Consider the following 141434-nt stretch of genomic DNA (forward strand, 5'->3'; position numbering starts at 1 on the left):
ACCATGTCCAGTATCTTGTACTATCTAAGCTTGTTACGCAGAAGCTCATCTCCTGTGTTTGCGCAAGATGACAATTAAATAATATCATTGTGTAAATTTTCTTTTCCTAAATACTTTGAATTCGAATAAATGTGATAACGATTAAATTAAGGTACTCGTATGTATTTTTTTTGTAGAAAACTCGTATGTATTTTCATTATAGCCAAATAAATGTTACTGGTAATAACTAATATGTGGTGGATTGTAAGATCTTAATTTCATACCATTCTACTTGCAATAACAACTAATAAATGCCTCTTTGTATATCTTATAAAGTTTTGATGACATTTAGGGCATGTTCTGATTGACTGAACTGAACTGAACTTATTAGAGCTTAATTGAACTGAACTATTAATTAGTGATTTTTAACTATGGATTAATGATCTTTGATTATTTATTATTATATATATGTGTATTAAAATCGAATTGAACCATGGAACAATAACACTTGGCATTCTAATTTTAGCTAAGTGTTGTTCCATATATTGACAACTAAGCGTAGACCCCACATATAATACCTATTAAGCAAGATTTGGGTATATTTATTATTAGGATATAAATGTCATTATATTAGAGTTTATATTATCTCCGTTAAATGTTATGTGCAACTTTGGGGTGTTATTTGTGAGATATAAAATATTTCAAAGTTGTACCTAACACTTAACGGAGGTAGTATATGACAATATTCTTATCTTTCAAACTCTTAAATTAATTTATATATTTCAACAAGCATCTATTAGAATGGTACTTTGACCTTTTGATATCACAAAAAATGTTTTAAAATAATTCTTTAAAACTGATTAATTTTGTAATAGTTTGTTTAAAGTCCTTAACATAATTTAATAGGATACTAATGTTAAGGTCTCAAACTCTCAACTCGAAAGGGGGAGGGAGAGGGGTTTAAAGGAAGGGATTGGGTGGTTTAACGCGCGAAAGGCAGATGCGACGGGGGGGAGGGGTGTTCTACACAGCGCCGACGCCGACGAGGAAGGATTGATCTAGGCACGCCAACGCCGGGGGGCGGTGAAAAGCGGGAGTTGGCTGTTGGAGATTGGGTGGCTTAGTGGTTGCAACTGGCCGGGCAGAGGTGGCAGAGGGGAGAAGTGGTGATGGGTTTTTGTTTTTAAAGGGTATTTTAGACATTTCACTTTTCCCTCCCCTTTAAAACATTAACCATGATTAATATTTTTTAAAAATGCTTAACTAATGTTACCATTGAATTAGTTTTACAAATTATAGATTACCAAAGATAATTTGATATTTCAGTGTTAATCATTGAGAAAAATAAAAAGTTCAAGAGTATCATTGAGAATTTTTCAACAAAATTTTAGATCGATGGTTATCAAAAGTCAAATTAGGTTATTTTTTGAGGTACCAAAAGGCAAATTTTATTAAAAAAAATCATAATATTTTATTTTCAATATTATTATTTATAATTTTTTTAAAACTATCATAAATTAATTTGTTTAAAAGCATTATTTTAAAGCTAATTTTATGTTATCAAAAGGTCATAGTACAATTTTATTAGATACTTAATCAAATATATAAATTAATTTAAGAATTTGGAGGATTAGAATTATACGCATGGTTGTCTACGCTTAGTTGACATTATGCAGAACAATACTTAGCTAAAAATTAGAATGCAATGTGTCATTGTCTAGTGGCTTGATTTCAATCTACGTATTTTTGAATATAATATTTTATTACTTAGCTTGCTATATATTGAAATAGATTTGATATCATCCTATACAGAATATGATTTTATACACTTTTATTTGCAATGTATTGAAACAAAGTTGATATCATACCATTAATCAGAACCTGATTTGATATCATTTATTTGCGACTGGTGTGGTTGGTGTTGTCGGGGTGTTTGCCTGTTTGGTGATGACGTTGGATGTACACAGGTGCCATTGGAGTGGTCGTTGATGTTGTTGGGGTGGTCGCTGGTCGGTTAAGGTAGAAGACTTTGATTAATAAATTATCCTCACTCAGTCACTCTATCTTAAATCACATATCCCTCTAGATTTCTTACAAAGTTTTGATGTCATTGTAAAACCACCAAAGTAGGTCTAATAAATAGTGCTAAAACACCCAATGAGGCGCTTTTTTGTGATTAGAGTATACTCCCTTTGTCCTTTAATTAGATTCTTATTTCTAGCATTTATTCCTCAATTAAAAAAGAGAAATATAAATCCTCTAGATACGAGTAGTAAAGTAAGCTTGCAGTAAATCCCAAATACAGTAAACTTGCACTACTTGCAGAGTTGCAGTTGCTTAAGCAAGGTTTGCTTCTTTTCTTTACTTTCTAGAAAACATTTCACGGGATATCTGTGAAACAGAGAGAAAAACAAGAAAAGTGAGAAAGGTAGAAGAAGGAGAAATCAAAGAAAAATATGATGAAGATTGAGAAGAAGAGTCTAATAATCTGCATAGTTGTGGGTTTTTTAGGGCTTCTTGCAGCTGTTCTTGGTTTCGCTGCTGAGGGTAAAAGAATCAGAGTAAGTTTGACTATAGTTTCAATCTTTCAATCCAAATTAAACATACCCAGTTATTTTTTTCTTGATTAATTTCATTTTTAGCTCATTATTTAGTGATTTTACAAGTTTTTATGAAATGGGTATGTGAGAAAACTTGTTTATAAGTGCTACTAGTTTTTCCTGTTAATTTGTCTGAATATTTGGTTTAAATTATATAATTTGGCATGAAATTTGTTAATTAATTATCTATCTTTGTGCTGGAATTTGTGCAATTTGAAGATACTTGATTTTTTTTTTTGGTTAATTTTGCTCTTTGATTTCCTGCTTTAGTTTGTAGTATTTGATATTTTGATATGTTATGAGAGATCTAGGGTTTTAAAATTGAACCTTGTTATATGTCCTAAATGCTATTGCAGAAAGTGGCAGTAAGTTGAAATGGGTGCACTGTCTCTTTTTCAGCTGTTAATTGAAACAGTGACCTTATCCCACCGCGATTTTTCAACTGATGGAATGGTTCCAAAATTAGTCAAGATTGAAATGGTGAAACATCATTTTGATCCTGTAATCCATCTGGGGTTATCTATCTTTGCATTCGAGTGTTTTAATGTGTCATTAAGATTTGGTTGTAAGAACCCGAAATTGGAGTATGTTATAGTTTGGTATAGAAAGGTTAGAGATGAGTACTCATTGCTTAGCTGTGTAAAAAAGAGTTCATAAGGTGATGAGGTCTGACTCGTATAATTGATCGATGAACTTGGACTTGCCCATCATATAAGTCTTTCGGAACCAACCTTTCTACTAGTAACTGAGTAGGTTACATACAACAAATTGTGATTGTTGTCATCGTGTACTAATCCAATTGTAGATAATTCACAGAAGCTTTGTTTCAGGGGTTTACCAATTTTTATTTATTTCAATTTTATCTTGCAGGCTTCCCAAGTTAATGAAATTCAACCTGGTATATGTGCTTACCCAAGGAGTCCAGCTTATGGGCTAGGGACAAGTGCAGCGGTTGCCCTTCTAGCTGCTCAAGTTATTGTTAATGTTGCAAGCGGTTGTATTTGTTGCCGACGAAATCCCTATACTTCAACTGCTCATTGGACTCTTGCCCTTACTTGCTTTATTATATCCTGGTATTTCTCTTTCTTTGCTTCATTAACTCGTGTTTAGGCTTTGCATCATGAAATGCTTGAAATTGGAAATGAGGCCAGATAGAATCATGGAAATGCTTTTTTCTCCCTAGGCATGGCACAAAAAAGCACATAATAGTGGCACAATTCCTTGAACCCAAAATTCCTGCATAGCTCCTACATCATAGTGCCTGTTTGAATTTTATTGTTCATAGAAAAGCTCAAGTTACTAATTTGCATGTGTATTTGTTTCAATTTGGACACGGATGTTCTGATTGCAAATTTGCAACCGCACTTGAATAGTCTTTCTAAATTTTAATTGCAAATACATTGAATTAGGAGATGGTGTGATATGGAGGTCTATCTTAGCTTATATTTTGGACATTTAAATGAGATATCTCTGTGCGGTCAGAACTTGCAAGATATACCCTAATCAACGATACATTTTTCTGGTTGCTACTCCAACTTTAGTGACTTTTGATGCCCTAGGATTGTGTCAAAAAATTTCATAATGTCAAATACTTGGTTACTTCAAGGAATACTTGCTAATTTCTATAGTTGTGCTTCGTATATAAAGCAAGTTCAAAGAATGAGCAATGACTTGAAGTTCTTTCTTATGTGTCTTGCAGGTTCACCTTTGTTGTAGCATTTCTCCTACTCCTCGGTGGAGCAGCCCTCAATGATCAACACGGTGCTGAAAATGCGTACTTTAGCTACTACTATTGCTATGTTGTCAAGCCTGGTGTCTTTGCAGTGGCTGCTGTGTTGTGCCTTGCAAGTGCTACCCTTGGCATCTTGTATTATCTAACCATTTCATCTGGAAAGGACAATCTATTCGGAAACCCTGCTGCTCCCAATCAGAGTGGCATTGCTATGGGCCAACCTGAGGTTCCCCCTACTTCTCATAATCCCGTGTTCGTGCATGAAGACACGTATGTGAGGCGACAATTCACCTGAGTAGTCAATACGAAATTAGCACCTTCTTTTTCTTCTGAGTCAGCTAGCCGTCCTTGACAAGCTGAATTTTCCACGAGAATGATCAGGTTTTAGGAATTTTCTGTTTTCCCTCTATTTTGGGAAATTTCTAGTGCCCCCCACCCCCCTCCTTCAAAGAATATATAGCTAGCTATTGTAAATACACTTGGGGGTCTATATAATGATCGTTGAGCTGCTTCATCTTATCACTCGCAGCTGCTTGAATATTTGTCAAAGTTGCAGTTAGCTATTTGTGACTCGTGATCATTGTGAATGTCTCTGGTTATAATTCTCGACACTTGGACTCTGTTCAGTGTTCATTTATTCATTGGCTCTAGCATTTTTTTTTGTTACGAGTTTAAACGTACTAGCCTTTATCAAAACTTATTAAACCTTAAGAATGGCGTATTAAGGTCAAGGTCTTAGCAAACTAAACTGAAATTGAATTAAAGAGCCTGAGATAGTGACTTTAACTTCTTAAAGTGAATAAATAACTTGTTACAATTGTAAATTTCACATCTCATTGGATGGTCCTGCAAGCAATCTTTAATTTTTGTTTCTTTTGCTAAGATTCCAATATTGACCAAATGTGTGATATTGGAAAACTACCAGTCAACTTTTTTTCTTTTTTAGGCATATTGGAAAATGATAGCAAGTTTCACAATAATGAGAAAAGTCCAATGTTTGTCCAAAAAAAAAAGACAATGAGAAGAGTCCAATGTTTTTCTTTTGCAGTGTTTAAAACCTTTTAATTAGAAATTTAAAAATCACATAATTAAAAATAAAAATGAAAATTATTAGGTAAAAATATACTCAATCAACTCTTTGCTGAGGACTTGACTCACTTGAGGCGTCTTCGCCACCGGAGATTATTCCTCATGTTCCGGTGTTGGTCACAGTGTCACACTATCAGCAAACCTTAATTAAAATTGTTGGTGAAGAAAGTCTTAATACCTCATGTGCTCAAGTATATAGTATATACTACGTAAGAAACATTGAAGAGAAAAGAAATGCATCAGAAAACAAAATTTCATTTATATGTGATATATCAACAAAACTGTTGAGCACAGCACTCAACACTTTTCTTTACAGGTACATATAAAAAGTATTCTTAGTATTTCATTTACATATTATCTCAAATTAAAATACAGCCAATGTTCCTATTTACCACAAAATGCAAACATTTCACAAGAGCAGATAAAATTCACAAAATATACAGAACGAAACTGCTGATTGTCTTCCTTTAGGGGTGGGTAGTAAGTTGATCAGGTGGGTAGTAAGTTGATCACCGGATTCGGTTTACGTGAGCGAATGGTTCAGGAGCTGCCTTTGGTGCAGGTTTAGCAACTTCAGGAGTACCAAATACATTCCAGAATCTCAAAGTTTCGTCTCCTGCAGCAGAAGCCACTGTGCAACCATCAGGGCTCTGAGCCATGAAAAGAACTCTGGATGTATGGCCAGTAAGCTCAGCCATCTTCACCATAGAAGGATATTTCCATAAGGTCAACTGGTTCTGAGTGAAACCGTGAGAGCTTAGCAGCTCGCGCTCATTCTTACTCCACATTAAAGAGCAGACCTGTGATCCTGTGTCAACCGAGTTCAAGCAAGCACCGGTGTGGGTGTTCCAGAACTTGATGCATCGGTCACCCCCACCGCCACCAGAAGCCAGCAAATTACCCTGGAAGGGGCACCAAGCTAGGGCTTTCACTGCAGCGGTGTGGTCCTCGAGCCTGTGTAGCCACTGAGTAGCAGAATTCGAAGATGCCATCGATCTATCCCAAATGTGAAGGATGTTGTCATTGCCTCCACTAGCAAGCTGTTGGCCTGAAGCTGACCACTTAAGGCCACAAACCTCTTGCTGGTGTCCTCTGTAGGTCTCCACAACATGGTCTCTAATCCTCACATCGTTGTTAACAATTTTCCCGTCCATTGATCCAGTTGTGAGGATGTGATTGTTCCATGCTAGTGAACCAACACGAGCTCGGTGGCCTCCTTTCAGAGTCCTCAACTGCAGGAACAAAACATAGACAGTCAGAATGGAACCAACAAAACTCAAACAGACAGTGAAGGCAATGACTGTAAAATTGATTGTTTAACTACCTGCCGGTTGGATGTCGAATCCCATAGCTGAACTTCGGAATCGTTCAAGCCAACAGCAATGTGACGACCATCAGGAGCCCAGTTCACACTGGTTACAGGACCCTTGTCATCATCAACTGTAACCAGTTCTGAAGTAGACCCGCTAGACGCATCCCAAAGGTACACTGTGGTTCCAAGAGCAATTGCTAGAACATTGCTGCTACCCCAATCCAACAAATTCAAGTAGTAGTCGTCCAAGAGATCGGGGGCATCCAATGTACGCTCTGAAGTCTGCAATCGAGAAATCGATATTCAGATAAGAACAAACAGAAAATTGAACACAGTATAGAAACAAATTCTCAAAAATTAATTTTATCAATCTGATGTACGTTCTGAAGTCTGCCATCGAGCAATCGATAATCAGATCAGAACAAACAGAAAATTGAACACATTATAGAAACAAATTCTCAAAAATGAATATTATCACTCTGATGCTAACAACCTAAGGATATCGTGTACTGAAACACCAAACCAACATTTTAACAGATGACAACGACAAACTCGATACAGCTTCTTTAAATTCGACATTACAGTCAAGTAGATCCTGAGTAGCTAGTTGAATCAGTGTACTATTGGACTACATTTCTTCATTGATTCGATATAGATAAGACATGAAAACTACCTGAGGGATGTGCCTGCGAGGCTTAACGGGCTTCGATTGCTGGACAGAAGCATACTCCTGGGGCATGAACTCAACTGGAGCAGGTGGCTTGTTCTTGAAAGCAAGAATCCTTGTCCTGTTCATGTTGAACACCTCCCTCAGCTGCTTTTGATACGCCTCCTTCGAAGGCGAACTCGTAGCCGGGTTCTCCTTACCTTTCTTCTCGGTCAGCATGTAGTGTGCGTAATCAAAATCCATAGCTGATCTGTTGGGAATGAACCTGTCCAACTGCCAAAGATCAAAAGAAAAAAAAAAGTCAGAAACACAGCCCATAAATTATTAAATCAAATTCATGATCATTTTGAACCATGAACGTTGTAAATTGCAATTAAAATAGAAAATTAATCAAAATAAAACTGATTGAGATATAAATAATGTCATCCAAAAAAAAAATCCCCGATTTAATTTTTCAAATTGAACTCCCCAAACAATTGATTAATCTTATAAACACCAGAATAATCGACAAATTCAGCGGAAAATTTGTAAAATTCACACAATGGTTCAAAAAATAATCTAACTTAGCAAAATTAGATGCAGAACACGAAAAAATTGAAAATCGAAACAGAAAAAATTAGGGTTTGAAGAAAAATTACATTTTCTTTGGAATTCTTCCTGGGAAGGGCGATTTCTTGGAAAGCACTTCTGGGATTCATGTAGAAAGAATTTCTGCAAAACAATTACAGCAAAACAAACCAAAACAAAAACAACAAACAAATAATAATAGCAAAAACACGATTATGAAAAAGAACTGAAGAAATGAAACGAAATTTCCTGCAAAAAATTGTTAGCTTGTAAATAGAGAGCAAATCAGCTGATTAGAGAGAGAATGATTAGATCGCAGCGGAATCAGAGAGAGATAGAGAGAGCAGATTGATTAATTGTGTTTATGATTGTTGAATTTGGGGCTTTATATAGCAATTAGGGTTTTTGTTTCACAAGGGTCCCAACGGCTATAATTTTTTGAGAGACGTTTGAAATTGTTTTTCTTTTTTTTTTTCCCTGACAAAAAAAAAGGGGGGTTTATTGGAGAGGTGAGTTGGTGAGCGGCGCCCGGTTTGTGTGTTTAAGTTGGGCCGGGTTGGGTTTTTTTTTTTTTTTTTTTTTTGAAAATCATCTATTTTTGTTTAAATGAGAATGAAATCATAAAATGGTGATTTGGAAGATCACAAGAGATATTAATGTGTCAAAATCATAAAATGGTATCACAGGAGATATTGCATATTGAGGGTGTGAAAAACTGTAAATCATATAATGGTTGATTTAGAAGATCATAAGAGATACGGAGTATTAAGGTGTGAAAAGCTGAAATTCATAAATGGTTGATTTAGAAGATCACAACAGATATTAAGATATGAAAAACTAAAAATTATAAATGGTTGATTGAGAAAATCACAACAGATATTAAGGTGTGAAAAGCTGAAAATCATAAATGATTGATACATAAGATCACAACAGATATTAAGGTGTGAAAAGCTGAAAAATTATAAAATGGTTGATTTAGAATATCACAAGAGATATTAATGTGTTATTAATATATTTTTTAAAACAAATTAATTCATTAATAAAAAGTCGTATAACATTTACAAAGGTATTCTAAATTAACAAATACATAAAATTGAGTCAAATAAGGGTTTTCTTCCTCGAAACTACAATCGTTGAATAGATTTTGCACTTTGGTATATCTCCATTTTCGAAGAGATAGAATAACGATTTTTTGTGTCGTAAGGATGATTTTCATCTTATTTACATAACGAATTTGAAAATTTAACAACTGTTGCGATACCGTACAAATTTTACCAGGTGCAAAATGATTACCTTTTTGATAAACCTAAACACACAAAAGAGCAAACATGTTTCAAGAACAATATTAAAACCTTTTATGCCCAAAAAAAAAAAAAAAAAAGATCAAACATGTTTCAAGAACAATATCAAAACCATACCAAAAAAATGCATTTAATTACATATAACAAGATGTACCAATACAAGTCATTCACATAAATCAAATTCTTTTAGCACCAAAAAAAAACATAAATCATATTCTTTTAATATGTTCATGATAACCTAGCCTTATAGTTTCATATCGTTTACCACAGTTTTTGTCCATGGCATCATAGCTTCAATTTCTATAGCATCTTCATTATTTAAATTTTAAATTCTCTTTTCAATGAATGATGTCTCTATTAATTTCGGTCTTAGATGGTCAATCACTAGAATCAGTTTTCCTTCAGCTTATCCTTGGTTACTACCACAGTACCACCCTAACTTACACTGCTTTTATCGCTTAATATGTTACCACTCCGAGTGCTCGACCATGCACGTCTCTGCCAAATGCATGTTAACATGATAGATTGTAAAATCTTGTTTTCATCAGTTGAATCATCCATTACACCCATCTTTTAAGTTTCTACACAATGGATCATCAACAACATATACATTCATAGTTGTTGAATTAGTTACAACACAATAATTTTTCCATATCTACTTATTCAAGAATCAAGCTATTCGACCTTATCCAGGAAAAGAATTGAAGCCATAAAGAATCGGACAAATCAGAAATGTATGTATCTGTATAGCAGTCCTGTCAGTAGCTTTCAATTATCTTCCACTGGACAAGCGAATGTCGTATAGTTTCCACAATAGTTGTGGGATCCTGTGTAGCATCAACTTGAAGTATTTCTTCAGAGGCATCAATCTCAAGTAACTGTAACTGAGACTGCAGCAATGAAGGTGGCATAAAATGTTCCCCGTTTGTCAGTCTTTTATTCAGCCGGTCAGCAAGGACTTCAACGGGAACATTAAGAAGAACAAACTTCACTGAGCTACCTTGTCTCCCTGGAATATGATTTGGGTCTGACGATCTAAGAATTTCTCTGTAATTCTTCCGCAGAGCTGAACAAGCAAGAACTGTAATTTCCCCATTTGTTATGCGCTCTTTCAATGCTTTGCATAACATTTGAAGCCAAGGCATCCGATCTTCCTCAGAGAGTGGAATTCCTTTTCTCATCTTTTCTATTTATGAATGGCAATGCATAAGAAAATCTAGATGACTTATCTCCACTAATCAGTAGATTAGTGTATAAACTGGAAATGTATTACTGTAAAGCTCTGGGTTTACATAGTGTAGCTACCTTTGTTAGAATCGGGGTGGAAGTCATCTGCATCAAGAAAATCACAGTTTGCAGCTTCAGCTAGATGATTACCTATAGTTCTGATAAATTAAAAATCACAAGACATCAGTAAAGGCAAACGATCATCAGCAAATTTCGAATGATGTATAAACATAAGGACATCCAATAAGATAAGATCCCATTCCCATAGCAGCCATAGGTGCATGCATGTTCCAGATTTACCGACAGTACAACATCATTGCATGACACGAGTGGTTTGATAAAGTAATATGTATAACAGTACACTCATCTTTGCAATTTTAAATATTAGCAAGGCATTAGTGGATTATGTCCAGCATAAAAATCACTACTCTCATCAAGGGATAGCAGCCGAATCCAAACTAATGAGTTGTGTCTCATGTCTATCTCTTTTAGTTCTTCAATATGCAAGGTTTTCTTATAACTCTACCATAAAATTCCATCCAGACACTACAACCATATTCATTCTTTTTTTCCTCAGAGAAAATGATTCAATGAAAATACGTGGATCCAGCCAACAGTGTCCTTTCCTTGGAAAGATGTGAAATCAATAAAGCATAAAAGCAAACATCTCGACTGTTCAGAAAATGATTGTAATCCCCAGAACAGTTCAACAGAATGAAGATATGCACATATCACAAGACATCCTACATAAACTTTTAAGACTTACGTTTTTCCAGCACCGCTAACACCCATAATCACGATGACTGCTCCTGTATTTCCAATAGAAGTGTGAGCAATACATATACCAAATGAGGAATACATATACATTGATGTAGACGATCACCTGGAACTATAGGTGCCATTTCTGAGAAGGATTTTGAAGCACACTGTGCCCCTGAAATCACAGACTAAAGTCAAGGGTAAGAAGAACAAAATAAAGCCACACTTTCAACTTGTATTCAAAATTCAAACTTTACAACATGGTTGCATCAAATGCATGTATCTGGGATCAACATAAGCAAAAAGGGGATGGAACAGACAGTTTGAATTAACAATATGTAATGCACGTGAAAATGAGCATGCTTCTGATAAAAAGGGACACGTAATTGCTAGAACATTTCTTCAATATTTGACCAGCTCAAATTAAATTAACAAGGAGAAAGACACACCTACGAGTCGTTAAAAAACAGAAGCAAGAGCAATTCCACCCCTTAAATGGGTCTCAAAATAACAGAAAAGCAAACTATTCCACTTAACTCTACAAGTAGTTAAGAAGTATATCAACATTTTCTTCTCACTTGCCTTTCACCTCAATTTTATATCCATCCCCTTTCCTAATCCAATATAATTAGAACACAGTGAAGGTTATTAAGGTGCTTAGAGTTAGGCGGTGATTTTTTTTTTTTTTTTTTTTTTTTTTTTTTTTGGGGGGGGGGGGGGGGGGGGGGCACAATAATAATTATAGAATCATCCACACTCCACACACCTAGACAAGAGATGTAGTCCACAGAAGCAGCAACTCTACAGTAACAGTCGGGGGGCCTGTTCAATTTAACTATAGAAGTTATAGTGCAGCCTGGCACACAGATGTGCACTGAGGCGTTTGCTTGTCGAAACAAATTATATTGGAATACATATTTCATTCCTGAAGAGAGCCAACATGACTTCATCCCTAGAAACTGGCTCAAATAAGATGTTGGCAAAAGGCTGTGTTTCTTAAGGAAGTTTACTTATTTTAGAGAATAATACTCCAGTGGTTGCTTTCGGGATTTCGATACTTATATCTGTGATTACAACTGGTTAATCCTATTGAAGAAGTTTTCCCTCACTCCTGTCAGGAAAGACCATGGACAACGTGAGATGATGTCCTATAATCTATATACATTACGATGACAATTGTAAGACACAATAACACGCCTTAAAAGTGGCACAAACACAAGAAAATTAGGAAAGAAAATGAGAGGAGTCTAGAACATGGGAAAGCAGTCAAAAGGTCATATATATGAAATCAGATATGAAAACGACAATGGCATCATGAATTGCTTCCTAGAATAACTATATTCTTTCCAAACTAGCTATATACATGTAACTACTTAAATAGTGAATTAAAACCTTGTTTGCTGTAGACTAGTGAACAAATCAGACAGAAATAAATAGCCAAAATGACATTACACGCAGTTTCTTCATTACCTATTATTTGTCTAAATCTCCAAACTTGCAAATCGCTGCATTACTATATGGAAATACTCTCCCTTTGTACATTTAAACTAAATTGAAGCTCGAACTTATAGCATTGCCTTCTCTCCCTTTGTACACAACCTTGTGCAGTTTGTACATAAAACTTCATGCTCTAATCACAAGTTCATCTTACTTGCAAGCTCCTTTTCACAGACCGGCCTACCATATTCTTGCTCCTATACTCCTAATAGCGCTAATGATGCATCCTATGTAGAGTTCAAGCCAAAAATATTAAGAATATCCAATTGGGTTCTCCAAACGAGACGGGTTTCTAGATCAACTGCCAACAACCACCTAAATGGTCGATTTTCAATTTCCAATCAAATTCGAGTTTCATGGTTTGATCAATATCCAATCACCTTATAAGCAGCTCAACTAAAAATATAACCTTCCCAAGGCTCAATCAAACTAAAGAAGGCAACTTTAAGCAATTGTCAACTTCCAATCAAATTTGAGCATTATATGATTCTATCATATGAACAAAACTTTTAGATCCTTAATTATTAAACATATACTTGTATAATAAATCAAAACCATACCAAGCAGACAAGCAACAATTGAACTAAATTTATTAAACCCAGATTCTCACATCAAATTATAAATATTTCAATTTACCCAATGAAGCAAAATAAATCATATTCATCATTCTCTGAATTCTGTACAGCAAAAAAAAAATCCTTAAACCCCAACTTCATAGGACGGAAAATACAGGAATATGCACCAAAATTTAAACAAAACTACAAAAGTCTCCCAACAAAGAGGGTATATCACAATTCACAAGAAATTTAGCAAGCAAAATCAAATGAAAAAACAAAAAAGGATAAGATTTCGTTACCAAAGTATGGAGGACGCGAGACTTTCTTTTGGTAGAATTTCTTGGTTTCTGCACTAAATTAAAATTGATTTCTTATAAGCGTTGAAATCTTAAAAGAAATAAGAGAGAAATTACCAAACTGCCAATCATTTAGCACGAGTTCATTTAGCAATAGTTAAGGTCAAATACGGTCCTTAAATTAAAGTATTGGTAGCATTTTGGTAATAGGCAATTTGATCCTTTAGCCAACAAGGAGTATTATTTCACCAAATAATTTAGGGACCTTATCTAGTCATTAATAATTTTCACCAAAAAAAAAAAAAAAAAATCTAGTCATTAATAATTAAAAATCTTATTTTACCCGTCCCTAAATATATTTCTTGACTATTCTCGATATCTAAAACTTGTCTTAAAACGTTATCTTTATTTTCATACGCGTAAAAATTATACAAACTTGATATTAATAAAATATACTATGCTACGAATCTAACAAGATTTTACATGAACATATAATTTCTTATAAATTGACAGAATTTTATGGCCCAAATTATCAAATGAGAACTATATTTAGGGCATATAGAGTAATAAATAAAATCAATGTTCTAAAGCTTATAAACCTACTTCATTGGTATGATAACATTTCTTAACATCTTAGCCAATTGTAATTTATGTACTTTATCTACACAAAAATAAAGGCCTTGTTTGGCAAATGGTTGTTGGCTGGTTCACTTGGCTTGTTTGACTAGTTGGAATGTTTGGTTGTTTATAATGGCTTTTGAAATTGGTTATTTAAGCTGACTGTTTATAAAAGTGTTTGGTAAATTAATTGTTGGTTGTTGGCGGTTTATTAGATAATTTGTGGGCCAACAAGCCAAAAACCAACAAAAAAGCTACTCAAAGCAGCCTTTTCATTTTGGCTTAAAAGCCAGTTTTTTCGCTGACTAAAAAGCCAATTACCAAACACATTTTTTGGCTATTTGACCACCTAAAAAAGCCAAAAGCCAAAAGCTAACCAAAAAGCCATTAAAAAGCCAATTACCAAACATGGCCAAAATGATTAAAGTGGAATAACCTCAATAATTCCAAGACAATGGAGAATTATTCTCTTTACTCCTCTTTTTTATTACGGAGTAACAATATATTTCAAAGTAACAACGTGATGCAACGTTCAGGCTACACACTAGTTAAGCTATAAAATACGAGTTCAAAATTAATACCCTACAAATTGAGGACTTGAGGTGGTTCAGTTTCTACTAGTCGGCTAGACGTTACTCTTGAAAATAACCTAATCTTGTTGAATATAACAACATTTTGAGTCTTTCTCCGCTTTTAATTCTTAACATATCTATCGTGAAAGAAATCGAGCCGCAGATTATGTTGCCTCTCTACGCTATTCTACCTCGACGCATCAAGATATTGACCTCTTCATGAATATCAAATTTTCTTATTTTTTATTTTTTAATAAATTAAGTTATAATCTTGCGAGAAGATGTTTCTAAACTTAATTTTTTTTTTTAATACTACAAAAGAAAGGGAAAATTCCATGTTTCTCATTATGAAAAACCAAATTTGTAAAATTTGTAAAGAAAGTTGAATATTGCATCTTGGAGAATTTAAAATAAATTAATAATGAAATAACACCTTCAAAAAGAAAGAAAGAGAAAAACCCAGATTGGCCAAAGAGTTCGAGAGGTTTCTAATTTCTTCTGCTCCTCGGAAATCTCTCTCCCAAGCTTTACTACGACGATCATCAGAAGTTGCACGCTTTAGTTTTAATAAAGGTTTGTTTGTTATTTATTTTTTCTTATCATTTCACTGACTTTGGAGTATAATTTGTACATTAATTTTTTCTCTTGTATTTCCAAAAATTGCTCAAGAAATTGATATAATGATTCAATATAATCAAACTTAGAAGATTGTAAAATCATGTATATTTGTGATAATTGATACTGGGTATTTAAAATTGGCTTTAAATTTTGTATTCTCAGCTCTTCAATTTAAGTTTATATTGTTTAAATTGCAGGAAATTGTTTGTCAAATTTATGTAAAATGAGTTGGAGTAAGAATTTGAAGCAAATTGTTAAGAATAATGTGTCAAGCAATTATGTGTTAAAGGGTGTTAGCACGACTGGCATTGTAAAGGGTACTAAAAGTTCAATTCTTGGGTTATTTCAATTACATGGGGGAGGGTTTGATTGTGATGGAAAACCCCAATTGCCCAAACATCCTGTAGCAATGCTGGATTCTTGTCGGTTCAAGCATAGCGCCCGGAAGGAGCCGGATTTGGACCGGGATTTTCTTGCTCGGCTTTGGGTATTAGACAAGGAATTGGGGAAGGCAATGGAGAGAAAGCAAATGGCTTATAAAAGGATAAGTAATAATAGGAAATATCATGGTTCAGGAACACATGTATTCGAGCAGCCCCCGGTTAGTCAATCTACTACCGGATATTTGGCACCTACTTCTCCTGAGGAGGTAAAATTGTTTTCTGTCCCCTTTTGATTGAGTTAGCTATTGAGTGGTGTGTTCTTTTGTGCTTATTATGAGCTATTGTATCCTGCATTTACATAAAATGGTGGATTCATTACCTTGTTTCGATTTTGTGAATTGGTGGATTCTGTTATCATTTGACAGAGCTGAACTGTATAGTATCATGAGGCTTTTTGAGTGAAAATTTGGGCTGAAGGTTTTATTGGTCAATGTCTGTTTGGTTTGGGAACAAGTTGTTGTAATGTTGTATGTCTCTAGGTTAACAAGTCAAAGCATGGTTTGCCTTGTTTTGTTGATTTGATAGGGTCATGAGGAAGGTATCTGCATCTATGAAGGGTTGGACTTTGTGGTGTATCAGTTAAGCTATTCCTGGAACAGGGCTTGGGATCATTCATACATCATTGTTTCATATTCATCCCTTAATTTGCAAACCCAGTTATGAAACATATAGCCTTTATATGGATCGTGGATTAATAACTTTGTGAAATCATTTAGGCTGTGTTTAATAGTTAAATGGTTGTCTGATTTCATTATTATATCTCATGCACATGTCTTTCTTTTGAACAGGATATCATAAGCTGTTTATTTGTACTTGGAGGGTGTTATTTGTGATAGCCTATGGTATATTAGCTTATTGTATAGTATTATACTCCTACTTTTGGATAGCATCATGATTGCAAGATTATGTGTTGTGTTTGAACTTGCTTTTCTGAATTGGAACATTTACATTTAAATACCTGGTTTTTATATGTTAAATATTTATAATGCTTGTCAATTTTGCAGGCTCAAGTTGCCCCTCTTCTTGCTAGAGCAACTTTATTAATTACCCGACATATAGAATGGGCAAACCTTGTGTTTGGCTTTGAGCAGGTAATTTGTGGTCTTGTTCAGTAATTGCTATATGTGCATAAACAAGATTATAAAAGTGTGAAGTTGGAACATTTTACTTGGAAAGAAACAAAGCCCAAAGTGACTGGGTCAAATTCTAAACTACCACAAACAATGTTATAGTTTGCTTAGCGTACACAAAGTGATGATTTGATTTGGTTAAAGTTATGGAGTTTGGTTTGATATTTGTAGCTATGATCTCTGCACTGTCAATATTTTGACCAGTGCAGTACCACCCCAAGCTAAGCACCACCAATAATTTGTTATGGAGTATGCTAATCATGAATATTTGTCAGAATTTTATATCTTTAAAAATGCGGATTTCAGGCATTAATCATTCCCAGACCCTTGATTACCTGAAAGTTGTTGCTATGTTATATTTCTTATAGTTTTATAATGAAAACTTATTGAATATCCATTGCAGGAAAATCGGTATGCAATAGTGGATGTATGCTACCCTCAGTCTGTAAGTGCATGTGGCATTTGCTTGAAGTTCTGTTGCATTTTAATGTCAATTTCCGAAGGAAAATAAAGTCATTGTAGAACTCTGACTTGGGTTATTCTGTGTGTTTATCTAGCCTGTAGGCTTCATCCGCGAACAGAGTAATGTCCTTTTGAGACAGGTAACAAATCCATCATTATCTAAATATTATGACAGTCTTTGTTCAAAAAAAAAATATTATGACAGTCATTATGTTACATTTATTTATCGTGTTTTGGTCTGTAAGAGATCCTTTTGCTTACCTTTTTCCTTGACAGGACCTTTTAAATGCCTTGAAAATAGTTAATGGCTAAATACAGTAACCTGGTTCCGTATTTCATTTACCACTGCCGTTTTTTTGTTGCTGTTGGAAAATTCAATATATATAAGAACTTTTTAATTGAGACAGTTGTTGAACAAATGATCAGATTTGACTCAGAATCATGCAACACTATAAAGCATTAATTTTTACTTGTGCAATCAATAAGCTATATTCCTACTGCCATTTGCTTACCTTTTTCCTTGCATCTCGTTTAGTTTTGCTTCTTCCCCTAATAATCCTCATAGAAGACAAATAATGCTTTTAAAAAAAAAAAAAAAAAAAAAAAAAAAAAAAAAAAATCTAAACTATGCTACTGATGTCGTGACGCCTGATGTAGAACATCTTGATTTCCATTACATTATGCTCTCCTTCAAAAGCATATGCTACATTGCAGTGTCCTTAAATTTGACCATCCTTAATAACATAGTTAAACACTGAAAATATATAGTTTAGGATATATATGATGGGGAAGATAATAATTTAAATCTCAATTAGTGTATTGTGTATTTTGGAATGGAAGGAGTATCATATGAAAATATAAGACAATTGATTTCGAAGAGTGGAATTGTTTTTCAGAGAGACCAACAGTGTTCATTCAGCAGGAGATATGCAAATTGATACAAAAGAGGCACCTGTTTTCTTACCCTTCTTAATCTATCTCTGTAAAGGAAAAGGTTATGGCTGTCTGATGTAATTTAATGGTTTGCATTGGTGCTTTTTTTTCTTTTTTTTTTCTTTTCTGAACTCAGAAGGAGTGGTTCAAATATTTGAGCATCGAATATTTGGAAGGGTGGATTTAGAAGGATGTGTATTCGATGGCCTAAAGTTTATTGAAATAGGCTCATTCTCAGTCAAGAAAGTGGAAATTGGATTTGAAATATACTTCGTACAGTGCATTCAGCATAATCCAAAACTTCAGATTGAAGTTTGAAAGTATCTTCATTAAATCTTAGATTTTTGTCCTCTAAAGGGATGTCTCGAATTCAAGTCTAAAGTTTACAAGTCCAGTCCAAATTAGCTAATTTTGATAGAATTGAACTAGTTTTTGAATTTTATTAAGATAACTACCTTCTTTGAGATGATGAGCTTGCATTTGTGACTACAATTATCCAATGACTAAGCACTGGCGACACCCTAACATCAGAAAATATTCCGAGCAATTTTAACTGTGCGCATAAGCACATGGATGTGCCCATATGCACATGGAAATTGAGCACAGTGAAAAATAGATTCTGAGTATGTTCAAAGTTTTGACAGCAGGAAATGTTTAAGGGATTGCTGGTTTGCAATTTTGCAGTTTCTTCGTCTGAGACGTCCCTTTGTTGCATACATAACTGATGCATTAGGCACTGAGCTATTCAGGGTATAACTCTTTCTCTTCGTCTAAAGTGGTTTCTATCATTTTCACATGCAAATTTGTTAACTTTGTGGACTTGTTCAATGTAAAATCTAGATTCGTCGGCCATTTTGGTGGATTACGAGCTCAATATATGCTGAGGTTAATGGAAAGGTATGCCATTTTGTTTTTCTAAAGTACCCTGATATTTAGCACTCTTAGGCAATTAGTTTATAAAATGTTAGAAGTTCGTGCCTACAAAACTATTGCTGTGGTTCTAAGTACTCTTTTCCATTTGGATGACCCTTTCTCAATACAGGTTTCACTTATTTTCCTGTCTAATGATATATAATTTGAAAACTAGTGCTGATTTCAATTTTCCATTAAGATGACAACTCTGAAATGAATGTTTGTGAACAGGAGATTGGTGTTGTACACCAAAGATGGCATCTCTGGAGGAGAATCTATGATCTATATTTGGGGTAATCTTACCTTGCCTGTACAATTTTAGTTTCATTGTTTTGATAGTTAAGTAGCCCTTAACTCGTATATCATGCCTTAAATACGTAGAAACAAGCAGTTTGCTGTGGTTGAAAACCCTGGTTTTTGGAATTGGACATTTACAATGAAGGACGCTGATGGTAATGTGCTCGCGGAGATTGATCGTGATTGGAGAGGTTTGGGTTTGGAGGTTTGTTCTGTTTCCGATGCTCACTCAATCTCAACTAAGTGGCTATATTCTAATTGGGAGTCAAATTGAGGAATTGGGTAAAAATAACACAAAGCCAGATGTATATGATTTATGCACAACTTTTTATTTGTGGGATCATGATTCAGTCCTCCTGATCAGGGGCAATGCATGTGCATTCTTTGTGCTAAATACTTCCTCATTAGTTGACAAATTATGCAAATTGATTTTAGAAAGTGGCCTATGTGAAAATTGTTATACATTTTTTGAGTGGATTACATTCTCAGTACCCGTTCCTAACTAGGAGTACTGTTTAAAAGTTTAAAACAAATGCTAAGATTGAGGTGATCTGACTTTATTAGTTCTTAGCAATATTGTATTGTTTATGTTGGTAAAAAGCTTCGATCTGCATCATTAATTTCTTAGCTCTGTTGTTGTGTTGAACATAGAAGGAATACCATTCAACATGATATATTTAATTTGTGTGTAAAAGAAGCAAGCTTCTGCATGTTTCAAATTCTGAAGAATTGGAAGAAAATTTACATCAATTTTTAAGGGTTAGAAGTTATGCATGCGTAATATGACATGCCAGGCTTCAAATTTACATTTTGACATGAAATAAAGAGATCGTGCCAATAACTAAATCTACTCTGTGCCACAGTGCCAATAACTAAATCTACTCTGTGCCACAGTGTCATATTTAGCCCTATTGTTGAATTTTTTTTTTTTTTTTTTTTTTTTTTTTTTTTTTGTGGCCTTTATCTCCCCCTCTTCCTCTGACACAGGGACAATTATAAAAAATCTAAAAATACATCTGTGAGATGCTGTGTCTTTGCTTGCTTGTGTTGATGTGTATATGTGTACTGAACCTGCCACTAGGTCTTAGGAAATCACTCCTTTTCAGTGATTGGCTGAATTTAATAATGGCATAGGACATCTTCAACTGTTGTGGTCTTCTGGACTTTTGAATAGAAATAACTTGTGATCTGTTCATCTAGAGATTTATGTTATTGTTCTAACTAGTTAGAGGGGTTACCTGTTATAGTCAATCGATGCTTTTGTTGTATTGATCTTTTCCACTCCAATGTATTAGGTATTCACAGATGCCGGACAATATGCCATTAGATTTGGGAGTTCTGATCCTGCATCGAAAACCGGCCCTGCAGAAGCGGTAATATGTTGTACCGAAAAAATAGACTTATGTACAATTGTGCAAGAGTTTAGATCCTGCTCATTAATTTTCCCTCTTTCCTATGCCTTCTCTGCAGGTTGAAGATTTAGAAATTGCCCGCCCACTGACCCTTTCAGAGAGAACAGTGGCGTTGGCTCTTGCTGTGTCACTGGATAATGACTTTTTCTCCCGACATGGTGGTAGCTGGTAAGCTGAGTTTTTATTTTGAAATTACTTTTATTTGCATGCACTTCTGGTAGCCCTTGCAATCTGTACTGTGCTATTGCCTACAAGCTACAGTTACTATCTTAAGTTGCATTTATAAATGTCACACCATATTTAAGCTTTGACTGGAGAGTTATTGATTTTCTCATGGTACTGTGGATGAAATTACTTCTGTACATGGAATTCCCCATCCTGAAACACAAGCACACCTTTTAAGAGGGTGAAGAAAAGGAGCAAAATGCGGGCTATTTTGTGGCCTATGGTGTGTGCGTGTTTTCTATGTTGGTGCATTTCTAGGAACAACCGTGTTTGTCTATGCTATTGGCCTAATCATGTGGGCTTCATATGTAGCCTTAAAAAGGAATATTATATAAAATTGAGATTCAAGATAAACCATGTAGCTTGTGGCCTTTGTAAATGATAATTAATATTTATTTTTCCTGCTTGAAAATCTATATGAGCCTCTTGTGTGCCATCCAATATTGATGTGTATATGCCTTCACATATCAAGCTTCTTGAGGGATCATAATGTTCAAAATGATTCATCAACATACCTTGACTAGCCTAGGAAGTGGAGAAGAATAGCAAAATTATTAATCTGTACTTGGGTTACTTCTGCCTTCTGCTGATCTGCTCTATAGTTTAATGGTGGTTACGTAACAAAATTTAATTATTGCATGATATGCACATTCTGGCTGCTTATTTAACTTTGTTGTTACCAGGTTCTTGGGCGTCCCATTTATTGTCACCGAGTAGAATACTGTGGCATCTCATGCTGGAAATACAAGCAGATTCAAGTATGAATTAGAGGAATTTATTTTCATGGTCTCTGGCCTGTCACCTTCTTCGGAAACTGTGTACACAATGACAATACACTCATACACCTAACTGTACTGGCAATGTAAATGAAAGCAATGGGCTTTTCATTTGTGTGGTCGAGAAATCAAAGAATCGGCTGGAAGAGCACATTATCTGCCTGTTTTGTTTAAGGTTGCTACTGATTACTGATACAACTGTGAGTTTTTACCTTTTACTAATAAACTGTGTATAAAGGCGGATTCTGGAATATTTTTTAGGGAGGGTGGAACTTCCCTTAGAATAACGAATATGCATTATGGAATGTATTGTCCAAAATAGAACTAAATTCACAATTTATGACAAAATCACAAAAGGTATTCAGTAGTTTTTGCTGGATTATCATTCTTGGTTACTAAGATACTGATATCTTGTTCCTATTACTTTGAACCTTGTGTATTCGGGCAAGCATTTTGTATGTTGTAATTCACCAGGCATATTGTTAGAAGAAAACACACCCCAAAGTTGGGATTTTTTCAGAATAATCGAAAGGTGGGATTATTCAAAGAAAATCGAGCAAAGTTGGGATTATTAAAACCTTATTTTCCTATTAATAATGGAATATTTATTGGTTATCGCGTACGGAGTAGGTATTAAGTCATTCAATGAAGCTGCAGATTGCACCTCTATAACAAAACCTTATGAAGAATAAAGATGGACCAACCTATCCTTCACACTCCCATAAAAATCTGTAAAAATTTGGGAAACCCTGTAATCTTGCACCCTCATTAATATTCAGAATTGTGTCTTGCTAAAGAGGTAGCATACTTAGCAAGAACTAATTAAAAATTCGCATCTATCAATCTAATCTAATCATGTTATACCTTGTAATTTAATTTATATAAACCTGTAGGATTAGCCGGGACAGGAGACAATGAACGACACTTATTATAAAAAGTTGGAATTTTTATTAAGGTTAAAAAGTTGAATAAATTTTGTAAGGGAAAATAGTGGGTTAGAATTTTATTTTCGATAAAATAGTGGGTTAGAATTTTATTTTCGATAAAATACTAATATTTTCCTTATGTACAAATTAATTTATAAGCTGACTTAAGAAATAATTTCCATCAATGTTAAATACAGTATATAAAGTTAAACGATGTTACGATTAATCAAGTCACTATATGTTGAAGCATAAAGGTTTTGATGATGAGGAACTTAAACTAAAAGCAAACTCATCTAATAAAGGTTCTCTAGTGTGTGATTAGTCAAGGTGCAGAATAATCTTGGTGATTGAAGATCTGTCTGAATCTAAGAAGACATGAAGAAGATCTTTATTGAAGAAGTTAAACAAATCAGAGGAAGAGTTCTCTAACAAGAACTAAGTTCCCTAACAGGAACGTTCCCTAACAGGAACTCGAAGACTAGCAGTTAAGTTCTTTGGTGGAACTTGATATGCTTGAAGCCTAAGTAATTCATCTGATCAGAATGCGGCGCAGCAATAATTGTTAAAGTTTATTCTTAGAAATTATTGTAATTATGGTAAGTAGGTTAGTGCACGAGATTTATTAGAAACGTGATAAGTTTGCTTGGTAAATAAAATAAATATGGAAGATAATAAAAGATAGATTTAGGAAAAGATTTCGTAACAAAAAGGATTATTTTTTATCTAAAGTCGGTTTATTAAGAAAGATAAGTTTTCTTTATAAAAATCTTTTATACTTATTTTCAGAAAAGATTTTATGCTACTTGATTTACAAAAACCGTGTTTAAAAGATAAGTTAAGTTAAGTTAACATGTTTATCTTTTTAGAAAACCTACTTTCTATACAAGTGTTACTTGTATAAATAGTAGAGAGCAAAATATTTTAGGTTTTTGTGAGTTTATGCGTGAAGAAATCTAAGTGCTTTAAACGAGTAAGTTTACCAAGCTTGTAACTTATTATATTAGTTTCGGATTTCGTGCATTGCTTACCTAGCATAATAGGCATCGTGTATTTGTATTGGTTGGGTTATTTGGGAGTAGTTTTGTACTTAGGTGGTACAAGTAGTTTGTACTTTGGCAGTACGTGTAGTACTTTGGTGGTACGAGTGAATCTAAGTGTGGTACTTAGATTGGGTAGGATAGAGTCCTATCAAGTAGCAAGTCCAGTGAGGAACTTGTGAAATAAAGGTCTGTGTCTAATAGGTTGTAACTTGGTGTTTGCCCTATTATAGTGAAGTGTTTTGTGTTTGAAATCCCTAAGGTAGGGTCGAGGTTTTACTTCCAGTTGGGCCCTGGAAGTGTGTTTGATTAAGTTCTTATACGCATTGTTTATTTATCCGCAAAAAGTAGTCACTAGGAACTTAATACAATTCACCCCCCTCTTGTATTAATCGTCTCAACTAACACTATACAACAATTCCCCTCGTGAGCAGACAGTGGCGTATCCAGGAATTTTGAACCGTGGGTTCGAAATCTAAAAAAAAAACCGATGATAATATATTAGTTAAATATTCAATACATAAGTTCAAATTTTGCGACTCAATATCCGCATCATCAATAGGAGACAAAATTTCTTCTTCTATCGGAGGATTCCTTGAACTAGGTGAAGAACTAGTAGTGGACTTTTGCAAATCCTCGGCACGTTTCCAAAAAGACTTTTTTTTTTTTTTTTTTTGAAAACAACCAAAAAGACTCTAAACTCATGCTAAGTTGGTAACAAAAGCTCTACAATCTATAATAATACACAAAATAAACAATATAATAATTGTTATTTTCAATTTTAAAGTCTATACTAGTTACAACATTACTACTTTTATAAATCTACTACTTTTAAAGTATAATTCTATTACAAAAAATTATACTTCACATGAAACAAAAAGTCCCCAATAAACATTTTTTTTAATGTTATTTTGTGTGAAATCTGGAAAAAAAAATTAAAAAAAAAATAAAAAAAAAACTAAAAATGGGGATAGTAAGAATCGAACCTAGGACTTATAAGCATCTCACTGCTCTAACTTTCAGCTCTAACCAATGCGCCAAACTTACTCAAGAGACTATTTACCTCACAAAAACTCTTTTAACCCTGTTTTTTTTTTTTGTTTTTTTTTTTAGAAAAAAAAATTAAAACTTATAATTTTTTTACAAAAAATCTGTGGGTTCAATGAACCCCCTTGAACCCCCCCTAAATCCGCCCATGTGAGCAGAGTCTCCTAATGTCCTTTTTTTTTCTTACCTTTATAAAAAAAAAGGTCACTATACAACAAAACAAGACTTGCTCTCCAAGTTTGTATTTTTTAACAGACGTTCGTCTCAACTAACACTATACAACAATTCCCCTCGTGAGCAGAGTCTCCTAATGTCCTCTTTTTTTTCTTACCTTTATAAAAAAAAAGTCACTATACAACAAAACAAGACTTGCTCTCCAAGTTTGTATTTTTTAACAGGCGTTTGCATGCTTTGAATTGTTAAAAGGTTCTTTCTTTTTCTCTCTTCATTCATTCATGTAACTTACAGCAATGTTTTTACATAAAATTCTCTCTTTATTTCCAACAAATTGCTCAATAAAGCTTGGAAAATCATGTCATTCATCTATACATGTGATAACTGATAATGGGTGTTTAAAATTGGCTTCAAATTTTGTATTCCAGCTCTTCAACTTAAGTTTTTGTTGTTTACAATTGCAGGAAATTATTTGCCAAATATATGCAAATGAGTTGGAGTAGGCATTTGATGAAGCAAATTTTTAAGAGTAATATCTCAAGCAATTGTTTGTTAAAGGGTATTAGCAGATTTAGCAAAACTGGCATTGTAAAGGGTACTAGAAGTTCAATTCTTGGGTTATTTCAATTATATGATTTTGATGGAAAAACCCAAATGCCCAAACATCCTGTACCAATGCTGGAACCTCGTCGGTTTAAGCATAGCCTTGTTCGAAAGGAGCCGGCTTTGGACCGGGATTTTCTTGCTCGGCTTTGGGTTTTAGACAAGGAATTTGAGAAAGCAAAGGAAAGAAAGAATATGGTTTACAAAAGGATAAAGAATTATAGGAATAGAAAATATCGTGGTTTAAGAACTCATGTATTTCAGCAGCCCTTTGTTAGTCGATCTATTAGTAGATATTTGGCACCTACTTCTCCTGAAGAGGTATAAATATTCTCTGTCTCTTTTTGATGGGGTTTTTGTATCTTGCATTTACATAATATGGCTTAAGTTTGCTTTGCTATATGTATACATTACCTCGTTTCAATTTTGTGAAATGGTAAATTCTGTGATCATTTACTAGAACTGAAGTGTTATTGTATCATGATGTAATAATCTGTGTCTAAAATTGGAAATTGGGACGGAGGGAGTATAAAATGTAATTTCCATAAATTTCACAAAACAAGAGCTGTATTATGGGGCGGAGGGAGTATTGTTACTATTGAATCACTCCCATTATTGGATAGCATCATGTATGATTGCATATTTGCATGACTATATATGAGTTGTGTTTGAATTTGCTTTGTTTTGAATTGGAGCATTTACATTTAAATACCTGGTTTTTTTTATGTGCTAACAATCTATAATGCTTATGTGAATTTTGCAGGTTCAAGTTTCCTCTCTTCTTGCTAGAGCAAATTTATTAATTACCCGAGATATAGAATGGGCAGACGTTGTGTTTGGCTTTGAGCAGGTGATTTGTTGTCTTGTTCATTTATTACACATTGTGATGATTTGATTTGATTTGATTTGGTTAAACTTACTTAAAGATTTGCTGTTGTATTTCTTTTAGTTTTATATAACAAACGGTTATTGAATATCCCTTGCAGCAAAATCGGTATGCAATAGTGGATGTAAGCTACCCTCAGACTGTAAGTGCACTTGGCATTTGCTTGGATTTCTGTTGCATTTTAATGTCAGTTTTTGGAGGAATAAGAAGTCATTGTAGAATTCTTACTTGGGTTGTTCTATGTGTTTTATCTAGCTTGTTGGTTTCATCCACGAAGAGAGTCATTTTCTTTTGAGACAGGTAACAAATCCATCATAATGTGTATATTATCAATCAATCTTGTTTAGTTTTGCAATCTTTCCCGTATTATCTTCAAAGGAGAGTAGGAGACAACTGATGTTCATCTAACTAACTGATACGAATTATCCCGTATTGTACATGGAAATTGTGCAGAGTGAAAACTTGAGTCTGAATATGTTTTGATATTTTGACAGCAGGATATGTTTTAATGGATTGCTGTTTTACAATTTTGCAGTTTCTTCGTAAGAGACGTCCCTTTGTTGCATACATAACTGATGCATCAGGCACTGAGCTATTCAGGGTATAATTCTATCTTTATGTCTACAGTGGTTACTTTTGTCATTTTTGCAATTGAATTTGTTAACCTTGTGGACTTGTTCAACGTTTAATCTAGATTTGTAGGCTCTTTTGGTGGATTACGAGCTCAATATATGCTGAGGTTAACGGAAAGGTAGGCCAGATTGTTTTTTTAAGCACCTCCATCTTTAGCTGTCTGGGGCAATTACATTGCTATGATTACACTAATGTTTGTGTACAGGAGATTGGTGTTGTACACCAACGATGGCATCCGTGGAAGAGAATCTACGATCTATATTTGGGGTAAGCTTTCCTTGCTTGTACACTTTCATTGCTTTGATAGTTTAGTAGCCCTCATATCAGGCCTGAATTATGTAGGAACAAGCAGTTTGCTGTGGTTGAAAATCCTGGTTTTTGGAATTGGACATATACAATAAAAGATCTTGATGGTAATGTGCTCGCTGACATAAATCGTAATTGGAGAGGTTTCGGTTTTGAGGTTTGTTCTATTTCTGATGCTCACTCAATCTAAATGTGAGTCATATTGAGGAATCGGGTAAAAATAACACAAAGGCAGTTGTATTTGATGTCTGCACAATTTTTATTTGAGGGATCATGATTCAGTACCCTGATTTGGGGTAATGAATGTTGTATTCTTTGTGCTAAATGCTTCCCAATAAGTAAAAAAATGGTGCAAATATTGGCTTGGGAGTTGGGATTGGGACATCTTCAACTGATTTTTTCGTTTAATGATGGATGTTATTGCTCTAACTGTTGAGAGTTATCTGTTGTGCTCTATCACTGCTTCTGTTGTACTGAACTTTTTCACTACAATGTATTAGCTGCTCACAGATGCTGGACAATATGTAATTAGATTTGAGAGTTCTGATCCTGCATTGAAAACCGGCCTTGCAGAAGAGGTAGTATGCTGTACTGAAGAAAGAGCAACTTATGTACAATTGTGCCAGAGTTTGGTCTTTCTTGCTAAAATTTTCTCTATCCTATACTGCTATACATTCTCCGCAGGTTGAGGATTTAAAAATTGCGCGCCCACTGACCCTTTCAGAGAGAGCAGTGGTGTTAGCTCTTGCTGTGTCACTGGATAATGACTTCTTCTCCCAAAATGGTGGCAGCGGGAGCTGGTAAGCTGAATTTTCATTTTAAGGGCAATTACTGTAACTATATTTGTGTGCACATCTAGAAGCCCTTGTAATCCGTATGCCATAGCCTATAAGCTACATGGTTCACTAAAAGTGATCAATTTAAATCTATATGAGCCTTCTGTGTGCGATCCAATATTGATGTGTACTTAAATGTGCCTTCACATATCAAGCTTCCTGAGGACCATAATATTCGAAATGGTTCAACGACATACCTTGAACATTATTGCTTTGGTTTTTTTTTTTAAATCATCTTTAAGCGTAGAAATGGTGGTTTCATAACAGAATTTATTTTATTGCATGATATGATGCACATTTTATCTGCTTACATCACTTTGTTGTTACAGGATCCTACATCGGCTACTTGATATCATTATAGAAGACTAGAATACTGTGGCATCTCATTCTGGATTTATGAGCAGATTTCAAGCATGAATTAGAGGAATCTATTTTCATGGTCTCAGGTCCCTCGTATACTTCGGGAACTGCCTACTCAAGATTGATACACTCATACACCTAACTGTACTGACATTGTATATGGAAGCAATGGGATGGAAGCCTGGAAGAATACATTATCTGCCTGCGTTGTTTATGTTTCCTTGTCATTTCTGTTTACTATGCACTAATAGCTTTGTAGGTAATGTAACTGAGAAAAGATACTCATTAGCTTCTGCTAGATTACCATTCTTGGTAACTAACCAAGTTAATCATACCTAGTTCCAACTACTTTAAGAATTTAGTATTCTGCTGCTTAAGGGCAAGTTTTGTACTGCTATGTTAAATTTTACTAGGCGTATTGTTGATGTACTAAACCAAGCAAGCTTGATAAAGAGAGCTCACCTCGTGACTTTTAGGTCACTGTTTCAAGTCTCGCCATCTACTTGTGCTTGGGAGTGGGATTGCGATTGCCTTACCTTCCCCCTTTCAAGGGTTATATATGTGATTGGACTGAAAGTCTTGTAACTTTTTACCTTAAAATGTTGGAATACTAGTTGTACCAAAACAATAGAGGAAAAATTTAAGCACCAAGAAAATAGAGCACATTATTATTAGTAAACTGCCAAACTTGAAAACAATGTACAAATTGTCAATCTACTTATCACAGGTTCCCCGACTCTTGTGTGTTACACCACTGAAGAAACTTCAGAACTACACAGAAGGCTCAAGAAAGGAAATTACAGCAGATTACAAAGTCAAATCAGAAAATAATCACTTAAATCATACAGTTCATAATTCTACAGTACATTAGCAATGTCAGATATTGAAATGAAAATTATTCAGTCACTTCTTTGATTGACGACTTCAAATGTTCAGCTATTGTGGTGTGTGCAAACTTGGGTGGGAGAGTCGTGAGAGGACCATTCCCAGTCAGCTTTTGTGCCGCCATGCCCAGACCATACCCTAGAGCTTTGGCAACTGAAACTGAAACAGCATTTCCAACTTGACAGTATCTACCAAAAATAAACATACGTATAATTAATTCATTCAAGGAAGCTGCAGATTGCATCTATAAAACAAAATCTGAGGAAGAATAAAGATGGACCAACCTATCTTTCACACTCCCATAAAATCTGTAAAAATCTGGGAAACCTTGTAACCTTGCACACTCGCGAATAGTGAGAACTCTGTCTTGCTCTGGATGCAAAATGACCTATAAATTGACACATTTGGACTTCATAATTGTCCAACACCGATCAAAAATTTGGGCCACGTTATAAGCTAAAGAAGAATAAAACTTCAAGGTCTACCTGACTGTGAGGATCAGGTTTCGTCAATACTGTGGGCACTGTCTCATCCCACCAAAGTCGACCAAATGGTCTTTACAGGGTTGTCATGCAAACCAGAAGGAATTTTATAAGTACATTTTGAAGGACAGTTATTAAAGTAATTATCAGATTTATAAATTATATATCCAAATACCTCAGTGATTTTCCACTACAAAAGTTTACTGCATAATCAGGAACCTGTTCAATGAGAAAAGAGTGCAAGTAAGGGATACAGGATGCCCTATGAAGTAGCCATATGTAGGACATTAAAAACTTAAGTTGGTAGCCAGATTCCACTTCCACATACTCATAGTTTACTTTTGGAAATCATTATGTAGAGAAAAGAGGAGTTGGGTAGGGCAAAGAGATGTACAGTAGATTTACCAGTTGTTTTCCAGATGGTAATCTTATATCTGATTCTGGATCTCTACGAACAACATTGTCTCTTCCAACAATTAAACCTGGTAGGTCTCGAAAGTTTGCTCCCTGCAAAATGTTTGATTCCAAGAACTTATGAAAGAAACTATGATGTTTTACAGGAAGGAATTATATGAAATTTAAAACTTGAATTTCAACCTTTTTCAAAGGGATTCTAGAAACTCGCAAGTAATCATCTTCGTTTAATTCAAGTGGTCGGTGATCATAAAGCACAGGTTTTTTCCGTGCTGTGGCACCAGGAGTACTGAGCATATCTGCAGCAGTTAAATGATACAAGACAGAGATAAGATGCACTCCTATCCAGATGACCTATCCCAGAATGGGATAGACAAATACTAAATAAGATTTTAATAAACACGATTTTCCAAAAAATTCCTTTATTCACGATTTCATCTAATCCATATGGCATTCCTATTGAGACTTTGAGGTGTCTGAGGAAGGTTAATATCGATTGGTATTATTGGTTAATGAATCCATTATTAAGAACAAGATTTGGAAAGTTTTAAAAGGAGATAAATTATAGGGAGATAAAGTACTGGAAGAGAGTGATAATGCATATATTGAGGATATATACAAGCAGTCTAGAGAAACTATTTGGTTTTATGCTGGGATGATAACGTCGATATATCATGGAAGTCACATGTCTGTTAAGGAAAAAATGGAAATATAATATGGATAGGAAGAAGGATCTGCACATGATTTTCTTTCACATGTAAAAGGCTTAAAAGTTCCAAGGTGCCAAGGGATAAGATTTGGTGGGAAATGATAGAGGAAATTCCACGTTCAAATATACTTCCCTCTGTCCCTAAATTTTTGCCCCATTTGACTTTTCATGGTCTCAAAGACACATGTTAAAAAATAATTATATCTCAATTTTCATACACGTAAAATTATAAAAAGTTTATATTAATAAAATATACAATATGACAAATCAAACAATATCCCACATGACTATATTGCTACTTGTAGAATAACGGGAATTTATGGTCAAAGTTTTTTAAGTTTGACCCAAAGATTGGCAATGGGGCAACAAAATAGGGACGGAGGGAGTACTTTGTATGAATTTACAATGTATAGAGACATGAATCCAATCCAAAGGTGGGGACTTGTGGGGGAGTAATCGAGGATTTCCCTATCATGATTGGACAGTAACAGGGGTCTGCTTTGAGTCTTTTTCAATTCACAACATCAGATGAAGTAACAGGGTCTAGCCAAGATGAGAACCCCGGTGTATGCTGTTGCAGAAGAAACTATATTGGAGGACGAGACTATAGATAAGGATAATGCTAAAATATAGTAATGATTAATGAAAGCAAAAGCTAGAATCTCAAGGGTTTATACGAAGAGCAAATTTAATCACATAGAATGCCAATTTAGTGCTAGGTAGGAGTCAAACGAGAAAGTAGTTTTTTAACAAAAAAATGGGGCTATTGACCTATATATGAATCACAAGATTAAGTCCAGGTGGCTCAAATGGAGAACAATGTGGAATACTTACCACATTCACTTGATCTAATATACTTTTGAAACTCCGTTTCTGGAGGTTTTCGATATGACATCTCTACTCGAACTTCATTGTTTGTCACCTTTTGAGGAAAATTTTAGTGAGCAAGAATTCAAAAGGACGAATGAACAAAGACAGGTAAAGGTATTACCGGCGGAAGATCAGAAATAGCATCTCCCAGTTTAAGAGCTGTCTCAAGGTTAGGAGACTGATCCTCATCATATGCAACAACATTGCGCTTCACATCAAATATCATAGTAAATAAGGATACAACACTATAGAAAAGCAGCTATAAGTAATATTATTGAAATACACAAAAAGGATATATACCTCAAATTTACATGGCGCACCATATCTCACCACCACATCATGTGTAGGAAGAGGAAATTGCGGTAATCTCTGTACAGTACATGAACAATTATGTTATAAATACATAATCTTGTTTCTGCAATTTTAGAGATATTTTCTGTGTTTTTCTTCAGCATTGATAACTAATTTTTGAACTTTACTGATGGATAGAAAACCCCACCTATGCTTCTGAAGAACCCTATATAATCCAACTGAATCATCTAACTGACAGTCCAAGTAGGCATATTTTCTTAAATATCTTGTAGATATGCTAGAAAAAAAATTTAAACCTGTGATCCCGATCCAAGCTAATTCTAGTAATTGACAAACATGCACCATCAATCATTTATCACGTTATTTACGTATACATCGCCACATGACTAATGTTTCTTTTTCTTACCTTTTCAAATAAAAAAAAAAAAAAAAAAAATATTATTATAACTATGTATTACTGGTGTACTGGTCATGTAATCATGTTTCATTGTTTTGCCTGAATTTCTTTTCCCATTCGGCAAACATTAAGTGGCTAACCTCATTAGGATGAGCTCCCCATAGGAAAACACGTAGGCGGAATTGCGGAAGGCCATAGCAACCAGCAGCCATAATTCCTAGACTTGCTTGATACTTCAACTGAACCAATCTGCTAATTGCATATTTTCCAAGCTGACCATTGGCAAGCCTCAGAATGTCGGCCACATTTTCCATCAATGTGTATGTTGGCTTGAGAAACTCTACAATATCCATAAACACCACAATTTGGCGATTTCTATCATCATCTAAAGGGTTATCAACATTTCTGTGACGGTTATACCCACTAATTCCTTGGCATGGAGGACCTCCACAAATTACATCGACATCTCCCTGCACATCCAAATGCAAGATAAAGAAGTAACCCCTTTTGAAATTAGCAAATTGATTAATTAAGATCTAAATCAAATGGTGAAAGGATGGCATAACCCTAAATACTTTACCGGCCGAGGCAAAATCCCAAGTTTATGACCTTTCTGAACAAATTCTTGTATTCGCTCCTGGCAGTTACTAAAAATTGCGCATTTGTGTGTATCAATAAGCAAATATCAATGATCAGCAAAGTAAAATAATTGACAACATGAAACTTGCATACCTTAGTCCCTCAATTGGCTCCCATGTGCTCTCACTCGGGCCATAACCAGCCCAACGCACCTAAGTACACCAAGGTAATTAGCAAAGTCAGCTATTATTAGCCACTTCCTCCCCCCTCTCTTCCCAAAAGACAACCATCAGCAGCAACAGTAAGGAGGATATCAATAAGACTAGCAAGCTCATGGATTTTGACAAATCAAACCAACCTCAAAATGAAGTCCAGGTTTGCCACTTTCGTTGGGATCACCATAGCAGATATCAGTAAGGCAAGCGACCTCATACTCATTAGATGATTTTTTATTTTTGCTCCTCAAATTATCACTTTTCGGAGACTGCAACTGGCTTTGAACTCTAGGAGAGGACATACTCTTGTTTCTAGAGTTACCAACATAAAGTTTACAGAGTTTATCCCACTCTTTCAATAAGCCAAGAAATTCCTCAGCTGGCTCATTTCTTATCTGTAATGGCATAATATAAGAACACACATCCTTCTTTCTCAAAGAGGTAAACAGCCAATGAAATTAAAGCATAGCTTGACAGTGTAAAAGCTGGGCTTACTGACTTGTACTTGGGGATGATTTAACCTCAAGCTTTCACAGGCTGATTTATTGATGTCAAGAGACCATCTCTAGAATAAGGCAATGAATTAAGTTTAGTAATACGAAAGAAATCATAGCAGTTAGAAACCAAAAAAAGATCACAAGGTCCACAATTTACTGTTTTAAGATTAATTCCAGCAAGTTTAGCCCCTAGGCATAGTCCCATTGACATTCCTCCACAACCAGAGTACAAATCTAACAATGCCATGTCAGACTTATTTGGCTTATGGGCAGAAAAGTTCCAGAAATTAGGCTTGAGTCCATTTGCTTGGATCTTCTTCATGTTATCACCTGATGAAAGGCCAGGTTCCTCTGTAACCAACCAAAGAGGACTTCAATGTCAAGACAACCAGATACAACCAATTCAATTAAATTCATTGGCTTTAGCATCACTCCCCTCACAGTATTCAAGTAAAGAAGGCAAAAATTCAGTTTTTATCGCTTGTGTAATTTATCTGGTGATGTTCATGCTTATCACTGTGATGAGAGTCTAACACACTAACAGCAGTAGATGCAACTCAAAGAAGGAGATCTTAACATATCCTGGCCTTCAGTCAAGATCATCAACTTACCATCAACAACTGTAGAAAAAGTGGTATAGTCCACACAGTATTTCATGTCATAATAGAAGTCAAAGGCAGAAAGGGATTTTGTTTTCAAGTCCACCTGTCAGGTAAAAGAGAACAAAAAACTTCAAAATTAAAAGTAACATAATCAAAATATAGCCAACACAAAAGCATGGGTATCATGATGTCAGCAAGAACCTACTGTTGTAACTGCAATCAACTAAAAGTTGAAATTCAGAATGAAGACACAACCTTCAGGATAGCATGCATCATTTACGATAAAAGACATGACTAGAGAACATACACTTGGTGGTACTTGTATGATCTTGACTTTTGAAACAATGCAATCTAATGGGTTGTCATTCATAAGATCCGAAAGGAACAACCGCTTTTCATCATGAGGCTTTGCCTCATCATCTATAACCTGAAAAGGAGCCAAAGCAATCACACAAAGGTTGCAATTCTTAAATCTTTAAAGTTCCCAATCACGACGACAAAAGAAAATAGCCAACTTATTTCCAAGTTGCTCAAAAATAAGAACTTTTCAAAAGGTTAAGGCCATTGTATTGACTATTTGACTGAGATTTCTGCAAGCAAATGAGTGCTACAGAATCAACACTCAGTAAATTTTTCTTATGTGTCTTTTTTTTTACCTATCTGCAAGGCAGGGAAAAGAATGAAGCATAAACAGAGTTAATATGCAACAGAAAAACTAAATCCCTAAGAGGTTTATAACTTTACCGTATCTTCAGCCCTATAAAACCATTGAACTCGAAAATAATCTTCATCATCCACGGTTTTGAAGAATTCTACAATCCTGCCAATAAAATTTTTCTTCCGTTTTTCACCCTACAAAACATAGATAGTTTGTGAGGAAAGAATAAAGAGGAAATGGATAAAAAAAAAATTAAAAGGACTAAAAATGGTGTTTAGCACTGAATATAAGATATGCATGGTCTTGAAAGTATTTCAAGGAGTTGAGAGTCATGAGACCATAAGACGCCATATAATGTCCATCCTTTGGTCCATAATTCCATTTAGGCCTCTAATAATCAACTCAAAACCACACCGAGAATTTATACATTCTAGCTATGTCCCACCCTCCTAGATCTTTGAAACTGGATTAGGAAGCTCTGGAGTGCACACAAAGATCAACATTCTTAGCTTCTTCAGAGCACTGAAATACCCACGTGGGTCCAAGCACCAAATTTTCGATAAATGAAACAAGCCTCTCTCAAAAGATTCCCATTTCACATAACAGAGGAATGAATCACATTGTGATCCACAAGTACGAAGCCCACCAACCTGCCAAAATAATATCAGGATTTACAGAGATCAAAGGAGCCATTCTGGGAGGCTAGTTAAACGTGGGGGCTTTATGGCTTATCATACAATTCCAGTATGGTTAAGACAACAGAAAACCTAACCCTCCCTGCAACCATGAACGTAGCCTACAACTCCACAAGCACCCATGGTAGCAGCTTGTCTTGTTGGCACCCTCCAAAGACTAATTCCACCCCAGCCCAGGTGTCCCAAGATCATACAGAGAGTCACTAAATACCCCTCCACACGCTCAATCAACTAAGGCATCCCACACTGACTTCAACGTGGAGGAGATCTCCCCAACTAAGCCTCAAGGTTAGCATACTTGCATTTCCTCGTTCTCAATCCTACTAGCAGACCAGATACCCTAACATTACAAATCATCACATTTCATAGCAGGAGCAACTTCCATTCTCATGTTTTCTTTCATGTTCCCCTTCCATTTGACAAGACCACTATCAGATTTCTATTATTATAGCTAGAGAATTCTTCTAAAGAATTATACCAATAAAGTAGATCTTGGTAAGCTACCAATCATGTGTTTGAAAGAGGCTGCGATCAGACAGGACACAGGAGTATATTAGCATTTTTCTTGGCTTAGTAGTCAATCATCCAAGGTCATTAACTCATTATCCACACTCAAGCCCCCACCTCAATACACATGCATAAATGCACATCGTAAAATGTTAATAACAAAGTAATACAAGTGACGATTGTAAGAATCTTCTTCTGAAAATCCCGGACATAGTAATTGATCAATAGGATAACCAAAGGAAAAGCATGGAGGCTTACTTTTACATATGTACAATCTCCAATTTCAAAAATGCAATTCGCAACTTCAGCTTGCGAATAGTGACATTTTACATCCAAAATCAACTCATCTTCATCATCATCATCACTGTGGAAATACATGGAAACACATCAATTATATAAACACAAATTGAATAATAATAAGCACCACCAACAAAAAGAAGCACCGTGGTTAAATGATTGTTCACTTACACTGATTTCGAGTTCCCTCGATTATTATTTCTTTGGCGCTGCAAAAAAAACAGCATTTCAACTAAATCATCAATCTTTATAACCCCAGAATCAACAGGTCTTAAATTACTATATAAAATAAAATTACCCAACAAAACAAAACTTCTTTTTTTTTCCCAAAATGTGCAAAATCAGCAAAACTTTTAGATACAAATTTGAGAATATAATTCCCTCCATTTTTAAATAGAATAATTATGATAACACGATTAATACTTAAATTATCAACTGCCCAATTTCAATTTTACACCCTCATTATCATAATATTGTACATTTAAAAAAAAAAATGTTATAACAATAGGGAAAAAAAACACTCAACAAATAAAATCAATCCCATCTTTAAAGAAAATTGGATTTCTTTTTAAATCATTGCATGCATTTGAAAAACTAAGCAAGAATAAACCCAATTAATTAAACTAATAATTAATCAAATAAACTAAAATTACAAAGAAAAAAATGTAAAATTAAGACAATGTACCTTATTCGTATACCTATACGGCCACCGGCGGCGAGCTTCCTTATCGGGAATTGGGTCACCGATCAAGAAAGAAACACAGGCAGAATTACCCCTTTTCTTCTTTATCTTATTGGACTGTTTGTCACCGGAAGCACGACAATCGGTCAATTTAGCATCTCTCTTTCCTCCTCCTTCAACAGACAACCTAGGTGACTTCCGATGTATCATCGGATCATCGGAATTTGTTAGATCCGACGCCATTTTTGTCACTCTACTACAGCTGCTCTGAGAATTTAGAGGAGTGAGGAGAGAGAAAAAGGAAGAAAAAATAGGGGTATTTTAGGATTTTGTTGGGGTTTTTATAACGTTTAAGGGAGATATATGGGCGGCGTATTTGACTTTAATGGTCAAAACATATTTAAGTTCGAGAGTGGTAATTCTAAGTAGTCTTACTAAATACAGTACAATGTAAATTGTGAAGTAATGTACTTTAATTTGGTTTGAAGCTTAGTTAGCTAGATTATGTTAAACATCATTAGCATTTCTTGGCTGATGTTGATTATGGTTGATTATGTTATTTTCGTCTTAACTTTTCTATTTTTATTATAGAGTTTTTTTTTTTGTAATTTGAGATTTGATTTGAATTTTTTGAAGGAAAATCTAACAATAACTCATCAATCTTTGCTCCGTTCTCCCAAAATGCATCAACCTTTACTACTTGAGAAAAATTACAAATTTAGGTTTATTTTGGGCAGATTAAAGGTTGGTGCAATTTGGGAGAACGGAGCAAAGGTTGATGCGTTCTTGTTAAATTTTCCTTTTGTAGGTAGATAGAGGTAAGTAAAGATAATATATCAGTTGTGATGTTATGTTTCAAAAAGAAATAAACATGAATCACTTCGTTTTGGAAATTTTGTAGGAAAAAACCATTTATAACAATTTTTTTGTTGGGAAAAACTTTAAAAAATATTTTGGCAAAGAAAAACCAGACTGTAAATTTTTTTTGTTTTGACAACCAAGGCTCACATTCCGACGTTAACCCTACATTCCGACCTCTTTTTTACTAATCCCACCCAATTTCTTCTAATTCCCCCCTAATATCCCTCTTAAGTCTGTCATAATTTTTCTTCTTCCCCCTTTTTCTTCCAATTTCCCTCCTTGTTCCATCCTCTCTCTACAAAAACGAGGTATTCAATCCTCTTCTCTACTGCGCTCTGTTATGGCGTCACTCTGAAGCTGGAAATCAATCGAGGAAGATAATTTTCACCCACCATAAATTGTAAGTTTAATTATTGCTTTGTATTTAATTGATGCGGGTTTCTTTTTTCGGGTATATTTTTTTCCAATTTTTTTTTCAATTGCTCTGCCACGGCGATGAGCAAAGCAAGAAAGGAGGCAAGCGTAGGAGTTGCGTCTTGTTTAAAGAAGTTAAACGGATTGAGCCATGGATGCTGCATAATTGAAATAAATAAGAGTAATTAGCGCAAATTAAAAAAGGGGCAAAAAAACCCTAATTTTTAATATACCTGCAAATTAAATATGATGAACTGGGCAACAATTCAATAACTCTGTTAGTGTATCATTGGTCAAATTTATTTCCCGAAAACTATTTTTGCGATTAATTTAAAAAATCATGCCCTTGTTAGATCTTCAATTCAACAAAGAAGATAGGGGAAATTAGAAGAAAAGGGGGAAAAATAAAAACGAGGGAGTTAGAGGGAAATTAGGGGAAATTAGAAGAAATTGGGTGAGATTAGTAAAAAGGAGGTCACGTGACCTGCACATGTAGAGTCAACGCCGGAAAAGACCAGGTCAATGTCGGAATACGAGTCTTGGTTGTCTTCAACAAAAATAAATTACAATCGGGTTTCTTTTTGCCAATAAATTTTTAAGAGATTTTTCCCAACAAAAGAGTTGTTATAAATGGTTTTTTCTAACAAAATTTCCTTTTTTTCTTTTATTTTTTTGTGTTTGAACTTATCAAGTCAAGAAAATATGTTACCTTAAAAGTTTGATGTTCTACTATTTTTGCCAAGAGAGCATTAGTATCTTGTAATAATCTTCTTTTAAAGTGTTATTTAATAGATAAATCCCTAATATTTGAGCAAGAAAGCGGGATTTTAAGAGAAAAAATATATGAAGGGTTTACCGCTCAATCAAAAGTGAAAAATTTGTCATAAAATATCTTAATTTATTTTACACAATATAGTAAAATACTCATAGTAACAAAAAAAAAGGGGGGTTTCTTCATCATTACCTTGGTACAAGAACTCTAGCCAAGACGTCACCAAAAAAAAAAAAAAAAAAAAAAAAAAAAAAAAAAAGAGAGAGAGAGAGAGAGAACTCTGGCCAAAAGGGTAAGTAACCGGCTTTGATGGTTCTTCTTGCCATTTTTTTCTTCTTCTTTTTAGCCAGTGATATCTCACACGCTCTCTATCTCTTATAGTTTTCTACTTTTTTTCTTTCTCCCTCTCTCTTCTCCCAACAATTTTCTCTATTTCTTCCTTATTCCACATTTCTTCTCATCTTCTTTCTCAATCTCTTGATTTCATCGACCTTTTCTACTCAACTTCCTCTCCTCGCTTTCTTAATTTTACTTTTTCTCTTTTCTACCTCTGTATCTCTCATTGCTTCCGCACAATCTAAATCCATTTATCAGATATGAATTCAAAGTTGCATGTCATTGCTTTGTTTTTAACAATCCAATTTGACCCTTGTTGTAAGTAATGCCTTCAATTTCTAATATTTTCACTTTTTTAATGTAATTTAAGTTCAAATTAAACTCTTTCATTTGATTTGATTTTTTTTTTTATAACAGAAATTAAAGTAAAAAAATTGTCTTTTTCAAAAATGTTAATTTTCTTGGTTATTTTTTTAAGGCAGATTTACTATTATACAATGCCTATGATTCAAGAAAATTTTGTTGATTATTGCTGTTAATTTTGTTAATTTATGCCATTAATATTGATTTTCAACTAGATTTGTGATTATTTAGACATGGTGTAATAATATAACTTCATATACTACTTAGATTGATTGATTTGATTTGATAAACTAAATGACATGAGTAGAGATCTAAGACTAAATGTGTTTCGAGAGACATGTAGATGAGGAAAACTCACTCCTCTTCATTTAAATTTCTAGTCTAAGTAAATCTTGCTCCCTCTGTTTTTTTAATAGCGATTTCATTTTGTCTTTTGACACTATTTACAAAACTTTTTTTAACCATTTTTTTTTACCCAAATATGGAAAATTAAATTAAAAAAATTATTGTGTAAAAATGTAAAATGCTAGAGCTTTTCTCAATGTACACTGTTAAAATATAGCTTTTTTAATTTTATATTCGAAGATAGTTAATTATATATATGCTAATAGTCAAAGTTGTAATGGTTTGTATCTACACAAGTCAAAGTAGAACAACTAAAGAAATACTAACGTACAACTGTATTCTAATTATTGTACGGTGTATGATACATGTTTTTAATAATTTAAACTTTTCTTTTAATTTTTTATAGGAAAATTTGTTAAATAACACCTTTATAACCCTTTTGTTGTAAAAAACACTTTATAATTTTTTTTTGTTAAAACACACCTAAAACCAGTTTTTTTTTTTTTTTTTTTTTTTTTTGCGAGAACACACCTTAGGGCGATTTAGGGGGATTGGCTCAGTTTCCCTGCGTTGAACATCACTATTGGAGGTATGAAGGGGGGAAAACCACTATCAACCCTCTTCTCTCTCAATTGGTTTGTTTTAGGGTGATAAGGGTTTTTGTCAAGATGTTTGGGGTTGTTTATGAGGTGGTTATGGGTGTTTATGGAGATGCTTAAGGTTGGTGGGTGGTGGTTTCGGTGTGTGGTTGGGTTGGCTAGGCGGTGGTGTCAGTTTCAGCGACTGGATTGGCTAGGTTATGGTTTGGTGGTTTTGAGGAAAGAGAAAGTAATTGGAGAAAAAAGGGGGAAAAGAAAGGAAGGGTGTCGGCACGTGATAATCAACGTCGAAAAACCGAGTCAATCCCCCTAAAACCACCCTATGGTGTGTTCTAGCAAAAAAAAAAAATCTGGATTTAGGTGTGTTTTAACGAAAAACACAAAAATTATAAAGTGTTTCTTCCCAACAAAAGGGTTATAAAAGGTGTTATTTGACAAATTTTCCTTTTAAAACCAATTAATTAATTACTATTTAACTTTCATCGATTGGTTTTCAAAAAAAAAAAAAAAAAAAAAAAAAATTCATTGATCCACCAATACTTTTTTTTTTATGTAAAATTATATATTTTTGTTTTTTTTTTTTACTAGTTTAAAACATTTTATCCTTATTGTATATAGGTGAAGAAAGAGGGGAGGATGTAAGCTACGCACAATAAAAAAAAGGAAGTTAACTGCGAGAATTGAGATTTGTTTTTCCGGAAACCAACAATAAGGTAATCTTTAAACTAATTTTAAATCATTGATTGGAAGTCATGACATCTATCTTTAGTATAATTGAAAACTAAAAAAAAAAAAAGGAAATAGGATCAAATATAACTAGTATGAGCGAGTTGCGATAAAGTCACTATATGACACTTATGCATATTCATTTTCATAGTTTTCTTATATTATAGGAAAAATTGCCCGCAATAATCCCACCTTTGGGCTGTCCGCTAATAACAATCCGACCTTTGGATTATTTTTAAATAATCCCCCCTTTATACCTCTTCCGCTTTAAATGGTCCTAACCGGTCACATAACTTGTTATTACAAGTTACCAGACACGTGTCACTCTACGATTAGTCAAAAAATTAAAAAAAAAACAGAATTTTTGTTAAAAAAAAAAAAAAAAACTAAAACCAGATTCCGGCAACCCCACCTCCCCTACCCAATTCCGGCCACCATCTCCCTTCCCCTACCCAATTCCGTCAGCCCCACCTCCCCTACCCAATTCCGGCCACCATCTCCCTTCCCCTACCCAATTCCGGCAGCCCCACCTCCCCTACCCAATTCCGGCCACCATCTCTCTTCCCATCCCCGATTCCGTCCACCCCCTCCCTCTCCCTCCCCGTTTCCGACCAGCCCTCCCCTCTCCCTCCTCGATTCCGTCCACCACCTCCCTCTCCCTCCCCGATCCCGACCACCCCCTCCCTCTCTCTCCCCGATTCCGACCACCCCTCCCCCTCTCTCCCCGATCCCCCTCCCTCCCCGATTCCGACCACCCCCTCCCTCTCCGTTTCCGACCACCCCCTCCCCCTCCCTCCCCGTTTCCGAACCGTTTCCGACCATCCCTTCCCTTCCCTCTCCCTCCCCATTCCGACCACCCCCTCTCTCTCCCTCAAACCGCTGCAAATCCACCACGCACAAACCAGATTCCAAATTTTTTTATTAATTTTTTTTATTAATTTTTTTAATTAATTTTTCAATAATTTTTTTAATTAATTTTTTAACCAACTATGTGGTGACACATGTCCAAACAATTCCAAATTATAAATGGTAACTTGTTTAGTCGGTTTCAAGACACTTGGGACCATTGGGAGCGGGAGAGGTATAAAGGTCGGATTATTAAAAAATAATCGATAGGTGGGATTATTTTGGACGGATGAGGCAAAGGTCGGATTATTCCAGGCAATTTTTCCTATATTATATACTCCCTCCGTTTTTAAATACTTGCTCCATTTCTCTTGGACACGCATGACGATGCTAATCTTTTATCACTAATATCTTTAATTATCAATAGGTATAACTTCTAACAATTGAAAATTAATAATCTATTCATTGAGATGATTGCAACAAATGCCCACAAGACTATATTTTTTCTTATGTATAAATCACAAACATTAGTCAAAGTAGTATAAATGAATAGTGCAAAAAATAGAAATGGAGCAAATATTTAAAAACGGATGGAGTACCTTTCTACAAGGGGTCTAAATTTTATTAGATTCATTTCTTTGTTCTTCAAATATTATTATATATATTTTTTAAGTTATAATTTTAAAAAATTTAAAATAATTCAACTATTCCCCTTGCATTCTTCTTCACTCAAAAATAGGACAATACATGCATGTTCATGAATGGTTTAATAAACAACCTGAATGAATTGGTCTCTTCTTTGTATTCTAATAGTCATTTTGTAAACCATGTTATATCATAGAGGGTCAACATTAAGTTATGTGCCTAGAAACTCTAGTCACTAATCCTCCATTTTTTCTAACACTATGCACTTTTTTTTAAAAAAAATGGTATTCAATGCACACATTTGATCACTTTCATTATACTCATTGTTAATGACTTATCATATTAATCAGGGTTAGGCTAAGCAAAACAGCTCAGTATGAGCCTTCACTTCCCCACTTCATTCAGTTATTCCCCTATTACAAATATTAGTTCCAAGGCATAAGCATCATGTTCCCATAAACTGTAGTTAAAATGATTAGGCAAGTTTAAATTGTGCTGAAAATTTTGACAGACTATACATCAATATATTCCCCAGAATATGTGCAAAATAACACATTCAAATATAACCCCAATGTTACACATTAGCTAAAAGCTATCATATAAGTAAAAACTAGGAATGTATGCTTCAAGATATGAAAGCATTTACATTAAACTTTACATTTTTCATGTCAAAACTAAAAGTTCTACCTCTCTTTAAATACTGATTACTGAGTATTAGTATAACTTCCTACTGAACAAAGGGTAGCTGTTTTCCTCTCTATGAGACTATCACTATTCACTATCAGACATGCATCTGAAGCCATATACCAGTAAGTGATCATCTCCATCCCAGTATTCCGAAGACAGCAAAGACTCCGTTAAGCTCCAGATGCAGGTGATGTATACTGATGCGGTTTGTTTTCTATCGCGAAAGAATTAGCAAGATATCGACTATTAAAATGGTATATAGATTATTCATCCCCACATTACAATTTACAGAGTACCTACGCGGGTGGGATTTCTCTCCTTATTGCTGTTCACTTGAAACCCCTTGCTTATCAGGTGCAGAAGGCAGCCTACCAACAGCCTCAAGTAATCTACTGAAAACGAGTTTGACAGGAATACAGGCCACTGGTTGGGGACCTGAAATCACAGATTTTATCACACCATCACCATCATCCTCTTTCTTTTCGGTAGGGAACTTCTGATCAAAGCCAATGGAAGACAGTGTCTTTGTCTTCTGATTGGAAGATGAATTCACTTTTCGAGAAAGCTTCTTCGTCCCGTGAGGAGTCCTGGTCACATGTGTGGAATGATTCTTTTTCATCAAAATTCCGCCTTTACGAACAGAATTTGAAGCATGTGACTTCTTGGAACTTACTTTCATAGACTGATGAATACTCTGATTATCAGAATCTTCATTGCCATCCATCTGGGATGAAGATGAACGAGGACGTGGCACTCGAAAATTGGCCGTCCTCTTGGCAGTCCTCCAAATTGGTGGAACTTTGCTTCTATCAGAGTCATATCTTACATCACCATATACATCACAAGCTGATACAATAATATCTGTTGACCCATCTTCAAGGGTTTCGATTTGGATAGGATGACCTATAATTGCCTTCCCATTTAACCTGCTCATCAAAGACACCCAAGGTACATGCTCACCGCCTTGACGGTTTGCTTGGACCTTCAGGTCTACATCTATTAGCAAATCATGCCCATTTCGGCCACCAAACATTGGATTAAAGTAGCCACTTCTATCTTCCCAGAATCCTCTCAAAGGCCTTCCCCATGTCAACTCTTCCCAATCACTCATATTCTGGCCGGTGAAATTTTGCCTTCTGGCTGCAGCTTGTGATGGCAAGTAACCTCTTTTACTGAATCCTTGTGAATGGCGGTCAAAGTCATCCTCCATATAATCAGTGTCATTGGTATAGCCATTGTTATGAGAGTAAATCAAGCTATGGCTTGGTGCCCTCTGGCTCATTGACCTACCCCTTGTTTCAAGATATGATCCATAAGTGAATCTCTCACCAGGTCTCTTGTTGATATTGCGAACATTTCTTTTCCCTTTCAACTGCCATTTAGAGACTGCGGCAGCACGACTTGGGTCATGAAAATATAACTCAGACCTCTCATCACCATCTTCAGAATCATCACTGCTGGTACTTTCATGACCCGTTTGCACTTGCAGCCTATCAAGTATTCTTGGCTGAGCCCTGATGCACGTTTCAGCATCTGAAAAAGCAGCAAAACTCAGTTGTATTATAAACCACCAAATTGAGATACGTCAAGCTGTGGGATGATTTTCAATACAAAAAAGAGAAATCTTTAAGTAATCACATGCTTATGTCGCACTGCAACAAAGTGTTTAAAGAGCAAAATTCCAAATGCACATCAAGACAATTGCACAAACTTTACCACTTAAGCCACTGGTAGTGGGGACAAGGGATGATAGCTACAAATGAACAAAGCAATTAATAATTTACTAAATTAGAGTTTTTACAACAAACACATTGTTCAGATTATAAGTAACTATGCAAAGACCTAGTGTACTAAATCCAGGATTAACAGAATCTCTTATAAATAACAACAGTTAAATCACAAAAATCAATAACTGTAAAGGACACATGGATCAAGATAGAGCAAGACATCAAATGATGAGTTATTTAGCTCCCCAAACCCCGGCCCCCACCCCCCAAATACCCATACTCCTACAGTCCTACTTCTACTTGAAACTGCTGATTTTAATCTTCAAATGGCCTTCAAGTGGCTCTTCAAAATTTGATCTCTTACAAAGTGTATCCTCCAATTAGATCAGGACCAAATGCAATCAGGAAGATGAGGTCATAATTTTGCTTCAAGATTGCATATATAAGTTCAACAGAAAAAATTACTAGCCCGGACTAGCAAGTATGAAATCAGACCAGACTTAATGTGAACTGCTGAACTAGAAACTAGTAAATCTAACAATGCTTCACAATCATTCTTACAACAGTCTTAAAAAAGTCGAGCACTAAACAATTAGTAAAATAGTCAGGGTATGTAGTCCAATTCACACTACACAATTACATTCAATTCACCAGACAAGCACTAGATGGCATGTAGTCACAAGAGCTGAGAGGCATCTGACATGCATACCTGTCAAATATGCACAAAAGATAAACTTGAGAATGTCTAAAATGCCACTTAAATCCAGAAAATGTAGAAAAAATAGACCGAGCCATTTGTAGCAATTGGCCAAGTCAAACATGAAAAATCAAAATAAAATAAGAAGCTCATTGCGAGCACTCTTGAAAGTAGCAAAATTGTTTAACTACCTGAAAGCATTGCCCCTGTCTCAACATTTGCTTCTAAAGATCGGGTTCCAGATGAATCAGATTCAGTTTCTTCTGATGATCCAGAGGTAGACACTTCTGCAAAAGCGCTGTGCTGAGATTGGCAGGTGCCCACCTCAAGCTGGGTAATTGGCGCTTCTATCAGGCTACCTTGCTTGTTAACAAATATTTCACGCGGTTCGGATGAAAAATACATAGAACGATGACTACCAGCAATGGGAAGCCCCTTTCTTTGCACATCAGGATGCAAAGAACTAGAATGAAATTTTGCATTATCATGCCTGACCTTGACAAAGGAATTCAGCCTATCATTCATTTTTGGAAGAGACTCCTCAACAGATCCATCCAGTGACCGCTTCCGCTTGCCAAGGGAATTCCTAGAATCAGATGAACTAGAATTCTCAAAGCGGTGATCAGCTGTTGGGACAGCATATGCAAGACCATCAACTGCCATTCTATTAGATTCTTCAGACACAGTTGAAGTGTATAGCATTTTATTAGTAGCCACAGCCTTAAGGCCAAAAGCATGCAACTCTCTTACATGACGGCTCAAATCAGTGCCACTCTCTTCTAAACTTGGATGAGCTCCATCTATAGCTTTGTGGGTGTACAAGGGAAATGATTTTCTCTCCATTAACTTAGATATATCAACTGTCCTGCCAAGTTGACTTGATTCATGGTTTCCAAGTTTCCCATTACCATTTTCCAGAACTCCAGATGATCTAACTAAGTCCTTTCTTTCAGAATCTGATTGTTTTTCTCGCATGGAATGAGTGCTACCTAATTTCCCATATTTCTTTTCAAAAAATTGTTTTTCAAGTTCAAGAGCATGAAGTATGGCATCTTCTCGCCGTGCATACTTTTCACGTTTCTTTGCAGGAAGTCCCACGGAGGCTTCAGCTCTCTCAATGCAATCATTAAACTCGCCACATCGAAATGCCTTCACACGCTTTGATTTTTCAAGATTGTACCAGTCCCTGAGAAAATATCCATAAAATATTAATGGGAAATCAGGATGAAGAAATGCAGTGTTGTAATTCCTGTTCAACATATTTGCTTCACTCACGTGAAGAGCACGCAAAAATGCTTGATGAATGAAAGAGAGATCAGTTTGTTCAAATACCAGAATTTCAGCATTTGCCTTCCTGATAAGATGCATGCCTATGAATATAACACAGCAGGAAGTAATAGAAATAATAATAGTTCTAAAAATTAACTAGAGATACATGTGTAGGCTCATGACAGTAGTAACTACGCACCAGGGCCGTCTTAAGTATTTTGGGGGCCCTGTGCTAATTTAAATATGGGCCCTTCGAATATTAACATCTTAACTCATCAATTTTTATTTTTAATCTTATTGTCAAGCCTTTTTAAGTAATAAATTACAAGGTTTATTTATTTAATTACATACTTTTTACTCTTTTTTTTTAAAAAAAAAAATAATTAAAATCACGATTCAATACTTCAATCATTAAAAACAATCTATTAGAAAAATATTGGACCAAAAACTTGGTGACAGATATCTAAAGCAATAGAGTTTCAATTAAAAAAAAAAAAAAAAAAAAAAAAAAAAAAAAAAAAAAAAAAAAAAAAAAACTACATACTACTTTCACCAAATTTGAAACTTACAATGAAGATACATTACTAGTTATTCTGATATTCAATGTAAAATTGTAACCTTGTATATAGATGATTATATACATCTCCAAAAATAAATGGCATAGATAAAGTTTGCTTAGTATTAAAAAATGAAAAGTCATACTTCCTCCGTTTTCTTTTACTTGCAACACACCTTTTAGGCACGAAGTTTTAGGAGATGATTAGTGAGAGTAGACGAGCGATTTTATCAATATAATTTTTACACGAAGATTAGAATAGGGTTAAGCACCATTTGTAAAAATTATAATGAATAATTTATCCGTTTACATTACATAAACCCAACCTCAAAACACGTGCCACAAGGCTGTGTTGCAAGTAAAAAGAAATGGAGGAAGTACAAAACAACTAAAGCGTAGTACACATTCTTCAATTTTTTTTATTTTATTTTCCTCTAATGAAAAATAAAAATAAAATTGTTGAAGATGGTAAATGCATGAAAGCAGTGATTGAATTTTGAGAGTTGGGTAGTTATAAATTGTAAAAGAGGTGAAGAACTATTGATACAATTAATTATTATTGGTAATTGTTGTAAAGTTAATGTAAAGATGAAAGGTTGAGAAGAGAGAAGAATTAAAGGCAAGATGATTTTAGTTATTTAAAAAACAAAAAAAACTTCTTAAAGGAGTCGATCTCGCGACCCATGTTGCCCTAAGGATACTCTGACAAATTTGGTTCAACCACTCCAACATTCACCACATATTAGATATAAATTGCAGGATATATTATATATACACAAAAAAGAAGAGGCCCTTTTAATTTTGGGGGCCCTGTGCTAAGGCCCACCTTGCACACCCTCTTCTACGGGCCTGCTACGCACCACCCACCTATTTAGACCACACAAGACAAGTAGATAACATGATGCCAGCCAGAATTTAGAGTCAGGTTGAACATGTATTAGCAGGCATTTTAAGACAAGGAAATACAAACTAAAATATGCTTAAAAGGAATATAGAACATGGATGTTTTTAAAAAACATACCAGCAAGTGATAGTAGGAACTGAAGAAGGAAAAGTAATTTCTACAACACTAGGTAAATCTTAGAATATTGGAGTACCAGCGGAATAATTATATGAGAGGGCCATCATATATCATATATATTAAAGGATAGCATTCCCACAAGTGGCACAAGACTTTCAACAACCAAAGCACAGTTAGGTCTTAAGTGTGCAATAGTATACCGGCTATTTCTATGAGAACTTTACCAACCAAAGCATGTTTAGGCCTTACGTGGTTACGTGTGCATTAGTACTACCAACTTGTCAGTCATTTGTGGTAGAGCCGCAGAGGAAGTCCAAATATTTTTAGCTAACCTCATAGATATGGAGATAGATAGAAAGGGTAGTGACTGCATGAAGGCTAAGGAGTCTGGTATCAATTGAAGCACTAAACAAGTATGTACACATTTTGTTGCGAGTGTTTGACCACCCACAAGTAACTGACAACTCGACATAAGAAGGGTGTGGGTGAAGTAAACTAGCAAATCAGATAAGGAGATTAGTATTCTAAGAAAACAAATTTTCATAATTCCTTTAAAACAAACAGTTATCCTTAATCCAAAGCAACTGTATTCAACTTCCTGCAAATTTCTTGCTTCCAGTTCAAGGGATAAGATAGCTTTCACTCTTCCCAGACAAGTTGGTGAGCATGTGTTTGACACTCCGACTACAGAGATTTCAGAGTATTACTAATATCTAGTTCAGTCACTACTCACTAGTGTATTGGCCAGTAAAAGCTTTTTCAGTGTCCTTAGGTCCGTCCTCCTCAGAGCAAAACCAGGGCAAAAAAGATATTTATAAGAAATATACAAGTCTCTTCCCAACATACTAACAAATGTGCATCACTGAAATTTCAGGCAGATCTTACAAAGATGTGTCTTCAAAGTCTATGATCTTAGCAGTGGAAAGCTAGAACTGATTGTCAAATCAAGTTCTTACTAATGAGGATATCAACCCAACCTTGCCCCCTGCCTCCTACTAAAGATTCTCAACCCACCTCCTATCCTAGCACACAAACAGCTACTAACACTATACCTTCCCATTGCAACTTGGTCGACGGCAATTTGATACCAATAGTCCCTAGATGATAAGTCGGGATGTTACAGCTCAAAAATAACATACAGCCTACTGCCAAGATTCACTCCACTTACCCACAAACAAACGCCACTCGCCAGTTAGAACTACTAGGCTTCAATCTATCTTTCAACCCACAAGTAACCCTACCCTCTTCACATAGCCACATTCCCTCCCTTCCTTCCAAAGACCCTAAATCCCTAAACTAAACAACATTCTCGGCAACATCATTACATATTCAACAAGGAAAACCGCTCTCTCCCTAGGAATTAAAACAATCTCATATAGCTATAATGGCACCTCACAAGCTCTATGCTAGTACTTCATAAAAACTCGGGCCAAATTAGCAGCTCGTGGCGGTCAGAATATACAAAGTTCCATTCATAGAATAATCATTCCTCTTCTACATAACTAAACCAACCCCATCCCACAACATACACAAACTACATTGCACCCAATTCATAAAAAACAATTATAAAACCAACCAAAGCAAAACAATAACCAAAAATTAATATAAAAATACCAATTTAACTCAATCTAATATTCAATTAACATGAACATAAATAACAGAAAGAATAACAGAACAAATTACTTACACACTAGCATCTTCTCTGCCCAGAAGCTTAACAGGAGTTCCAGATCGAGGAGACATAAGATGAGAAGCAGAGAGTTCATCCGGACCCAGTATTTTACCCGGCCACCACGACCCGTTTCGCCTTCGAACCCACACTATCGAACCGGCCCCACCATCTCTAACCCCACCACACTCTGAGCTCCCCATAACTAAAAATAAAAATAAAAAAAAAAAAAAAAGGAAAAAACAGGGTATACTAAGAAAGCTTTACAGCAAACAAAAATGGCGGATTTTCAATATTTTTACACAGAAAAAAATAAAATAAGAAATTATTTGATCAAAGGACGATCAACCAGCGGCGAAGAAGAGAGAGAAGCGGAAAGTGGTGAGGGAAATAGGAGAAGACGCCATTGATTAAAAAGGAAGAAGATGATTAGGGTTTCCATTCAAAATGGGAAAAAAATCATCTTTGATTTTTCTGGATAGATTTTTTCTTTTCAAAAAAAAAAAAAAAAAAAAAATCAGAAAAAATTCTAGGGTTTGTAATCGATTCAGATTCGGCAAATCAACCAAATTGGGATTTATTTCCGACGAATTCGTACGATCGAAAACCGTCGAAAACTTGAACAAATTGCAAATTCTTCTTCTTCTGAATTTAATTTCTCTCTCTTTAGTTTGTGTGAGATTTTCTCTCTCCTAAAGCGAAGAAGCTTGTTGTTGGGAATGGAAGAAAGACCTCTGTTCACTCGGTTCTGAGTTTTACCTGGGTTGACTCGGACGATTTTACACGTGCTCGTTTTTCTTGTGTGAATTTATTTTTTTTTGGATTTTGATTTTATTTTAGATTGTATAGTTTTTGAGAGGAAATTTTATCAATTCATCAGAGTGGCGCAGCGGAAGCGTGGTGGGCCCATAACCCACAGGTCCCAGGATCGAAACCTGGCTCTGATAACTGTTGTAGAGAAATGCTTCCTGCCCTCCTTTTTTTCTGGGACAGTCTCTACTTTCTTGTCTTGATAACTTATTGTGAGTGAAATCTGAATCGGATTGGGTCGGTTTGAGTTTTGACACCTCTAATAAAATTAATTTGTTCGTTTACGTTCTCAAATATTGTGTTACTAGGTACAAAGCACTTCATATATTATTTGTATGGAAATATTAATAATTTGGATTCTTTACAATAATGGAAAGATATATATATATGGATCAAATTTTAAAGATACTTAGCTAATTTGTTGCCATATAATTTTGATATTGTTTGATTCTAATATAATGAATGATATATGTTACTAAAAATGTTTGTGAAATAAATGTGTCTTATACGATAGAAAAACTACCACTTCACTAACGTGTCAATTTTGTACATATGTTCAAAGTTTCAAACACATGTTATTTGAAGGACATGCAAGTGACACGATGCGTGAAAATTTCTAAATTCGATACAAAGATCGAGTTATTGACTAGATTAACATCAAATTAAGTTGAATCCGTAACAATAATGATACATGAATGGGGTTATTTTCTTATTAAATACATGTAAGATATTTGAATAATTTTGATATCCTTTGATTTTGATATAATTATAAATGTTACCATAAATGCTTGTGGACAAATTTTGACTGAGTGGAAACCTTTGACTTATTGGCTAAAAAGAACAAATACTTTTTTAATGTGCACTAACCAAATTAAGGAGACGTTTTTAACCCATTTATGGATTTGCGAAATTTCAACCAAAATTTCAAATTTAAACTATTTTACAGGTTAGAGCTGGGTAAGGCTATTCTTGATCAACTCTATTAATAAAGGCACAAGTGTCATAGACATTTCATCAAAAAAAAAAAAAAAAAAAAAAAAGAAAAAAAAGAAACACTTAGTAGAAAGAGAAAGAAAAATGGAGGAGACAAGGGGAGTGGTGAAGCATGTACTACTAGTAAAGTTCAAAGATGACATTTCACCCGAGCAAATTGAAGAGCTCATCAAAGGCTTTGCTAATCTCGTCAATCACATTGAGCCCATGAAAGCCTTTCATTGGTACCACATTTCTCTTAGCATTTTTTTTCCTTCAATTTATGTTATTTGTATTCCAATTCGTTTTTTATTAAACTGCTATGGGAAATCTAGGGTTTGAAATTGAGTATTAATTCTCTTAGTTTGGGTTGAATATCTTTAATTTGGAGTAAAGTTTTAGCTTACAATTATATATATCCTTTTATGCACGTTATGCGTGCGTGATTTTTTGGAACGCATGTAAGCAAACATTACTAAGTCAATTTTGTGAAATGTTTACCCTTTTTGAAATTATAAATGTCTATTCGGTTTTCGGTTTGGATTTTGACCAAATCCAATCCAATCCGAAATAAAATTTGGTTTTAAATTTTCAAATTCGATCCGATACGAATTTCTTATCAATCCAATCTGATTCAATCCGAATTAAAAATAAAAACCAAATTTTAATTCGGATTGGATCAAATCCAAGATGATCCGAAATAAAATTTGGTTTTTAATTTTCAAATCCGATCCGATACAAATTTCTTATCAATCCAATCTGATCCAATCCAAATTAAAATTAAAAACCAAATTTCGGATTGGATCAAATCCAATCCGATCCAAAATAAGAATTGGATCAAATCAAATCCAATCCGAAATAAAATTGGTTTTTAATTTTCAAATCCGATTCGATACGAATTTCTTATCAATCCAATCTGATCCAATCCTAATTAAAATTCGGTTACTTGTATTCAATCTGAAAATTCAAATTAAAATACATTGCAAAATTTTAGGGCCTAAAGTAATTATAAAAATAAAGATGCAATTATAAAAATTCTTAGTTTTGAAAACATAGGTGTACATGATTAATACAAGTATTGAAAATATAGTTGACAAGATTAATACAAGTATTGAAAACATAGTTTTACATAATTTATATTAATGTAATTATCAACATCATTTTACATGATTAATTATATGTAAAAATAAGGTTTCATATTTTGATTAATTCAGTTTTTTGGATCCAAACAAGGTCGATCTGATCCGATCCAAAAATTCAAATTTTCAAAAAAATTCAATCATATCCGAATTAAAGTTTGGATCCAATTCGAATTAATAATTCGGTTTGAATTTCAATTTTTATCCGAATAATGGACACCTTTATTTGAAATTACCGTACCTAATTGGTGTATATCTCTTAGAATGTTCCATAACAAATGACTAATTTTTAGAAAGGAAAAAAATAAATAAAACAAATGACTAACAATTTTTAAGAGTTTAATGATATTAATTTATTACGATTATGGTCAAAAGATTAATATATTTTGAATTGTTTTATAGATGCTAAATTGCCAATACTTTTCACATGATATTTCTTTTAATAATATGCCATAATTGCTACTCCGTATTACATAATTTGAAATAACATTTTGAACAATTTCATACATTATAAATTTGTTCAGTGTTATGTTTGCTATATTCACATTCTTGCACACGATTGAAATTGCCGTTATAAACTTTTCACTTAATATTTCTTGTAATAAATTCCACATTTGCATTATATATAAATATTTGCTAAATGATGTTGTAGGGGCGAGGATGTAAGCTTTGAGAACAAGAGTCAAGGTTTCACTCATATCTTTGAGTCCTCATTTGAGAGCACTGAAGGAGTTGCAGAGTATGTTTCACACCCGAAACATGTTGAATTTGCAAAGCTCTATTTCGCCTATCTGGAGAAGGTACTTGTTATTGACTACAAACCTACTATTGTTCGTTGTTGAAAGAAGATGAAGAATGGGGAAACTATTTTGTTCTAATTATTAGTGAAAATGAATCATCTCATATTTGTAGACAATTTGGTCTAATTGGAATTCTGGATGTAATTGAGTACATCTTTTAATCTTTTTGGTGATTGATGTATGCCTGTATCTTTCTATAAGGAGCCTCAGATAATTAATCCCTGATGTTAAGGGCCTTTAAGCCATTATATACTCATGTGTTTTTTCAATCCTAGAGTTATTGAATTTATTTATTATTTTTTTTTAAAGTTTTTTTTTTTAGGGGAAGCAAACGCTTTTATTCAATCTAACAACGAGGCATAATTTGAGCAAGAGTAATGTCCTACAATCTTGTATATGTTGCTTAATGTCTCATATTTCATTAATCTAAAGGATGGAGTAACTTTATTTATTTAGATCTAAAGCAAAATCAGAAAGATCAACCACGCACCTAGTTAACCCAAACAAAAGTTGAATGAAGCTTAGCAATATTAATGCATGAATGATAAATATTCTATTCGAATTCATTTATTAGATAAGATGTTTAAATAATAACATAAAAACTTATACATACATATAACGGGAAATTTATACATACATACTTCGTATATTATAGCATTTTTCCCCACATTGTTGTCCCCTAACCCCCCCCCCCCCCCTCCTTTTTTTTTTTTTCTTCTGTAATTTCCATTTTTCATTTCCCCCTCTCCTTATCTTGTTTGTACTCATCATATTCTTTATTCATGCAATCATTTTATATTTTCTTTGTTATTGATTTAGTAGTTTGTAATAGATTAGCTTTAGTTTAAACTTATTTAAACAATAATAAGATGATGATGGTAAAGCATAAGTTGCAATGAGTATGTGGCAAATGTGGAGCAATCAACTCCAAATTATAGTCCAATATATACAATATTTTTTTGCGTATATTTTAGGATTATAGATGATGATTTTTTTTTTTTTTTAAAAAAAAAAAAGTGCTAAAGGGTCTTATACTTCAATTCGTATATATTAATATCTTCTTCTTTAACAGTTTAATACAATGGGGTCTTTGAATCTTTCTCAATATACTCGTATAAATTATAAACTATTGCTCTATAGTACATTTAAGTATTAATTATTAAAAAAAATCCTCTATACTATGTATTAAAGATGTTCCTAAACAGGTGTATATGTCATGTGGTGCCCTCCTCATTTAATTGAGTCTTTCATTTAATATGAAGATTATGAACTAGTGTGTAGCCCGGGCGTTGCACCGGATGCTACTTTAATTAGACCTAGTGATTATCAATTATATACATTTATTTTCATGTTTATAACATAGTTTATGAGTGGCTTAGATGGTTAAGTAACTATCTTTCTTATAAAAGGTTGGGGTGTTCAAATCCCCTTAATATCTAGATATTTTTAGGCAAGGATTGACCAGTCGGACTATTAAGCGAACTTTTCGGACAATTTTCAAGCCGGACAAACTCTCAATTTCTACCCAAACCCATTTTAGGCCGCTTGAACCGGGTCGGGCTACTTTTGATTAGCTCTATTAGTGGAGACATTTCAATTTATCATCAAACTTGAAAAGAAAAAGAGCAACACAAAGTCAGAAGAGAGAGTGAGAAATGGAGGAGGCAAGGGGAGTGGTGAAGCATGTACTATTAGCAAAGTTCAAAGATGACATTTCACCTGACAAAATTGAAGATCTCATCAAAGGCTATGCAAATCTCGTCAATCACATTGAACCCATGAAAGCCTTTCATTGGTACCTCATTTCCCTTCAATTTTTTCAATTTTCTTGTTATTTGCATTCCAATTCGTTGATATTGATCTGCTATGGAAAACCTAGGGTTTGAAATTGAGTATTAATTCTCTTAGTTTTGGTTGAATATCTTCAATTTGGAGTATGATCTATAGCTTGCAATAGTTTATGTGAATGCCCTGTTTGAAATCTGTGATTATTATCAGTGTCAGTGATTTTTGATTTGTAATTTACTAGGGTTCTTGTTTTGTGATTACTCAATTATTCATACATGCTATTGATTACCGATTACATCAACTAATTAATTTTTTGTATAATTAATCGTTTTGGGGTGAGCTTTGATGATTTCTGAATAACTAAAAATGTGATTGAGTAGGAAAAAGAGTTTGCCGTCAAGATTTATATAATTTGATAACAAATTAGATATGTAATGAATTTTGTGGAATGTCGTATTCGATGAAAGGTCAATTAGCTCCAAGCTAGAAATCTAAACCCAAAGAGGTTTGTGATAGTACTGTAAGAGAGAGTGAAGTAGGACTAGCATTTATAGCCGATATAGTGAAATGGATTTAAGGTACTCTACACCCGAATTTTACTTATCTTATCTTATTTATCCCGAACTTATCATATCTTATTTATTGGACCTTATTAAACTTTATGGGTCTCAAATAATGGGTTAGTACTTAGTAGACCTTATTGTAACTATTAACCCTTGTCTAATCCGAACTTATCAAGTCTTATCCAGTTATCATATATCATTTGAACTTATTGACTCTTATATCATCTTAACCGGCTCTTATATTATCTTATCTTAGCTATTATAATAAGTGAATATAAGGTGAAGAGAACAAAGCTTAACAAGTTACAATTACAGTCAGTTGGCTTAAAATTCTTGATACCTAATCTTCTTTGCTAGCTGGATTTTCTTTGCAATAATGGACTCGCTTGGAGGGCCACAGGGGTTGGTGTCTTCTAAAAAACTAGCGTTCTGACCCGTGCAATGCACGGGTTATTCATAAAAAATTGCATTAAAAGATGAATTAGGATATATCAATAAGCCATTATGGTTATAATGTGTGATCAAAAATATGATTAAGAAATTTAATTTTTGGAATTGTAATTGAAAATGGGGATTAAATAAAGGTGGAGGGGTTAAAATTTAAAAGAGAAAAGCAAAAGGTTGAATTGAAGAGGGGAGATGAAGATGAAGATGAAGATGAAGTGTATATAAAAGATGAAGCATATAATTTTAATGAAAGAATTAAAGAAATATAGTGTAATAAAAAATTAATTAATAGTGTAAGAAGACATGTGGCATTTAGGTTAGAGAAAAAGATATTGAAGTGTAATAGGATAGATACGTGTGTTTTCCTTGGTTATAGTTTTTAAATACTAAGTATAGATTAATAAGGTATACCTTGGTTGTCTGTCAAAAAAAAAAAAAAAAGGTATACCTTGGTTGCTTCCTGAATGGCAAAGAGCCTCCGCAAATGCAGATAGCTCTCGAAGTTCTTAACAAGCTCACAAATAGCCTCTGAAAGGGGGAGTTTCCATGCTAGTCTATGATCAATAGCTCAGTGCTCTTGCTGAAGTACTATATGGTGCCACTTGCTGCTCGGTTATGCAATATCTTTTTTTTTTGGCCCCTTAAATTGTTTTAGGCTATAATTGTTTCTAAGTTCTAGTAACATTGTGCAGAGACAATAGGACATAGCTGGTAGCTCACAGCCTCACATCATAACATGCACATCTAATGTATATCATATACTTTGTGGATGATAAAGCAGAATTAGGGAAGGTTTATGTGTTGATTAATGTTACATTTTTGGGAGTATATAAAAGATTTAATGCTTTCCTCCAAAGTACGGCAGAGAGCCACCACAAAAGAATGAGAATACTACAAGACCTTTGCATTATAAAGGTAATAAAAACCAATAAAAGTTAAAGCCGAGGAAACCATGGGGAAGTCCCTAGCATAGTAAACCAGAAAGAAAGCAACACCAATATCACTATGTGTTCAGCAGGTTAGAAGCCTGGTCTGTGCATAAGACAGAGGGGCTAATTGTAGCGGAGAAGTACCAAGGAAGATTTCTCTATCATTTTCCTAACGATTTTCTATGTGAATAGCCACATTAGTGGTTCTCCTTGGCCCCTAAAATATACACTAAGCCTGGAACTGCTTTGTGTGTGTGTGTGTGGGGGGGGGGGGGTATTCAGCTGGCTCTCTGCATAGCCACACTCAAGTTTCAGCTGGATTGAACGCCTTTGATAATTGCATTAATAAATTTGTTCAGCTTTGTGTTGCTATATTCATATACCTGCACAGGATTGGAATTGGGTCCTAATATATCTGCTGAATGATGTTGCAGGGGCAAGGATGTAAGCATTGAGAACCTGCATCAGGGTTTCACCCATATCTTTGAGTCCTCATTTGAGAGCACTGAAGGCGTTGCAGAGTATGTTTCACACCCGAAGCATGTTGAGTTTGCTAACCTCTTCCTTGCTCACTTGGACAAGGTACTTGTGATTGACTACAAACCTACAACTGTTCGCTGTTGAAAGCAACTGAAGAATTGGGGAGCTATGTACATCTTTTATATCTTTTGATAATTGCTGTAAGCCTAGATCTTTCTAAAGGGAGCCCATGACGATTTATACCTATCGTTAAGGGCGTGTAAGCCATTATGTGCTTTATCAACCCTGAAGTTATTGGATTTGACTGAACTTCTACGAACCATTTAGTCTTAAATTGAGCAAGAATAATGTCCTGAAACCTTGTTTACGTTTGCTTTATGTCTGCTAAATGTCCTGTATGGATGTGTTCCATTATTCCGAAGGATGAAGTAACTATATATGAAATTAAAATAATATTTTGAAAGACCAACCACCTGGTATTTCCACACATCTTTAATTTTACATTCCAGTATTTTATGTAGAACTTAATGACTACCCAATAATGCAAAATATTCTAAGCTCATTATCCCTTTATACTATCAAACTAAAACTATGATTACCAAAACATTAGTTGAAGCCTTAATCGTAAGTTGTGCCTTACTTGTATCTTGCTAAGCTAGTCCATACAAGTTAGATGCTTAGCATATCCCTAAGAAACTATGTACGAAGTATAAGAGCATCACCAACGGTATAGAAAAGGGACTTGCTTGCAAAGTAATTAAAATTGTAAGCATGTAGTTTACTATTAGAGTGAAAAAGTTGACGTAGCTTGATTTGGCTAAGCTACATTGCTTGATTTTTCTAAGATAACATCACCCACTAAAATTATGACTTGTGTATCATGAAAACCTATTTCATTTATTTATTTTTCTTCCAAACTACAATACGCAACTATTAACCTTTGAAGCTACAACATATACTAGCTTGAATTATTGATGTGGCAAGATAAGCTTTAAGATTACCATTGGAAACGCTTGCATTTGTACTAATTTACAATGTACGTGTGATTGATATGACAAATCTACACATTCTCTTTGACTTCTTGTGAACTGATAAATGAAAATACTCGTACTTTTACATTTTCTATCTAGTGATTTTAGTCCATCTACCTATAAATTGCAATTTGAGATATAACTTACTAACAATTTCACATTTAAAAATATTGGATAGATGATTTCAACAATTTATAATCATATATGAGAAAGAAATTAAAGAGTCCTTATTTTTAATCATATATGATTTCAATAATCATATATGAGAAAGAAATTTGGACTCTTTAATTGAGCCAAATTTATCATTGAGCATCATTCTCTTTTATCAGGTTTTAACTATATGATCCCTTTTTAATTGGTTTTAGTCGTTCTATAAAACTCGCTATTTATGTCAATACTCAACAAATTAGGTTCGAGCTAGACCTTGGGTCTATTCAACACTAAAATTACGATAATCACAAAATACGATAAAAGAGTCAAATAAGTCAATCAATTTCATAAATTCCGATCTCTCTCCGTAACTAGGTCAGCTTCAGCCTTCAGATGTCTTTCCAAAATCACAAGTCATTATTAAGTTGGGTCATAAATCTCACAATCCATCTCCCCTAATACCCAAGGCCCAAGAACCACATTCTCAGCACCAATGAAACAATTATACGACTTAGGAAACAAAATCGCATACAAACCCTGATTACAAAAATAATAAAATAATCACACAAAATTCAAATTCAAAATCTTCCGCTCTCTCACACTCTAACGGTTAGTTTTACCCTGAACAAATCTCCTCTCTTCCATCGTATATAAAGTCCCCACAACTCACATATCTTAGCCACCACCATTTATCATCGTCTCTCTTACATTGATTGATTCTCAATCCCTAATTTTCTCTCTCTTCTTCTTCTTTCATCTTCAATTTTCTGTTGAAGAGAAGTTTCCAGAATCCATGGATTTCCAAACCTTCAAGAGACGTGACCTTCAATCTCTCTGCAAGCTTAACAATATTCCTGCTAATACTACCAATGCTACCATGGCTGATGCTCTCGCTTCGCTTCCTATTGTAAGTTTTTGCTTAATCTCGTTTTCTAGGGTTTTGTTTTGATTTGATATTGTTTGAATCTTATAATGTTGTTGTTGAATCGGTAAATGTTTTAGTTATTTGATAAATCATTAGTGAGGATTATTGTTGTACTGGATTTAAATATTTAATTGAACCTAAATGTGGAGAATTTTTCGTGTTTTTGTTGATCGGAAAATGTTTGAGTAATCAGTGAATTATTGTTCAAATTAAATGAATCTGGATTTCAATAGTTTTGTGAAGATTGAATTGAACTAAATGTGTAGGTGTTCGAGGAATTATTTTTGATGTGTTAATAATCGAAAATCGGAAGAAGATAACTAATCCTCATTTAATTTTAATAGTGTTTTTTTCAATCGTTGGATTAGTAATGTTATGTTGATGGATAGTGTAATAGCAAGTCGATTATTGTGATTTCGGAGCTATTTTGTGGATTAGATGAGTTATGCTGATGTTGAAGATGACTAATATAATTCATATTTGTTCAATCGTTGGAATATCATGTAGTTTTGCAATAGCAGATTGTTTGTTGAATTTTCAGTATTATTTGTGGTTTGAATCAAATGAATTCTGATGTTTCATGTTCTGGTGTTTGTTGCATACATTTTATGCTTAACCTCATGAATGCAAAAAGACTAATTTTTAAATTTAGGCTTTATACAATGTCTTCTCTTTGAATAATGTTAGTTTATGAATGAAAACATGTCATTATAATTGGAATTCGTAGCTGTTTAATGTAATAAGATGATATTGGATTGTCAACTTGCTAGAAATGAAATTGAATCCTGATCAAAGTTAAATTAAATAAGTAGAAAATATAGTTTATTTATTGCAATTCAATATGTTTTTAATTGAATCTGATTTATTCAATGGTGCAGGTTGAAGGACTAGCTGAATTTTTGGCAAAACCAGATTCTGAAACCCAGGGATCCCCTGAAAGATCAGCGATTAACTCAGCTTATGCACCCCGGACCACGGCCACAAGGACTCGCTGTAGTACAAGGACAAGAGCGGTGGAAGGAACCAATGCAACGAAGACTCCGGCAACGCGAACCACTCGGAAAAGAGCATCTCAGGAAGCCTCAATCCAGACAAATATGGAGAAGAATATGGAAGCTGAATTTGAGGCTGAAAAGGAGCAATCTGAAGTTACTGACAATATTGTGCTTCCTGGTAATGGTTTTTCTGAAATTTTCTTAGGATGTTATTTACTGCTGTTGTTTTCTGAGAGCCTAAAATGTGTTTCTAATTCTTGTTTAGAAGGTGAGATTAAGGAAGTTTCAGAAGTGGTTTCCGGAGTTAGTGAAGAAATTGAAGGACAAAGTGAACCCCAAAAGGATGTAGAGCAGCAGGTCAATGATGGGCAAGAAGTCATTGATTTGGATGCACAAGAAGAAGCTACCGAGATGTCGAATGACAGTAAGGTGGACTTCCACAGCCTCAGCCGAAGGGACCTCCAAGCTCTGTGTAAGAGAAACAAGAAACCTGCCAATACTACCAATGCTGCAATGGCTGCTTCGCTTGAATCCCTCGAAGTTGTAAGTTTCTTTTGCTGCCATACCTTAATTTGGCTGTTAATTCCTAAAACCATTCTTCTAATTTTTTGTATAGCTGACTCTTGGAGGCCAAATTGACTACGTTTTGTCTCTAAACTTAATAAATTTTCTGACTGTTGCATTTTTATAGGTTGAAGGTCTGCAAGAGTTACTGATGGGATGTGACACTCAAGTACCAAGCTCCCCTCTGATGTCAGGAATTACTTCATCTTGTGCTCGTCGATCACGTACCACAATGAAAATAAGTAAAGAAGAGCCACCAAGCTCCAAGCTGATAACAAAATCATGCCGCGTTTCAAGGAAGAGGATCGTAGAAGAAACAGACCAAGGAAAGAATGATGTAGCTGAAACTCCAGCTGCTCCAAGTACTCAGAATAAGGAAGGTAGAGCAGTGCAATGGGATATCTCTAGTGTTGAGATTTCTGAAGTTTCAGATTTTTCTGAGAGCAATGATGATATCAGTAACAGTAAGAACCTACTCATTTCTGAAGATTGTGCAGTATCAATTGTGGCGAAGATAGTAATTGGATGTGCTAACATATGGTTCTGATTTCCGTTTTAACCTGTAGGTAACAACGATCTTCTCAATGTCGAGAATCTGACGGAATCATGTGAACTTGTGGCTAAAGTAGACAATGAAATTGTTGTTGAAGAGGAGAGCCATGAAACTTTGGAGGTAACTGAAGCAGTGGTTGCTGAAGATGAGAGCCATGAAACTTTGGAGGTGACTGAAGCAGTGGCCAACATTGCCATTGAAGAAGAGGACCTGAAATTGGGTTCTGCTGATAGTGAATTGGAAACCATCACCGTTCAAAACTCAAGCAAGATCGAATCTCAAGACAGCCAGCTCGAGAACCTGGCCAGTGCTCCTGTTTCTGCTGCAGAGAGCCTTGATGAGAACCTTGCCATTACTCATGCTGAAGATCAAATGCCCAAGGATTTTGCTTCTGAGTCTACTACTGAAGATGATCAAGTCATATTGGAAATCAATGAGGGTAGCAATTCTGGAAACACCAAGCTTGAAAAGGCGGTCACATTTACTTTTGATTCTGATGTACCTGAACCTGCAGAAGACGAGGTGTCTGAAGAGTTCAATACTGAGGAAACCAATGTGGAAAGTGAAGGTAGTTGTACAGAAGATGAGTCTGACTGGTCTGAATATGAGATGCCAGAAGATGACGAGGTGTCTGATCTACTGAGCATGGAAGCCAACGTGGACAGTGGATCTGAAAAGAGCCAGCTTGAGAAACTAGACATAACTACTGATTCTGCTACAGACTGGGTTGAAAAGCCTGAAGTTAGTCTAGCTGAAGTTAGTCTAGCTGAACTTCTTGCCAACCAGTTCGACACTGAATCAACTATTCAAGTTCGTTCACGTGTTCCTACAGAAAGTAAGACACCTTTGAACCATAAAAGTCTGAGAAAATTGAAGAGGCTGTACAAGGAGAAACTACAAGTGAGTTTCAAGAAATTTCTTTTTGCCTTTTTCTCTTCAAAAAGTTTATTTACCTATGAATACTGACTTCTATTATTGTCAAATTGCAGGAAAAAACATTGGTTGAGGGAATGGTGAAATTGGACTTGGATGAGACTGAGGTCCCACTGGCCAATGTGGATGAAAATTTGCAACAAGGTATATTACTTTAGCCTGTTTACCAACCGTAAATCGATATGAGTAATTTCTAGAATTGAGACTTACAGTAATGTCATGTTTTTTTACAGGAAATGTTGAAGTTCCAGTTTCTCAAGTGATGCTTGGTTCTAATGAAGCCAATGAGGACGATACTGAAGAATCAGAAGAAAACACCGTTGATGAGACAGGAACCGAGAAAGACAAAGAGGATGTGATTCAGGAGACCCTAGAGATTAATTCTGCCATTGAAACTGCAAAACTCTGCCCAGTTGACATTCTACTGGACAATGAAGTTGTATCTGAAGAAGCAGTAGTTGGTGACATTGATGTTGTCCCATGTCCAGCACTTACACCAACCAAATGTTCAAGCATGACTAACAAGCCATCGTCAGTTAGCATGGTTACGCCAACTAAATCTGCCTGCAAAACTCCAATGTCAGCTGGAAGAAAGAACCGCGTTATGGATGTCAACAAGGAGAACATTGACAGTATCAGTAAAACCGAGCCTGGAAAAATCAAAGTTGCTGTAACTGAAAGTGGAAAAATTCTTTCTGCTTTGAGCATGGGGATGCTGAAAAAGGAATTCAAAGGGCTCCAGCAGTCGGAGAAGAAGAAAAAAGCACTGCAGTCGCGTTCTGATAACCAAAACCTCTTAGCTAGCCCGTGAACTGAAGACCTGTGTTTTAGTCCTGCAAGTCTGATCAATAGTTGGAGGTTAAATCTTTGGTTTTACCTGCTTTTAGTTTTTATTATGATTTTCTCAATGGCCCAAATGTGGGTATGTTAAATTTCTTTTTGTTAGATGATAATAAACTCGATATCTTTTATAGTAAATGATAATGCAACAAATTTAGATGGATGGTAAACATTTTCTGATCGAAAGCTGATCTTTCTTTAGTAAATGATTACTTACCTTTTGGCTTAAACATCATTAGACCCGGATACAATCCAAATGATGGGATTGTGTACTTTTATAGTGCTCTTATGAAATACCTACGAATGGAGGACGTATGAACTTATATCCCAAGTTTGGATCATTTTTTCGAAACTTATCTCAAAGTTAGTAATGAAGTCAAGTGGTAGACTGATTAATAAGATGATGGTAATTTCCTATCATTTTCAAGATTCAAGATTCTTTGTATATCAAATTTAAGAGTTTTTTATGCGATGTAATTGAAAAAAAACTAACATTACAAATATAGAAAAACCTTATTCTTAGGAAATTTGACATTTTAAGGTCAATAAAATGCTAAAAAAAATAAAAAACAGAGTTTCATTATATTTCTCGTATATAAGAGTATTTTAATTTGTTTACGTTTATAATACGGGATTACGGGCTATCTATATACTACAAATGTTATGTATGGGGACTATGGAGTATGACATATAAAACCCTACTTCGTATAAGCCTTGCCCTGAATCCTAACTTTCTCATACGAAGTATTACACAGGATTTTTTTGATCAGCCCTCCTTAGTTGATAACTCGTCACCGGAAAACCGGCTTTTCTTCGCCGGAAAACCGCCATCCTCTTGCTTCTCAAAGCAATCATCTTAGTTTTCCGGCCACACTGACACACCATTGTTCTTCGTTCCAATGTGTCAAGCATAATCCACCTCAAACCCCTGTTCATCTGCATCTTCAAAACCCCATAAATCCATAATCGGTAATTTTTCTTCCTCTCATTCTTTTTCTTTATTATATACGTTAGATTGTATCAAAATATGAATTATTATGAATTGAAACATTATATACAATTGAATTATTGGAAAAACTTAATTAGTCTTTTTTTTTTTTTTTTTTTTTTTTTGGTAATGAGGTATCAAAATATGTGAAGAATTATTGATTTGGTTACAAAATTACGGTCACTCTTAATCTGATATGATCAATGATGCACAATGTGATGTATATTTTGCTTAAATAAAGCAGAATAAATCATGATTTGTCTAGAAAAAGCACTTAAATTATACAAAAATTGAAGTATAATCAATCATGAATTCAAACTCAAGAAAATACTGTTTGTTGATGATTTTATGGTACATTTGTAAATTTGTGTTTTGGTATCAATTTATTTAATCTGTCAAGCTCAACAGAGATGGCTTCACTTTGGTGTAGCAGTTGCACTCGACGTCAGCCGGTTGAGACCACTTCATTGGGTTTCATGTGAGTTTACTTATGCTCTTTAACTCTTAATTTCTTGTGTGCTGCACTTGTCTGTTTCCATGGTTATCGATCGTTGTAAAGAACTCTTGTGTACATGTATCTGTTGGCATCGGAACATATGTTACTCGGACTCTTTATTTTAGAATAGAGATCAAAGTTGTAATTTGGTGTACAATTTTACATGTTTTAGACCTCGAGAGCCTCCTATTGTAAACTAAGGAGGTGTTATTTATTGGTTGTGTATCTTATTCCGTATATTCTTCTTATGGTACATAGGTTTCTTATAGTCCTAACCAGGCTAAAAGCATTTCTAGTATGCTAGTGCATTATGAAAAATGTAATGTGATTGATTGATTGGGTTTGTTTCGTATCCATGTATATGGACCTCTTAATTTGCCTAGATACTTAGATGATGAAATATTGAATTCTGATGGGAAAAAGAGAAGCTTCAGTTTACATTATTATTGTGTTCACTAACGATGCTTCAATATCGAATTTGAGAAACATATTACTGCATTTGTCACTCTATAAATGTACTAATATAATGAATGTGCTAATTTTTCTCAATTTAAGGGCGAAAGAGAAGGGGGGAGGGGGGGGGGGGGGGGTACTATTACTTTGTGATGAACTTTGTGGGTCGAGCAGCAAGTATGAGGATTTAGTACTTTTATGACATAAAATAGAATTTTGCAGAGTTTATGTTTTATTGATGTCCCGGACCTCTTAATTTGCCATGATATTGAGATAAAATGAAGAATTATGTGTGTTGAGGTTGAGGATGCTATCATAGAGTTTGAGTCATGTATTAGTGCAATCGTCATCCTTTTATGTATACTGCATTAATTGGGTTTGTTGTTTGTATCCTCATTATATCTTAATTTTGTTTTTTGTTTTTGTTTCGTCAGATGCTGTACTATTTGTGGGAAGGTCATTGATCAAGTTATATATTCAGACGACGATGAGCCCAGCTATGTCAACAATACAAGAGGAAAAGTAGGGGCTGATGCTAAATCTGAGAATGGAAAAATTCTGTCCACTGTGACCCAAGGGGATGGATGCTGAATAACGAATTCAGCGTGCACCAGGTGAGGCTTTTTTGTCCGAAATATTTTCTTCTTCTATGAATTTTTAAGTGTACCCTTATTCCCTTAATTCACATCTTTCTCTGATGTGTGTTATACTGTTATGTATGATGCAACAGCCAGACACGCAGAGACAATCGCTGCAGGCGTGCTCGATAAACCAATGCCTGTTGGCTAGCTAGCCCTTTATCTGAAAACTTCAGCAATGTGCAAGTTTGGTTAATGATGTATTAGGAGGTTAAAGCCATCTCTTGCTAGGATTTTTTCTATGGCCCAAATGTGGTTGTAGTGTAAACTCAAGATCCCTCTTGTTTCTTTTTCTCCAGTAAAAAATAATCAAACTCAATCCCTTTAAAGCACAGTAAATGTGTGATACAAAGGTTTTTCTTGGTTGTGCTTGCTTTCTCTTTTGCTTCATAGAAACCCAAACTATATGTGCATGACATTCAAATTTTGCTACATTTTTCTTCCAGCTTGCAATACAAACATCATGATCAATTTCACTCCGATCCAATAAGCAATTATTGGGTCCAAATCTAAAATTGAATATTACATGTCCATTGCAATTTTTAAGAACCGGAAAATTTGATGACAATGAATGTAATATCTAGGTAGAGCCATTGAGGGATAATCAATTCAATTGAATGAGATAACACCAACTATAATGTTAGGTGCCCTCAATGACATGTCTACATTAAATTTGCCAAATTATAACATTAAATTTGCCAAATTATAACAAAATTGTTAACAATTTGAATAATTTAGATTTGATCACATGTTTAAAAATTATAAATAGAGTATTTAAAAAAAAAAAAAAAAAAAGAGATTCGATTATATGTTGAAATAACTAAATTTATACCAATTGTACAATATATAAGTATTAAAATACATATAGTAAAAAAAGTAAGACAACATTTTACAAATTCGATAGTATGTTGAAATAAGCGCTAATCACAGGCTCACAACTGTATTGAAAACGCGATGAATAACCCTTTTTTTTTTTTTTTTTTTTTTTGAAAGAACACGAGGAATTAATTTTTTTTTTTTTTTTTCTTAGAACACGAGGAATAAAATTTAAATGAGAATGAATTCTAATTGTTGTTGGCCTTGTTGCTATCTAAAGATATGACGGTTAACATTATTATATTCAGCCTCCTACTCGTAATTTTTTAATTTTTTTTTGCCCCATTTCGAGCCTCTAACCGTTTAACGTTTACGCTGCGCGGCTACAGCCCCTCCTTCCCTTCCCTCCATTAAAGGGTACTCAGAAATCTCCATTGAAGCGGCTTTGGAGCTTTCTCTCCTCCATTGAAGCACCTTCCTAGGTAATTGGTTTTTTTCTTTTCATTATTTAATCATAGAATATCAATTTCACATTGTACTGATAATCGCTGATTTTTTTTACTGTCAGTACAATCAAATTTAGGGTTTTTCTAGGGTGGATTATTGAACTATTGGTTTTAATTACCGAAGCTATGAAATTTTAACGAGTGATTTTGTTGCTAGAATTTTGCAATACTTTTTTTAATTGAGAAGAATTTAATGCGATTTTTCAATTTGAGCTATATATATTTGTTGGGTTTTGATTAATTTGAAAGTGTTTGATCATTCAGATTTTGGGGATGATTCGCCTGCTGTTTTGCAACAGTTGCTCTAAACGTCAGCCTGTTGAGACAACCGAGTTGGGTTATGTGTGAGTTCACTTATCCTCTATAAACCCTTCTGTTTGGTCTTATATATTTGCCTGTTAATTTTATTTTCGGGTTTCGAATTTTGCGATGACCTGTTTTAAATATGGTTTGTATTGGAAATTGGATTATATATTATTTAGACTCTTCATTCCACATCAAAGTTATACAGTACATGTTTTTGGACTTAAGATTAGAAAGGGTGGGGAGTGGTGGTGGTGGTGGTGGGGGGGAGGGGGGAGATAATACTTTGTGAATTGTGATGAACTATGTGGGTCGAGCAGCGAGTATGAGGAAGTTAGTATTGTATTTGTATTACTTAAAATAGAGTATTGCATAGTTTGTGATTTATTGATGTTTTGGACCTCTTATTTGCCATGATAGTGATACTGATATAATAAATTTTGAGGTGGGAGAAGTTAAGAATTATATGTGTTAAGGATGCTCCTATAGAATTTGTGTAATGTAATTGCGCAATTGTCACACGTTGATGTATACTAAAGTATTTGGGTTTGTATCCTCATTATATCTTAATTTTGTTCCTTTTTTGTTTTGTTTTGTTTTTCTTAGATGTTGTACTCTTTGTGGGAAGGTCGTTGATCATGATATTTATTCAAATGAGCCAAGTTTTGTTAAAAATGCAGCAGGGCAGGTTGGTGCTTTGTGTTAAGAGGAGTTGGTTGCTTTATTTGTTTACATATTACATTATTACTCTTTGGTGTAACATTGTGGTTTTCTATGTTACAGAGCCAGTTGGCTGGGAATTATGTGAAAACTGTACAAACTGAGAATGCAGTTTCAAGGGAGAGGACATTAAATAGAGGTGTGTAGTGGCTAGCATCACATTGATGTGATTGTTACTGCCAAACTTGGTTATTCTTAATGTACTTTGTGGATTTTTTTGCTAAATATATTCTTGTTGGATTGTGTTAGTTTATGCTTTTGCAATGTATTTCTTCCGTTCTTTTTGAGTTGACATTTTTTTTTAAAAAAATTAATACGTTTGCCTACACACAAATTCAATGATTAATATCTTTAATGATTTATAAATAAAATTATATAAAGTTGATATTATGAAAATATACATTGACTCATTGAGACAAGTCCAACAAGGTCTTACATGAATATGTTTTACCATAATTATAAATTACAAAAGCTAGTTAAAGTAGAGGTCATGAATTGTATCAAAAGTCTAAATCTGTCAACTAAAAAGGAATGGAGGAAGTAGTAATTTCTGGATAATATTCTGTAGCTGGCTTCTTTGTTGCTCTATGGGTAGGCTAATTCCTTCTCTTTCTTAACGTATGTAAGCATGTTTCTGGATTTTTTCATATATCAAGGTTGGAACGGGATGTCTCCTGTCCTTATGGTTGCTAACTTAATTTTGACTAGTCCTTATATGGCCTGGTTAACAATGCTTGCTAACTTGGCTATTCACTTATCAAAATATATATGGAGTTGATGTGCATTAAAAGATAATGTAATGTTAAAAAAAAAAGCTGTGAAACATTTAGAGCAGGTTTATAATTTTTATCTCGCTCCCCTTTTCACCTGATGCAGTATATATGGCATTAAGTCCTATGTTAATAAAGGTATTCTATTCAATTTCTCATCTTTATTCTATGTTCGAGGGCTCCTTATTCTCCGCGCTATGATATTAAATCCCCCCCCTCCCCCCCTTTTTTTTTCTTTTGAGAAGGAAAGATTAGAATTTGACAGACAACAAGTAGACACATTTCAACTTCAGAATTATGTGGTCTACTATTTTGAGGCAGTGGGAGTGTCATTGTGTAAAAATTTTGCAAGCAGTATGATAAGTGTGCAGTTGAAGGTTGGGGATTGAGACTACTTCTATGGACTTTAGGTATGATTGAAAAATTGTAGCATTGATTAAGTTCGTTTGTTCCTCCTGATCCTCTTTTTGTGGATAGCCTCTGTAATTGTACTCATACTTTTCCGAATGCACCATGACCTATTCCACAAAATCTAAAGTTCTCCTCGGTTGGCTCTGAATTACTGTGAGCGGTCTAAACTTTGGCGCTTATTTAGTTGACATGCCACTATTCCATCCTCACCGCTCCCTAAGAAATAAGAAAAAGTTACTGAGGTGTGCCAGGCCAGGGGGTATTGATGTAGTGTTGTTTCCTTTACCTTGGGTTGGATGGGGATTGGAAGCTTGCTGTATATATTTATATGATCTCAACCTCTCATTTTTATTTACTGCAGCGTATGACTACATTATTCACATGGCCGAGAACTTGGGTGTGGGTGGTGGAGACCTCTTAGCACGACCAGCTGTACGATTTTATGAAGTGAGTTGTAAAGAATTTATCCTGTTGCTGATATTCATAATTTACTTATAATATGATATGTCTTGATGAGTGTCTACATTTATTAAAGATAGCTGTTGAGAAAAATTTTGTGCGTGGACGTAAAGCTGAACAGGTTCAAGCTGCATGTCTTTACATTGCATGCCGGTAAGTCAACCCAAATTCTTATTTTGATTCTTCATTCCATGATTCACTTGTGGGTTTGTGTTGCATCTATCCTAGTTTTGTGACTTTTAGTGAAAAAATAACTTACTCCTTCCGTTTATAGAATCAATACATAAAAAAAGAAAATAAATATATTTGGAATCTAACATTAAAGTACAACATAATTCATAATTAGTTTATCTTATTTAACTTTTTTAATTTTTTATTAGGAAAGCACTAGTCATAATTGCATAATTTATGGTAAAGATTTCCTTACTTAGAGTCATGTCATTGATTCACAAATTATTAATTCAAAAAAAAAAATCAAGTTATAAATGAAATATATTCAATATGGGTATATCTTTTTGAAACACCCAAAATAGTATATGGGACTAACATTATGAAACGGAGGGAGTAAGAAAACTTGCCGCATGGTTGTTGCTGCGCCGGATGGCTGGAGGGAAAGAGTTCAAGTTGTATTTGAGTTTGTCTCTCGATGTTTGAGTTGTTTTCTTAGAGAAACCACTTGTACATTGTAGGTTGATTTGTCTAAAGGTTGTAGTCCTTAGAGCATCTCCAATAGTAAGCTACAATACCTTGTAGCTTATCTTACCACATCAAATATTCAAGCTAGTGTATTTTGTAGCTACAAAGTGCTCCAATGGTTAATTGTAGCATACTGTAGCTCGGAAGAAAAATAAATAATTAAGCTTTTATTATACACATGTCATATTTTAAATCGGTGATGTTATCTTTGAAAAAGTCAAGCAACGTAGCTTGTTCGAGAAACGTTGTTTAATCTAGCTACATCAATTTTCCACTCCAATGGTAAGCTACATGCTTGCAAATTTAATTAATTTGCAAGCAAGTCCCTATTTGTAGAGCATCTCCAATGGTTACTTTTAGGGACCCACTTGCAAATAAGTAAAAATATCAAGTAGGTTGATAAAATTGGAGTATTAAAAAAAAAATATTAGCTTGAAAGCATGGGCTAGCATTTATATATATATATTTTTTTTATTTTTTAGTTTTATATTTGTTGAAGTAAAGCAAATGCCTCTTACAATGTGACATGTAGATATAATGCTTACTATATTTATTATTTACTCCGTAAATATTGCAAGCTACAATGTCTTATTGCTAACCATTAGAGTACTTGTAGTCAGAAAGTATTTAAGCTTAAAATTTGATGTGGCTAAGCAAGTTAGATTATTGTAGCTTGTCATTGAAGTTGCTCTTAGTGCTCTATGGCACGCCAATTTTTGTTTCCAAGGATACAAGCTTTGAGGTGGGGCTCATTAATTTTGTATTGAAACTTAGTAGTGGAGTTATTTCTCTTTAAAGTATTGAACGAGGGTTCTTGTTTGTTTATGTAACCAAAGGAAAATTATACACAACTTTCTAGGCTTCTACTTTCTCCTGGGCTATATTCTATCATAATATGCTGATCATTCTCTCTCCCTTAATCCTTCTCTGGGCCCCTTGTAATTTTTTGCTTGAAGGCTAGAAGCTGTAGAATGGACAGCTTTTCTCCTTTTCTTTTGAATTTGACTATCTCTTTGGTTGGTGATTGTTGTATAGTTCTTCCAAGGGTTTTAGGTCCAACAGAAAACCCTTGCTGTATATATTTTGGATTTCTTTGACTGATTTAATCCACAGCACTAATTTGAGGCTGATTTTGACCACAAAGTTCACTGTAAACTTATTGAGAACTAGGTTTCTAGATTACTTACCATGTTATATTACATTTTCCCTTTTCAGACACTTTACTAATACGAATAGCATTTGTTAATGGGTAAATAATTTTCCTTCCTAACTAGCTGTTGGGATTCTTATATGGTGCAGGGATAACAACAAACCATTCCTCCTTATTGAATTTTCAGAGTTTTTGCGAGTAAATGTGTAAGGCTGTTATCTTCCTGCTCTTTGAGTCAGCATATATGATTACATATACTTGCATGTATGCATAGTTTAATTTGATTTGTCATTTATATCTCCCTTTTCCTATCCTTGCATGCATTCTTTTTGATGTATTTTTGTATTTTTTTTAAAATATAAAAAAGCTCTAAGTGTCTTTCTATTGCATGTTCTGATAACATATGCACTGCAGATATGTGCTAGGCGCTGTATTTTTGCAGCTTTGTAAAGTACTGCACCTTCAAGAACATCCAATTGTTCAAAAACCAGTGGATCCGAGTCTGTTTATTCACCGATTTGCAAATGGTATGCATTATTTCATTGACTGCAATTTTTTAACGCCGTAGAGATTTTACATGATATTCTATATCCTGCAGTTTGCCTTAATTTCTTTTATCTCTTCTGCCCAACCCTGAGGCCTGAACGAGTTTTGTTGTTTTCTAATATTCTGTTCTGTTTTGGTTTTCTTAAAGTACTTGAGAGGAAAATAAAATAAAGATGAACTTAGAAGTTCATTTTCATTAAGGGCATATTGCTTTGAAATCTTGAATTTAGGAATTCCTTTTTTTTTTTTTTTTTTTTTTATTTATTTTTTTTATTTTTTTTTTATTGTAGATTTCTTGCACTGGTTGGTGAAAAATAATCTGTGCAACTCAATTACTATTGCGTAATGTTTTAAGCCTTGGATAGTTTATGCATAAATGTGATGAAGTTATATGTTTTTGAGTCAAATTTCCTTTCTTCTTTACATGGTGGCTTTTACCTTCCCCCCCCTCCCCCTCCGCCCCCGGATTTTTTTATCCTGGGGCTGGAGTGGAATTTTCTGAGAGAGCGCTTCGCAAAAGGGTCAAAGCCTCATTTCTGTGAAAAAATAAGGTCCTAAATATTCACTTCATTATTTGCAGTTCTGCTGGGGGAAGTAAACCATGACGTAGAGAAGACTGCTTTGCGTATTATGGCTAGCATGAAACTAAACTGGATGCAGGTATTGACATTTTCTACTCCCTCCCCCCCACCCCCCAGTTTCTGTTTTATCATGTGGGGGGCTGGAAAACTTCCATGGAATAGATGATGTAAAGTAATTCCGTTCTGTTATGAGCTATGGACTTGATATATTTTCCGTTTTTTTTATCCTCCTGGGTTTTTTTTTGTAGATTTCTTCTGTTGATTGCAAAGTTTATTTTCTTATATAAAAAAAAAAAAAACCATATTAATCAAGCTATTTATGCTCTGCATGGAATTGTACCCTTTTTCATGCTGTACTATTACATGGTTAGAATTGAATGGTCAGACAAAGCTCCAGAATTTGTGCATAGTTAATGTCTGTTGGTGTAATGGCTCCAGTTAGTTTTTTGTTTCTTTCTGTCAACATTGCTTTTACTTTCCAAATTCTGTTGCTTTCAGTAGCTAGTAATCAAGTTGAATCAGATCTATGGTACTTGATGCTCTTCATTTTTCATACCTTACATTTTGGTGTTTATAGTGAGATATCTAGTTCTTTACTATTGCCATGGCATGCAGACAGGGAGAAAGCCTAGTGGCTTATGTGGTGCAGCACTGTACATATCAGCTCTTTCGCATGGTTTCAAGTTTTCAAAGGCAGAGATAGTGAGTGTTCCTGCTTTATAAAATACTTGCAACTGTAGAATATTATTACTTTATGTTTATGAAGCATATAAAAATAATGACTCCAACACCAATGGGCATTTATAATGATAACCAGTTGGAGGGTTTCATAGTAAAGAGTAGATCAAGGGTTAGTTTGGTGAGTGGATCAATTCTTTAAGGTTATATACCTACATGTATTGATTACTGCCTTTCTTGTGGAGTGAACTAATAACAAGGTAATGGCGTAAAACGGTAACTAGATTATCAGAACCATTAAAATGTTCCCTTTTCAAGGCTCTCTAATGACTAGAAAGAATATTCAGTTTTAACCTGTAGCGAAGCGTGCTGGACTGTTTTCTTTATTTATAGGTTGATGTTGATGGAAAATTATCAGTCTATATGATGCTTTGGCTATATGACGAGAGATTTTTTTTAAATTTTGTTTATTTATCTGTTTATTGTATTTTGGCCAATAAACTGTCGTGATCTTCTTAAAGGGAAATCGTCTAGATTCCCAGCAGATGAGTATTGAAAGATTAAGGCTCCTCTTTAAGCATTTTGTTTACATTGGAGCACTGGAAGTTGTTAATAAGGGCCCAGTGAAGGATGTAATTTCCTTTTCCTCCGCACTTGCAACCCTTTATAGCTTAAGTCAAATGGAAGGAGAATCTTTTCCTTGTCACTTACTCTTCTCCCTTTCAGTTTTACCTCAACTGATATTTTGTTTTTCTAAGCTTTGTTCTGTATCAACTGGGTTCAACCTTGTTCTGTATCAGTTTGGTTCAACCTTGTTCTGTATCAGTTTGGTTCAACCTTGTTCTGTATCAGTTTAGTTCAACCTTGTGTTGAGATAAGTATGAAGAAAGCTGAATAATATGTAAGTGTGAAAGGTGGTTACTTTCGAATAGTAGTGGTGCACTATACAGAAAGAAAGTTGTAAGAACCATTTGATAGGCACCAAACCATGCATCAGACATTCCATTGAGTATGTGCCAATATATGCGTTAATTTTCCTGTTTTTCTTGGTTTGAGGTTCTTCAGGGTTCTTTTTCAAATTCTCGGGCTTCTAGACAAGTGAAAAGGTATGAGATACTAAATGTATCTTGAAAAACAAAGGGTTTTTCTCTTACCTTCTCCTCTCTTGAAGTTACCTCCTCCAAAATGATCTAGTTTGACAAATTGAGTCCATCTCAATATCTCATACAAAGTATGGCTATGATCAATGAATTGATTAAGGTATAGTCTATAGATTGTGGTAGATCTTAAAGCATTTAGAGGATGATTATGGAAGCAGTTACAAACTTTGAAGGATGCTGGGCACTCCCTGAAGTGTACATTTCTCATTGTCACTATGCACTTGCACTTGCACTTGTATGGGAAACAGAGGCAAGAGATAGGTTTATGACACCAATGTATCAAGTAGGATGTAGAGACATACATGAAGTCAATGAAAAACTTATCAGCGTACTAGGAATTTTTTTTTTAAAAAATAATTATTTTATATCATTTTTCTTGATGATATGAATTTATTGTTCTTTTCATGACATGTGTCTTGATTGATTAGTCAGACTTCTCTAGAGCTGATTACTTTTCATAAAAAAATGACTATTAAAAGTGGCTGTTTGCTTGTCATAAAGTACTCAGGAAATTTTTATATGTAATAAACCATGTGACTCACTAGAGCTGCACAGCCGTGTCTGAGGACTAAGGATGTGGGCTGCCTGACAACTATGGTTCATGCTGTGAGGCTCCGTTCAACCATGCTAATCTTTCCAGTTCAATATGCTTCCTTTCTTGCTTCTTTCTTCCATTTAGCTTGATCCAACTTCATATTTAGGCATCTATACATGCATAAAATGCCCAACATAATATTTTCAGTTAGCACATACCTGTGAATAAGATTCTTCCTCCACCTCATACTTTTTTCACTATAGAATTAAACACAATTAAATGGGGTATGGCTTTTTAGTTGAATGTTTTAGTGACGGATAGTGGGGGCATGTGACATTCCTTGTGAATGAGAGTAAAAGTTATTTGAGATTTGTGTCTGGTTTAGGGAATAAAACATGTGTTTATTTTTAAAACAAATGTGAAAAAAATAAGGGAAGCAACTCCCTTGGCCTTGATTTTGGTTGGATGCTTGCTTGGTCAATGTTCTTATTTTGATGTTTTCTAAATTGATAAATTTATTTATTTCTAGATTGCCTCGACTATCTAAAGACTAACTAAATCAAAGATTGGTATCAATTTCTTGAAGAACGTTGATTGTATTTTAAACCAACTAATGGGATTGCTCTTGATGTTTATATCCCTAATACAATATACATTTTACAAAGCTTACATGGAAATGATTTTAGGTCCTTCATTGACAATATTTACTGTTTTGTGCAGGTTAAACATGTACATATTTGTGAAGCCACATTGACCAAGAGGTTGATTGAATTTGAGGGAACAGAATCAGGGGGCCTCACGGTTCGTGCATATTATGCACTTTTTTTTTAAATTTTTGTTTACATTTTTTTGGTTGTCGTTGTCGTGTTATTGTTGTCTGTGGATTGGTACCTAATGAGGGATGGGTAGTGGCAAAGTAAACTCAGACTTTTCAAAGTATTCTATTAGGGGTACCAAAAGCCTATGCTTGCAATGTCTATGGCTTAGTGATGCAGATCTTGACAACCGTAGGATAAAACTTAGAAAGGAATGACCTCTAAGGGTGGATTTAGTGGCAACGACACTAAATTCCAGGTTAACAAACCCGTTCGAACTCTTAACAAGAATCCTCTAACTTAAATTTAAGCACTAAAGCTTAACTCATATATTTTTATATAATCAATATCTGCCCATAATTTAATACTATTATCCCTTATATAGGGTTATTTGACTAACATAAACTCTAAAAAGATAAATTTCCATAACCAATAAGATATATTATCTACTAAAACAACAATATTAATGATACTAATAATCTACCGACTAATAATTAATGAAAACCATCTACTTGCTCTTGCATCACTTAGTGTCAAAGTTTCTTTTTGCTCTCGTAAATTTGATAAATTTTGTGCTAATCCAGGAGGGGATTTATTTTCGTGGTGCTTGCACTGTTTTTGAGTGGAGAAAATAATTTTAAATGGTGGGCACATAGCTTTGTTAGGGTTTATCCTACCACCCGCTCGTGCTTTCTATGGCTTAGCCATTTCCTCCTTTCTCTTGGTGTATGTCATATATTTATTCAAATAACTTGTGCTAGCTTAACATCTGGCTTTTTTATGGGGTATGGCTAATGTTGGATCAATAATTTAAGACCAGAGGTTTGATAACTGTAAACACCACTCTGAGTGTGTAGTAGGGTGCTGCTGTGTAGTATATTGTTTACTGTTACTAGTCATTTGCTTGTGAAGTTTTCATTCTTCTGTTCCTTGGAGAGCAGTTTGTCATGAATGTATTGGGTGTAACAGATAGAGGAATTCAACCAAAAAGCTGAGGAGCTTGACAGAAATGGTAATAAAGTCAAACATACGAATTTTGGAGACAACATGATCAAAGGAGAGGAATTGCTTTGCAAACATAAGGGTGGTGGAGAGCCTCAATTTGCTCATGGACTTTGTGAAAGCTGTTATCATGAGGTACTTTATACTTTTATTCAGGCTCTTGTTTTAACAATATACAGTTTATTTTGCTGAGCTATGTAACATTAGTAGTCTTAACATAGTTCATGCTGGCTGGGTGATACAGTTCATAAAACTTTCAGGAGGTCTTGATGGGGGATCAGAACCCCCAGCTTTCCAGCGTGCTGAGAGAGAAAGATTAGCAGTGGCATGTGCAAACGAAATGGCTGCAGATTCTCTTATGGAACCTGCATTTGTGGAAAACAGTTGTGAACACTCAAATGTACTGTCCTTATCTGCATCATTTGCCTCACTACTTGTTTTATTTATGTTATGTTATATCTTATGTCCCTATTTCATTTTTACAATGGTCTATCTGTGATGAATATTGAATTGCTTGCACATTGATCAAAGAAAAATTTAAAATGCAGACCCCACTACATTTAACCCTTTCTTGATAGGATTCATTTAAACGAAGAAAGGGTCATAATGCATAGAATATGAAACTGGAAAATTTTATCCTTTGGCCTTTTTGTAAGAATATACTCCCTCTGTTTTTATAAGTGTTGCATTTTGACTTTTCATTATTCACACAATGGTTTTGACTTTTGACTTGATTAATTTACTAATATATATTTTAAAAAATGTTACTGTATAATACATTGTTGGGTTCGTTATAATGTATACTTTCATGATATCAATTTTCTTATGATTTTACTAATATATAATTAGATAAATTAATGGTCAAAGTTGTGTCTCGGCATGTGTGTTTGATCAAAGTGTAACACTTGTTAAAACACGGAGGGAGTATGTATTTTGAGATGTGCAAGTTTGGTACCTCTTTCTCTCTCCCACCTTCAATGGTTTTACTGCCACCTATAGAATACTAGTTTTTTTTTTTTTTTTTTTTTTTTTTTTTTTTTTTTTTTTTTTTTTTTTTTTTTTTACAATCAAAGTTAAAAATAAATGTTTGAAGAATACAATGAAGACAAATGATTACTTGCTTGCTTGAGCGCCTTAATCTCATAAGTGGGGTCGGCTACATGAGGACCTCCAGGAGGTCATCCATCCTAGTACACTCTCAATCATTGTGGCTCATGTCAAGAGATGTGACAAAGTTTTACACTGGCTGTCACTAGCCTACCGTAACCCTACTTTATCTAGGCTTGGTACTAGCAGCAAGAAACCCACTGGCTGAGTTACAATAAAGACAATTGTTGACCAAATTTTGACTTGTGAATATAGCAATAGATTATACGGCCAGATCTGTCACTGAGCACTAGATATTGGTAGGGCACACGTGTGTGCATGCGGCCATGCAAATCAATATGTGCTTTTCTAATGATTTGCATTTTTTCACCCTAATTACTATCTGCTTTGTTGAGACAGTGCAAAACTGCAATCACCTTGACTATAAAATGTCTCTTCATACCCCATAAGAATTTATCATTTTACATCTCATCAAATGTTTCCCATATCCAAATAAAGTTACCCCAAGTACTGGTATTGCTTTTACTTGCATCATAATTACTCTATGAAAGATCACTTATTCTGTTTATCGATATTTACTTTTTTTTTTAGTCTATTGCTTATTTATTTACTCATAAATACAATTGGTAATGATAATAGTTCACTTCTGAACTATTATGACAGTGCAAATCTTATCTTTTAGTATCTTCCTCTACCTGAAGTTCTATGAAGGTGTATTATATCAAGGAAAGGGGGGGGGGGGGGATTATATGTAATTGTATTATATCTATTATTTCTGCTTCACTTCTCTCTGGAACATTATAAATGCTTTTTGTGCAGTTTTCTGTTCATTAGTGTTAGTGTCCATACTCCCTACATCTTCCATTGGCGATGAATATTGTTGATGTTTCATGAGTGGTTTTCAGATCATCTTCTTGTCATGTTGCACTATGTTATTCTAAATATATATAAAATCTCAGATGGCTTCTACTTTTCTTCTGTGTCTATTTACTCATTATTCCTTTGTGTAGATGGAGAAAGAAAGAAGACTTGGTGCTGATGGAATTGACCAAATGGCAGCTGCAGGTGTTAATTGTTGGTCTTCTTTATCTGCCTTTTTGTCATAAATCAAAAGTTGGTCATAGTAAGTTATAACATATCTACTTTGCGGCTTTGCCCTTAAATCTTTTGATTTATCAGGTGTCAGAACTCAGCATGAGGCAGTAGATGATGGTGGTGAGGAATATTTTAAATCTGATTACATGGGCGTCGAGGGCGATGAATCTGGAAACTTATCAGACATTGATGACGATGAGGTATTTTTTTTGTTTTTTTTTTTCTTTTGCTGATTTATGTTTGTGACTGCTGCATTGTCATTTATCTGCACGTCACTTGTTCGATTATACTTTTTTTAATAACAATAATAATAATGCGAGCAACTGAGCTTAGGATGTAAGATGGACCTTCAAAAAATGTCTAAGGTGTTTAACAATGTGTATCGAGTAAATTATGAAATTTTGAGCTTTTGACCTGGTTGGTAAACCATAAAACTACCCTCCCTTTTTTCCAAACCTAACAAGTGGTGAGAAATCCTTTAAATCTGATTACATGTGTATAGGAGGCAATGAATCTGGAAACTTTTCGTATATTGATGACGATGAGGTATGGTCCAATATTTTTTTTGTTTTTTCACCCCTATTCTATGTTTGTGGGTGCTGCATTGTCATTTAAGCTTGTTTTCTTTTTATTAACAACAATAATAAAAATAATAAGGCGAGCGATTGAGCTAATAATATTAAGATGGACCAAAGGAGAATGTCTAAGGTGTTTAACACATGCGGCAAATTATGAAACTTTGAGCTGTAAACCTGATTGGTAAACCATAAAACCATATAGTGATTTGTAAACCGTTATAAAGAAATTGTTGGGTTTGTAACTAAGGGGTGGTTGGGAAGAAGAGGGAGTCTGTTGAGAAATGTCTAAGTAACAGTATCTGTTACGGTGTGAGCTGTGAGAGATCCTGTTTGTATTTTGACATGAAGGGAAATGTTGGAATGACAGTGTCCTGTGATGGTGCGAGATTGCAGAAAGTCCTTTCATTTGTTGACTTTATACTGCTGGTTGCCTAAGACATTTTTATTTGCTTACTCCCGCCGTCCCATACTATTTTTGCCGTTGTGAAAATTTCTCGGGAATTAAGAAATGGGAGGAAATATATGAAGTACATTAAAAAGAGAGAAAAGTACAAGAAATGTGAGTGGGGCACAAATAATAAGTGCATGATAAAGAAAAAAGTACATGCACATGAGTGGGGCACAAATATTTACAGAAAAATTGAGAGTATTCTAGGTAATTGAGTGAATAAAAACCAAAAAAAGTTAAGGCAATTTGGTCTTTTCAGAGTGTTTGAAAATGGGAAGATTATTTTGGGACACCCAAAATGGAAAACGGGAGAAACAATACAGGACAGAAGGAGTACATCTCTGTTTGGGTTTTAACCCTTTTAATATCTTCTCAACGTTAGTATCATTTTCCTTGTCCAATCTATTTTTGGTAGAAAATTTGCTGTTTTGCTTGAAGATATGTACATATTGTGTTTGACTGTTTGAAAAATATAAAAGCTGTCCAAGTCATGTCCTATTATTTTACTAATTGATTTATACTTTCCCTGTTTCTTTATTGTTGCAAGATGGCCCTTTGCATAGTTATGAAGAAAGTAGAATTGGGTGAGCCATACTTGACTTATCACAGTTTAATTAATCCTTCTAATCACCCACCCCACAATTGCATCTTTACCAATGACCTGAACACCCAGCTCCACCACCACTGCCGCCACAACCCATCTTCCTTTCCTCCTTTTCTTCATCACTACCCTCATGACCCCTTCAACCAGCCATTAAAAATAAAGAATCGAAAGAGAAATTTCAGGAAAGACAGGAGAATAAAAAGAATGAAGAACCCATCATTTATAATAAATTAAGAGAGAGGTAGAATGAACTAGGCAACATTCAACCTCTCAGTTGTTGGAGTTGGCGTTGGAAGTCTTAGACCTCTGGTCGATTTTGACCACATATGCTTTATTTAGCCCATTTTCTCTATTCTTCATAAAATCATGGTGGTAGACTATTAATTTTGTTAAAGTAGTGAAAGTGGGTGGTGGTTTTGGCCAGATTCGTGGAGGTAGTTGGTGGTTTAAGTGAAGTTGGTAGTGGTTATGACGAGATTGACGAGGGTGGATGGTGATTTGACTAGGTAGGCGTTGGTTTTGGTTGGGTACTTGGGTTAATCGCTGTCACAGTGGGGGTAGTGGCTGTTATGGTGGAAATAATGGTGGGTGGGGTTAATATGGGTTGCTCATGAAATTGTGCAAGGTAAAGGATTGGGAGCAGAGAGAGAAAGTTACTAAAAATGGGGAAGGTTAATTAAATAAAATTTAGTTTGTTACAAAAGGATAAAATTGTAACTTTTGGCAAATAAAAGTTACCTTTTATGGTGTGTTGCAAGCATTGTGATATTTTTGTTTTAGGAAGTGGTGCAATATAAAGAAACAGAGGAAAACAAATTTTGAAACAAAAATTTATTTATTTATTTATTTTTTTTTTTGAAGGTTGCCGGTTACTTGTATAATGAAGAACAAATGCTCTGCAAGAAGCAAATCTGGGAGGGCTTAAATCAGGAATACCTTCAGGTATATTATTAAGTTGCATTTATGCCCCGTAATGCAAATTATACTTTGTTTTTTTGGTTAATTTTTATGTATGCTGCAAGCTATTTAGCATAGTTTCTTAAAAGAGACTTGGAGGATTCATGACTTTCGGATATGGGTAAGTTTATTATGGCTTGGATTATGTCAGTAAATATGAAGCAGTATTAAAGAGTTAGCAGAAAAGTTAAGATTATCTTTTAGTCACAGAGGAATATGTCCTTTGCTGCATGGGAGAAACAATACTTCTAGAATTTCAGTCTCTGCTGCCTTTTTAAATAAGTATTGGTCAATGGGTATGTGGATAAGGACTTGGTAATTAAACAGTCATGAAGTGGCTTTTCTAAATTGTATGTGTTATGTGGACACTTAGTTCAAATGTGTGTTTGGTGTGTGTGTTTAATTTTTGATTTTTTTTTTTTTTTTTTTTTTTTTTTTTGGGGGGGGGGTGGGGGTGGGGGTGGGGCGGTTTAGAAACTTTTACTTGATAATGTAAGAAATTCATATTTTCCCATTAATTTGAATCCGAGGACATGCTACTATGTTTTCCTGGAGAAACACTTGTGCTATTGAATCCTGGGTTTATCACCTAGAGTAGGTTAAGGTTGATTGTATTCGGAATCTTAGACATGATCTTATTTATACCTTCACACTCTAAAGATCAGATTATCCACCTTACCCTTCTACTTTTACTTGATATGGACCCATGTGTGCAGGAACAAGCAGCTAAAGAAGCAGAAGCTGCTGCGAGGGAAGCAATGATGGCCAAGTTTGAAAATGGTTCAGCACAGGCGCTTGATGCCAAAAAACTGGCAGATGAAGCTGCTGCAAATTATGCAAAGTTGAAAAAAGTAACTCTTGCTGCTTATAACTCATCTTTGCCCTTGATATCTTGATGCTCTCTTTCTTTTCTCCTGCTCTTTCTATTTCTTTCTGGTGAATGGATAATAACTTTTTAACTCTTGCTTTTAGTGGTAAACCAGTAGGTCACATATTAGATGGTGCGTTCAATCAAAATACCCATGTTCTTTAGGGTTGAACTATATGTTCGTTAACTTTACATTCTTTTCAATACGGGCCATGTATGATTTTGTGTTTTATATAAGGTTGAAGAATATGTTCTTTAGATTATAATCTTTTTAGTTTTCATTACCACTCGTGTTTTTTATTTATGGGTTTTAGATATTTGGTTTGAGCTACATGTTCTTTTACTTTATATTCTTTTCTATACGGTTCCCTCTTTTTTTTTTTCTTTTTTAATTTCTTTTTCTTTGTGGAGATTAGACATGTTCTCTGGAGTTAAACTGCATACTCTTTTGTTTCTTTTGGGGTTCATGTTATTTCATGTTAGTTCTCATGTTCTTTTAATCCATGCTTGGATTGGGAGTAATAAAAGTCAAATTAGGAAAACATAAGTGATGAGAGGTGGTGTTGTAAGGAGATAAGGTGTTTATAAAAATAAGGTAGTTGTGAAGGAAAAGAGAAGGGTGGAGGAATCATTACCTTCGTAATGAGGGTAATAGTTACCAACCCTCCTCATACTGCAACCATTATCCCCAATGATGGTAATAGTCCCTTTTCTTCACCGATTGACATCACTATAAATTATAAGACTCCTTACAAATTACAATCACACCATCATTATCCCCTCCTCCACTATATTTACTTTCATTTTGTTTAATTTGACTTTATCTCCCTATTAATACATTACTCTCAACCTAAGCATGCCATTTGGGTTCATTGACTAGTTCATTGAGTGCACAAAACAATTTAACCAATAATTTCTTTGATTCTTGTTTTTTACCAAATGTAACATAATCTAGGTGGTAGGCAAGAGGAAATTAAGTTAATATGAAGTAGTTTATACATCTGTTCTGTAGTGGTCATATCACTCTTATGCATACAACATACAAAGTGCTTTTTTGGTACGACATTAAATGATATTTATGAACAGAAAAAACCCGTTTGATCCAATATGAGAGACTATTTTACCTTTTGTGAAAATTAGACAGTAGATAATTTATAGGTGATGGAATTCTGGAATAGTGAAATATTAAATAATTCGTCATGATAGTATTAATTTACCTTTTTGCCCTTATGCGCATGTTATGATGTATGTGTGGGAACACTCTAAGAGATTATGGAGACATTGTAGACATACCAAGAAACTATTAATCAAAAATGAATGTTATTCGCAAGAAAGTGGGTGTTAAGGCATTGTAGACATACCAAGGGAAAATTATGGAGACTCCAGGTGCACCAGTATGAAGAGTGGGATCAAGGAGTGCGTAAACGTGGTTGAGGGAGACCGAAATAGACTTGGTTGGAAGGAGCTAGGAAGGATATGAAGCAAATGGATTTGCTCAAGAATGAGGTATTTGATCGTAAGGGATGGAGGAAGAAGATTTTTGTGGATAACTATTCGGAGTAGTCACTTTTGGTTCATGTAGCCATCCCCACTTATGGGATTAAGCCTTTGATTGATTGTTGGTTGGTTAAAACAAAAGTCCTTTCCCCATCTCTTGTGCTTTAATTGTGCTCATCTGATCCTCTCAGTGTCATTCAACTACTACTCCATACCTATTCGGCTATTCCTATGCCCTTATAGTTTGAATATTGAATAATTTGAATCCAAGCTTAAGAATACTGGTGATTGTATTAAACCATTCCAACAAGAATGCAGATATAACCATATGTGACTATTTAAATCCTTATAAGTGCCACTTTTCAGGGACGCCAGCTAAAAAGGGCTGCTGAAACAAAGAATCCTCAGACTACTGCAGAAGCAGTTCAACAAATGCTATCTAAAAAGGTAAAGTTTGCCATATTATAAATTGGTGTTGGTTTCTTCTTTATTTGGAGCTTTAATATATGGTCTATTTGATTACTGGTTGGCAGGTTGATTAATCCCCTTTGTATCCATTTCTAATTTTTGAAAATATAGATTATTGTTAACCTTATCTTAGGACAGATATTAATCCATCTCTCATTTGATTTAGATGCTGCATGCAATTTCTAATATCTATTGAATTTATTTTTGGTTTCAGAGGAGGACCAGTACAAATATCAAATATGATAGATTGAAGGAACTGTTTGATGAACCTGTAAGTACACTAATTCAATTTTTTAAAGATTTCTTTTGGGGTGTTACTTGAAGATACACCTAAATTGTGTAAAATATGACTTACCTCTCTATGTTATATAATCCATTACTGTGACTGCCTCTTCTGTAAGTAATTTTGATGGTTTCCGACATATGGGTGAAGTTTTTTCCATGGCAATATTTGCCATATCCAAAGCGCAATTGTTCTTGGTGACATTGTTTCTTTGTATTTTCCTCGGCAGCATCTTCACCCATAATAATTATTGGGGAGGAGTGTCATGCTTCTTTATTGTATGCACCATTCCTGCCCGCTTTTCTTGAATAGGATCCATAGTAAACCCACTTTTATGAAAATGCAAGTTTCCATTGAGACAGATCCAACAATATTGCATAGGATTATTATTGCATAGGATCCACTTTTAATATTCAGCGTAGATTTTTGCTTTTAATATTTTTTTTTTACCTGCAGTATATTTTTCACGTTTGCCAGTGCTTTTTTTTTAATTGCTAATATCTTTAATTATACTTTTGTAAAAACTATGAAAATTAAATTATAATATAGTACACATTGAGACAGATCCAACAATATTGCATAGGATTATTATTTTCTCCAAGTATAAATCACAAAATGTTATTGAAGTGGACTTGTTAATACTGTAAACTGTGGAAACATTGTGAGTAAAAAAAAAATGGAGCAAAGTATTTTGTTTTTTTAATTACAAAATTCAAACCTTATACTGTTCCTTGAAGTGTGTTGGAACACTGCTATTTGGTTTTACCAATTGAAGGTAGATATATTATAGCACACATTCTTACTAGGTTGTAGGGTTTTGAATTGATCTTTGGTGCTAAATTTTGGAGCTGTGGTCAAAAGTGGTGGACTGGAAACCTTATGATTTCTCTTTCAGGATCAATAGTTTATGACTATCGAGTTTGTTTGCATGTCTTTGCAGGCAATTCATGATAACCCAAAGAAGAGTCGGTCAGAAACCAATATAGAAAAAAATGGCATGTCATGGACTAACAAAACTGAAGCTGAAGGTGAGAATAATGAGGATGAATTGGAGACAGTGGATGAATGTGAAGAAGGAAATTACGGAGACTACCAAGACAATGGTTATTATGAAGAAGATTATGAAGCTTTTGATGATGGTTTGTTCTGACAGCACCAGCTGCACACTTAAGTTTAATTGCCATGTCCCTAGACTAGATTACAGGGTTTTTTTTTTTTTTTTTTTTTTTTTTTTTATTATTATTATTTATAAATTTCAATTATATACATAGTAGCTATGATATATTATTTTTTGCACTTCTGCATTTTTTTCCAATAAGAAAGTGTATTCGTTTATTTGGGGGGGGGGGGGGGGGGGTTATAGAAATTATACGTTCGCAACAAGAATCTTGAACGGCTTTACAGTCGAGTACTGTATATTGTAGGAGTTTGCTGCAACATTTTTTCTTGATGAAAAGTGCAATTTATGTGAATCAATATACTACATATTACTCAAAAAAAAAAAAATACTACATATTACTCTTTCTTGGTTGTTGATTGTCATTAAATGTATTACTATAAGATGTTGCAGTTAAGTGTTAGCAGAAGGCTCGGAAGCTTGATTGTACTAGGCTTGATGATGTACTTCTGTTACGCATCAAATTTGTGCAGACTGCAGCATTTGGTAAACCACTATAAAACAGGACACAGAGAATATAAGGGTTCAGATAAAGTATATGACTTGTTTGATTGCTGCAAGCAGTTAAGTGATGAGATATTTGATGCTATAAGAATTTTGTTCTCGCAGATTAATTATGACTATAGACAAATATACAGAAGTTTTATGTACACTTGACAATACATAAATACACTTATTTTTTGGAAGCTTCAAGTTACACCCATTCTATGCACATACAGAATTTATAGTCTTACTTCAACCACATCACCATCTCTTAGTTCAATATTGGGTTGTACCGGTTGACCATTTACCAAAACAAACTTCCCTTCTAGCCCAATTCTTCTTGCAGCATCTGCAGCAGTACTGCCAGCTCGTAATCGTACAATATCACCATCTGGCCAAGAAACAACTGCTACTTCCCCAATGATTAAGGAATCATCATATGATTCACTCAACTTGGAGCCTTGTACTCCTACTTCAGAAAATATCTGCTCCTCCCATTGGAGCATTGTCCTAAGTAAATGAACCTGAAAATATGTATAAATGAGCTCATAGTGTCAGGAATTTCAGGCAAGTTAGGTAAAAAGTACAACTTCATGTTAATAATTGTAACAGCTTTTTGGCATTGATAAATTAAGACAGCAAATGTCAGACTAACACATTAAATTGAAAAAGGGAAAAAAAAAAAAAAAAAAACCTGATAATGTGGTACTGAAAATCATCAGAATGGATTGGGGTAGCCTGATATATATATATATATATATATATATATATATATATATATATAGAATACTGAAATAAGAAAATGGTCAACGAACCTTGTTATTGATATTAGCTTCGCTGGAAGAAGAAAAAGAACCAGACATAGGTGTCTTACAGCTCCCCAAACAAGACGTAACTGAATCAACATCTTTTCCATCGAAAACAGCTGACATGACAGTCCAATAATTAGACTCTTCTTCCTCAGTCAGGTCAATAACCTGAATAAATGTTGGCAGCAAACGATCATATTGATCTTGCTGCAAGGAAGGATATCAGTAAAATTCACGTCAGAATTATATTTAATTCAGCTGCACATGTACATCGCATGATATCGCTTGATTGATACAGTCTAGTTAAGGTTGTATACATTAGCCTAATAGCATGCAGTCTGATTCATAAACATCAAATTCTCCATGACGCTCTTCCCTGTTCCCTTTCCCTCTCATAGAAAAAGTTCACTCAGATTGGTTGCATTGGAACATAAATAATTACATAGACTTCATAAATGTCATCAAATCATTAATATTCAAATGGCTCATTTTTTGCTATACCAGATATTTCTGCTCGATCATTGTAATCTCATGTGGCCACTAAGGTTCCTATCAACTATGATACATAAGTCCAATAATACTTGCAGCTTGAATATCATTAAAAAAATACTCAATTTGATATTAAGCTACATTAGCGGCTCACGCCACTGAGCCGCCTATTTGGACATCCCAAGGCACTGCTTCCTGGTGGCCTAACAAGGTGTGCAAGGCACTTAGAGTGGTTAACAGACAACGCAACTAGGAAATTTTGTAATTTAGGCGCCCATCACTGAATCTATAATACATCTTCTTCCACACAAATTAGTTACCTTTACCAATAATTCCCTAAAATTCACCTATTTTCTCTCTTTAACTTTTAAAGGGTGTGTGTGTGTGTGTGGGGGGGGGGGGGGGGGGGGGGGGACAAGAGATATGTTTCAGAAAACCCAATTAGCTGTCTTATATCGAATAAAATCAGCCTTAGTAACTCACTTATCAGAAGCTAGTGGACATCACACTCACATACCTTGTGATATAGTCCATCTCGGCAAAGTGAATATTTCTCAAGGCATGTACACCAATCTCCATGTCCTGGTTCAAACCATCCCTCATCCAAGACCTGGAGCAAAAAGTTTACAGTAGAAATATAAATAGAAAGACCAAGACATTACCATGGTGAGCCTTGCTAAATGACGAAAGAGAGATCTGAGAAAAATAATTTCACTGTAAAATTATTAATTGGTTTGCAATTTCTGATTATACAGCTCAAGTAGAAGAGAATAAATACATCTGTTAACAAAAAACACATATTGAGCTATAGTATGAAACAGTCATTGCAAAAAATTTCTTGTATCTTATTCATAGTACTCTGATAGAAGAGAATGGTCAAATTCGTCAAGACTAATCAAAAAAATCATCTGTGGCCTCAAATTCGTCAAGTTTTTGAGGTACCATAGGAGGCTGAGAGCATCCAAAATATAACCTTGAGAGGAACACATCAATAAAAATAGGAAGTGGCATTGACTTATATTGATAAGCAATCATCAAAGCGATACAAGCCAAACAATCAGATCAACACCTATAATCACGAGTATTATTTCCGTAGATGATGTAACTCGGTAAGGGTATTAAACCAGGAACAGCAATGCAATGGATTGGACTATATGGAAAACCTAACAGGTGAGTTGACAAGCGTACATCTCTGATCCAGTTGGTCAGCGACAGATTCCAAGCATGGAAAGTACTTACCCATTAAATGTCAAGCAGCACTAGGACACATTTAAGACCACCTAATATGGTGCGAAGAAAGCTAGCAACAACTGAGAAGAAAAGAACCCGCTGCATGACTAAGATACAAAGCACATTCAAAAATTAAGATTTATGGGAAGCTTGCTGTTGGCTGTTGCTAGAATAGGCATGATACAAGATTTAAAAACAGAAATAAGGTTAAGATACCACAGCTAACTGGAAGGTGATTTAAAGATTGAAAAGTGGAAATAGGTCAAACAGCAAACTGGGTGCTTCAGCCTGATACACGCAGAAGACTTCATACAATAATAAATTTTGATGAAACAGGGGTTAGGGGAGTACTTTTTTGTATAACCTAGCGTACGCTTCCCATCTCTTTATTTGGAAAGATGTTCGTCTGTCAGCAACTGCTTCAGATGCTGCTAATCCAAAGCTGACAGCAACAAGTAATTCTCTTCCATCCTTATCAACACTGGACAAAGAGTTTCATGAGCATGTATGAGATAAGCTTGATCAGGTATAAGCATTGTTAATTTAACATTCGATATCAAATCATAAACTACCTGATGATAACAGCAGCAAGCAAGTTACTTCGTTCAACTCTAAGTGCTGGATGTCCTGCTTTCAAGGAACTATACTTCCAATACATATCTCCTACAGAGCTTTGCTCCTCCAAGCCTTGCGAAAAATTGGAGAGCTCGTGTCCATGGGAATCACCCAAGCTTATACCAGAAAGTGATTTGCTGTTAATCTCTTTGTAGAGCCAATGTGCAGCAAGTCCATGTTCTGCGTACTCATGCATCCTCTACCAGCAATTTCCCAAAAACTTTTGGTTAGAAGCCAAACAAGCAGATAGAGAGAGAGAGAGAGAGAGAGATGTAATAGCTAACCTGAGTCCTTATTTGAACTTCCAAGGGTGAATTATCAGGACCTTGTACAGCAGTATGCAAAGACTGAAATAAACAAATAAAAACAGTTTAAACATACAAAATCAAATCAGATAGACATGAATCTACAAAAATTCATCAGGCTCCAAACAAACCAGCAAATAGAGTTAATATTATGGTGGCAATATATCTCCTTGTAGCACCTAAACTTTGACACTTTCATGAAGTCCACCCTAACATCCTACTCCTACTGAACTTCGTTGTGAATGCTTGCAGATGTGACTTGTATATGTGCTTATCCTATGTTCTCAACCAAGGCCAGAAACAGTGTTGTCCAATGTTTAAGCCATGCGTAGGCCTATAATATAGGTCATTATGTAATCTCTCAAGAGTCGCCTAGGGTCCATATTTTTCATCTGCATCACATAAAAGCCACTAAAAGAAAAACGACGACAGATATAGAAATCTGGGCACCAATAGGCCTCCCAGGATCCTTTGGGAGCCGTAGGAAACAATGCATAATCTTTTAGAGTCCAAAATGTTTTATGGAAGCCAAATTTGAAAGTTATTAAACACGAACCAGAACCATTTTCAAAGATATGGGGACATGGTCAACAAAAATCATGAGATCGTAGGGAAAATATAAACGGACATTATTCGGTTACATAAAATATCGCAGTGGCCTTGAGTCAATAAAAGTGCGTAAGTTGTAAATGGGTAAGTTGACAGTTTAAATGCAAAGTAGACGGTTACAACCACCCATATGGACTCCCGAGGTGTCTTAAAGTCCATAGGAAACACCTCAATCACTTTCTGTTTTGGTTTCGTAAAAATTGAAAATTTTCCAAAACTGAAGGTTATTATTAGAGCTGTCAAAAGTTTACGCGACCCGAAATACCAACTCAAACCCGATTATTAACTGAACCATCTGAACCCGAAAAAATGGTGACCCAAACCCGACCTGACCCGACCTGAAACCCCAAACCCCAAACCCGAACCCAAACATGAACTAAGCCTGATGCAAAAGTGGAAACGACCAATTTACCGGTTTACAACTTGCACCGATTTCATTAACTCAACCCTACCACGAACATTTATGACAACAAATAAAGACCATATATGGTTCCAAACGACATTATACGACCAAGATATGTATTCCCTAGAATTTCAAGGCTTTTCGATACCAGGCCCCGAAACCTTCAAATTTTCTCAAAAACCATGGATATTAGCCTTTATTTTTGGAATTTTTTCGCCCGGTTATAATTATTGCCCGAAATGTTTGCCAAGGTCCCTAATATCCTTCGGGAGTCCAATTGGGTGGGTGCAACCATCCAATTTGCCTTTAAATGACCTATTTACCGGTTTATAACTTACACCAATTTCATTACATCAAGCCGAACATTTATGAAAACATATAATGATCATATATGTAACTAAACAACATTATATAACTCCGAGATATATCCCCTAGAATATCAAGAATTTTCGACACCGGGCCCCGAAACCTCCAAAATTTCTCAAAAAGTGTGGATTTTACCCTTCAATTTTTGAATTTTTAGGCTTTTTTTTGCCCGGAAATAAAAATTGTCGAAATGTTTACCATGGTCCCTAATACCCTCTGGGAGTCCAATTGGGTGGGTAGAACCATCCAATTTGCCTTTAAACGACCAATTTACCGACTTACAACTTGCACCGATTTCATTAATTCAAACCTATCACGAACATTTATAACAACACATAATAATCATATATGGTTCCAAACGGCATTATATGACCCCGAAATGTATCCCCTAAAATCTCAATGCTTTTCGACACCAGGCCCCAATACATTCGAAATTTCTCAAAAAACGTGGATATTATCCTTAAATTTTGAAATTTTTGACTTTTTTTGCCCGAATATAAATATTGCCGAAATGTTTACCATGGTCCTTAATATCCTCCGCTCCGGGAGTCCAATTAGGTGGGTGGAACTATCCAATTTTCCTTTAAACGACCAATTTACCGGTTTATAACTTGCACTGATTTCATTAGCTCAAGCCTACCCGAACATTTATGACAACGATCACATATGGATCCAAACGGAATTATATGACCCCGAAATGTATCCCCTAAAACCTCAATGCTTTTCAACACCAAGCCCAAAAACATTTGAAATTTCTCAAAAAGCGTGGATATTAGCCTTCAATTTTGGATTTTTTTACTTTTTTTGCCCGGATATAATAATTGCCGAAATGTTTACCATAGGCCCTAATACCCTCCGGGAGTCCAGTTGCTTGGTTGGAACCATCCAATTTGCCGTTAAACGACCAATTTACCGATTTACAACTTGCACCGATTTCATTAACCCAAGCTTACCACGAACATTTATGACAACAAATAATGATCATATATGGTTCCAAACGGCAATAATGACTTTGAAATACATCCCCTAGAATTTAAACTTTTCGACCCCGAGCCCCGAAACCTCCAAAATTTCTCAAAAAGTGTGGATATTAGCCTTCAATTTAGGAATTTTTGACTTTTTTTCGCTCTGAAATAAAAATTGTCGAAATCTACATTGGTCCCTAATACCCTCCGGGAGTCCAATAGGGTGGTTGGAACCATCCAATTTGCCTTTAAACGACCACGGTTTACAATTTGCACAGATTTCATCAACTCAAGCCTACCACGAACTTTTATGACAACATATAATGATCATATATGGTTCCAAACGACATTATATGACTCCGGAATGTATCCTATAAAATCTCAATCGTTTTCGACACCGGACCCCGGGCCCTGAAACATTCGAAATTTCTCAAAAAAGCGTAGATATTAGCCTTTAATTTTGGAATTCTTTTACTTTTTTTCGCTCGGATATAAAAATTGCCGAAATGTTTACCATGGTCCCGAATACCCTTCGGGAGTCCAATTGGGTGGGTGGAACCATCCATTTTTCCTTTAAACGACCAATTTACCGGTTTACAACTTGCACCGATTTCATAATCCCAAGCCTACCACGAACATTTATGACAACAAATAATAATCATATACGGTTCCAAACGACATTATATGACTCCGAGATATATCCCCTAGAATTTAAAGACTTTTCGACACCAGACCCAAAACCTCCAAAATTTCTCAAAAAGTGTGAATATTAGCCTTTATTTTTGGAATTTTTTTACTTTTTTTCACCCGGAAATAAAAATTGCCTAAATGTTTACCATGATCCCTAATATCGTCCGAGTATCCCATTGGATGGGTGGAACCATCCAATTTGCCTCTACACGACCAATTTACCGGTTTACAACTTGCACTGATTTCATTAACTCGAGCCTACCACGGACATTTATGACAACAAATAATGATAATATGTGGTTCCAAACGGCATTATCCGACCCTGAGATGTATCCTCAAAAATTTCAAGACTTTTCGACTCCGGTACCCAAAATCTCCAAAATTTCTCAAAAACTGTGGATATTAGTCTTCAATTTTGGAATTTTTTGACTTTTTTTCGCTTTGCTGAAATGTTTACCATGGTCCCTAATATCCTCCAGGAGTCCAAATGGATTGGTGGAACCATCTAATTTCCCTTTAAACGACCAGTTTACTGGCTTACAACTTGTACGGATTTCAATAACTCAAGCATACTAAGAACATTTATGACAAAATATAATAATCATATATGGTTCCAAACAACATTATATGATCCCGAGATATATCCCCTAAAATATCAAGAATTTTCTACACTGGTCTCCAAAAACTCCAAAATTTTTCAAAAAACGTGGACATTAGCTTTCAATTTTGGAATTTTTCGACTTATTTTCGTCCGGAAATAGAAATTGTCGAAAATTTTACCATGGTCCCTAATAGATTACGAGAGTCCAATTGGGTGGGTGCAACCATCCAATTTGCCTTTAAACGACTTATTTACTGCTTTATAACTTGCATCGATTTCATTAAATCAAGCCTACCATGAACATTTATGACAACATATAATGATCATATACGGTTCCAAACGTCATTATATGACCCCGAGACGCATTCCCTAAAATCTTAGGCTTTTCGACACTGGGCCCTGAAACCTCTAAAATTTCTTAAAAAGTGTGGATATAGGCCTTCAATTTTGGAATTTTTTGACTTTTTTTTGTCCGAAAATAAAAATTGTCAATATATTTACCATGGTCCTTAATACCCTAGGGGAGTCCAATTGGGTGTATGGAACCATCCAATTTGTTGTTATAGGCCAATTTACCGGTTTACAACTTGCACCGATGTACCGGTTTACAACGGCCAATTTAATTAACTTGCACTGAACCTGACTTGAACCGAAATTGACCCTAACCCGTTATAACCAGTTAAAACTCGAATTTAACCCGACCTGTTACTAACCTGACCTAAATTCAGACCCGTTCCTAAGCCGACCCGAACTTAACCTTACCTGTTACAAACCCGACCCGAAATCAACCCGACTTGTTGTTGACCTGACCCAAATTCGACCTGACTTGTTATTGACCCGTCCCGAATTTTACCAGACCTATTAATAACCCGACCCAAAAAATCAACCCGATCTCTTACTAACCCGACTCGAAATCAACATACCCAACCTAAATTCAACCCAAACAGTTCCTGACTCGATTTCAAATCACCTTAAAAGCAATTTAGACCACCTTATTATTGTTGATCAAAGCATTTTGTCTAGGGAGACCAAGTCAGTCCAGGCTAGCCAAAAAAAGGAGCATCATCCTCAAATTTAAGTGTGAAATATAATGTATATTTGTTATATGGTCAAAGAAAATAATTATCTTCCTAAATTATAGACTATAGTTCCCTAGTATATTACCATATGTATTATAGTCAAAGGAAATAATTAGCTTGATAAAAAGGTAATTTTGATAACTACCACCATCTATTGTTGCCAAAATTGAAAATACCACCTCAAGTTTTTTTTTTTTTTTTTAATCTTACCACATAATTTTATCCAAAAATTTTAAAATTCCCACCACTTTGAGACATGACGTCATCATGGGACCCACACTTTCATTTTCCTTCTCTTTCCCTTGATTTCCCCTGTTCTTCAACTCCCTTCTTTCAATGACATCTCTCAAATTTGATTTCATTTACACAAATTTTGCAAATTAGGTTATAATTTTTACAATCTAAGCTACAACGAACTGAATTAATTAGTTTAATTAGGGTTTGGGTAATCAATTTGGGGGTTTTGCTAAATTCGACAAATTAGGGGTTATGAATTTAAAATTGAATGAATAGTTGGACACTTAAACCCAATTGCATGATTTAATTGTGTTTTCATGGTAATTACTTGTTTAATTGTCCAGCTATTCATTCAATTTTAACTTCATAAACCCAAATTTGTCGAATTCAGTAAAACCCCGAAATTGATTACCCAAACCCTAATAAAACTAATCAATTCAGTTCGTTGTAGGTTTGATTGTAGAAATTATAACCTAATTTGCGAAATTTGTATAAATGAAATCAAATTAGAGAGAAAAAATTAAAAGAAGAGAGTAAAAGGACTGGAGAAATCGAGGGAAAGAGAGGGAAAATGAAAGTGTGAGTCCGTGATGACATCATGTCTCAAAGTGGTGGGAATTTTAAAACTTTTGGAAAAAACTAGGTGGTAAGATTAAAAAAAAAAAAAAAAAAAAAAAAAAAAAAAACTTGAGGTGGTATTTTCAATTTTGGATGCTGATATTTATCAAAATTTCCTCATAAAAATAATACTTATCAATTAATAGTTAGTTGAACCCGAATATGACCTCACTTGGAAATGACCTGTCTGATTGTAACCTGCAAATTATTGACTTGAACATAACCCGACTTGAATACAAGAATGACCCGACTTTAAAATGACTCAACTTGATTATGACCCGCAAATTATTGACTTGAACCGAACCCGACTTGAACCCGAGAATGACCCGACTTGAAAATGACCCGACCTAATTATAACCCGCAAATTATTGACTTGAACCGAACCCGACTCAAACCCGAGAATGACCGACCAAATTATAACCAGCAAATTATTGACTTGAACCAAACCCGACTCGAACACGAGAATTACGATCACCTGGAAAACCCGAATTAAACCCGACCTATTGTTCACCCGACCCGAATGTAACCCAACCTGTTATTAACCCGAGCCAAACAAGATAAGAAGTATGACCCGACTAAAGCATGACCTAACACAAACCCGACCCGCATAGGTTATGTAATTAATCCAAATTGACCCGACCCGAGTTGACCCGACCAACTCTTACCAACCAAAACCCGACCCGTTAACCCAAATTGACAGCTCTACCCAAAACCTCCAAAGTTTCTCAAAAATTGTGGATATTAGTCTTCAATTTTGGAATTTTTTGACTTTATTTCGCCCAGAAATAAAAATTGCCGAAATGTTTACCATGGTCCCTAATACACTCCATGAGTCCAATTTGCTGGGTAGAACCATCCAATTTGCCTTTAAACGACTTTACCGGTTTACAACTTGCACCAATTTCATTAACTCACGCCTACCAAGAACATTTATGACAACATATAATGATCATATATGGTTCCAAACGGTATTATATGACCCCGAAATGTATCCTCTAAAATCTCAATGCTTTTCGACACCGGGCCCCGCAACATTCAAAATTTCTCAAAAAGCGTTAATATTAGCCTTCAATTTTGAAATTTTTTTATTTTTTTTTCGCCCGGATATAAAAATTACCGAAATGTTTATAGTGGTCCCTAATACACTCAAGAAACCATTTGGGTGGATGGAATCATCCAATTTGCCTTTAAACGGCCAATTTACCGGTATACAACTTGCACCAATTTTATTAACTCAAGCCTACCACGAACATTTATTACAACATACAATGATTATATATAATTCAAAACGGCATTACATGACGCCGAGATGTATCCACTAAATTTTCAAAGCTTTTCGACACCGAGCCTCGAAATTTCCAAAATTTCTCAAAAAGCAAGGATATTAAGCCTTCAATTTTGGAAATTTTTTACTTTTTTTCCCCCGAATATAAAAATTGCCGAAATGTTTACCATGGTCCCTAATACCCTCCAGGAGTCCAATTGGGCGGATGGAACCATCCAATTTGCCTTTAAACGACCAATTTACTGATTTACAACTTGCACCGATTTCATTAACTCAAGCCTACCACGAACATCTATGACAACATATAATGATCATATATGGATCCAAACGACATTGTATGACCCAAAGATTTATTCCCTAGAATCTCAAGGCTTTTTGATACCGGGCCCCGATACCTCCAAAATTTCTCAAAAACCGTGGATATTAGCCTTTATTTTTGGAATTTTTAGACTTTTTTCGCTCGGAAATAATTATTGCCGAAATGTTTACCATGATCCCTAATATCCTTCGGAAGTCCAATTGGGTGGATACAACCATCCAATTTGCCTTTAAACGGCCTATTTACCGGTTTATAACTTATAACTTACACTGATTTCATTAAATCAAGCCTACCACGAACATTTATCACAACATATAATGATCACATATGGTTCTAAACATCATTATAGGACTCCGAGATGTATTCCTTAAAATCTTTAAGTTTTTCGACGCCATGCCTCGAAACATCCAAAATTTCTCAAAAAAACGTGGATATAAGCCTTCAATTTTGGGATTTTTTTACTTTTTTTCGCCCGTAAATAAAAGTTGCCGAAATTTTTACCATTGTCCCTAATAACCTCTGGGAGTCCAATTGGATGGGTTGAACTTTCCAATTTGCCGTAAAACAACCAATTTACTGGTTTACAACTTGCAACGATTTCATTAAATCAAGCTTACCACGAAAATTTATGACAAAATATAATGATCATAAATGGCTCCAAACGGCATTATATGACCCCGAGATGTATCCCCTAGAATTTAAAGAATTTTCGACATAAAGCCCACAAATCCTCCAAATTTTCTCAAAAAGCGTAGATACAACCTTTAATTTTTTAATTTTTGATTTTTTTTCGCCTGGAAATAAAATTGCCGAATTATTTACCATGATCCCTATTATCGTCCGAGTGTCCCATTGGGAGGGTGGAATCATCCAATTTGCCTTTAAACGACCAATTTACCGGTTAACAACTTGCACCGATTTCATTAATTCAAGCCTACCACGAATAATTATGACAACAAAAAATTATCATATATGGTTCCAAACGGCATCATATGACCTGATATGTATCCCCTAAAATTTCAAGACTTTTTGACTCCGGGCCCCAAAATCTCCAAAATTTCTCAAAAACCGAGGATATTAATCTTCAATTTTGGAATTTTTTGACTTTTTTTCGCCCGAAAATAAAAATTGTCGAAATGTTTATCATGGTCCCTAATATCCTCCGCGAGTCCAATTGGATTAGTGGAGCCATCCAATTTCCCATTAAACGACCAATTTACCAGTTTACAGCTTGCACGGATTTCATTAACTCAAGCATACTACGAACATTTATGACAACATATAATGATCATATATGGTTCCAAATGGCATTATATGATCCCGAGATTTATCCCCTAAAATATCAAGACTATTCAACACCGGTCCCAAAACCTCCAAAATCAATTTTGTAATTTATCGACTTTAATTCGTCCAAAAATAGAAATTGCCGAAATATTTACCATGGTCCCTAATAGATTCCGGAGTCTACTTGGGTGGGTGCAACAATCCAATTTGCCTTTAAACGACCAATTTACCGGGTTATAACTTGCACCGATTACATTAAATCAAGCCTACCACGAACATTTATGACAACATTTGATGAGCATATATGGTTCCAAACGTCATTATATGACCTCGAGATGTACTCCCTAAAATCTCAAGGCTTTTCGACACCAGGCCCTTAAACCTCCAAAATTTCTCAAAAAACGTGGATATTAGCATTCAATTTTGGAATTTTTTGACTTTTTTTTGCCCGGGAATAAAAATTGCCAAAATATTTACTATGGTCCTTAATACCCTACGAGAGTCCAATTTGGTGTGTAGAACCATCCAATTTGCTGTTAAACGGCCAATATACCGGATTACAACTTGCACCGATTTACCGGTTTACAACGGCCTATTTAATTAACTTGACCTGAATCCGACTTGAACATAAATTAACCCTAACCCTTTTTAACCCGACTTATTACTAACCTGTATTACCCGTTCCTAACCCGACCGAATTTAACCCAACTTGTTACAAACCCGACCCGAAATCAACCCGACTTGTTATTAACCCGACCTGAATTTTAACAGACCTATTAATTATCCGACCCAAAAATTCAACCCGATCTGTTACTAACCCGACTCGAAATTAACACGACTTGTTATTGATCTGAACTAAATTCAACCCAAATTGTTCCTGACGTGATTTCAAATCACCTTAAATGCAATTTAGACCACCTTATCATTGTTTATCAAAGCATTTTGTGTAGACAGACTAAGTCGGTCCAAGCAGCAAAAGAAAGGAGCATCATCCTCAAATTTAAGAGTTAAATATAGTATATATTTGTTGTATGGTCAAAGGAGATAATTATCTTCTTAAATTATAGACTATAGTTCCCTAGTATTTTGTCATATATATTATAGTCAAAGGAAATAATTAGCTTGATTAAAATGATAATTATCTATTTATAGTTAGTTGAACCCAAATATGACCTAACTTAGAAATGACCCGACCTGATTGTAACCTGCAAATTGTTGACTTGAACATAACCCGACTTGAATCCGAGAATGACCCGACTAGGAAATAACCCAACCTGAGTATAACCCGCAAATTATTGACTAGAGCCTAACCCGACTTGAACCCGAGAATGACCGGACTTGAAAATGACCTGACCTGATTATAACCCGCAAATTATTGACTTGAACCGAATCCGACTCAAACCCGAGAATGACCAGAACTGATTCTAACCCGCAAAATATTGACTTGAACTGAACCCGAGAATTATCCTAACCCGTTTTAGCCCGAATTAACCCGACCCAAACCTAATAAGAAGTATGACCCGACGTGACCCGACTCAAGCATGACCCAACCCAAACCCGACCTGCATAGGTTATGGAATTAATCCGAATTGACCCAACCCGATTTGACCTGACCCACTCTTACCCGACCCAAACCTGACCCGTTCACCCGAATTGACAGCTCTAGTTATTATTCACGTTTAAAGACCAATTTTAGAGGTGGGACTCGGTATTGTAAGTTTCCAAGGTAGTAAGGATGCATCCTAGGGTCATATAATGTTGTTTGGAATCAAATATGACCATTTCATACACATAAAGGCTTATGGTGACCTTGAGTTAAAAAAGTGGGGGTATGTACGTATATAGATAAACTAATGGTTTACCGGAAAAGTGGACGGTTTCAACCACCTAAATGACCTCTCGGGATGACGTTTGGTCCATAGGAAGCACCTCGATTTCATTTCTTTCTGAGTCCGAAAATGTAATAAAATATCTCTAACAGAAGGCTAATATACGAAATACGACCAATTTTAGAGGTTATTGGAGTTAAAAAATCTCGGGATTAAAGGGGATACATCCCGGGGTTAATAATGTTGTTTGGAACCATATATGACCACTAGTCGATCATATAATGTCTCATGGTGGCCTTGAATTGATGAAGGGAGGCGTAAATTATTATCGGCTAAATTGCCGGCTTAAAGGCAAATACGATACCCATTCCGAAATAGACTCCCATGGTGTCATGGGGTCTACGGGAAGCACCTTAACCTCTTTTCTTTCTAGGTCCGAAAAAGCCAAAATTTGTCCAAAATTGAAGACTATAATCCACTCTTTCTGGACAATTTTGGAAAATTTTCAAACACTTAAGGGAATGCATGAGGTGTCCCTCAAGGTCATATAAGTTGGTTAGGAACCATAATAAGCCTACCGATAGGTCTACAAAGTTCTTAGATTGAGTTTGGTTCAGGTATGTAGCTATATCGGTATTACATTGTATTGGTAGAGGAGTTGCAAGGTTCAATCTCTTAGCAAAGGCAATAAAGACCCGTTATTAGACATTGAAATGAAGTTTTGACAGAAAATAAAGAAAAAATCTCACCATGGCACATGATGAGGCAATTTGGTACCATTTTCATTTATAATAGGAGCTTAACTTAAGAGATTAAAAAGGCTTCCCTTCATGCTTTTTTTTTTTTTTCCTTTGTTTCTTTTTTGAGTATCCCCACCAGTCACTGGAATGTACTACTAAGCAATTAAGCATAAAGGTCCATTAAGCACAAAATCTAAGACAATTGAACAGAGATATAGGACATCTTCAGAGAATATGAAAATAAAATAAGAAAAGCCAAGGGCAGCATATTTCACACAGAAGGATCTAACCTGATAACCACTAGGCTTCGGATTAACAATATAATCATCAAACTCGCCATCAATAGGTGACCAGAACCTGCATGAGGCAGCTAACTATTATCAGACACCATAACATGACATAACGTTAAGAAAGCACACAAAAACAAGTCACGATTGAGATAGTAAAATTTTCTGAAGCACACAAATAAAATCAACAAAAGTCAATAAAAAATTCATTGAAGTTATGATTGATAAATTACATACTTATGTACTATGTCAAGGACACTGTAGCAACAACTCACAGCAGGTCCGTGGAGAGTTCCATCCTTATCTCCGATAATTACCCGTAATGCGCGTGCATCATAAACCTCGTTGATGTCAATATCTTTTCTTTTCATCTACAGACAGACAAAGGAGAAAAACCTTATACACAAGCAACATATACATCAAACATAGGCCACCCAATTAACATTCACCAAATAGCTAGAGTCCTCGTAATTTCTACTACTACTACTGATAAAAAATTACAGCCATTTTCTAATATCCAGCACTATAAGCAAAATTTCACCAGATACAAAAATTCAGCTCAGCCAAACGAACTACAAATACTTTGCACTTCAAAAACAGATTTCACACTGTTCGGCTGTTTGCACTTCACAAGGTGAATCTTATTTAGTGATCTTCAACATAATTTGAAGATGTCCAATTATCATCGATTTAGTCTCAGAATCCATTCTCAAAAGTGCCACTACAACAGATAAATAAGTTTAAGGTAACCGAACCTTGCTATAAATGCTGTACAAGCTTTTCAAGCGGCTGGATAGAGTAACTTCCATTCCTGGTACGTAACTGTAAATACAGAATGTAGTCATAGAACATCATGTAACCCTTAGTTGTCACAGTAATGAGCAATTTCAAAGATGTGTATAAGAAGTCAAACACAATAAAAATATTTAGAAAAAGATGGAAACATACGAAGTTGATATCAGAAGTTCTTGCTCAAGTGCCTCCTCGCACATTGCTAAAGACGCCAGAGCAACTCCAGCATCCCTCACAACCTTCGGTTTTGTTGAAATCTTAGAATGGCTAGTAAAATTACTTAGAAAGTTCATTCGTTTCCCTCGGTCTAACAATAGTTCAAATGGTAAGACTGCTTCAAGAAGATCCTGCAGATGATAAATCATTCAGAAAACCAACGCTTTGACAGAAGACAGGATACAATCAATATTGAAACAGCATGATTGGTATCAAACATCAATTATTTAGAAATAGCACTTGACAGAGAGTATGAAGGGAGATCCCATGCTGAAAGTATTGCCAGCTTATGCACACAGTTACTTCTATCAGGTGTTTTCAATTTCTGATAGAAGAAAATAGGGTACAGTCATTTAAATACATGGGGATTTATGTGTTACTAACAAGCATGATTTTTTAAAAACATGCATCAGAATTATTTACTCCAAACGCATCAACATAGACATGATAGATAAGACTCCCTCTGTCCCAAAATAATTGACAAATTTGACTTTATTTTTGCTATTCAAATATTAGCTTTAAAGCAGTAAAACAATTTTTATCATGAAATATAGTTATTAATATAAATTTTCATAATATCAACTTTTATACTTTTTTACTATTATTTAATTATATATACAAGGTCAAACTAGTGCATGGGCATATGATGATAGCGTATATATAAGAGTAGAGTTTTCACTGATGACAGCTCTACCTTCATTTCTATATCATCGTCCTCAGTAGCCACAGCACAATTAAAGCTATTTGATGCAGTTGTATCAGAGGCCGAAAGCAAACTGCTCTTTGTGGACACTCTTCGGGGATTTTTTGCCTTTCTGCAAGGGCTCCACATGGATGCCAGCTCAGCTCTCATTTGACAAAACATTTGAGGCTGCAAAAACATCACTCGAGACTTTAAAGCCAATTCTGCTTGTTTGTTCCTACTTGTTAACATTTTACAGAGCAGTGAAACACCAAATAAAATATAGTCTAAAGACCATAAAGGCGTAAATTGGAATGATACACACTCAAGAAATGAGAAAATACAAGTTGATCTGCATGATAAACAACAATTGTTTATCTAGTGGCAATATTGTAAATAAGTGCATTTTTTTTACTGTTTATTGAAGTAGCCGCTAACAGTGGTTGGCAGAACATGGTGGGGCTAAGGCATGTTAAGAATTAGCAAAGCAGAAAGCCTAACAGTATTTTCCAGTCAGTAGGGATAGGATGTATACAGTCCTCTATAAATGAAGTTAAAACCACTTGCTTGGCATCCTTCCACACCCTTCCCTCCTTCTGGCAATCCCTCCACAAGAGGACCCTTGTACTGAAGATATTATATCAACTAGTACAAAGCACACACATCAGAAAAACTTCTGAAATTAATCTTTTAGTCTTAAAACGTTAAAAGTATACTTATTGATCTACTTAGGGACACATAGGAATATAAAAGTGGTTGCTTCCCTGACCCATAAAATTTCCTGTAATAGTAAAATTTCCAGATTCATCTCTGGACTTGACCAAGAAATACAAAATCCAGTCGATGTGATAAGGTTGGACTGAAGTAAAACAGCACACTTTCTGCAAGAGGGGTGAAATTACACTGTGCAAACCTGCAAAACGGCAAAACAAAGATCTTCCAATTCAGCCTTCAAAGCCCAAAGGCCCAGTCTCGAAGCAAGAGAGCACCAAACTACCAAAGTTTCTTCAGCAACAGCTTGAGCCTTGGAAAGTGGCAAAGCATAACTGCACAATTTTAAGAAGAATCACATAGCTGTATAAGCAATACATGTATACTAATAAAATAAAGGGTTTGGTATTTCTCGTTTCTTGTAGTAACAAAGAATCCACTAATTGTAATCCTGGTGTGTCTTCTACATACAAAAGAAGGTTCAGATTTATGATAACATGTAATTTCATCCACAAAGTCATTAAGAAACTCACTTCAAAATAAAACACTTAGCATATATTAATATGTACGTAAACACAGATTACAACTTTTCTTGACCTACTTACCTTGTAATGTACTGTAAATTACATGCACTTTTCTGCTAAACTTGTACATTTGCGGGGAAAAAAAATGCAATTGATACATTCTTGTTGTCTCCTAAATTCCCACATAATAACTTAGCTTTTTTTTTCAATTAACTAGCATATACCCTAAGCATTCCCCTTTTGAATGATTGAAATTCACCTGACTTTCCAGGTTCCTTGGATAGTTATTAGTTCAGTCAGTCTCCAACCTACCCATTCTATCTCCAACAATTCTAACTATCTGCGGTAAAAAAGAGGGAGGTCATGTCAGAAGATTAAAATTCTTGGAAAATTAGTCTGATCAACTACTAACGGAGAAGAAATCTAACACATTATTAGTCTTAAGCTCCCAAACAGGAAGATAACTGTAGGTGAAAAGTTCATGACCAACTAGTTCATAGTAAACACAAATAGTTTTTAAAAAAAAAAAAATCTAATAAAAAAACTACATAAAGAGAGCTAATACATGGTCCTCATGTTATGAAGGCGATCAGCAAGCTTTATGAGTACCACACGTGGATCATCAACCATGCCCAAGAGCATCACTCGCAAATTATTTGCCTGATAAAAAATAGAAGAAATTAAAGAATCAATCAATTTAGCCTTTTCTAACATGCTTGATGATCCATGAGCCAACATGTTTATCTTGGTTATGTAAGATTTTAAGCGTTTAATACACGTTTCTAATCCTCATGGTGGTGCACATATAGGCATCCGGGTGAATAAAGAGACACAATATAATAGAGTTTCTAAAAGCCTATAGCATGAGCCAGGTCTCTAAACAATATATATGTCAATATAACTTTAAATAGTTTCATAGTTTTTGTTAAATATAACTTGAAGAATTTTCTGTGTCGGTACCATTTCTTCCATTTTTTTTGACAGGAATGTGTTAAACTGATAGTTACACATTAACACTTTACAAAAGTACTTCTTTAAGTGATCCAACAACAAAAAGAACAAATAAGACAAATTTGAAAACACTGCGATTGATACAGCTAGTGCTCAGCAAGCTGAAATAACTTTTACCTCTTCATGACTAAGACTGCTCTGGCTTGAATTAATTCTGCGATGTCTTCTTAACAACTGTAGAGACATGAAATGACTCTTTGTTAAAGCTGCAGTGTAGCTATTTTATAGCCTTCTAATCCATATTAGCATCCAAAACGTAAAAAATGGAAGTTATCCCAGTAAAGATTAGAAAATAACTCCTAAAAGACTAAAGGAGAAGGGAGAAAAGTAAAAGAAACATCAAGAACACATGCAAGCTTTCTATACCTGATTAATATAACTTAACCGGGAAACACCAGCTACAAGTTGAGCTACATCATTGCCAAAATTTTCTCTTATACTGACCAGAGTTTCACTTGTATCATCAATAACATCATGAAGAATTCCAGCCACCACTGTATCAGCAGCCTGCAGCAACATCTAATTAGATAGAAACTTGGGTAACCATGGGAAAAGAGCAATATAAGTACATACATCCATTCAGTAGAGACTACAAGCCTACAAGTACAAATATATAAATATAATAATAAAAATAATAACAACAATAAATTAAAAAAAAAAAATAAGAAGCACCAAAAAATAAAGTAATGACAAGTGGAAATGAAAGAATGGAGCTGCAATACAGCACCCTGCAATGTGGAATCAGTCAAGTATGTCCTCTTGTTATTGTGGCACCAAAGATGGAGCTGATACATTTACAGATTAACTAGCCACTAAAAACTAGACCTTATGAGAATAACATGCACTATTATAGCTGCATATGATCTATTTCATCTTATCCAGTATTCCAATAGCACACACAATGACATTTTCTTCCTTTCATCAGTTTTGAGGAGCTCAATCAAACAACAAAGTTTTTATATCTATAACTGTTGTACTGTTACTGTACGGACAGCATATAAAACACTTAGACAACATAAACTTAATAGACAGCATCAGTTCCTTTAAGCTTCAGACATAACGTTTTAAGTATTTTAGAGGCAGAATTATGCATTGCTTTCCATCCTAAGATGCAAAAATCAGAGTTCTGATAAATACTATTTACTACAGTATTATAAACAGGGATAATCAACTTACTTTACAAGGAGTTTGCAAGCTAAACACACAGATATCAGCTAAAAATATATTTCAATTAAAAAAAATTACTTCTAAAAACTCTGAAAAATTATCCTCTGGGAATTTTTGAAAACATAAATAGCATAATTCTGGACCTAGCAATAGCCGACAACCAGATTCAAGCTGGATAGTGTTGTGTACAACAGTATAAAACTATAATTCCAAGAACTATGGCATTATGTTCATATAACACATCAATAAGTTGCTGTTGCAAACCTTGCAATGTAGTTGAGGACAATGTAACTTTCCATATGCATATGTGCTATTGTTAGAAGGAGAGGTTCTAAAGTAAATAAGCTTCGCAAAGGCCATACATGGGATCATATACATACCCTTTGTCCACTTGATGGAACTAGGTCAGCCAAAGCTCTTCCCGTATGAAGACAATGAGCCAAGTAAGGCTCTCCATTTTTGCGTAGTTGCCCGTGGTGGGCTTTCCTAGCAAAAGATACAGCCTTTTGAACCTGATTTCACAATCCATTGTCATAAATACAGCAGAAGGTTATGTATACATATCTTTTAGACTTTAGAGTACACATAGAAAACCTTGGGATTGTTAAATATGGGGTAGCCAGTCACATCCACTCCTTCTAGTATAAGAGGACCTGAATCAGAGGGGGCATGGGAATAATGTACAAACATAAGTAATTAAAAAATTCCAGAAATGCAAACCAAAAAGGATAAATAAAATCGATTTAAAACATAAAGACACCCATCGACTTCAATTCATCAAAGATATAACAAACATCACCAAATTAAGAGTAAGAACTTTCAGCTTCGAGTGAAACATAGTCAGAAACATAAATTTGAAACAGCTATAGTAATGAATACAACTAAACAACAACAATCCAATAATACCCACTAAAACAAAGGGTAGAGCGGTCCAGATGCATATAGCCTTACCCTTTATAACTAAAAGACGAACAAAAGATAGATTATGTTTAAAGATAGAAAAAATGCATTTATTATCTAGATTGCAGCTCCTTCACAATATATACAAACTTAGACATACATGGTTGACTATGTGAATATTCATGGCAATGCACCTCCATTACCAAATACGTGTAATGAAATTCCATAACAAAACAAGCAATCTTCCTCCTTCCAGAAATAAAGCCAATGCTTCTATTGTAAATATCTCTCTAAATCTTGTGATTCTTGTCACTTGAACAATTATTTAAAGGGCCACTTTATTGTTAGAAAGAGTTAGCATTTTAAGCTAGCTAACACCGCATAAAACTATGTTTAAACTCTTCCTTAACATTTCCGGTACTCCATCTTAACTTATTCTAGCCACAACAGCAAGCTGAGCATCCATACTTATGTGCCATCGATATCAAACGAGGAAACAAACACATATGCACTAATGTTACTCCCTCCATTCCATATCATATGCTACTTGAAACAATATACACCTCCGTTTCATATTATTTGCAACTTTGGCGTATTATTCGTGAGACATAAAAAATTTCAAAGTTGTAAATAATATGAAAGGGAGGTAGTTTCCTAATATAAATCACACTTAAAGTTAGTTTACCAATAAAACAGTATATAATTCAACAACTCCAAATACCAATATCACTAAACTAACAATTCCTTACTATTTTTAAGCATAAACTTACAAAAAGACAATAAATTCTAGAAAATCACAAAATAAATAAAATTGTCAAAAAAAAAGTCATACTAGGCTGATCATGGGATTTAGGCCACAAGAAGTCCACTTTAGTAGAAAGGCAAGCTCCCGAGGCGATAGCAACGGCGGAAACAGCCACCTGGGTGATGGTGGAAGTCACGGCGGCATGAGTTGATGAACCAACAGCTGCCGCCGAGGCGAAAAGTGGGCCAAGTGAAGAATTAATCACAAATTTGGAACCCCCAACTTTGTGAGGGTAAAAGGGGCGAAAATGGCGGGAATTCCAGCGAAAATTATGGAATAATTTTAAGGTAGTGGTGGAAGTTCTTTGCCCTAACATTGAGAAATTCGTCGTTGTTGGTAAATTTGATGGGTGGCATGTGATCATTTGAGTTTTGATTTTAATTTAATTTTTCGCCCTTTTGATTGTGCACAGAATTATGAGATTAGGGTTTTTGATTTTGAGTAATTTGCAGGAAATTGAAATGTTTGTAAAGTGGAAATTCAAAATCAGGAAATTAGGGGAAGAGAGAGAAATCGCCAAATTGGGGAAGAGTGAAGAGAGAGAGAGGAGTAAGATAAGTGGTTGGAATTTTGCGGGAAATGAAAGGGGATGAACTTGTCCGTTAAAATGTTAACCAACATAAATATTGGTAATAATAATAATAAAAAATAAATTTTAAAGAAAAAAACAGGACATTGTAAAAACTTTAAAATTGTAAATATTTAATTAGGGTTTGTTTGGCATTGTGTTTTGTTTTCAGTTTTCGGGTTATTTTGAAAACTAAAAACCAAAAACCGGAAACAAGAAAAAAGTATTTCCACTTTTTGGTTGTCAGTTTTTAAAATTATCACAATTTTAAAAATTTTGACTAATTTTTTTTTTTTTGAAAAACGACTAATTTTTTATTTATTACATATATATCATATGAATTTAAATAACAAAAAAAAAAAAGAAAACCACAGTGATGTCAAACGAACCCTTATTTATACGTGTTTATTAGCATCAAGTTGTGAACTCGTGATACCAACTTGCCGGGTTAATCTATAATATACTTGTCCATTAGAATCGTGTAGAGACATTTATTAACAAGGAGAGACCAAGAGAGAGATTGAGTGCAAGTTGGAAAATATATCAAATTATGTGACATCTATAGATGAGGGAAGGACAGATGTATTATTTGATGCCATAATGTTAGTAAGAGCAAACCATTGATCGCCCAAGCCAATGATGACCATCAACTTTTTTATCATCTCTCTTTCATCTTATCAATGCCCTAGTTATGTTCATATACACTTATTGGTTGTCCTCTAATTTTATATAATCATAAATATTCATCAAAAAATAAGAAAATAAAAAACTAACAACCCACTCATACCATGACAAGTGGCAAATACATATTTTCTGACCCCTCTTAATCAATGGTCATGGACTCATGACCATGACCTAATCATTAGATTTCTCTTTCCTAAAGTTTCATCTTTTGATATTTTATTAAATACTTAATCTATTTCACTCTCTTGATGCTCACCTTAAAAGAGCAACAAATGGAGTTGCTCTTTAGTACGAGTACATCATATCGTCACATAACCATTACTACAACATTGGTAGGTTAACAAGAGCTAGTGTTCCTCACCCAAAAAAAAAAAAAAAAAAAAAAAAAAAAAAAAAAAAAAAAAAAATGAAAGAGAGAGAGAGAGAGAGAGAGAGCTAGTAGAGTAGGGAAATTTTTCAAAATTCTTGTGAACATCCTAAAAGAGAACATCAAAAGTAAAACTTAAACAAAAGTAGCAAACTATCGTAGTGCTTCTAATAGAAATCTCACAAATGTAGTGCAAAGTTCAATTATTCGAAGAGGATAATTTCAATTTCAGAAACTAGGTGACATACACAGCTCAAGAGTCTAACAAAATTATAATGTAGTTAGATTTCTTCGGGTGTCTTAGCCTCTCAGGGTTCTATTAACAGCTGCTGAACAATGATACCGTATAAAGTATAATGGGGTAATTCAATGGGATGCATGGTTTAACACAATTAGATATTTCATGAGCGTGGACACAATCAAAAAATTTGCTCAACTGTAATGGCTAATATGTTGCAATTCGAGAATGGTACAATCACACTGCCATGAATTTTTACAAACAGATCTGCATCCATTTCAGGATAGCCCTGAAACAAACTCACAGTGAGAGAAATTGATGCTTATCAACCTCAGTTGAAAACACACTTTCTATGAATGTTGACAGATCCCCAGCGAGGTACAGCCATACAGTGAACATGTCATGTCAATATACATCTGAAGTTGTCAGGAGATTTGAAGGCAAGGCAATGCCAAAAGCAAATGCCCAAAGCATCATTAGTTTTCACCACAAAACCCGAGAATTACCTACACTTGCTATTAGTAAATGGTAAGTTCTCTCGCTACTTCCTTCAAAAGATATTGCCTTGAGTCCACCTGCTGGAAGTGTGAAATACAACATAAGCAATATGAAGACATCTTGATTCTAAAAAGGCGTCAGAAATTAAAGAATATACCTGGTCAATCAGATGGATGATGCCCCCAGAGAAGAGTATCCTGCAGCTCTTACCTCCTTGAGGGTGTTAGATAACCAATCTAAACCCTCATATAGACCATCTCCCTTTAGAGCACAAGTCCCCTGAATATGCCATTTCCTATTTTTGAGATCAAAAAGACCCAACCCTTCACAAACTTCCATCGGTGTCATTGCTCCTCTCTGTAAACAGAAGACACTTCTTTGTTAGCTATAAAGCTGTAAGATACAGATCTACAAAAAAAATTCAGCTACAACCCAAAAACATGTCATATAATAGTATAAAAATCTTTTCTGTAGAACAGCTTTAATCACTGCTTATCACATGGACAAATACTTATAGTCAGATCTTATTCAAAATCGCAAATGACAACAGCAAGCAATTTCACGAAAGGGTATCTGATTCAAAATCCTGCATATTGCCTTGAAGGCGAAAGAAATTTGACAGAGATAAATGGAGTGTAAATATGATCCCATGGCCTAAAGGGTCCAAAACATTCTAAAGAAAAGGCCGCATCAGTCTAATGTACGCCAAAAGATCTGGTCAGATCTCATGATTGGAATACATGACTTATGAAAATGGTAGTAGAGTATCAAGGTCAACAGCCTATTTGTGTTTGATGTTCAGATATTGATAATGAACTTCCCAAATATAATTCCTTCACTAGTTTAATCCTACAGTCCTCCACAGCCATAGTCACCTCTCACCAGCCAGTCAAACTATCATTTAAGATCCTTCAACAAATTCTAACTACCAGAAACAAAATTCCAAAATAAAATAATAATAATAGAACAAAAACCCCCATACCACCAAAAAAAGGGGAAGAGGCATCACATACAAAAGCAAGAATCATATTTTCTCCATGTCATTGATTTAACTACCTTATCACCTCCACCTACTTGAGCAATTAAGCTCAATTCAGCCCCACTAGAACTAATCCTTCACTTAACCCCTAAATTGAAGGGGAAATTAAAATAACAAAACTATCCTATAGTAACCCTGTGCTTAGATTTGACACAGCAGGTTTTGTCACACCTTAAACAAACCCTTTGCCATAGACTAATTGCAAAAGAAAAATAAGTTCAACATGATGTGTTTATCAAACTGAAGCTAGCAAGACTGCTTGGTAATATTACACTCTTTAAAAGCCTATTGCACTTGCTTAGACTGAATGGTCTCTTTGTGCCTTATAGGGTCAGGATACAGGTGATACCTGTGTGTGTGTGTGTGTGTGTGTGTGTGTGTGTGTGTGTGAGAGAGAGAGAGAGAGAGAGTGTGTGTGTGTGTGTGTGTGTCCAATCTGGTGAAAATTGTCCAAACATTAGATTATTAGGTGAAACCTATGCTGGGTTATCATTTCTGTTGCTGTGTTAATCTATACAGAATATTTCAGAGGTAGTAAGCTCGTACCATATCTTGCTTATTTGCAAACACCAGAATAACACTGTTAAGCATGAATGGATCATTGATGATAGTCTGAAAGAAGAACAAGGAGGTCAGTTCAAGAAATCGATGGTACCAAACAATGGAACTCTTCCCATTTAAACATACGATCACCTGAAACTCTAGCTTTGCTTTTCCAATTCGTTCTCGGTCCAAGGAATCAACTACATAGATCTGCAACCATAGAATGGATAAATTTAGGCCAAAGTGCCATAAGGCCATAACATCACAATACACGACAATAAACAAATGAAAACTAAAATAAAAGCTATGTTTTTTTTTCGAACAATAATAAAAGCTATGTAAGTAACTTCAAAAATATATACTTCCTCCATTTCAAAAAAAAAAAAATGCAAAACTTTCTGTTTTGAGAAGTTTCACAATAATTGCAACACTTTCTTTATATAGTAAGTTTCACCAATCCAAATCCCAAATATGCCCTTAATTACCAAATATTGAACAGCTGCCCTCCCCACCACACCACCAACCTGGCAACCTCTCATTTCCATGTTCCATCCTTACCATCACCTTCAAGTCCACACAACCCTCACCAACCACCACTCCCTATCTTCCTCGAACCAAGTAGCAGCCACCATGGCACCACCACAACTTCCATGGCTCCATCTACTTTCACATCAACAGTTGGCAAATTTCGATTTTAAGGGATTAAACTCGTTAATAAATATCGTGTCATCGAAGGGGGTTAAATAGTCATATTCAACAACCAACTCATGATTTGAAATTTTAGCTCTCAAATTTGACCCTTAAAAACCTATGCCAGAGATAAAAGTAGTATTTCCTCATTCATCTTTTTTTTAAATTGTATGGTTGTGGTATACTGGTATGGTTGGGTGAGGCTCTTAGGGAGGTGGTCGTGGCGGCGGAGACTTAAAGGTAATAATTTGGGGTTATTGTGGAAGTAGGGTGGTATGGTAGTTAATCTGGTGTTGTGTGACGGTGGATGGGGTTGTTGTCAGTTTGTCACTGGTTAGGGTGGCTGAGCAGAGGGGTGGAGTTGGAGTTGGGGTTGCTAGACATGAATGACGTGGGATCATGGGTAGTTGGGTATATGGGTAGATACATTATTTTACCCCATCTCTCATCTTTCCTTAAAAAAAGCGTGCTAAAGTAAAGTGTTGCAATTTTTATTGAAACGGATGAAGTAAAAAAAATGCCTACAATATTATGAAGAAAAAAAATTTGAACTAATACCAGCCCATCTGTATTGTTGAAGTAATGCCTCCAAAGCGGTCTCAGCTTTTCTTGACCTCCAACATCCCACACAGTGAACATTACATTCTTGTACTGGACTTTTTCAACATTGAAACCTACAGAGGGGAAAAACATATCAGTTTGAAGTTTCAGATTACACCTTATGAACTTCAGCCTAGCAAATTATAACCAAGATGTAAGGATAATACAGGTCTCTAGGATAGTTGCATAAATAACGGGCATTAGGGTGCTAAACTAATTACACAGTCGGGAAATCATGCCACCATGGTTGTAGCTTGTGATCCTCTAGAGTGTAGAGTTTAGACAGATCTGATGGCCAATGGGCTTCCAATCAATCAATCAAAGCCTTAAATCCCATAAGTGGGGTCGGCTACATGAACCAAAATGATTAATCCGTATAAGCCGATGGGCTTCCCAGACCCAACATATTTAAACCCTCCAACAAAGCAGATTTTCTGACCTCAAAATCCAACTAGATCGCTGCAACCCTTAATCCTAACTCTCACTCATCATCTATCAACTAGCAAGCCCCTCTAAGCCTAAAAAGCTCTGAAGCCAAAATTCTAGCATTGTACCTCTTAATAATAATGCTATAGTTTTCTACAACCAAGATTGTCTTCAAGGGATTAAAGTTACTTATCCAATTATGTGTTCCAACTCTTCCAAGATATAATCAGCCTAAAATAAGCAGAGATAGGACAGCACATTTTACTAGTTTATATAGTAGTTGCTTTGTTGTCTCTTCCAATCTCCCTCAGTTGCAAGTCTCACAACATTGTGAAAATACCTTACCAGTCTGCAAATATACCTCATCTCTCAACAAATAAAATAAAATAGGGCATTTCAGTTTCATGCAGCTAGCTTAATGTTCAAAAAATCTATTCTATAGTTTCTTAGAGATTAAATTTCAACAATATGATTCAAAAATACGAAGGTTTGATTGAAAAGACTTTTAACTTAGGAATGAAAAGTCCTTTACGATAAATCAATACTACTATTTCAAGTATGTGAGATGGAGACCTACCAAACCAAACAAAATTATACTTTCTTTAAGCCATACAGAAAAATTATTGCAATTGAACCTGCAAGTTTGGAGACATAACTTATTTAATGTTTTACACTATCTTTAAATAAAAACTACAACCCATAATTTCATGGCTTAGTGGTTAAGACTGAGGGCTCGTGTACAATAGGTCGCAAGTTCAAATCCCCCAACCCCATTTGTAATATGTATTTCCTTATGGTTTGTTTGTACCAAAAAAAAAAAGCCACTTGTAATTCACAACTATCAAAAGAAAACTGGTACCAGCATACTGCAAAACTACTTCATCTTATTCTTAGATAGTGAGTATTGAAGAGCCAAGCAAGATAGAGAAACAAAAGCAAAAAGAGGGTTCATGGGGATGGAAGGAAGCAAAAAAGTCCTAATCAGCCTACTATGTTAGGTCTATGGTCAGTGGCAGGTCAACCGCAGCCATTCCCACATTATTCCACAGCAGAGTAATATTTCAAGGTACAGAATAACAGAAACAAACTAAATGTTAATGAGATGTACCTATTGTTGGAACAGTAGATAGAACTTCACCAATGTGCAGTTTGTACAGTATGGTTGTTTTGCCAGCTGCATCAAGACCAAGCATCACAACCTGATCCAACTCGAACAGAAAATACATTGTCAGATAATGTGATCAAAACTCAAGCATCAATTACATTTTAATTATTAAAGACGGAAACAAATGCAGATAGGTGCAAAAAGATTGAAAACATAAAACAGAGAACAGTTCGATGAACAGCCAAAAAATGCAATAATTGCTACATTATTAAACATACAAACCACGCCAAAGTACCCAGAGGCCCTTTTCAGTTAAGAGCTCGCCCATGCCTCAATATATGACGAGTTAAACACTTAAACTCACCTAGGTGACAGATGATCCAATAAAAAAAACTGCCTAATATGCTTCCATCCAAACAACATTTGGCAATGGCTGCAGGAATTTACCACTACTCTTATACTGAATACTAATTGTCTAGTGCCAATAACTTCCGCATGAAAAAAGCTTCCCACATATATACTTCTTCAACAACGACCACAGTGCAACGAATGCCGTGGGTAGCAAGCACAACAAGGATTGGATCATCTATGAGCGCAGAAGGAAGAAAGGGCAGCAGCTGCAAGGCCCAACAGAGGAGCCACCAAATCAATCAAGCTAATGGTTGCTGGCAGAACTTCTCTAAGAATGACAGCTGCAACTTTTTGTCCTCTTTCTTTTTTGGCTGATTGTGTACATATAAGTAAAAGGGGAGTGGGAGTGTGCTAGGCAGCTGGTAATTGGTAAACTTTAGAGTGTAGAGCATTGTGCCCTAAAGGTGCTAGTAGAGAGTCGTGGCCTCAAGCCACCTTGTTTGCAAGATTCAATCTTTATTCAATGAAATAGCTGCCTTTTTTCCCTAAAAGATATTATCTTTATTGCTTACAAGAAGTTCCATTAATACAGCAAAGTATAAGTAGAGCGTTACAAGTGGTATCACAGCAGGCGGTCCTGCGACCTCCGGCACCGGCAACCACCGCCCTTCCGGGTTCAGCCTATTAAAAAAAAAAAAAAAAAAAAAAAAAAAAAAAAATTAAAAAAAAAAAAAAAAAAAAAAATTGTGACTTCTGCAACTCAGAGATGCGAAGCTCTGGAAGAGCAAATGGCGGGGGTCCGAACCCAACTGGAGACCGTGGAGACGGCAATGAAGACTCAGGAGGAGGTTCTCAAGAAGTCGATGGAGGAGGCTGTTCAACGACTCGATAATCGATTCGAGCTGTTCCGGCAACAGCAAGAAGCTCAGATGACGGTGAATACCACCACTCAAGCTCAGTTCTTCGAGGAGCTGCGAACCTTGGTGAATCAAAGAAATCATGAACAAGGGCAGGGTGGCAACTTCATGATGCGCAACTGGAATGAGACGCACGGCGGCAGCGACAACCGGTGGAAGCCAAGGAAGCTAGACATGCCGCTCTTTGAAGGTGTAGACCCCGACGGATGGATACTTAAGGGGGAGAAGTACTTCCAACACTACAACCTCACGGAGGAACAGAAGTTGCAAGCCGCCGTCTCCGCCTTAGAGGGTGATGCTCTGAGGTGGTTTCAATGGGAAAATCGAAGGCGACCCATTCCGAACTGGGAGAGCTTGAAAGCGAGGGTTTTGCGACAATTCCGACCGACTCATGCCGGAAGTCTCCATGAGCAGTGGTTAGCTGCAAGCCAAGAAACCACCGTGTTAGAGTATCGTAAGCGATTTATTGAACTCTCAGCTCCGTTGGAAGATATACCTGAGACTATTATGTTGGGCCATTTTATAAATGGGCTCAAGGATGAAATTAAGGCTGATGTTAGGTTAATGAATCCCTTTAACCTAGAACAGGCCATGGAAATTGCGGGTCGGGTTGAAGAGAGGAATCGGGTAGGCGGGCATAAGAAGGCACCCAACTATCTCTGGTCGGGTAAACCAATCGCAAGTGGATCTGGGGTGTCTGGATCCAAATCCGCAACTGGATCGGGCCTCATTAGTGCATACGGAACTCCAACACAGCAGGCCTCTTCATTCAAAGGATGGCCCAGAGCCCCATCTGAATCCCAAGCCTCGGTAAACTTTCCGAAGACCACCAGCGCCGTCTCAGCCAGATCTAACGAGCCGCGGCGGCTGACTGACGCTGAGCACCAAGAAAGAAAAGCGAAAGGGTTGTGCTTTCGCTGTGATGAGCGCTGGAGTGTCGGCCATAGGTGTAAGAATAGAGAGATGAGCATCTTGTTGCTCGGCGGTGGAGGCGATGAAGGCGCTGAACCTTCAAAAACGCCGGAAGCCGACTCCAGCGAAGACGAGATAGCACCAGGGGCGTCTCTTTGCTCCGTGGTGGGGCTTTCTACGCCGCGGACTATGAAACTCGAAGGAAGGGTGGGACCAACCTCGGTAGTAATATTGGTCGACCCGGGGGCAACCCATAATTTTATCTCCGAAGACTTGGTGGTAGAAGCAGGGGTGCCGGTGGAGGGCGACGGTGAGTTCAGCGTTTCTCTGGAAAACGGCGACATTATTGTAGGAAGGGGCAGGTGTAAAGGGGTGAGGGTCGTTCTTAAGGAGGGGTTTGTGATAGTGGATAACTTCCTTCCACTCCGACTCGGCAACGCCGACTTGATCTTAGGGATCGAGTGGCCGGAGAAACTAGGACCCGTGGTTCACAATTGGAAGACACACCTCATGAGCTTTCGAGTGGGTGACGTGAAGGTCACATTGAGGGGCAATCCTGCTTTGGAGCGCACCAAGATCACTCTCAAGGCAATGCTCCGCACATTGCGCCACGAAGGGGGAGGGTTATGGCTGGAAATTAACCGCGTGGAGGCGGTGAGAAAAAAGGCAGAAGTAGAAACCGCCGTGCCAGGGTGGTTAGCAAGCATTCTAGAACAGTTTCAAGGGGTTTTTTCACCACCAAAGGGACTACCACCGAAACGGGGGCACGAACATGCCATTGTGTTGAGGGAGGGGAGCAATCCGGTAAGCGTAAGGCCATACCGATACCCCCAGTTCCAGAAAGATGAAATTGAGAGATTGATTAAGGAGATGCTTGAGGCGGGTATCATCAAGCCGTCGGTCAGCCCATTTTCTAGCCCGGTTTTGTTGGTCAAGAAGAAGGACGGGTCTTGGAGGTTCTGCGTGGACTATCGGGCCTTGAATCGGGAAACAATTCCTGATAAATATCCTATCCCAATCATCGACGAATTACTCGACGAACTCCATGGGGCAGCAATATTCTCTAAACTCGACCTTAAGTCGGGTTATCATCAGATTTTGGTACGAGAAGAGGATACGCACAAGACAGCCTTTCGTACTCACGAAGGCCATTATGAATTTTTGGTCATGCCTTTTGGCCTCACGAACGCACCGGCCACCTTCCAAGCCCTCATGAACGAGGTGTTCCGACCGTTCTTGAGAAAGTTTGTGCTAGTGTTCTTCGATGACATACTCATCTATAGCCCCGATAGAGAGAGTCACTTGGAACACATGAGTGTAGTGCTGTCCAAATTACAAGAACATTGCTTGGTGGCTAATTTCAAGAAATGCGAGTTTGGTCAGTCTAGGGTGGCGTATTTGGGGCATGTGGTGTCGCAAGAAGGGGTGGCAGTGGATTCGGATAAAGTGAAGGCTATGGTGGATTGGCCAATTCCACAAAATTTGAAGGAGTTGCGCGGATTTCTTGGATTGACCGGCTATTACCGGAAGTTTATTAAGGGATACGCTCAAATTGCAAGACCGCTAACGGAGCAGCTGCGTAAAGACAATTTTGGGTGGTCATCGGAGGCTACGGCCGCCTTTGAACGGCTGAAGGGAGCGATGACTTCAGCCCCTGTTTTGGTGATGCCAAATTTCAGCAAGAAATTTGTAATTGAAGCAGATGCATCGGGTTATGGGTTGGGGGCTGTCTTAATGCAAGAATCGAGGCCAATAGCTTTCTTTAGCAAGTTACTAGGCCCGAGGTCGCAAGCAAAGGCTATATATGAGAAGGAATTGATGGCGATTTGCTTGGCCGTGGTTAAGTGGCGACATTATTTACTTGGGCGCCACTTTGTGGTGAGAACTGACCAACAGAGTTTAAAATATGTGATGGAGCAAAGGGAAGTGAATGGAGAGTACCAAAAATGGGTCCGGAAATTGTTGGGCTTCGATTTCGAGATCCAATTCAAGCCGGGTGCGAGTAATAGAGTGGCGGATGGTCTGTCCCGCAAAGGTGGGAGTGTTGGAGAGCTGGCAGCCTTGGTTTCAGTTTCAAGGATTGATTGGGAAGGGCTAGTGAAGGAGGTGAGAGCTGATAAAGACCTCGGCAAAATCATGGGAGACTTGGCAGCAGGGTAGGGGGCTCGTGATGGGTTCACACTCGAAGAAGATAAGCTACTCTATAGGGGAAGAGTGGTAATTCCGAGAGAGTCACCATTAATTTCTAAGCTTTTGATCGAATACCACGATAGTCCGGTGGGGGGACATCAAGGTGAAACAAAGACTTACCTAAGATTGGCTGCCGAATGGTATTGGTTTGGGATGCGTAAAGATGTGGGAATGTATGTCAAGCAATGTGCTACTTGCCAACAAGCCAAACACTCTCAATTGCAACCGGCGGGATTGTTACAACCCTTACCTATTCCCGAGAATATTTGGGAGGATATCTCAATGGACTTTGTAGAAGGGCTGCCCAATTCTAAGGGGATAGACTCGGTGTTAGTGGTAGTTGATAGGTTGTCCAAGTATGCGCACTTCATGGGGTTGAAGCATCCATATAGTGCCTTAACCATCGCGGAGGCGTTCACTAAGGAAGTTGTTAGGCTACATGGGATGCCTAACTCAATTGTGTCGGATAGGGATCGAATTTTCATGAGTGTGTTTTGGAAAGAGTTGTTTAGGTTGCAAGGAACGGACCTCAAGAGAAGTACCGCATATCATCCTCAAACCGATGGCCAAACCGAGGTTGTCAACAAAACCTTGGAAACATACCTACGTTGCTTCATCAATGGTAAGCCTAAGTCGTGGAGTAAGTGGCTGCATTGGGCGGAATATGCCTACAACACAGCCTATCATGCTTCTACTGGGTTTACACCCTTTCGAGTAGTGTATGGGAGGGATCCGCCTAGACTAATCAAGGTTGGGAAGGGACAAACGCCGGTGGATAGGCTGGAGGAGTGGCTGCAGGAGAGAGATTGGGTTTTGGATGACTTGCACATGAATTTGGTTCGAGCACAACAAAGAATGAAGCACAATGCGGATTTGCGAAGGAGAGAGGAGGAATTTCAGGTAGGGGACTTTGTCTACCTGAAATTGCAACCTTACCGACAAAAATCATTAGCAAGGAGGCCATATGAGAAGCTAGCTCCTCGTTTCTATGGTCCTTTCAAGGTGCTCCAACGCATTGGTCAAGTGGCTTACAAGCTGGAACTGCCAGCAACTTGCAAGATCCACCCCGTGTTCCATGTCTCTCAGCTTAAGCGCGCAGTAGGAGACCAAACAGCAAACCCCACGATACCCACCCAACTGACTGAAGAGCTGGAACTCAGAGCAGAACCTGAGAGGGTGCTGGATCTAAGGCCTGATAAGACCAACCCAAACATCTTGGAGGTCTTAATTAAGTGGCAAGGACTGCCCTTAATTGAGGCAACTTGGGAAGTGGCTACCATCATACAAGAGAGATTTCCATCCTTTCACCTTGAGGACAAGGTGACTCTTGTAGGGGGGGAAGATGCAACGAATGCCGTGGGTAGCAAGCACAACAAGGATTGGATCATCTATGAGCGCAGAAGGAAGAAAGGGCAGCAGCTGCAAGGCCCAACAGAGGAGCCACCAAATCAATCAAGCTAATGGTTGCTGGCAGAACTTCTCTAAGAATGACAGCTGCAACTTTTTGTCCTCTTTCTTTTTTGGCTGATTGTGTACATATAAGTAAAAGGGGAGTGGGAGTGTGCTAGGCAGCTGGTAATTGGTAAACTTTAGAGTGTAGAGCATTGTGCCCTAAAGGTGCTAGTAGAGAGTCGTGGCCTCAAGCCACCTTGTTTGCAAGATTCAATCTTTATTCAATGAAATAGCTGCCTTTTTCCCTAAAAGATATTATCTTTATTGCTTACAAGTTCCATTAATACAGCAAAGTATAAGTAGAGCGTTACACACAGTCTAAATCAGTAGTAGAGAATTTCCCTGACTTCATTATCTACCAAAGAAGCGTGATGCTATATAGTCCCTCAGTACCACCCACATCATCAGACCTGACAGACCAGCATCACTAGCAATAACTCCCTCAATCAAATGCAATATTTCATTAAAGATTTTACAATATCTAATTTCGACAGCCAATTTATCTTCAATCACGCTGATTGACAACATGAAAATATTGTTGTATTTGCATTAAAGATAACTTTCATAATGTTTACTTTTTATAATATGAATCCATTATAAGAGCATATCACAGTCGAAATTCAATATTAAACTGAGGAGAGGCTAACTAATCTAGCTCTTTCACCCCATCCCCACTTCCTCAACCGGTGGACTGCCCCCTAATCCCCTATGCTCCAAGCCTCCAATACTCATACTACTCGCAAACCCAATAGATTGAATTTTTTAGTAACATACAAGAAAACTATACAGGCCGCAAATGAAGCTAATCTAGCTTGTTTTACTTTCCCTTCACCTCTATGTCACTCGTACTCTTCAATTCACCTCGACTACCCATGTCAGATCCTCCACACTTCATTTTGGGCAAAAACCAAGGAAAATTTATACAAATAGCCGAGTTAGACACTTAGACTCATCACACATACCCGAGTCCGATACAAGTATCCTAGCCCGAGTAACATACCACACAAATTAACAATTTCAACAATGCATTCCAAGATTTACAACTTTAAAACAACAATAAATAATTAAACAAACCCATAATAAGAAACAGGATCAATAAACACCCTATTAAAGTAATTAATCAATACACAGGAGAATCATCAATTTAGGTGTAATTCTGTTAATGTAACCTAACAATCAATAATTACGAAAAAACTAAAGATAATCCAAGGAAATATAAATGATTAACCATAATTAAATTTTTAAAAACCCATATACAAAACAATCAAAAAATAATCAACAATCAAATGAAATCGTGAAATTAATCAACAAAATCAAAATAAAAAGACTAACCCTCATTTCGGTGTTACCAAAGAAAGTATCAAACAGCTTGCGAAAAGCTTGACCCATTTGTCAAGAACTCTCACTACTATCACCAACAACACCGATCTCTCTAGAAATTGCAGAAAATTGTAGAAAAAAAGAAAATTTAAAATGGGGTCGGAAAAAAAAAAAAAAAAAAAAAAAAAAAAAAAAAGAAGAAGAAATGATCAACTTTAATGACTTGGATTAATTTCTTTTGTAGTAGCTATATAATTTTGGGTATAATTTGGATTCGTGGTTGATCAATTGAGAGAGGAGGAGAGAGATTATAAAAAAGGATCGAAAATTAAAATGGGTAGCGTTTGTTTTCTTCAACTTTGTTCGTCGGACTCAGTCTTTTTTTAAAAAAAAATAAATAAATAATAAATAAAAATTGGCACCAACAATCTTTGTTCTTGGTCAAGGCACCAAAAATTTACGTAATCCAATATTTTTATGGAAAAATTTTAAATTACCACCAAAAAATGTAACCATTTTCGAACTAACCACCCATTTAATTTTTTATTTTAAATTACCACCTCTTAAATTAAATAAATGCTCAAATTACCACCCATTTGAAAAATTCGGTGGATTTTTTATCTGTGGGCCCCACCTAACGCTTATCTTGACCTTTTTAACTGATTTTCCCCCCGATTTTTCTCTTTAACAACGCTCTCCTAACTTCAATTCACATTTTTCTCTTTGAAATTTGGTAGAATTTGGTGAAGGAAATGTGAATTAAAGTATAGAGAGTGATTTTAAAGAGAAAAATCATGGAAAAAAGCAATCAAAAGGGTCAAAATAAGTGTTAGGTGGGGCATATTGACGGAAAATCCACCGATTTTTTGAAATGGGTGGTAATCTGAGCATTTATTTAATTTAAGGGGTGGTAATTTAAAATAAAAAATTAAACAGGTGGTTAGATCGAAAATGGTTATATTTATGGGTGGTAATTTAAAAATTAACCTATTTTTATATGGAGTACATAAATTAATCCCTTTAATTTCCTTAAAAAATATTGTATTTTAATGAGTAAGGCCCTGTACTATTCACCTTAAAAAAAAATATTAAATAAAAATAATTTCAGTTCAGTAAAAATAAGTTCACTTCAATAAAATTAATTTCAGTTTAGTTCAGTAAAATTCATTTTTCTTAAAGAAGAATTATAATAGAAAATCAGTAAAAATAATTTTAGCTCAGCAAAAATAATTTCATTTCAGTAAAATTAATTTAAGTTCAGTAAAAATAATTTCAATTCAGCAAAAATAATTTCAATTCAGCAAAAATAATTTCAATTCAGCAAAATTAAGGTAAAGAGAACAGGGCCTAATTTTAAATGGATACATGTTATAAAGGCTGATGTGATTAATTTAGTGTTTTTTAAAGGGTAAAATTTACATTAAAAAATAGGTTAATTTTTAAATTACCACCCAAAAATATAATCATTTTCGAACTAACCACCCGTTTAATTTTTTATTTTAAATTACCACCCCTTAAATTAAATAAATGCTCAGATTACCGCCCATTTCAAAAATCCAATGGAGTTTTCGTCTGTAGGCCCCACCTAACACTTATTTTTAATCCTTTTGACTGATTTTTTCCCCGATTTCTAGTTTAAAAATGCTCTCTAAACTTTAATTCACATTTCCTTCACCAAATTCTATTAAATTTTAAAGAGAAAATTGTGAATTGAAGTTAGAAAAACGCTTTTAAAGATAAAAATCGGGGAAAAAATCCGTCTAAAGGGTCAAAATAAGCGTTAGGTCGGGCTCACAGACCGAAAATCCACCAGATTTTTGAAACGGGTGGTAATCTGAGCATTTATTTAATTTATGGGGTGGTAATTTAAAATAAAAAATTAAACGGGTGGTTAGTTCGAAAATGGTTATATTTTTGGGTGGTAATTTGAAAATTTTCCTAAAAAATATGGTAACTTTTTTAATATTAAAGATAACTTTAACTCAAACTATTGGTTGCGACAAGTCGCACCCAATTGTTTGTATGGCAAGAGAAAGTACTGCAATAGCTCACTCCTTCTTCTCTTCCTTTCTACTCTGTTCTCCTCCTTTCTACTCTACTCCATTACCTAATCCTCTAAAATTACTACCACCACCATGATTATTCGACGGAGAATTATAATCATAATAACAATTATTATAGTTATTGTGATTGTAATTGTAATCGAAGCTATTAATTGGGCGAAAATTGGAGAATTACTAGCAATCTTGGGGCGATCTCGATCACGACCTCGACCTCGACTTCGGTCTCCTCTGAACTACAATGGAGGAGAGAGAAAGTGAGAGAATTTGATGGTGAAGTAGATGAGGGAGAAAAAGGAGAGTCTAGTGTGTAATTATGGTGGTAATTGAAAACAACTTGTAATTGGAATCAACATGTAGTTAATAATTGGAAGCAACTTGTAGTTGATATCTTTTCATGGAGGTAAAAATGCAAATTGTGATATGATTAATTGGATATGACCATGGGCGGACCCATGAAGGAACAAGGGGGGACCATTGTCCCCCCACTTTCGAAAAAAAAAAAAAATAGAGGAAAAAAAAAATTTAGGAAAAAAAATAAAACTGGAAAAATAGTTATATAAAAGGAAAATTTGTCAAAAACAACCTTTTAAAGTGTCCACTTTACTAAAAACAACCTTTTAAATTTTTTTTTGCAACTTCAGACCACATTATAAAATTTTTTTATCAAAGACAACCAAATGCTACTTTCCGGCGTTGACTTTATTTTTCCCGATGTTGACCATTAGTGTGCAACGCATATGACCTCGTATATTGCTTAATACACCAATTTTCCCTCCAATTCACTCGTACAAAAAGAGGGATGAAAGAGAAGCAGGGGTTTTAATAGGAGTTAATTGGAGGGGAAAAGGGGTGTATTATGCAATATAGGAGGTCACATGACTCGCACACTCGTGGTCAACATCGGGAAAAATAGAGTCAACGCCGAAAAGTAACATTTGGTTGTCTTTGATAAAAAAAATTTATAATGTGGTCTGAAATTGCAAAAAAAAATTTAAAAGGTTGTTTTAAATAAAGTGAACACTTTAAAAGGTTGTTTCTGACAAATTTTCCTATATAAAATTGAGTGTAAGGATTATCAAGAAGTCTGCCTTAGCTAAGTTGGTAGTGGGCTTGAAACAATATGTAAGGGGCCTAGTTTCAGGTTTTCCTAGACCAGGGTTCGAATCTATCTTGTAACGTGTGAATTAATTACTTGAGTTTGGTTTTTTGGGGTGATTTTATTTTTTTTATTTATTTTTTGCTTTTTTTATGTGGTGATAAAATAAAACTTTTTTTTTTTTAATAGAGGTGGTAAAAGCAATTAAGTTGTTTTTTAGAGGTGGTAAAAATAAAGAATTCCTTTATTTTAACCAAACCACTCGACTACTACCTTATTCCTATTTCCCAACCATGAGGCACGAACCACCACCCACACGGCCACGAGTCACAGACTGCAACGAGCATCTTCGGCAAATGTTTGCTAAGAAATTAGCATCACAAGATAATATGGCATTCGAATCCCCCTTGTAACATCATTTCTCTTTTTTTGGGTGTTTTATTTCAACCATACCACTCGATTACTCCCTTATTCCTATTTCCCAACCAAACCCAAATTACTTGTATTGTGTACCCGTTTTTTTTTAAATAGCTTGATGTTAGTTGAATTATCGAAATTGTCCCCCCATTGTCAAATTTCTAGGTCCGCCACTGGATATGACATGGTTAATTGTATAAATGATATCATTTATTTCTTGGCTGATATCATCTATAATTAAGTTAAATGATATTATCTATTGGTCGGATGGTATTCTCTATTGGCTATATGATATCATGACTGGATGATATCCTCTATTGCATTTATGATTGTGTCTATAATATCTTTTATTGGTTGGATAGTATCCTATATTGGCTGTAGGATATCATGGCTCATCAAGCCAATAAAGGATATCACCCGACCAATAGAAGATATCATCTAGCCAGTAGAAATATAATCCCGCCAATAAAGGATATCATCTAGCCAATAGATAATGTCATCCAGCCAATATAGAATACCATTCCGCCAATTGAGGATATCAAAAATCCGCATTTTGTCAGTCCAGCCTAACGCAATACCTTCTCTAACTTTAAAAAATTTTATGGTAAATTTAACTCATCTTACAGGTAGGTTGTGGTCCCTATCACTATTTTTTCTCTTTCATGTACATATAAGAGAGACCAAGCAAAGTTTGAAGAAGTTGGTAGGGAATTCACCTAGTGACTTCAAAGTCACAAGGTTAAAACCTTTCAAAGTTGATGCAGTAGAGTCTTCCATCTTATATTTTTCGGGTTCAACATGCATTTTAAGGATATTTTCTACTCATTTAATACTATATTTTGATCATTTAAAGTTATAAAATGAATGTAAGAAAACATCAAATCACACAAAAAAAATAAAAATTAAAAAAAAATTAAAAAAACCACAAATGCACAAACACAAACTTACACTTGAATGAACCCACAAAAATGCAATCCAACCACTCCATATATTCAGCTAAGCAAAAGCATATTTCCGCAATGAATGAATCCTCCACCAAGTTAGGCCCTGTTTGATTCACCTTAATTTTGCTAAACTGAAATTATTTTTACTGAAATGAACTTATTTTTACTGAACTGAACTTAATTTACTGAACTTAAATTATTTTTACTGAACTTAAATTATTTTTACTGAACTGAAATTATTTTTACTGATTTTCTATTATAATTCTTCTTTAAGAAAACTGAATTTTACTGAACTGAACTTATTTTTACTGAACTGAAATTAAATTTACTGAACTGAACTTATTTTTACTGAACTCAAATTATTTTTACTTAATATTATTTTTTTAAGGTGAAGAGAACAGGACCTTAGTCATTCATTCATTGTCGAGTGCTACCTTTTTTTCTTAAAATTTTGTCAAATTAAATCTTTTAAAAGAGATTTTTTTTTTTTTTTTTTTTGTCAAAAACAACCTTATAATTTTTTTTTTTAAAACAAAGTCAGACCTTGATTTAAAAAAATAAAAATAAAAAAATGTTAGGAATAATCTTACTCAACTTTCACACATTATCCGACAAATTTCCAGTGTTGACTTGCTTGTATAGGGCACGTGACTCCTATTTTCCCTAATTGCACCCCATTTTAATCATATTAAAGTAATTAAACTATTCAAATCGAGATTTCAAATACCCTTGAACTTTATATATTACTCATACTTCGTATTAAAGAGAAGGAAAAAAGGGTGCAATAAGGAAAGTAAGAGTCACCATGGCCCTACACAAGTGATCAAGTCAACACCGAAAATTTGTCAATAAAGCCCGAAAGTGGAGTAATGTTAGTTGTAACACAAAAATTTCTTATTAAGGTTTGACTTTGCCAAAACAAGTTTAAAAGGTTATTTTTGACAAAAAGTGTCTTTTAAAAGGTTTGATCTGACAAATTTTCCTTTATTCTATCAAGAATTTTTTTTGACACAATTTTTGTTCACCTTACTTGTCACAAGTTTAAAATTGATGAGAAATAGTGAAAAATCCTTTTTTGTGGTGATATTCATGAAGATTAAAAGTCAATTGTAGACATATTTGCTACACCTAGACAAACTTAATTCCAACCTCAAATTATTGATGTGGATCATTATTATTTATTACTATTGATGGAATTGAACCTAGAAGCATAGTATTTGAAGTAATTAAAATTTTAAACCACCCCCATTATTAAAAACTTTGGTATCCAAATACTCATATGAAAAATTAGGAGAAATTAAACCTATTTTGGCATTCCTATTACTAAATGAGGATTAGATCAAATTTTGACAATTGGCATGATTATTTCAAGTAATGGATAAAGTTACTAGTCATTTGTGAAGTGACTATTATAGAATTTTTATGAATAAAGTTTGATTTCAGTTTAATTAAAGAATGGGAAAAGATTGGGAGATTTAAACTATGAATTGCATGGGGAAGTTAATGGAATTGATATGAAAGTTGAATAAAATTGAAAGTTAGTGGATGAATAGAGAAAATCACTTGGGGATTAAATATTCTAGAAATAACGACAAACCAAAGTAATCCCTTAATTCCCTGCCCCCCCCCCCCCCCCCCCCCCTTTTTTTTGTTACTCTATTTAAAATCTTTTCGTGGAACAAAAAATAGAGGAAAAGTATTGTAGAACGGACTCACGTGAGTCCAATCATACAAACAGAAAAAAAAAAAAAATTGTTAGAAATTAAATAATAATGGTCAGATAAATACCATATATTAGATTATAAGTGTCAGAATTAGATAATAATGTTCATATATTAGATTTCTTTTGTTTGATAACAGGTTATATTCGTCAGGTATTAGATTTCTTTTGTTTGTTAATAGGTTATAATGGTGAGGTATTTAGAACTCTTTGTTTGGGCATTGAAACTTGATGCATGTGTGAGTTCTCCACTTCTCCATACATTGTAAATTTGTAATATCCTAGGTACACATATAGACGTGGCACATGAGTATGACAGAAATATAGTTTTAACTGACTTGGAAAACTGGACAAGTAATTAAGTATGCTTCTGTCACTAAAATTGTTTTTATAATTCTCACTGCGAAACGAAATCTCAAGGAATAGGCAATTATTTGAAAATGAAGCAATTGTTTTTCCAGAGGAAGAGAGGAAACCAAATGTGCAATTAAATTGGATTATAGACTAACACTATATAATGCTCTATACTTGTTGTATCAGATGGGAAAGAGCAAATGTCATTTGACTTGTATCGAGCTGCCGCTAGTGTTTATATAAAACTTCGAGGAAGTACCAAGGTGTTGCGAGTACTTTACTCTGGTGGGGGAAGGTCATCGGTGCCGGGATGGAAGACAGGCCGTTGACAGAAGACAGGCCCAGTGGGTGAGGAATGAATGTGTGCATTATAAATCAGACTCAAGTTACAAATTAAACAAGATAACGGATTTTGGTGCACTCATTTCAATTATGTTCCATTAATATATTATGCATGCATTTGTCAGACAAATTTATGAACATGTAAGAATGTAAGAAGTATCATAATTTTTGATGTGAATGAAGAATACAAAAAACTTCTGCAATTAATAGTTTAATATAGTTCCTGTAAAGTTACCGAGGAGTACATTTCTTTGTTACTTTAATTTGTTAACCTTTGTGTAGACAATTACCGTACTTAAATGCATGAATATGAATAGAAAAAGAAAATAATTTCCCAACAAAAAATCCAACAGCCTAGGGCCTACCACACCTACTTAAGTCTTTAACAAGATTCCTACCAATCCATCTATAATACTACTTATTATTAAAATCTAAGGAATTAACATATTGATGATATTTTGTCATCATAAAATTTACTGTATAATATAACGTCATATAAGGATAAATTTAACTATTATTTAAGGTTTCACACATATTTTTAATAAAAAAATTAGTCCGATTCAAAATCGGATTTTATAGGGTTTTGGATCGGACCGGAAAAATGAATTTCAAGACCCAAAGACCGGACCGATTAATTCGGTCCAGTCCATTTTTTCGATCCGGACCGATTTATGAACAAACCTAGCCATATGGGTAATTGTGCATTTGGGCTTGCATTGTGTGTCCCTCTTATTGCCCAGGACGCCCACCCCTCATATATTTTTACTATCTAATTTGATTTGAAATTAATTTTCCTGATTTAATCTATTTTTTACAGTTAAAGGAGAGTATGTGAATAATACTAAAGTCAAAACATATTAACTAAAAAAAAAGGAAGTACTACCTCCGTTACATATTATTTGTAACGATTAGATATTTTTCCTCTCTATTTTATATTAAATCGTTGCAAATAATATGTAATGGAGGTAGTAGTATGAATTAAACATGACTTTAGACCTTTAGTTTCTTGTTATCTGTACTTAACTATTTACCTTTATGAATAAATAGTTCACGTGGAATGTTTCAGAAAAAAAAAAAAAAGGTTTACGTGGAAAATTATGATACATTAATTGCCTAATTGGAAAACTCCTTAACGGTCAAAATGTCAACTAAGGAGTACTTGATCCACCTTATTTATGGACCTAATTTTTATTCATATGGTACAAATATATTAACACCCAAAAATCCAACAAAATAAAAACCATGAACAATCATATAGCTATATTTGCCTTCCCATTTGGCAGCCATGGTACTCCTCTCCTAAACACAACAAGGCAATTAGCATCCTTAAAACCACAAAACAAGGTGCATTTCTCCTTCATTAGCACACCCAACACAATCACCTCTCTTTTTCCAAGCGGCTCGAAAACCGATGCCGATTACCCTAACATTAAGGCCTATGAGGTTTGGGATGGTAAGCCTGAAGGGTACGTTTTTAGCGGAAATCACTTGGAGGAAATTGACCTTTTTCTTAAGCAGGCGGCGAGGCCGGGTGCATTGACTAAGGTTTTGGAGGAAGCCGAGGACAATATCGGTGTTAAAGTGAGTTGTGTTATGGGAGATGCGTTCTTGTGGTTTTTAGGTGATTTGGCTAAGTATGTTGGTGTTCCTTGGGTGTCTTGTTGGGTTTCTGGAGAGCATTCTCTTTCTCTTCATGTTTACACTGATGTTCTTAGGGAAAGGTTTGGCAATCAAGGTAACAATTTTACGGTATTAAGTTTGTGTGTTTGGTTTTTTTAGATTGGATTTTGATTTCGTAATAATTGCAATGGTTTCACTTTTACACGTGACGGCTATAATAAGTAAATAGGTACCGCTTATTGTAACTCTTAAAACTAATAACCTGTCAAATATAGAAATTATAACTTGACTTTTACACGTGAGCTATAATAGGCAAATAGCTACCACTATTTGCAACTCTTAAAATTAACCTGTCAAATATTTATAATATTTTTTTTTTTTAACTATTTTAATTTTGGGTAATAATATATGTAGATCTTAGGGGTATATATATAAGCATATATACTTTGAGAAATTGTATAAAATTAGGAATTCATGATAAAAACATGTGTAAATCAGTGTTATTAGTGTTTATATTTTGATGATTTCTTAACTTATTACAATTTCAAGTGTAAATTTAATGCTTATATGTAGCTCTGATATGTATAACATTTTCCTTTAATTTTGTATAAGGTATTATTTATTTAATTTGATATGAAATTATTTTTTATTATTCTAACTCGTAATAAATAAAGTCTTGATACGGAGCACATAAGTGAACTAAACATAGCATTAGTAGGGACCAGGGAAGAGTGGAAGACCGATCATATCACAATTTTTCCCGTATTGTATTTTTGGTATACTCCCCTTCGTCCCCAAAAGTTCAACTCTTATGGCCAAATTTTAGTCCCAAAATGATTATCCCATTTACATTAAAATAACTACCAATTTATAACAATATTTGTGTAAAATTAGTTTTCTCATATAAAATTTTGTTTTCTCATGCACTTTTATTAATTTCTCTCTTTACTTTTTTACAAACCCCATATACATTTATCTTTTCAATATACTTTTTTTTTTTAAAAAAAAAATTTCTTAATACCTGCAAAAATAGGTCAATAGGATCGTTCTTTCGAAAACAAAGAGAGTAATATTTACTAGTCACATACTTGAATTAGAGGGGAGAGTAAAGAAAACTCTACTCCCAATATTCACTTGGCAATATTCTAACTACTACCTCCGTTACATATTATTTGCAACAATTTGACATTTTTCTCGTTGCAAATAATATGTAACGGAGGTAGTATAAATCTTTATGATATGAGATTCTAAGATAAGAAACTTATGATTATAAGTGAACCAACACCTTCTTGTGAAAAATAACGAGTACTTGTGATTTGTGAATAAATGATGCTCGATCCATATAAAAGGTACTCCATATAAAAGGTACTCCATCAATCTAGTCCCACAAGAAAAGTAGAAAACAGCTACATGCAACTCGATCAATCTAGTCCCACAAGAAAAGTACTCGCAGAAAACAGCTACATCTATGGCAATAAACACTAGAAAACAAAATAAAGTAATTGAATGGGAATTTTGATTGATGAAATCAATTTCAAACAATATCCATGTCACCATTTAATTTTTTTTTTTTTGTTTTTGAATGGAATAAAAAGGCGTAATTTTATTAAATAACAATAGTCATTCGACATTTATAATCATCACTTACGAATGCCATTAATTGCTCATGTCACCAATTGAACAACATAAGTGCTGCTCATTTAAAAATTTTAGAACGAGCAAATATCTAATGAATGAGCAAATAGATATAAAATCGTCACACTTTTATAAGAACTTTTTAGGTTAAATGGTTCGAAATAATAAGAAATAAAGAGAGTACTACGTTAAAGAAAATCTAAAACTTGTATTATATTAACTGTACCCAGTTAAATCCCAGACAATCTGGGATATAATCGTCTTTTTAAGTAACAGTGGAGGGGTATATGCGTCTTTTCATGTATTAGTTGAGGGGTACATGTGTAATTTCCTAAACGCAAGTTGCAAACAGTAATTGAACAACTCACCAAAAATACTGTATAAATGACCACACTTTTTCAATATATTTACAAAAATACCACCAGATTAACAAAAACTAAAAATTCGTTTATGCGGCATATAAACTTGTATTTGCTGATATTATATTCCTCATAAAACCAAGTTTAATGTGTGTGTTTTTTAACTAATACTTGTAGTTGCATAACTAAAACTCGACCACCCGAGACTTCTAATGAAGTCAAACATGTTACGAAGTACTTGTATAATTTTTTTATTGTTGGATCAATGAACTAGGCGTCGAAGCAAGAGAAGACGAAACACTGGATTTTATACCAGGACTATCCAAGATCAGGGTGAAAGACATACCAGATGGAATTGCAACAGGAAATCTTGATTCAACATTTGCTCAAATGCTACATAAAATGAGTCAAGCTTTACCTAATGCAAGTGCAGTTTGCATTAGCTCGTGTGAAGAATTGGATCCTGTTGTTACAAATGATTTAAAGTCTAAATTCTCAAAGACTTTTTCAATTGGTCCACTAAACTTAGTAATTGCACCACAAAAAATAGCAGACAATTATAATTGTTTAGGTTGGCTTGACAAACAAAAGCCTAATTCTGTTGTTTATGTGAGTTTTGGTTCTGCTGCTACACCAACACCAAATGAGCTTTTTGCTCTGGCTCAGGCTCTTCAAGCTAGTGGGGTCAAGTTTTTATGGTCTATCAAGGATCACCTAAAGGTATGTATGCTACTTATAAATTTTCGATCGAGGATTACTTTCTACACCCTTGGTCGGGGGTAGAAGGATCAAACCCCGTCCATGGGTGCTGGAGGTATGTAGAAGATCTCACCAATCTTCCAACCCCTCGTTTTTTATTCTTTTTGTGTATGTAGTTGTTATAATTGGTCATATTATAGATACGACATTAATTATTTACAACTTTGGACAAATAAATATGTTGCATTGAACTTTTTTACGTGACCAAAATTATTACAGGTACATTTTCCAAACGATTTCCTAGAGAAAAGCAGAGAAAATGGCATGGTGGTCTCTTGGGTACCCCAAATAGAAGTCCTGGCACATGATGCAATAGGGGTGTTCATCACCCACTTTGGTTACAATTCCATGACTGAGAGTATAGCTGCAGAGGTTCCGATGATCGGACGGCCCTTCTTTGGTGATCATAAGTTGAATGGACGACTAGTAGAGGCCGTTTGGGAGGTTGGACTGCAAGTTGAAGGAGAGACTTTTACAAAGGAAGGAATTTTGAAGAGTTTGGATCGAATTTTGTCGAGTGATGAAGGGGAGAAAATGAGGGCAAATATCAAAAGCCTTAAACACTTGGTTGGAAAAGCTGTTGCCCCTGATGGGAGTTCCAACAAGAATTTTAGGTTGCTTTTGGAACATATCACAAAAACATAGTTGTAACTATGAAACTAGTCGAGTAGAAGAACAATTTTGCATAGGTCACTTATTAAAATAGGTCAAATTAGGCAAGTTATGCTCTTATTTAAATTGAAGTGAGTGAATATGTAAGATGTTGCATTCATTATAAAACGAAAGGGATTAAGGGCGTGTTCTCATTGACTGAACTGAATATTTTATAAGAGAAAAAAATTAGGAATTGAACTAAACTGAAAATAAGGTGAAGAGAACAACCCCTAAGATATCTCAAAGTTATATTAAAAGTTCGGAAAATTTGCAAATTGCAGCCATTTAAATTTTTTTTTGCAAATTGCAGCCCAAAAGTTTGTATAAATTGTAAATTGCAGCCCGATTCAATTTTTTCATCGGTTTACATGTTCAAAAATCTTCGGTTAAGGTTTTAGGGATCATTTTAGTCCTTAGAGACCTGAATTGAGCTCGGAATTAGCAAAAAAATAACGTAAGTGTCTCATATTTACAGTTTCCCACAAATCGATACATTTTTGTTACGCAAAACGAGATACTTGTGTTATTTTTTTGCTAATTCCAAGCTCAATTCGGTCCCCTAAGCCCTAAAATGACCCCTAAAACCTTAATCGAAAATTTTTCAACTTGTAAACCGATGAACAAGTTGAATCTGGCTGCAATTTACAATTTATATGAATTTTTGGGCTGCAATTTGCAATTTTTTTTTAAATGGCTGTAATTTGCAAAATACGAACTTTAAATGGCTGCAATTTGCAAATTTTCCTAAAAGTTCAAACGAACTCATGAAATAAAAGACAATTTTTTTTTTTTTTTTAATTTATACTTTTACTACTTTTTTCGAACTATAAGCTAATAACTTACAAATCATGATAAAGAGCACTCCAGATCCCCTAGAAACTAATTATTACACAAATTTTTTATTAAGGATCCTCTAATGGCCTGTTCTGTTCAACTTAATTTCAATTCAGTTCTTTATTTAATTTCCTTCTCTCGTAAACAGTTCATTCCAGTAAATCAGAACAAACCAACAGGCATATGTTTATTTTCAGTTCAGTTCAGTTCAGCTCCTAATTTCCTTCTCTTATAAAATATTCAGTTCAGATCAGCACCTAATTTCCTTCTCTCATAAAATATTCAGTTCAGTTCAGCTCAGTTCAATTTAGCTGAATTCAGTCAACGAGAACAGACACTAAGTCTAATAATCCTGGCCAATATTGATTGATTTATTTATTTATTTATTTATGGAATCTAAAGATATTATTTCAAATAAGACTAACAAAAATAAACAAGGCCCACAAAATACTAGTTACCTATATCAAGTGTGGCGAAGTTTGGTCTTAGTTATTCCACTAGAATGATATCATATACTATCTTCGTTTTTATTTAGTTGACACTTTTTGACTTTAGCACTATTCACACACCTTCTTTTAACCGTGTTTTGTGCTTTATACGTAATGAAAAATATAGTCATGTACTCATGTGAGATCTTGTTAGATTCGTCACGATATATGCTTTCAAAATATCAACTTTTCATAATGTTTATTTATCGATAATTGAAGATATTAATGATTGAATAAGTGCATTGACAAACATAACTAAAGAAACATGTCAACTAAAAAGAAACGGAGGAAGTATATAAATTACATTAAACTTTTCCAAATTTTGAGTGAACCTATAAACAGTTAAACACTAATTAAGTAGTAACAATCACAAAAGCTTACAAATTTGAAAGTAAAATTGTAATCCAATTAAAATTAGTTTGAATTTCAAATCAATTAAAAAGTTGGTTGATGTTTGGAGAAGATGAATTGGCTATTAATCACTGTAAAAGAATGAGGAATATGACGTAGGTTTTTGGTGCACTCATTAATATCAATAGTACTAAAGTTAGAACTCATTACAGTAGAATAGTAATTTCATTATTCGTTTATTAAAAAACCTATAAAACGAACTCATTGATAGTAAAAAAAAAAAAAAAAAACATATAAAATGTATCTAAATTATACTTCGTATATATACAGTGTTAAGTAAAATTTTGTACTCTTTACTACTACACTTTTTAATTTTATTTAAATTACTATGGTGGTATATTATTCCCTTCCCTTTTTTTTTTATCACAAAAGGGCACATACTTATATTATATTATGTTAAAACTGATGAAACAAATCATCAGAGCAAAAGAGGGATATCTGCTGACATTAGACAGCAGCCCTGAGGAACGATAGTCAGAGAGCATATAAGACCACTCTGAGCTATCAAAGTTCTTCCTAATACAGAAAACATAAGCTAAAGACAGAAACATAAAAGCAAAGTAAATGATAACAGTAGCATAGTTGATGTTCTTGATAGCAGCATAAGGAGAAATAGACTGCAAGACAAAGCTAAGCATCCTGCCCACTGGAATCTTAGCACATAAGTTTGATAAACTTCGGGGGGGGGGGGGATAAGTGAAAGGCACCGTTTCACCTATCTTGTATTTTGTTCTTCCCATGAAGGCTAGCTTATCAGCTACAAAGTTAACACAACTATTAGCATTAAACATGGGCACGGGCCGTGCCGGCACGCGGGCGGCACGGGCCCGACACGACACGGCGGCCTACCTGTGGGCCGTGGGCCATGCCGTGAACACTTTTTTGGAAATCGGCACGGGCACGACACGTAGCACGGTGGCCGGCACGTGGACCGGCATGCTGGCACGACCCGCCGGCACGGCACGAGGCACGGCCGGGCACGGCACGACACGACACTTTTTCGGATTAGCGCACTCGTATTTTTTTTTATTATATACATTGTTGTTTTTTGTTAAATTAATAAAATTGTTTTTATTTGTTTATATAAACTTTAACATAATTATTAATTAGATAAATAATTTATATAACCTAAATTAAAATAAAGTTGTTCAAAAAATGTAAACAAAATATATTAACATTAACATAAACATAAATTAATCACATATATTAAGTTGTACACTTGTACTAAAAAAAATATATATCGTTTAATTCGTTTTTTTTTTCCATTTATTAAAAAAAAAAATTAAAAAGGGTGGCACGGTTTGGCCCGCGGCCCGGCATGGCACGGCCCTAGATTTAATCCACATAGAACTTGTTAAAAGTAGATTTAATAAAAACCATTTTTTGTTCAAAAATAGCCGTATTCCTAGTGTTCCAAATATGCCAAGCAAATAGCTACTGTGAAAACTTTTTTCCAAGAAGTAGTATTTGAAATATTAAATTCCAACCAATCAGTTAAATTGGTGTTGTAAAAACGTTGTAAATCAATATTTAAAGATTTAAATTTCACAAAAACCAAAGACCAAAAGGCCGATGAGTTAGGACAATCTCTGAAAAGATGAATATTATCCTCAATAGGAGCTTCACAACGCATACAAATTGGATCTAAAAAATTCATTTTTTTTAGAGTACTACCAAGTGGGTGAATATCTCTAATTAGGTTCCAAAGAAGCATTTTATATTTGTAAGGAACTCTAATTTTCCACATATTTTTCCAAGGAAAGGAGGAAAGGAAAGAAGTATTTTGGTTAAAGTGGGGAGTAGTGGAATTATAAGCAGACTTGATATTAAAATTTCCAGAATGGTGGAGAGTCCATTTTAACCTATCAGAAACATGAACAAGCTTAGGAAGGGGGTAAACAAGGATTAAGGGGATTAAAGAAGAAGGAATGATGTGATTCACACTATCTAATTAAGCACCATTCATTATTACTAATAATATCAGAGACACGCTAATGGCCTTTGGAATTTGGAATATGTATATTAGGAATTAGATACAAGGGACAGTCATCTATCCAATGATGGAACCAAAGGGAAGTGTCTTTCCCATTTCCTATGTTTATAATTATTCCTTTCTTAAGAACATCTCTTCCAGCTAATATATCTTTCGAGAATTTTCCATCCAAGCTTAGCCATAAATGAAATATTCCATCTTTTTAGGTCTCTAATACCTAAACCACCTTTAGCCATTGGATCACAAACAACTCTCCAATTAGTTCTAGGAATGTATTTAGATCGGTTAACTCTATTCCAAAGAAATTGTTTACATTTTTATTTGTAAATCATTAATGACATTCATAGGTAAAATGTTAGTTTGCATAGCATAAACCGGTTTAGGAGTTTAAAACTGACTTTATAAGGGTGCATCTTCCTGCCATGTTTAAAAGTTTAGCTTGCCAACCTTTGATCTTAGCACAAGTTTTATCCAAAAGGGGGAAGTAATCTAAATTACTTAACCATTTATGGGATATAATAATGCCAAGGTACTTTCCAAAATTGGTAGTATTAGTAATATTACAGACATCACAAATAGACTTCCTCACATTATGATTTATTTTCTTAGGGAAAATAGCTGAGGACTTAAGTATATTTATAGAAAGGCCTGAAATAGATTTGAAATAATCAAGGACTTCCATCATAGATTCAATATTATTAGTAGTAGCTTTCCCAAAAAAGAAAACATCATCAGCATAGAATAAATGGGAAATATTAATATTTTTTGCGATTTTCATAGGTTTCCAAGAACCATTATCAACCTTATCTTGAATCATACAAGAGAGACGATCGAGACAAAACACAAAAATATATGGAGATAGAGGATCACCTTGTCTTATTCCCCGAGTAGGGGGAGAAAGACTCAGTGATTTCTCCATTCCAAAGAACAGAAATCCTAGGAGTGCAAATACAACTAAGAATAAGATTAACAATGTTAGAAGGGAGGTTAATACTAAGGAGAGTATCCTTAATAAAACTCCATTCTAAACAATCAAAGGCCTTAGAAAGATCAATTTTAAGAGCCATAAGGTTAGCTTTGCTAGAAGCTTTATTAAAATGATGAGCAACCTCTTTAATAATAATGATGTTTTCCTCAATAGATCTATTAGGGATGAAACTTGATTGAAAAGGACTTATAAGATCATCCATAATAGGTTTTAAACGATTAGAAATGCATTTAGTGATAAGCTTATAAATAGAATTGCACAATCCTATAGGTCTAAAATCTTTCATAGTAATAGGGCAATCACACTTAGGGATGAGGGAAATATAGGAATCATTAATGGCACTAGGAATGGAACCTTTAATGAAACATTGAGAGATAAAACTGGAAATAGAGTCACTTAGAGAGGGCCAATGATGTTGAAGAAAAATAGGCTGTAAACCATCAGGGCCTGGAGATTTAATAGGATCCATTTGGAAAAGGATCGATTTTATCTCATCCTTAGTAGGAGGCAGATGAAAACTAGGATCAGAACAGACAGAATTATTCTTAGGAAAATGATAGCTATTCATCAGTTCAAGATTTATATCCATACTTTGAAAAATATTTTGAAAATAAGTTCTAGCCATATCTTTTAAAATAATTAAATCATTTATCCAACTCCATCATTATTCTGTAAAGATAAAATTTTACCCCTAGTTTTTTTTAATATTAGCAACCAAATGGAAATATTTAGTATTACAGTCAGCATTTTTTCTCCAATCAAGACCCGATTTTTGAGCATAAATAATTCTTTCAATATTATAAATATGATTTAATTCAAAAAGTAAATCTTTTTCTAATTAAACAAGAAAGGCAGAATACTTTTTTGATAAAGCAATTTGGATGCCATCAATTCTAGCCACCAATCTTCTTTTTTGATTAGTAATTTTTCCAAATATATCATGATTCCAACCTTTAATA

General features: G+C 35.0%; 14 protein-coding genes and 1 non-coding gene across 20 annotated transcripts; 9 read left to right on the forward strand and 6 right to left on the reverse strand.

Annotated features, from left to right (window-relative positions):
* Positions 1–2262: 2262 nt before the first annotated feature.
* LOC145630237 (protein VASCULATURE COMPLEXITY AND CONNECTIVITY-like) lies at positions 2263–4892 on the forward strand. Its single transcript, XM_081682490.1, has 3 exons — positions 2263–2540; positions 3450–3652; positions 4279–4892. Exons 1-3 carry the CDS (start codon positions 2436–2438, stop codon positions 4604–4606), a joined length of 636 nt encoding a protein of 211 aa, XP_081538616.1. The 5' UTR covers positions 2263–2435; the 3' UTR covers positions 4607–4892.
* Positions 4893–5742: 850 nt separating this feature from the next.
* Positions 5743–8395, reverse strand: LOC145630238 (cell division cycle 20.2, cofactor of APC complex-like). Its single transcript, XM_081682491.1, has 4 exons — positions 8018–8395; positions 7386–7652; positions 6725–6994; positions 5743–6632 (listed from the first exon to the last, which is right to left on the reverse strand). The coding sequence occupies exons 1-4, from the start codon at positions 8075–8077 to the stop codon at positions 5910–5912; spliced, it is 1320 nt and encodes a 439-aa protein (XP_081538617.1). The 5' UTR covers positions 8078–8395; the 3' UTR covers positions 5743–5909.
* A 1370-nt stretch (positions 8396–9765) lies between these two features.
* LOC145630239 (gluconokinase-like) lies at positions 9766–13715 on the reverse strand. Its single transcript, XM_081682492.1, has 5 exons — positions 13587–13715; positions 11358–11408; positions 11241–11283; positions 10553–10632; positions 9766–10433 (listed from the first exon to the last, which is right to left on the reverse strand). Exons 2-5 carry the CDS (start codon positions 11374–11376, stop codon positions 10006–10008), a joined length of 570 nt encoding a protein of 189 aa, XP_081538618.1. The 5' UTR covers positions 11377–11408; positions 13587–13715; the 3' UTR covers positions 9766–10005.
* A 1476-nt stretch (positions 13716–15191) lies between these two features.
* Positions 15192–22376, forward strand: LOC145631710 (altered inheritance rate of mitochondria protein 25-like). The gene is made up of 12 exons (XM_081683866.1): positions 15192–15346; positions 15589–16040; positions 16839–16925; positions 17368–17409; positions 17522–17566; positions 19044–19109; positions 19200–19256; positions 19503–19564; positions 19653–19773; positions 20864–20941; positions 21039–21148; positions 21889–22376. Exons 2-12 carry the CDS (start codon positions 15615–15617, stop codon positions 21920–21922), a joined length of 1128 nt encoding a protein of 375 aa, XP_081539992.1. The 5' UTR covers positions 15192–15346; positions 15589–15614; the 3' UTR covers positions 21923–22376.
* Positions 22377–25458: 3082 nt separating this feature from the next.
* On the forward strand, positions 25459–29324 carry LOC145630241 (altered inheritance rate of mitochondria protein 25-like). 4 transcript variants are annotated; one of them, XM_081682496.1, is made up of 12 exons: positions 25459–25542; positions 25630–26089; positions 26532–26618; positions 26755–26796; positions 26910–26954; positions 27190–27255; positions 27349–27405; positions 27493–27554; positions 27630–27750; positions 28094–28171; positions 28278–28393; positions 28759–29324. In XM_081682496.1, coding segments are annotated over exons 1-12 (1176 nt in total). In that variant the 5' UTR covers positions 25459–25540; the 3' UTR covers positions 28799–29324. The 4 variants fall into 4 exon arrangements, with proteins under 4 accessions (XP_081538622.1, XP_081538619.1, XP_081538620.1 ...); XM_081682493.1 differs by having other exon boundaries at positions 27349–27554; XM_081682494.1 differs by having other exon boundaries at positions 25459–26089; positions 27349–27554.
* A 104-nt stretch (positions 29325–29428) lies between these two features.
* Positions 29429–37900, reverse strand: LOC145631711 (DNA (cytosine-5)-methyltransferase CMT2-like). The gene is made up of 21 exons (XM_081683868.1): positions 37594–37900; positions 37080–37117; positions 36870–36975; positions 35496–35603; positions 35059–35178; positions 34761–34854; positions 34307–34500; positions 34152–34217; positions 33796–34047; positions 33591–33649; positions 33439–33505; positions 32999–33328; positions 32450–32518; positions 32271–32357; positions 32114–32201; positions 30754–30869; positions 30562–30663; positions 30332–30375; positions 30160–30229; positions 29959–30062; positions 29429–29862 (listed from the first exon to the last, which is right to left on the reverse strand). Exons 1-21 carry the CDS (start codon positions 37831–37833, stop codon positions 29685–29687), a joined length of 2532 nt encoding a protein of 843 aa, XP_081539994.1. The 5' UTR covers positions 37834–37900; the 3' UTR covers positions 29429–29684.
* Positions 37901–44036: 6136 nt separating this feature from the next.
* On the reverse strand, positions 44037–51924 carry LOC145631712 (uncharacterized). The gene is made up of 3 exons (XM_081683869.1): positions 51142–51924; positions 46800–47794; positions 44037–45717 (listed from the first exon to the last, which is right to left on the reverse strand). Exons 1-3 carry the CDS (start codon positions 51324–51326, stop codon positions 44504–44506), a joined length of 2394 nt encoding a protein of 797 aa, XP_081539995.1. The 5' UTR covers positions 51327–51924; the 3' UTR covers positions 44037–44503.
* Positions 51925–51998: 74 nt separating this feature from the next.
* Positions 51999–52070, forward strand: TRNAM-CAU (transfer RNA methionine (anticodon CAU)). Its single transcript has one exon. It is a non-coding gene; the product is annotated as a tRNA-Met (tRNA).
* An 883-nt stretch (positions 52071–52953) lies between these two features.
* Positions 52954–55014, forward strand: LOC145630242 (stress-response A/B barrel domain-containing protein HS1-like). The gene is made up of 2 exons (XM_081682498.1): positions 52954–53150; positions 54697–55014. Exons 1-2 carry the CDS (start codon positions 53011–53013, stop codon positions 54884–54886), a joined length of 330 nt encoding a protein of 109 aa, XP_081538624.1. The 5' UTR covers positions 52954–53010; the 3' UTR covers positions 54887–55014.
* Positions 55015–56436: 1422 nt separating this feature from the next.
* On the forward strand, positions 56437–59409 carry LOC145630243 (stress-response A/B barrel domain-containing protein HS1-like). The gene is made up of 2 exons (XM_081682499.1): positions 56437–56639; positions 59006–59409. Exons 1-2 carry the CDS (start codon positions 56500–56502, stop codon positions 59193–59195), a joined length of 330 nt encoding a protein of 109 aa, XP_081538625.1. The 5' UTR covers positions 56437–56499; the 3' UTR covers positions 59196–59409.
* Positions 59410–60916: 1507 nt separating this feature from the next.
* On the forward strand, positions 60917–65275 carry LOC145630244 (uncharacterized). 2 transcript variants are annotated; one of them, XM_081682500.1, is made up of 7 exons: positions 60917–61139; positions 62036–62330; positions 62418–62695; positions 62844–63180; positions 63283–64169; positions 64259–64346; positions 64436–65275. In XM_081682500.1, exons 1-7 carry the CDS (start codon positions 61026–61028, stop codon positions 65011–65013), a joined length of 2577 nt encoding a protein of 858 aa, XP_081538626.1. In that variant the 5' UTR covers positions 60917–61025; the 3' UTR covers positions 65014–65275. The 2 variants fall into 2 exon arrangements, with proteins under 2 accessions (XP_081538626.1, XP_081538627.1); XM_081682501.1 differs by having other exon boundaries at positions 62421–62695.
* A 3503-nt stretch (positions 65276–68778) lies between these two features.
* LOC145631713 (transcription factor IIIB 60 kDa subunit-like) lies at positions 68779–87969 on the forward strand. The gene is made up of 20 exons (XM_081683870.1): positions 68779–68915; positions 69204–69283; positions 69849–69930; positions 70026–70101; positions 71505–71590; positions 71679–71755; positions 73598–73654; positions 73863–73975; positions 74575–74654; positions 75191–75277; positions 77669–77749; positions 78733–78900; positions 79010–79165; positions 80883–80937; positions 81052–81167; positions 83459–83539; positions 84271–84405; positions 86286–86366; positions 86602–86658; positions 87611–87969. The coding sequence occupies exons 2-20, from the start codon at positions 69213–69215 to the stop codon at positions 87818–87820; spliced, it is 1869 nt and encodes a 622-aa protein (XP_081539996.1). The 5' UTR covers positions 68779–68915; positions 69204–69212; the 3' UTR covers positions 87821–87969.
* A 402-nt stretch (positions 87970–88371) lies between these two features.
* LOC145631714 (uncharacterized) lies at positions 88372–110487 on the reverse strand. Its single transcript, XM_081683871.1, has 18 exons — positions 109926–110487; positions 108788–108846; positions 108574–108705; positions 107393–107533; positions 107144–107200; positions 106581–106675; positions 105694–105826; positions 104793–104969; positions 104039–104229; positions 103846–103912; positions 103328–103461; positions 103094–103160; positions 91758–91820; positions 91431–91672; positions 91210–91339; positions 90146–90238; positions 89146–89346; positions 88372–88854 (listed from the first exon to the last, which is right to left on the reverse strand). Exons 1-18 carry the CDS (start codon positions 110260–110262, stop codon positions 88570–88572), a joined length of 2604 nt encoding a protein of 867 aa, XP_081539997.1. The 5' UTR covers positions 110263–110487; the 3' UTR covers positions 88372–88569.
* A 1442-nt stretch (positions 110488–111929) lies between these two features.
* Positions 111930–124177, reverse strand: LOC145631715 (uncharacterized). Of its 2 annotated transcripts, none has more exons than XM_081683873.1 (7): positions 123811–124177; positions 116660–116750; positions 115084–115199; positions 113986–114045; positions 113839–113904; positions 112411–112610; positions 111930–112330 (listed from the first exon to the last, which is right to left on the reverse strand). In XM_081683873.1, the coding sequence occupies exons 1-6, from the start codon at positions 123865–123867 to the stop codon at positions 112419–112421; spliced, it is 582 nt and encodes a 193-aa protein (XP_081539999.1). In that variant the 5' UTR covers positions 123868–124177; the 3' UTR covers positions 111930–112330; positions 112411–112418. The 2 variants fall into 2 exon arrangements, with proteins under 2 accessions (XP_081539999.1, XP_081539998.1); XM_081683872.1 differs by having other exon boundaries at positions 111930–112333.
* Positions 124178–131913: 7736 nt separating this feature from the next.
* LOC145630245 (anthocyanidin 3-O-glucosyltransferase 7-like) lies at positions 131914–135913 on the forward strand. The gene is made up of 3 exons (XM_081682502.1): positions 131914–132469; positions 134623–135068; positions 135327–135913. The coding sequence occupies exons 1-3, from the start codon at positions 131977–131979 to the stop codon at positions 135750–135752; spliced, it is 1365 nt and encodes a 454-aa protein (XP_081538628.1). The 5' UTR covers positions 131914–131976; the 3' UTR covers positions 135753–135913.
* The last annotated feature ends 5521 nt before the right edge of the window (positions 135914–141434 follow it).

The sequence above is a fragment of the Chenopodium album genome, chromosome 5 (genome assembly GCF_948465745.1).
Source record: "Chenopodium album chromosome 5, dcCheAlbu1.1, whole genome shotgun sequence".
NCBI lineage: Eukaryota > Viridiplantae > Streptophyta > Magnoliopsida > Caryophyllales > Amaranthaceae > Chenopodium > Chenopodium album.

Coding starts and splice junctions, on each gene's coding strand:
- LOC145630237 (XM_081682490.1), top strand. CDS start 2,436: ATGATGAAGATTGAGAAGAAGAGTCTAATAATCTGCATAGTTGTGGGT. Junction 2,541..3,449: donor CTGAGGGTAAAAGAATCAGA/GTAAGTTTGACT, acceptor TTTATCTTGCAG/GCTTCCCAAGTTAATGAAAT. Junction 3,653..4,278: donor ACTTGCTTTATTATATCCTG/GTATTTCTCTTT, acceptor TGTGTCTTGCAG/GTTCACCTTTGTTGTAGCAT.
- LOC145630238 (XM_081682491.1), bottom strand. CDS start 8,077: ATGAATCCCAGAAGTGCTTTCCAAGAAATCGCCCTTCCCAGGAAGAAT. Junction 7,653..8,017: donor GGAAGAATTCCAAAGAAAAT/GTAATTTTTCTT, acceptor GATCTTTGGCAG/TTGGACAGGTTCATTCCCAA. Junction 6,995..7,385: donor CTCGCAGGCACATCCCTCAG/GTAGTTTTCATG, acceptor TCTCGATTGCAG/ACTTCAGAGCGTACATTGGA.
- LOC145630239 (XM_081682492.1), bottom strand. Junction 10,633..11,240: donor GTTAGCGGTGCTGGAAAAAC/GTAAGTCTTAAA, acceptor TTAATTTATCAG/AACTATAGGTAATCATCTAG. Junction 10,434..10,552: donor CCACCCCGATTCTAACAAAG/GTAGCTACACTA, acceptor ATTCATAAATAG/AAAAGATGAGAAAAGGAATT.
- LOC145631710 (XM_081683866.1), top strand. CDS start 15,615: ATGAGTTGGAGTAAGAATTTGAAGCAAATTGTTAAGAATAATGTGTCA. Junction 17,567..19,043: donor GTAATGTCCTTTTGAGACAG/GTAACAAATCCA, acceptor GCAATTTTGCAG/TTTCTTCGTCTGAGACGTCC. Junction 19,774..20,863: donor GGAGAGGTTTGGGTTTGGAG/GTTTGTTCTGTT, acceptor CCAATGTATTAG/GTATTCACAGATGCCGGACA.
- LOC145630241 (XM_081682493.1), top strand. Junction 27,751..28,093: donor GGAGAGGTTTCGGTTTTGAG/GTTTGTTCTATT, acceptor ACAATGTATTAG/CTGCTCACAGATGCTGGACA. Junction 28,394..28,758: donor AATGGTGGCAGCGGGAGCTG/GTAAGCTGAATT, acceptor TTGTTGTTACAG/GATCCTACATCGGCTACTTG.
- LOC145631711 (XM_081683868.1), bottom strand. CDS start 37,833: ATGGCGTCGGATCTAACAAATTCCGATGATCCGATGATACATCGGAAG. Junction 36,976..37,079: donor CGAGGGAACTCGAAATCAGT/GTAAGTGAACAA, acceptor GTATTTCCACAG/TGATGATGATGATGAAGATG. Junction 35,179..35,495: donor TTTATAGGGCTGAAGATACG/GTAAAGTTATAA, acceptor GCTCCTTTTCAG/GTTATAGATGATGAGGCAAA.
- LOC145631712 (XM_081683869.1), bottom strand. CDS start 51,326: ATGGGGAGCTCAGAGTGTGGTGGGGTTAGAGATGGTGGGGCCGGTTCG. Junction 47,795..51,141: donor GGCAGAGAAGATGCTAGTGT/GTAAGTAATTTG, acceptor ATATTTTCTCAG/GGACTGGTACAATCTTGAAA. Junction 45,718..46,799: donor GACAGGGGCAATGCTTTCAG/GTAGTTAAACAA, acceptor CTGCTTTTTCAG/ATGCTGAAACGTGCATCAGG.
- LOC145630242 (XM_081682498.1), top strand. CDS start 53,011: ATGGAGGAGACAAGGGGAGTGGTGAAGCATGTACTACTAGTAAAGTTC. Junction 53,151..54,696: donor CCCATGAAAGCCTTTCATTG/GTACCACATTTC, acceptor ATGATGTTGTAG/GGGCGAGGATGTAAGCTTTG.
- LOC145630243 (XM_081682499.1), top strand. CDS start 56,500: ATGGAGGAGGCAAGGGGAGTGGTGAAGCATGTACTATTAGCAAAGTTC. Junction 56,640..59,005: donor CCCATGAAAGCCTTTCATTG/GTACCTCATTTC, acceptor ATGATGTTGCAG/GGGCAAGGATGTAAGCATTG.
- LOC145630244 (XM_081682500.1), top strand. CDS start 61,026: ATGGATTTCCAAACCTTCAAGAGACGTGACCTTCAATCTCTCTGCAAG. Junction 63,181..63,282: donor CAATGATGATATCAGTAACA/GTAAGAACCTAC, acceptor TTTAACCTGTAG/GTAACAACGATCTTCTCAAT. Junction 64,170..64,258: donor TGTACAAGGAGAAACTACAA/GTGAGTTTCAAG, acceptor GTCAAATTGCAG/GAAAAAACATTGGTTGAGGG.
- LOC145631713 (XM_081683870.1), top strand. CDS start 69,213: ATGATTCGCCTGCTGTTTTGCAACAGTTGCTCTAAACGTCAGCCTGTT. Junction 73,976..74,574: donor TATTCACCGATTTGCAAATG/GTATGCATTATT, acceptor CATTATTTGCAG/TTCTGCTGGGGGAAGTAAAC. Junction 83,540..84,270: donor TAAATCAGGAATACCTTCAG/GTATATTATTAA, acceptor CCATGTGTGCAG/GAACAAGCAGCTAAAGAAGC.
- LOC145631714 (XM_081683871.1), bottom strand. CDS start 110,262: ATGATCACATGCCACCCATCAAATTTACCAACAACGACGAATTTCTCA. Junction 106,676..107,143: donor GCAGTCTTAGTCATGAAGAG/GTAAAAGTTATT, acceptor ATTTTTTATCAG/GCAAATAATTTGCGAGTGAT. Junction 91,340..91,430: donor CTTGCTGCTGTTATCATCAG/GTAGTTTATGAT, acceptor CTCTTTGTCCAG/TGTTGATAAGGATGGAAGAG.
- LOC145631715 (XM_081683873.1), bottom strand. CDS start 123,867: ATGGGTCAAGCTTTTCGCAAGCTGTTTGATACTTTCTTTGGTAACACC. Junction 116,751..123,810: donor TTGGTAACACCGAAATGAGG/GTTAGTCTTTTT, acceptor GAGTTGGATCAG/GTTGTGATGCTTGGTCTTGA. Junction 115,200..116,659: donor ATCTACTGTTCCAACAATAG/GTACATCTCATT, acceptor TCCCCTCTGTAG/GTTTCAATGTTGAAAAAGTC.
- LOC145630245 (XM_081682502.1), top strand. CDS start 131,977: ATGAACAATCATATAGCTATATTTGCCTTCCCATTTGGCAGCCATGGT. Junction 132,470..134,622: donor GGAAAGGTTTGGCAATCAAG/GTAACAATTTTA, acceptor TCAATGAACTAG/GCGTCGAAGCAAGAGAAGAC. Junction 135,069..135,326: donor CTATCAAGGATCACCTAAAG/GTATGTATGCTA, acceptor AAATTATTACAG/GTACATTTTCCAAACGATTT.